A 144179-nucleotide genomic window follows, 5' to 3' on the forward strand; every position below is an offset into this window, starting at 1 on the left:
AAAAAAAGTGGAGGAATCTGTATCAGGTATACATCTGGACATACCCTCAATTCTGTGTCAATTAAGGTCCTATCCTATTATTTGCCATTGATATTACATTAATTGATCACACAAAAATTGCAAGGAACCCTCTAATAAATAGTTTTGAAAATTGTTGCAGTCTCACAAAGCTTACTATTAACACCAACAAGACTAAGGCCATTACCCTCAAACTCAAGGTAATATTCAAAACAATCATTAACATCTATGGTATTGACATTAAGAGAGTCAACCATTAAGACTATTTGGGAGTTCAAATGGACACTAAGTTAGCATGGACCGAGCAAATAGTAAAAAACAATTCTTTTTTAAGCCACTACAACTGCGTGGTACTGCACTTTCCAAACAAATACACAAACATATTAGTTGAGCCAGTCATTACTACCTATAAAATGCAAGTATTTTCAGCCAGCTCCTACATCACCGAGATCTGGGATAATACAAGGTGACAATAAGTGTTATGGAGAACAAGACTGCACTGAGAGCTGATCTAGAAATTCCAAAAATCAAAGACTACATTGCGCTACAAAAGGATTCTGTATTGGGCCCTCCTGCAGACTAATGGCGGCTTGTCAACCGATCTGAAAGCCTGCCAGGATTTCTGTGGGGATCCAAAGTACTTATCATTGTACTGGTTTAGGCACACTGCCAAAATCCTCAAGGAAATGGAATGCTACAATCTATGTATAAAACATGAGCATATGTCAAAATTAGGCAATCAAGAAGCAAAACTGGGGTTATATCCAGAAAAGGGATTTAACACACAAGTATACTACTGTTACAATTCTTGGCTGCAAAACTTGAACATTTGCATGAGCTGTATCTAGGCTAAGTATGGGCGTAAAATTTGTTCCGCTCGCGGAATTTGCGGTTTTTCTGCAATTTCACAAATTCACAAAATCGCACGGAACAAATTTGCAAAACTGAAAGCACTTAGCAGGTGCAAAAGTTCAAGCTAATTTTTAGCCATTCCCTGTAGTGCTTCCTGAGGGGCTCCTCCAGAGTTCAGTTGCCTACTTGCAACTATTCTCTGACCCTGCTCTGACCCTCAAAGCAGGGTCAGAGAATAGTTACAAGTATGGCACAATGCTCCTGTAAAATAAATTAAACTGCAACATGAAGCACTTACAGCTAAGGAAGCAGGTGCCGGACTTGAAGCTCAAATTCAGTGACACATTAACCAGCCCAAAATTAATTCATCTCAGTTGAGGATAGTGCTTTCCCCCCACAATCTTAAGTGGTGAACCAGAGGGTGCTGTAATGAACCAGAGGGTGGCAGTGCTGAACCAGAGGGTGGCAGTGATGAACCAGAGGGTGGCAGGGGTGAACCAGAGGGTGGCAGTGGTGAACCAGAGGGTGCTGTGATGAACCAGAGGGTGGCAGTGCTGAACCAGAGAGTGGCAGTGGTGAACCAGAGGGTGACAGTGCTGAACCAGAGGGTGGCAGGGGTGAACCAGAGGGTGGCAGTGGTGAACCAGAGGGTGACAGTGATGTACCAGAGGGTGACAGTGGTGAACCAGAGGGTGACAGTGATGAACCAGAGGGTGACAGTGATGAACCAGAGGGTGGCAATGGTGAACCAGAGGGTGACAGTGGTGAACCAGAGGGTGGTAGTGGTGTACCAGAGGGTGGCAGTGGTGAACCAGAGGGTGCTGTGATGAACAAGAGGGTGCTGTGATGAACCAGAGGGTGGCAGTGGTGAACCAGAGGGTGCTGTGATGAAGCAGAGGGTGGCAGTGGTGAACCAGAGAGTGGCAGTGATGAACCAGAGGGTGGCAGTGGTGAAACAGAGGGTGACAGTGATGAACCAGAGGGTGACAGTGATGAAACAGATGGTGGCAGTGGTGAACCAGAGGGTGCTGTGATGAACCAGAGGGTGCTATGATGAACCAGAGGGTGGCAGTGATGAACCAGGGGGTGGCAGTGATGAACCAGAGGGTGGCAGTGGTGAACCAGAGGGTGGCGGTGGTGAACCAGAGGGTGGCAGTGGTGAACCAGAGGGTGGCAGTGGCGAAACAGAGGGTGACAGTGATGAACCATAGGGTGACAGTGATGAACCAGAGGATGTCAGTGGTGAACGAGAGGGTGCTGTGATGAACTAGAGGGTGCTGTTTTGAACCAGAGGGTGGAAGTGATGAACCAGGGGATGGCAGTGATGAACCAGGGGGTGGCAGTGGTGAACCAAAGGGTGGCAGTGGTGAACCAGAGTGTGCTGTGATTTATTTATTTATTTATTTTTGACACTTATAAAGCGCTACTTATACCCTTAGGCGTCAAGGCGCTAAAACCATTATTGAAAGGGAGGGAAGAAAGAGTAGGCAGAAAAAACGACTAACACAGGGATAGAGGAGAGATCCCCCGGCTTCCGCCTCAGGGGAGAGCAAGTTTGAAAGTCAGGTTTTGTGATGAACAAGAGAGTGCTGTGATGAACCAGAGGGTGGCAGTGATGAACCAGGGGGTGGCAGTGATGAACCAGAGGGTGGCAGTGGTTAACCAGAGGGTGACAGTGGTCAACCAGAGGGTGGCAGTGGTGAACCAGAGGGTGATATTGATGAACCAGAGGTTGGCAGCGATGAACCAGAGGGTGACAGTGGTGAACCAGAGGGTGACAGTGGTGAACCAGAGGGTGGCAGTGATGAACCAGAGGGTGGCATTGATGAACCGGAGGGTGGCATTGGTGAATCAGAGGGTGGCAGTGATGAACCAGAGGGTGATAGTGGTGTACCAGAGGGTGGCAGTGGTGAACCAGAGGGTGATAGTGATGAACCAGAGGGTGGCAGTGGTGAACCAGAGGGTGGCAGTGATGAACCAGAGGGTGGCAGTGATGAACCGGAGGGTGGCACTGATGAACTGGAGGGTGGCTGCGATGAACCACAGGGTCGCAAACAGGCTGGACACGTGAAAACAACATGGTCGCGACCGTTGCGACCACACAAGTAAGTTTGCGTTTCCAAACTTGTAAAAAACCCTCGCAAACTGGCAAAAACCCTCGCAAACTGGCAAAAAAAATAATCAGCAAATTTGCACGAATTTGCAGATTATGCGAATTGCGAATTCGCTTTCGCACGAATTTGCGGAAACCGAATTCACAAATTTCGACAATGCTTAATCTAGGCTACATCTTTCCAGAAGAGAAAAGGACATTGTTCCTGAAGTTCAGAATTTGAACTTTCCTTGACCTTTTATATACTAAAAACAGGCATGAAGATCCAACCGATATTGATCTTTGCGCTGCTCTGCCAGAGACCTTGTCCTGAAAACCTGGGCCATTGTGCATTTTGGAAGGAAGAGTAAATTCTTCATACACAACCCCTCCATCTTTGCCCAGCCATGATGCCCACTCAAACTCAGCACCCCCACTCCATATAGAAATGGTGGGAGAACCATATCCCTAAAAGCAGCGTTGACTCTGTCTAGTGATGGACCACCATAATCACTTTTAAATTTTTTACAAGCCACTAATGGTTGAACAGGCTTTCGATTTCATGTGCAAACTCCAGGGGAGAAATTTTGTAAAAATAATCCCCAGATACCTATATTTAAAATCATCTTCTTCTTTCCAATAATCCTTCCCCCAACATTAATTTTTGCCAAATGCCATAATTTTTGTCTTGTCAAAATATAATATTAGATAATTTTTTTCACAATTGTACCTAAATTCCTTCAATTTCCTTTTGAGGCTGATTGGAGTACTATCTAAAATTATCAGATCATCCGCATAAAGGGGGCATGGGATGTGACAGCCTCCCGCTTTTCGTTAGAACAACGGTATAGACTGTGAAGTTTTGGGCAGATCTACCAAATGCAATACAAAGAATGTTGAGGCCAGCAAACATCCCTGGCACAAACCATTCTACATATTTATTTTCTTTGCGATTCTCCTCCCTGTGTCCAATATTACTCTTACGCGGTTATTTTTGTGGAATTCTCTTAAGATATCTGTTAAGTATATCTTCTGGAGTTCCCATGGTTATAATTTTCCCCATAAGATTTCATGATTTAACCCCTTGGGTGCGGGGCCGATTCCCCCGCTGTGCTGGGGGAAGGTGGGGCGCGCACTGCGCCCCGGTACTTATGACGAGCTGAGCTCGTCATGAGCCACGTTTCTTGTGTGCTCAGGACGAGCTGAGCTCGTCATGACCACGCCCGTTCCTTAGAACACCCAGCACAGCAGGGGAATTAGCCTAGCGCCTGAGCGTTCTAACGGTCATGGCGAGCTCAGATCATCATGAGCACACGAGAACCATGGCTCATGGTGAGCTAAGCTCGTCATGAGCGTGGGAGGGGTTAATAAGTTAAAATCTGATCTAAAATTAACAAAACAAGCATGAAGTGCTTTCTCCCCTTTAATTGCCTTACAGACAATTGCCCAGAGACTAAAACAATGATCAGTGGTGGAAAGACCTTGTTTGAAGCCCCCCTCTCCTTTTGGAATCACTTTCCCTTCTTCAATCCATGTTTTACGAATACTCGAAAGAATCTACACAAAAATATTGGCCTCCCCACATCCATGAGGCTAATTAGTCTAGAGTTTTAAACCCTTTTTATGTATGTGTCTAATGGTGTCACCACTACGACACCAGCGCTCTGCACGCTCTCAACTCCGGACGGAGCCACACCTGCTTCAAGGCAGCCCCAAAATGCACACACAGCCCCTTCACCTGCCGGAACTGCAGCTACACCAGCCTTAGAGCTGATAAACCACCTGCCAAGAAAGACCCTAACCACCACCGATGCATACTACTGAACACCCGCTCCGCACACAAGCATGCCGTCGAGCTCTGGGACCTGCTCGACACAACAACCCCGACGTCGTCTTCCTGACAGAGACCAGGTTTAACGACTCCTCCGCACCTGACATAGCCATAGCCATCCCAGACGGCTACAAGATCGCCCGCAGAGAACGCACCAATGGAGGAGGAATCGCCATTGTCCACATAACAGAATCAGGGTCTCAACTAGTACAGACGACGCGCTCAGCACCACCGAACACATGCATTCCCAGATCCAGACAGACCCTAATTCCATCCTCAGAGGAGCCATCGTCTACCGACCCCCCGGACCCCGCCCACAAGTCAGCGATTCCATCGCCGACTTGATCAGCACGCACGCCCTGACCTCCACCCACTACATCCTCCTCGGAGATCTGAACTTTCACCTTGAGAACAACAACGACAACAACTCCACAACCCTGACCGATAACCTCGCCAACCTCGGACTGAAGCAACTCATCACAACTCCTACCCACTCCGCCGGCCACACGCTCGACCCAGTCTTGTCCTCAAGCCCGTACATCTTAATCAGCCACACCACCAAACTCCTCTGGATCGACCACCGCTGCATTCACTTCGCCTTCCAGAAACCCACCACACACCATCGCATGCAACAGATCCCCCACGATGCTGGAGCAAAATCACAGAAGACCAACTACATGCAAACCTCGCTCTCAGCCCTCCCACCGAATTCTCCATCACCGACAATGCTGCCCACAGCCTCAGATTCTGGATCGAGGAGTTCGCCAACGCCCGCCACCCGCTGATGAAACCCCCCCACAGAGACACCAGCAAGAGGGCCAGCTGGTTCACCCCAGAACTCCTAGCCTCCAAGCAAGCCTGCCGGAAACTAAAGAAGAAATGTCACAGTGAATAAACTCCGGACAGCCACGCAGCACACAAAGACACCATCCGCAACCCCCACCACCTCATCAGGACCTCCTTCAAAGACCGCCTCGAGAACAACGCACTTAATATAATTGAAGATCATGAAGGAACTCTCCAACCCCAGCTCCAACACCAATGACATCCCGCTGTCGCAAGCCCTGTGTGACTCCCTCGCCACCTTCTTCCACCGCAAGATAGCAGACATCCATGACAGCTTCAACACCTAGACAGCCCGAACAGACAGCAACACAACAGACCCTCCCTACACCATTGACCACGACCCCCTGCTAGCCTGGGCCAGCGTGAGCATCAATGACACCATCAAGATCATGAACACAATCCACTCCGGCTCTCCATCAGACCTATTCCCGCACCACATCTTCAACAGAGCAAGACGCACCATTGGACCCCACCTGCGCAACGTCATCAATTTCTCACTTGAGACCGCGACCTTCTGAGAGATCTGTAAACACGCCGAGATCAACGCCCTACTCAAAAAACCTAAGGCAGACCCAAGAGACCTCAAGAACTGCCGGCCCTCTCTCTCTGCTCCCATTCCTGGCCAAGGTCATCGAGAAAACCGTCAACAGACAGCTAACCTAATACCTGGAAGAAAACAGAATTCTGGACCCTTCCCAGTCAGGGTTCCACAGCAACCACAGCACCGAGACTGCCCACATTGCCGCCAACGACGACATCCGGACCCTGCTGGACAACGGCGAGACCACAGCACTCATCTTCCTGGACCTCTCTGCCGCCTTCGACACCGTCTGTGACCGCACACTACGCGCATGCCTCCACGCCGCAGGGATCCGAGACAAGGCTCTGTATTGGACCACATCCTTCCTCTCCGGCAGAACCCAGAGCGTCTGCCTCAACCCATTCCATTCCAAAGCCTCCGAGATCATCTGCGGCATAGCCCAGAGATCCTCCCTCAGCCCGACGCTGTTCAACATTTACATGGCCCCGCTCGCACACGTAGCCCGCCAGCACGACCTCAACATAACCTCCTACGCCAACGACACTCAGCTGATCCTCTCCCACACCAAGGACCCCATCACAGACAAAGCCAACCCCCACGAAGAAAAGAAGGATGTTGCCGACTGGATGAAGACCAGCTTCTGAAGCTGAACTCGGACAAGACAGAGGTCCTCATCCTCTGCTCCAACCCTTCAGCCTGATATGACTCCTGGTGGGCACTGGGGGCAGCCCACACACCCACCGACCCGGCACGCAACCTGGGAATCATCCTCGACTCAACGCTGAATAAGCAAGTCAATGACATCTCCTCCTCCTGCTTCAACACCCTCTGCATGTTCTGCAAGATCTACAGATGGATCCTGACAGATATAAGAAAGACAGTCACCGAGGCCCTCGTCAGCAGCAGACTCGACTACGGAAACGCCCTCTACGCGGGAGCCCCGATCAAGCTCATCAAACAACTACAGCGCATCCAAACCGCCTCTGCATGACTGATCCTCGATATACCACGCCACAGCCACATTACCCCCCACCGGAGAAACCTGCACTGGCTTCCGTCAACAAGAGCATATCCTTCAAGCTCCTAACCCATGCACACAATGCACTCCACAAGACTGGCCCAGCCTACCTCAACAGACGGCTCTCCTTCTACATCCAAACGCCAGCTACGCTCCACCGACCTCTCACTTGCCACCATCCCGCGCATCCGAAGAACAACCACCGGTTCTCCCACCTCGCCGCCAAGACATGGAACACACTCCCACTGTGCCTGCGACAGACCCAAGACCTGCTGACCTTCAGGAGGATACTGAAGACCTGGTTGTTCGATCAGTAACGGCCCCCCCATCCAGCGCCTTGAGACCCTTGCGGGTATGCAGTGCGCTTTACAAATGATTGATTGATTGATTGATTGCTGCCAGAACATCAGGTTCTGCAGCTCGAGTGAGCCTGACTCTAGATGTTATATTTTGTACTGATGACTCAATGTCTCAATGGCTTTGGGGCTCAAAATCCATGGGGTGAGGTCACCCTTTACCTTATAATGGGTAGTTATGAACTCTAACTATAAATCCTCTGGTACCAGATTGACCTCCCCTTCCCCAGTTACCTAGGTACCATATTTCACCAGTTAATACAGATTTACCTCTCCATTTTCCTTGTAATAAATGTACGTATTAAGCCTTATCATATTTTAAGACTGTTTTAACAGTTCATAATATATCAAACTATGTCTAATTGGCTTCAGAACATGCCTTATTTTCCTTAACCTCTGCTTCATCAACTAGCATTCCATGTCAACCCATTTATTCTTTTTCGAGTCTTTGTACATGCAAGGCGTTAGTGTTTTAGATTTCTTCCTCCAGTCTATAATTAAACATGCGACCAACAATATTATTGGATTTACATATATATTTTAGCATAACTCTCTCATGAGGTAAATGGCAGTTTGGGTTAATAATATTTTGTAGCTCCTCAAGTGCCTGGATATGTTGAGCACTTATCCTCATAGTAAGGCTTTTGGCGAATTCAGTATTTAGTGGCATAAACGCTTTCATGCTTGACATTTTTTAATGCAGTTTGGCTGTCAGTAGGAAATAATCACTCATTTGATGTGGCAAACCCTGATATCCTCAACCAGGAAGAAATACCATGTTTGGATAAAAATACAATCTATTGACCCTTCTATGTTGCCATGCCTGTTTATCTGCTGCGCTGGTTCACCTGAAGTGCAGCAGCCATTAAGCAAGACAATGCTACAGCTCTGTAAGAAACTCTGTAATTTGGCCGATGACTTGGACTTTTGGCACTGTGGTAATGAAATCAAAGGTATCTTAAAGAATTCCAATGAATCCCCAGGACTAGCATGCTCCTGATCTGGTTGTAATCTGAAGTTAAAATACTATTGGGCAACATTTTATCTTAATTAGTTTCACTTAACCTAGAGAAATCCTCCATAGTTGTATTGGCCGAATTGATTGGGTTAAATCTATTATAACTATTCACTTCTATAGTCATTGAGAGATTCCCTCTCTTATATCCAGTTGTTCTATTTGATTGATTTATCTCACAATCTTCTAAAACCAGGTTTACTTGTCCAATACCAAGACCTGCATGATAATTTAGGAAAGACTCTACTTGTCTGATATCTTCTTTTGGGGGGGTGTTACAAGTTTTATACCTTTTACGGCTAATACATCCCTTGAATCCTCTCTGATTTTCTGTATTAGTCTAGAGAAGAATGTGACCACTGTTATTTCCTTTATAGATCACCCATATAGACATCCCACTTGCTTGATGTTAGTTTAGGTTATATGCTTTAGGGCAATACATGTTCAGAAGACCTCAAGTAACTTTGACCGATTTATCTGTCTCACCTTGCTGGCTCTCTTCCCTTGCTTAACAGCAAAAAGTGCATTACTAACGGTACCTGGAGTGGTTGCAGTCATTAAGCAAACTAAAATTGGTTGTTTAAGTGATATTGGGTGGGAACCCACCTGGGATTATTAGTTCTTCGATTAGAAATCTTATCTAATGTCCTCTGCTCTTCCTGGTTTAGTACCCTAGCCCCTATTGTATGGGATGCAGGTTTTATGCAATTTTGCTTACTAGTACCTTTATTAACAAATCTACCAGTGCTCAATTGCTGCCTGACACTACCAGAAAACCCCTTAATTCCAGGCCTTGAGTTTCCCACTTGTTTTGTCTCTCAATTTAGCTTTTCAAATTTCCCTTTTTTATTGGTTTGTTCTCAAGCAAATTACTTCCCACATCCTTTAATTCTATTGCCAAGGAATCTTTTCCTTTTGTGTGCAGATCATAACATTTTGATTTTATCCCCCTTTTACTATTTGTTTGCATTTGCTTTTATTGCTTAGGATTTTTCTTAGGGTACTCACCCTTTTACCAAACTTCTGTGTCCTCCTTCACTTTAGGGCCCTTCCTCTATACAAAACATTATCTCCCCTTTTTTCACAAGCATCAGAACTTTTCACACACAAATATCTGGGGTACCACTAGATCCTGCTCCATTTAGCAAATGCCTTATTGACATATTTGAATCTTTCACAGCCCCATTCACAGACCCCACTGGCAGCACTAGTGAGGGCATGCAGTCATTAATAGATTTTATTTCAACTGCAATACAGTTGAGATACCTAGTTTATTTTTTTAATTTTTGATTATTAGCCACCATTGCTTCCAGAAGCCAATGTAGAGTTTTCTGCATCAATAATAATATTAATACATTGAGAGACCCCTTCCCCACATGTGCTGCAAAAATACCTACAGTTTAGGTAAATAACTGATTTGATCAGTTTGCAGGAATTTTCAGAGCATATATCATCTTTCCTGCTTTTGTCCCTTCCATCCTTTGATTGAGACACTTTTTCGGGCAAGTCAGCCCTCTGTCCACTGAAAGAATTCCTATATATTCATCAGCAATTTGAGAGTCAGGCATATTTGCCTGCCATATTACTGGTGAGGAGAATAATCATGGTTCTGGTACATATAGTGAATTGACACCCTGTTTAGAAACAACAGAACTAACTTCCAGATTACTGGTGGTAATTACAAATTCCTTGCAACCATTTCCATAAGATGCCTTGGATGCTGGCCTTATCCCACTCTTAACTTTCTTGCCAAAATGTTTGCCACAGAATTCTATCTTGTTGATTGACAAAGATTGACAAGGACTCACTTGTATGGTCCAGTTGAAGGCTCTAGTTGGGATAGAACCTTTGCTGGATGTGGGATATTGGGTTGTTGGTTGACTGTGGAGTGAGCTCTGGTAATCCTTTGCGGATTGAATGACAAAAAATATCTTTACATTATCTTGTGGCATTGTAAAGTATTTGTGCAGCACATAAACTTTCATGACTGTCTGGGACTATGTCTGGAATACAGTCATGTATTTGGGAAGGACTGGTTGCTGGGTAGAAAAAGTAAGCAGAAAGAGGAGTACAGCACTGTCCAGGATCACAAAGGCAATCAGAGGAGAAAAGAGATCCAAAGGGTAAGCCTTCACAAGGGATCAAGATGGTTACAACTCAGAAAGGTCATGCACTCAATTGCTAATTTATCATTCAGAATGATTAACACACAGGACATATGTGCAAGACATATATATAAAACAACATTAACAATAAAGGGAATGTGGGGTAAAGCAATCAGGAGCTCCACACAGTAAGACTGAAGTTCAGTAAGTTCCTCACTCACAGTTGCTGTTACAGATACTGGCTGCAACTACTCACATAAAGGATATACATGCACATGCAGGGTCCGTGGAGCTGATACCTATGGTGATGTTATAAATGTAACTCAAAGACAATACTCACAGTGAACAAGAAATACTTCCTAGGTTGTAAAATGTGCCCATAGATCCTTGTGCTCAAACAGGAACACAAAGTGGTAATAGCAAGGGGGTAGAACTAAATACACATCCACAATAGACAAGCAGCTAGCAAGGAGGAGTTCTTAACAGGAAAGAAGGAAAAACAAAGGGCCCCCTTGGCAGAAGGTAAGAAACAAAACCGAGAAGGATACTGGAAGCTAAGACTGCAGGAACAGGAATACTGCATGGAAGAAACTGGAGAAAAGGAAAATGGATTAAAGGTAGGGACTCAAAAAAGGTAAATACAGAAGGAAAGAGACTTCAAGGGTGCACTGAATGATCCTGGTCCAGTAATCAAGGAGATAATGTATAACTAAGGCTTAGGAGTCAAGGTAACACGTAAGGCAGTGCTAGTTTGGTAACAATGAATAGCTAAGGCTCAGGAGTCAGGTCGAACTGAAGGCACTGCCAGTTCAGGAACAATGCACAAAGGAATAACCATAGCTCAGGAACTCATGAAACAAGGAATCAAGGAATAACTATAGCTCAGCAACTCAGGAAACAATGACAGCAAAAGCTCAGCAAACAAGGGTCAGTCTCACATGAGCACAGCTACAATGACCACTGCTGGACTGGAGGGAGCTAGGGCTTAAAAGAACTTACTGTAATTACATGTAGCTGATGTGAGCAGGCTAGCAGCTGCCAGGTGTACTGAATTCCTCCACCCATTCTTGGCCTGCAGGAGTGGAGATGAAGCAGTGAACAGTGGGTTATAGGTAATAGGCAATGGAGTTTCAAGCATGAGCAGACTGGCTTCCACAAAACCTGGCATGGATTGGGAATGGGAATGTAAAACATTTCTCAAATAGCATCCAAATGGCTGGAAATTATTAAATGCATGCAGGAGATGGTCTGAAAAAGCATATTAGGAGACTGGAGAGCCCCACAATTCATCCCCCTGGTGGCAGACACAAGAACACAGGGCGTGAGTCATGACAGTACGCCCCCTCCAATGGCTTGCTCCTGGAATCTGGAACTGGATTCAATGCCTTTGTTTCTAAGAAAAAAGCCCATTTCCATCAGAGTTGTAGTGCAAGATACCAGAGAACTGTGAGAAAATTGTGATGGTTTGGAGGGTAGAGTATTAGGCTATAAATTAACAGCAGTATTGAAGGCAGAATCTAAGAGTCCAAATCCAGTAATGGGGACTTAAAAGCCTGAATCAAAGGTGTTTGAAGTCCAGATGATGACAGGCTAGAGTGGCACTCTGAAAATGAAGACAGGGTGACTGTAGGGTCAAATGCAGAAAACTGACTGACTGGAGGCACAAGGATCAAAGGAAGATAAAGGAGGCAACGGGAATCAGACTTGAAGCTCTGGCCCTGGAGGAAAACATATAGAATATTCACATGCAGGAGACTCTGGAATCGTGTATGCTGCAGACTTAGGCTCCGGGGCTTTCATGCTGAGAGTTGTATCTCTGAGGCCGGAGGTTCAATCTCTAAAAGTATACATGCTGAGATCTCTGAAGGCTTGCAAACTGCAAGCAGGGTTTCCGAAAGCAGAAAAGCTAGCGACTTAGGTGAGCTCCGAATGCTGACAGGCTGAAGGCTCTGCCTCTGAAGGCAGGCAGGCTGGAGACTATTGCTCTAAAGACAGACAAGCTGGAGACTCTGGCTCCGAAGGCTGACTCTTTGGAGGATCTGACTCTGTAGACAGACTTTTTGTAGGCTCTGGCTCAGTAAGCAGATTGGCTGCGGGCTCAGTAGGAAGTCAGGCCAGAGGTTTCTGTTCAGAGGCCAAGCAGGTTCCAGGCTGAAGTTGAGAAGTGAGGCCAGCTGAGGACTCTGGCTCTGAAGACAGCAGGGCAGCTGAGGACTCTGGCTCTTAAGGCAGCAGGTCTGCTGAGAACTCTGGCCCTGAAGCCGGCTGGCCAGCTGAGGACTCTGGAGACTCTGCAAGATGGCAAGCTGAAGGTGGAGAGGCACAAGGTTGATACTCTTTAAGCTTTAGGAATAGTAGTAGCTCATGAACAGTAGATTCCCTATTGTTGGTAGTGAAATCTTCACAGTTCATTGGCACATTAAAACACAAAGAATCTCTTTATTCATGATAGCTAAGAATAGTGCTTATCTTAAAGTCTCTGATGATCAGACTTATTTTACCATTTGGCAGTTCACATCTTAGGTAGAGGAAATGGGTCAAAGATGACTTGGTCATGAGAGATTTTCTCAAATTCCTCTGTATTTCAAGCTGGCACAAATTCATCAGAGCATAGAGTACAGATATTTCCTGACTTTTCAATATGTGGTGTGCTTGAAGGCTAGAGAGAGAAAAAAATGGTCAGGATTTTGTTCCTTCTCAGTGAAGAGGTTAGCTTTAGTCACAGCAGGTAGATAAAGAGTGTGGACTGAGTCACAGGATGTTGTCACATCAGGGATTATATAGGGCTCTGGTTCAGGTTTTCTCTGTACATCAATGGCCCGTGTATATGATACCCCCAGGGAAAAAACTGACCTCACTACCAGGAAGAGAAAGCAAAGAGATATTTAGAGTTTTGCCTGGAATCTGGAGTTCCTTAAAAATGAAGGGAAACATCTCAGATTTAGCACTTAAATGTAGTTTAGCACTAGATGACAAAACAACAGAGGAGTTAGACAATTCAAAATTCAAATCAAAACTTTCAGTAGGTTCACCTTGAGACACAGTACCATGGCTATTCAGAGTTTTTTTTTTTTTTAAATTTTTGAAAACCTTTATTGTGCATTAAAGCAGGACAAATACGGGCCTACAACCCACCGGCCGGCCACGAACACAGTTGAGCACCAATGCAGCGTTACGGCGACATAGCATTACCCACTTTTAGGCGATCATTCAGTTACACTGTAATCATCATAGTACCATGTCTCAGAATCAATGAAGGTTATTTTTAAAAGGTTTTTTAAGCAAGCATTGTAACAAGTCGTACTGCACCAAGTCTTTTGAAAAGAAAGAAAGAAGGATCCATGCGGGAGGAACAAAACCAAAGTTCCAAACATATGCGCAGGATATGATCGCCAACCAGTGAGTTCCCCCCGGGCAGTAAGGCAACCATCCTCAAAGTCAGATAGAAGACCCCTCTCGTGCGCCACCCGAACCCTGCCTCCACCTCACCCCTAGTAAAACTAGACATGGACCCAGACCGAAAGTAAAAATAAAAAACAGGAATAAAAGAAGGCACCATAGAAATAATAACTAAGTTCTAACTACTAACCCCCCACCCTACACGCATGCGGAGGCTACGGCCTGCCCCCCCCCCAGCAGTGTGTCTGTCGCCCAATAAACCCGAAATATAGCAAGAAGAAAGGAAGAGAGAGAAAGGAAGAGAAGAAAAGAAAAGAAGAAACAAAACGTACCATGTGATATAGAGAGGGAGAGAAGGACACCCTAATCTTCAACTCTCAAAGACAAAAAGAGAGGGAGGGAGGAGGTTCAATTCCAGGCAACCCGGTCCCCACCAGTTGTAACATTTCCTCCACCCCAAGGTCAGGATAAACGGCAAGCATTAAGGCAGTATAGGAGCGAAGCATCAATCAATAGCGATCACGTAAACTGGACACAAAATACAGTCCCAAATCCCGGCCCACCAGCCCAGCAGCCAACATCAGGAAAAGCAGCCTAGCCCTGACCCGAGCGCGGGTAGTCACTCAGTCGCGTTGCCCAAGAGAGGCCCGCCCACCACAGAACAAAGGAGCAAAATGGCGAGAGGACAGAGGACAACAGAAAGGGAGCACAAAATGGCCACGATGAGACAGCAGGAAGTCCGTCGAGTGCAGCAGAACGTCCCATAAGTACACCAGGAGCACACAATGGTTTAATCAGGATAGGCAAGAGGTGCAGCGCAGGAAGAGAAGGCAGCCACGATGCTGCAAACAGTTCGCGAGGCATCCACAATAGAGAGTCTGGCCACAATGTTGCACACATCTCCTGGAGGGGAAACAAAGTGTTCCGAGGGGAGTCGTCAGGCTGGCAATCCTGGGCTTCTGCGAGATAGTCAGGGAGCTCAGATGTGCAGCATGCAGGAGAGATCGCCGGCGCCCCACTCGTCGTAGGCAATGGCAGTCGGCAGCTGTGCAATCCTGAGGCATCGGTGCTCCAGCCCAACGTAGTTGTCATGCGGTCCAGCTTTTCCCCCAGTTCTCGGTAGCAGTGTCGCATTTCCGAGCGGAGGTCGCGCAGGGCTGACAGGATAGCGCCGAGAGAAATCACTGGCTGTAGTCCCTGGGTCTTGTGTCCCCGGGCGATCTCCAGAATCTCGGGTTCCCCCATAGCCAGGGCGGCACTGGTCTCTGGCTTGGAAGGGCTCAATTCCCCACAAGACATGGCGGCGCACCGAGCCATCTCGACCAGGGTCCACGATGGGCACCGGTTGCAGGAGAGTGCCAGCGCACCCTCTTGTTACCGCTGACTGAGTATTACGCTCCGTGCCCCAAGACAATGCGTGTCAGTTAGATGCCACTTGGCAGTCCCGGGCAGCGAGCCATGGGGTCAACAAAGAAGTGCGACTCAAAATGGCCGGACCGTCCTCTCCTCGTACCTGGCACCTCAAACAAAGGCTCCGCTATGATGGGGGTCCACGGCTCCGTAAACACTGCCCTCTCTCTGGCCACGTCGCACCATCCCAGGTGACTATGCTCGGGCAGCGCCTCGCAGGGGCAACGCCGGTGCCACCACAGTCTGCGCCGGCGGAGCACTCCGGCCGGCATCAGGCTCAGGAGGCACGGAAGGAGGGGCCCACGGAAGCGGGGTCCAGGGCCGGGAGCTAGGAGGCAGATTTCTTCGGCTGCCGGGCAGGTCCAGGGTCCGGGAGAACACCGCCGTGATCAGCGCCGTTTCGCACACAGTCTGCCGTCGAGTGTGCCAGGATTGTGATCAGGATGTCGGCACGGCAAAAAACGGACCGGCGGAGCCGGGAGCCTACAGGTCCGCTCCGATCGCCATCTTGGCTCCTCCCCGGCTATTCAGAGTTGAATCTGGGTGGTTAGCCACAATATTATGCATATATTCACTAGACCAGCTCTGACGGGACCTCAACAGAGAGCACAAGGTTTAATTCTCAATTTGTAAAGAGGCTATCATAGATACAAAAAAAATAATCTTGTACAGGGGTTTTAGGTTCCCACTTGAAGTCTGGATTATAATTTTTTAACAGGTTCTGAACAAATGCAGTCTCTTGTTGTAAATCCAGAATCTTAGATTTGATTATATCTTGTGAAGTTTGCACATCTTTTTCTTCAAAGACAGGGGTAGAATTGGTAACTTTACAACAAGCAGCAGAACTACAACTTAGACTTTGTTCTAACTGGCTATTAGCTGCCTGTATTCTGGTTCATCTTTTCCCTCTTTTGTTAAACTGATTATTGTTCATTTTGAATGTAGTATTAAAAATGGTCTCTTTAGTATCAGGGACTCTGATCACAAGAATGGGCTATATCATTTGAATGGGAAACAGAGGTTATGAAAATGCATCAGCACTTTTGTTGTCTGTTCTGTGGTTAAACGTGCTATTTTATAACCACATTTCAGCAGACAACATTGACATTGGATGGCCTTGGGTCAAACCTAACTGGTAAAATGGAGGCAAAAAAACTCCAGCATGGTGAGACAGAAGGCTGTAGCCGAAGACAGTTTCAGAAAGTCGTATACCCCTTTGGCGAAGGAACACTGAAATGGATTTCCTTCTGCGGAGAAGTCCGAAGTGGGAGATGCTGCAAAGTCAATATGATTGGCTATGTACCTCGGGTGGAGAAACAATCAAGTTGGGCCAGTCTCCTCCTGGTTCTCTGAAAACTTTTTGGCCAAATTGTTTCCTTAGTTTTGGAAACTGGCCATTTGGGCACATTTAGCACCATAACCAAGTGTCCAGAAATGGTGGGGCACCTCTTGAGGGCTCAAGACTCACTCTTACTGGGTCCAGGTGTGGGTTCATGATGGTGGGAACATGGTATATACCAGTGGCTCTGAACAGGAGCTCAGACAACTAGCCTAGCCCATGGGGTTACTTCTGGTAGTCCTGGGTGCAGGTGCTAATGCAAGGCTCAACAGTTGGGCTGACCTCTGAGGGTTCAAGGCAGGCTCCAAGCAGCAAAGTAATACTTCCAGGTACAGCACCAGTGTGGCAGGGTGCACACCAGGTCACAGCAGCAGGCAGTCTGCTGTGATTCCGTCGAAAGGCCCCATAGTGAACTAAAGACTGAATCAGAAGGTCATATTGTTATACCATGTTACCCTTCTTTTGGAAGGTGGGAGAAGCTATTGGAAAGGTTCTTTAAAGTGCATGGACATTTCTGACTCCTGTGCCTTGTATCCAGGCTGGTGGCAGTAAAAATAATGAGTTGTTTAGCCCCTTGTGTGATGGCAGACTCCAGGCAATGCATGAGTAATTAGTGCTGGCTCAGCTCTGCCAACCTAAGCCTGCCAGCAGATAGCCCATTCAGGCACACTTAAGTCCTCTATTGTGTGACTGGGGTGAATTCAAAAAGTCTAACTGGCAGCTCCACCCTGTCATGTCAGAGACTTTTGCCGGGAAACACTCTTGCCTCCTGCCACACGGGCAAAGTATCCCTAACCTGCTGTGCTGGACTTCAAGCCGAGCTGGGTCCAATACCGGACCGCGGGATTGCGAGGACCAGTGTTCTTTGCGGCGACTGATCGGCCACACCTGGGTCCTCTTCCCGCCCCGCCTCCCTGCAACTTTAAAGCGACTCGCGGCCCCTGGTTCGCGGGTGGCACTCATAGTCAGAGACTTTTGCCGGGAATCACTCTTGCCTCCTGCCACACGGGGAATGTATCTCTCACCTGCTGTGTTGGACTTCAAGCGAGCTGGGTCCAATACCATACCGCGGGACTGCGAGGACCAGTGTTCTTTGCGGCTAGTTGTGGAAAAAGATTATTTTTCGTAGTTTATGTCCCATCATACACCCTCTCAGTCACGTCCCCGAGCCCATCATGTCGGAAAACAAGCAACGAGAACATGAGCAAACCCGATCACGTGCACACAAAGTTACACACGCACTCTCCTTCCTCTTAAATTCAAAAGTACATTCTTATGGTTAGGGCGATTCCGAGAAACAGCTTCCTCACTCAAACTGTACATTCTTATGGTTAAGCCGATTCCGAGAACAAGACCCCCCATTTGTAACCATTTCCCTATAATCGGGCCGATTCCAAGAAATAGGCCCCATTTTGCTAAACCACGACAATCAATTGTGAGAAGAAGAGCCCCCGTTTGCTGAAAGACACGACACAAGACATCCTGTAAATGACTAGTTCTCCTTTCTCTCTCTCTCTCTCTCTCTTATCTAAGGAACCAGCCTAGGATTATTTCTCAATGCTCTGCTCCTGCCGTGACTTCCTCATGATTAAAGACACAGTCACGCTTCTTCCTGTCATGACTTTTGTATGATTTTGACACAGTAACGCTGCTATGATTTCTGTAAAATTACGACATGGCTATCCGAGTTTTACTGACTTCTGTATTGTTACAACACAGCTATCCGAGTTTTGCTCAAGGGAAGCTCCTTCCTCATTTCTCTGTATAATAATACTGTGTTCTGAGAATAAAGTTAGAGATTCTTCCGATCCTCCTCAGGTGACGGAGCTCTCCCTTAACTCGAGTTACTGAATAAAGTCCCTGAATTCGAACCACCACGGACTCTGCTCTTCATACTTGACCTTATTGATATTATAGAAATTCCGATCAAGGTAAATTACTAAAATATTTACCACAGAGTGACCGGCCGCACCTGGTCCTCTTACCGCCGCACCACCCTATTTAGTCACGCCCTTTTCCTCGTTCACGGTAAAGATCGAGCGGGCCGTAGGTAAAAGTCCCTCCTGGTACAATGCTGCTTGCAGAAAGGCTAAGGCAGAGCTGGTCCTATCCTTGAAAAATAATGCCAATAAATCTGAAATCCAAAAGTTGAATGGGATCAGGATAAATGGACAAACTTATCACTGGCCCTGGAAACCAGAAATCCCAGAAAATTTTGGGCCACTGTTAACACAGAGTCGGGTGAGACGGTAGCGGCAGTTGAAGCTAATATAGCTGCCAACGTGTGGGAAGACCACTTCCGTGCGCTTTATGCAACGGATACTGGGGAACCTGCAGTTGACCCAGGGAGGAGCATGCTGCACACTGATATGTATTCGGAGTGGGCAGATTTCACCAATGGAGAGGTTAGTTTTGCAATTTCGAAACTGTAAGCTGGAAAAGCCCCGGGGTTAGATAAACTCCCGGGGGACCTTTTTGAGCATGATTCAAAGATATGGGCACCATATCTAACGGTAATCTTCAATGCAGTCCTTAGAGGCATGGAGATACCCTGCACTTGGCTGGGAGCAGAGATTGTCCCTATCTTTAAGAAGGGCTCTCCCTTGCTCCCAGCCAACTACAGACACATCAGCCTTATCGACGTGCCCCAAAAATTGTTTGCGAGGTTGATCCTAGATCACCTCCAGGATTGGATTGACGAAAACTCAGTCCTGAGTCCCTACTAGGCTGGGTTTAGAAAAAATACTTCAACGCTGGACCACATTTTTCGCCTTACCATGATACATTGGAAAACCATCTGGGTGGAGGGCGGGACCCTCTATACAGTCTTTGTTGACCTCCGTGCAGCGTTCGATCTAGTCCCACACGGGGAAACTTTGGTCTGTACTTCTGGAGATGGGCATACCATCCCTCTCCTAAACATAATAATGAGGCTCCACGAGGAGAACTATGCACGGGTCAGGTGTGGAAAGAATGGATTGTTGTCATCAAGATTCCCCGTTCGCAGAGGGGTAAGACAGGGTTGTGTCCTAGTGCTGACCCTGTTCTGCCTCTTTGTCAACGGGGTAATCACCCTCCTGAATGGGGTTCTGGATAATGACGCACCCAAACTTGCAGGCAGCAGGGTGCCCGTGATCAAGTTCGCGGATGACACCCTTCTGCTGTCCAGATCCCTAATGGGGATTCAACGCGTGCTAGAGGGTTTCAATGCATTTTGCACAGTTCGGGTTCTAGAGATTATGCCCTTAAGACCAAGTACATGATTTTTAACCCTCCAACCACCACACGCCCAAATCCCTTTGTAGGAACCAGCAGATTGGAGAGTGTTCGCACATTCGAATATCTGGGGGTAACTATAAACGAGTCGATGACCTGGGGTCCCCATCAAGTGAAAGCACAACTTAAACTGGCCAAGTTGGCAAGGGGAATCCTTAAGCTTGCAAACAAATCAACCATTAAACCCATCGGCCCACCCCTAGAGCTATACAAACTGCAGGCAAGGGGGGCAGTAACATATGGCGGCAAACTCTGGGGCCATTCATGCAGATCAGAGATTCTCTCTGCAGAAAACAAATTTTTGAGACAGCTGCTGACTCTGCCCTCTAGTACACCTCTGCTACCCCTGAGACTAGATCTGGGTATTAGGGCTATAGATGAGGAGTTGGGTCTAAAGCCAATAACGTTCTGGCGAAGGCTTTGGACCACACCCGAGCTCCTAAACTACAGGCAGGAATTGCTAGAAATCCTAAGCCTACCCAAGGTGGGGAGAATCCCATGGTTAAAGTATATAAAACAAACATGTGGGTCCCTAGGCTTACCGTCAATGTTGTCTGACCCCAAGTCTGCTTGTAAAGCAGTGTCACGAAAGCATCTGGCAAATGTTTACTATGACAACAAACTTTAAATCTCCATGCGCTCTTCACAAACCGGCACCTTAACTGAGTCTTTCCTTAAAGTGAAAGATTTTTACTCTTTTGAATATATTTTAAATGAAATTTTTCCTATTTTAACCAGGAAGTTGTATCTACAAGGGAGGTATGGCACCCTCCCAATTAGAGCTCTAACTATCAAATGGTGCCTGCACTCCCCCAAAAATTGTCCCGGTTGCACATCAGAACTTGAGAATGACTTGCACATACTGTTTTTTTGCCCAGTGTATAAAAAACTCAGAGGGCACTGGCTCATACCGCTCTGTAAAAACCTGGGGCTAAACCAGTGCATGCAAGCCTATAGGATTTTTAAAACGGATGTATCTACTTTGACTGTCTTTGCTGTATCAAAGTACTTGAAAGCAATGTGGCATAAACACAGGTTATTATTGAAAAGTGATTAAATTGTATATATATGTGGTATAATGGATTTTTATGTGTGTACTGCAATTGCTATACTCACTTGGTTTCATATGTTTTAATTGTGTTACACTCTCTTGCTTGAATACTGTAAGAATAACCTACTGCTTTTGTACTTTGTAATTTGTATTTCTATTGTTGTGAATATCTTTTATGGCTTTGACTGGCCGAAATAAAGATCCAATGAATGAATGATTCTGGCCAGACCGCAGGTCCAATGGGCTAAATGAAAGAAAATGTCAAGTTTCTAGAAGTGTCATTTTCAAAATTGCAATAAAAATCTGACTTTACCATTAACAATTTAATAGATACTGAACACAATATATCTACCGCCTCTCAATTAGGAATTACTGATTATTTAATATGATAAAAGCTGAAGGATCCCGGCGGAGCAGGGGAGACTAACGTACCGCCGCCACCGCCGAGAGTCATTCCTGGGCATTTAATTGAACTTACCTGTGCTGACGCTGTTGCCGCCACCGCCGAGAGTCATTCCTGGGCATCTAATTGAACTTACCTGTGCTGACGCTGTAGCCGCCACCGCCGAGAGTCAAGAGGGCATTAGACTCCGCGCCGCCGCTCCGGGGAACTACAACTCCCGGCAGGCCTCGCGGCGGCGCGTGGAGGTGACGTGACACGCCCAAGAGAACGCTCCCAGGCACGATAAAAGCTGAAGGATCCTGGCGGGGCGGGGGAGACTAACGTACCGCCACCACCGCCGAGAGTCATTCCTGGGCATTTAATTGAACTTACCTGTGCTGACGCTGTAGCCGCCACCGCCGAGAGTCATTCCTGGGCATCTAATTGAACTTACCTGTGCTGACGCTGTAGCCGCCACCGCCGAGAATCAAGAGGGCATTAGACTCTGCGCCGCCGCTCCGGGGAACTACAACTCCCGGCAGGCCTCGCGGCGGCGCGTGGAGGTGACGTGACACGCCCAAGAGAACGCTCCCAGGCACGATAAAAGCTGAAGGATCCCGGCAGAGCGGGGGAGACTAACGTACCGCCGCCACCGCCGAGAGTCATTCCTGGGCATTTAATTGAACTTACATGTGCTGACGCTGTAGCCGCCACCGCCGAGAGTCATTCCTGGGCATCTAATTGAACTTACCTGTGCTGACGCGGTAGCCGCCACCGCCGAGAGTCAAGAGGGCATTAGACTCCGCGCCGCCGCTCCGGGGAACTACAACTCCCGGCAGGCCTCGCGTGGAGGTGACGTGACACGCCCAAGAGAACGCTCCCAGGCACGATAAAAGCTGAAGGATCCCGGTGGAGCGGGGGAGACTAACGTACCGCCGCCACCGCCGAGAGTCATTCCTGGGCATTTATTGAACTTACCTGTGCTGACGCTGTAGCCGCCACCGCCGAGAGTCATTCCTGGGCATCTAATTGAACTTACCTGTGCTGACGCTGTAGCCGCCACCGCCGAGAGTCAAGAGGGCATTAGACTCCACGCCGCCGCTCCGGGGAACTACAACTCCCGGCAGGCCTCGCGGCGGCGCGTGGAGGTGACGTGACACGCCCAAGAGAACGCTCCCAGGCACGATAAAAGCTGAAGGATCCCCGCGTCGCGGGACGCCCGGGGCGAAGCCCGGGCAAAGGGCGGGCCCTCCACTGCCCTCATCGGCCAAAAGAGGCTGGGCTGGGCCAGAGGTCTTGGTTCTTGTCTTCCGTAAGTTGTGATCTTTTATCTTACTCAGTCCGCCAATAATTTTCATTGCATGATGGCCACAGCTGCTACCAGCCCTGCTATTGCTGGATTAGATAAAAATGGGGGCACGTTAAATCGAACCTTGGACGATTATTTCCTTAAATCTGTTCCCAAGGGTAACAAGGAGCTGTTGTTAGCAGAGAGGAGGGCAGAACGCCGTCGTTCAATCGAACGTATTAAAAATAGAACCTTTTCCGAACCTATAATGTCAGTCACTTTGGAAGATGACCTGAACTCTACATTAGCAGACAATCTATCACTAACTGCTAGTGTACCCCTACTCCTTAAAGAATGTCTAGCTCCTGCCGTGTCACCCACGCAAACTCAACAAGAGCTACCATCTGTGACTAATGCCTCTGATAGCACAGCCAAAACCTCTAAGACTCTGATTTCACCTACAATCAGACCTGGCAAGGTTGTAAGAGGTAAAAGCTCGAGGCCATTGTCACATAAAATGCATGGGCCTCCACCACCCAAAAGGAGACGGAAAACAACAATCACGAATAAGTCAAAATTAAGTCATACCGAGTTTGGAAAAAAAGCGAACACTGCTACTACAATGACTATGGGAGTTCCTGTTACCAAGCAAGCAATAGCACCTGTCTCTACTACCCCAACATCTGTGACATTGTCAACCCAAGTAGTCATAGAGCCAGATATTATCCATATCCCAATGGAAGAAGACCTACCACCAGCTTCCCCCAAGTCTCTACTGGACAATATAGAATTGATTGTACGTAGTTACATGCTTGCATTAGCAGAAAGATTCAAGGGAATGGAATTAAGGCTGGGCAAAATAGAGAGGGATCTGACAACACTGGGGGATTTTGTCAGGTCACAAGGGCCCCATAAAGTGCTACACCCACAAAAGTTGCAATAACAACGCACACCCTCTCAAAAGATGCCGTGGTTTCTACACCCTCTACATCCTCTACTGGTAACAATCAGGCAGCAGCAACTTCTGCTGCCCCCAACCATTTGCATGTGGGTGTGTTAACATCTGATGGCAAAATTACTGATAAATCTAAGCCAATAGAGCCAACAGTAGCCTTGGGTAAACCAACCACAACATCAAATAGTAACGTTGTCATTCCAGCTAACACCCTGACTAGGGAACCAAGTATGCCCCCAAATAGACTCCCAAGACCTGAAGGGAATGAGACCATCTGGGGGAGAGGGGGAGAGACTAGGAGGCCGCCTGTGGAACTCCCACCGGAAGCACTACCGTATGTGGTAGTACTTACCGGAGTTCCGGAATTGTCAAATGGTAAACGAGAGGGATATTTTCAATTAAAAAATAAGATAATGCACTGGCTCTCTCTGTATAGACCCAAACCCAACCTGGTAAATGGAGAAATAGTCCATGTTCGTCGCCTGTCCTGGTTGGGGGGAAGAGCGAAGGATATAGGGGGTGATATTGTTGTTATAAACTTCAGGGACAGAAAAGCAGTTCAACACATTTTGAATTGGCCTTTTGGTAATGAAAACAATTGCATTGTACCACGCCCCCTGACGTATTTTTATCCAAGATCTACAGTTTTTCCCCCACAACATCTGACTAATAATACTCATTTTACCACCCAGTTTTCCAACAAGGAGTCTGCCTTGAATCCTGCATATTTGCATCAACTAGCCCCAACCCCTGCGATGCAAGGGTGGCGCACTATACCGTTAAGCCGCAAAATAGGAGAAAACTGTAATATGTCCCATTTGATGCCATTTACTCCCCTTGAGCTATCTAATAGGTACGAGGCATTTAGTGGTTTGGAGGAATGCGATTGATGCTCAAGGTGCACAGAGGGTGTTGGGGGGACTGAAAATGTCTTATGCATTACAAGGTTATATGAAGAGAAGGGTTCCTGCTGCCTAAAGACAGGACTACGTACTGCTGCAACATATGTTGACATAAATAGTAGTTTGCCTGTTGTTTTACCCACAGTGTCTCTTGGGAAAAACAAGGGTTTTTCACTGCCCTTACCTGATATGTGGCCAGAAAGTAGTGTTTCTGTAAGAGGTATTGAAGAGGGCGCATGTATTGTAGGATATCATGAAGATCACCCCAGTAAGTTACTGCCAACTTTGGACCCCCCATCCAAAAATGACAATCTCCTTGTTTTGTCTGAGGTTCATAATTCCACCCTGGCTCACTTAGAACCAGACGTAGTAAGCCCCGTGGACCTGGGGGACACATACACAGAGATACCTATCCCAATGTCTGCTCCAACTAACAGAGAAACCCTTACACGTACAGTGTCTGATGATTGTGTGAACTTAATCTCCTGGAACTGGCCTGGCTGATAAGATATGTGATCCAGCCTGGTTAATATTTATCAAAAAATATACTATTATATGTCTTCAGGAGACTTGGATGGAGGATAAAAATGTCCACATTGAGGGTTTCCAAAGCTTCATTATACCAGCGGTTGCATCAACTAGGGGCAGAGCAAAGGGAGGCCTGGCCATTTTTATTAATCTGGGTATGCTTTGTAAAATAAGCGTTTGTCACAATGATAATCGGAACATCCAGATGATTGACTTAAAAAATGGCAAGAATGTTTTGACCCTGGTTAATTTTTATAATGCTAATAGTGGTAATGGTGACTGTAACATTGCGTCCCTAATAGAAATAACGAGAAAAATTGCATGTACCGTGTCACGGAAATTGATGATAGTAGGTGATTTTAATGTTCACCCTTGTGGCAACCCAGGCTCTACTCCAATGGGCTCTCTGGGATGTAACAATGTTGAAGGTTTCCATTTCGCCCATACTAGGGGAGGTAAGAACTTAAATGATTTAGTGAATGAAAATAACTTAACTGCAGCTATGTCTATGGTTCCTGACACAAAAACTTTTGATGTTCCAACCTTTAAAGGACATGGGCAGGGATCCTTTATAGATCACATATTAGTATCCACTGATCTTGTAAATTGGATCTCGAACTTCACTATCCTTCTGAGTGTTTATAGTGATCATAATCCCCTAGCTATCAGTATGGGTGGGTCTCTATTTACAAAACGAACGTCTCGCAATGATCGGGGCACGTTGAGCTGTATAAACGGCAGACGCCGCATTAAGTGGACACTGATAAATCAAGACACTTTATATACTAAAATAAACAGTGCATGTGAGGAGGAGCTGTCGGCATGTTCATGTTTTGACTCACCCCCTGTGAACACTTTGACCGGGTTTGCGGGGTTAGTTTCAAAAATTGGCCTCATGTTAACAGCTCCAACAAAAGGTCAAAACGGAAAAAATTCTAAATGGTTTGACCACAACTGCTCAAAGGCAAGTAGAGATCTGAAGAATGCCCTAAAAATTAAACCTAGAGACTCTGATCTGATAAAAAATCTTCATCTGATCTATAAGAAGGCATTAGCCGAACGGAAAAAGGAAATCAAGGCTAACACCATAGAATCCCTCCTTGATCCTTCAGTGCTGGGGAACAGCAGCAGGTTCTGGCAAATTATCAACAAACCTTTGTTTGATAACCCTAATGATATAGCCCTTGGTACAAACATTTCAGAGGGGGAGTGGGTGACTCACTTCAGTACAATTTTTAAGAGTAATGAGCACCGGGCAGAAAATGCTTTTTTAACCCCATCCGTAAACCCATTATGCTTTTCAGTTAATGAGGTTGTAAGGGGTATCCAGGGTCTAACTAGCAATAAGGCCCCGGACCTTTTTAAGTCTAGTATTCCCTTTTGGGCTCCCGTTCTCACGGCGGTAGTGAATGCAGCAGTGATCACAGGGTGCCCAAATGCGTGGGGGCTATCGACCATAGTCCCTGTTTTTAAAAAGGGCGACCGCAGCAGCCCATTATGTTACAGGCCGATATCTTTAATAAATTCAGTAGCTAAAGTGGTAGGGGGGGTAATTCTAAACAGGCTATCTACATGGGCCAAAGATAACAATATTCTATCATCTATACAGTATGGATTCAGACCCGGCCACTCGACAATTACACAGTGTCTGAATTTATACCTGATCTTAAGTAAATATACCCTGGCTAGACAAGGAACTGTTTACATGGCATTTATGGACTTGTCGTCCGCTTTTGATTGTGTGGACAGAGGCATATTATGGGCTACCTTGTTGAAAAGGGGCGTAGAGAGGAACCTTGTCAACTTTTTAGCCGATCTGCATTCGGATACAAGAGCTAATGTCCGATACACCCAAGATCTTAAAGTAACGGATGAATTCAGAATAAATCAGGGAGTACGACAAGGATGCATTTTGGCCCCATTCCTCTTTAATCTGTATATCAATGAATTGGAGGAATTTCTTTTAAATACTGAAGCAGACTACCCCTTTGTTGAGCGCAAAGGGGTTCCTGTGCTGCTTTACGCAGACGATGCTGTTCTTATATCCAGAACAGCAATTGGTCTTAAGAAATTATTAGATTCCTTTTTTAAATTCATGGAGTCCCGTGGCCTAAGCATTAACAATTCCAAGTCCTATGTCATGAAAATAGGTAAGGGTACACGGAAAATTAATTCCTTCAGTATAAATGGGGAGAAAATCCCTACTACTAATACCTTTTCATACCTTGGGGACCTCTTAGATCATAAACTATCCTGGGGCCCCGCAGTTTCCAAAAAGAAGGGCGAAGCAACACGGGTAAATGCGGCCATACTTGGCTTTGCAAAAAAGATTGGGAACTGCCCAACGGCCGCTTTGCTCAAATTATATCAGGCAAAAAGTGTCGCTGTTGCCTGCTATGGAAGCGAGCTCTGGGGCTACTGCAAGATAAAGGACCTAGAGGTTACAGAAAATAACGTTCTGAAAAAGATACTGAGGCTGCCAAGGGGTATCGGGAATTTTTCTGTACACGAGGAGTTGGGGGTTCCCCACTTAAGTGATAGAATAGCAGTAAACCCGGTTCTGTGCTGGCTGAATTGTTGGCTCAATACCGATATTCCGCTCACTCACGCTATATTGAAAGAAGCCTTAACACAAGATGGGAGGTTTAAAGTCCCGTGGTTGAAGTATATAAAGGACTGTTTGACGGCAATTGGCCGACCTGATTTGTTTTATGCTCCCAACTTGATCACAAAACCCGACGTTATCTTGGTAAAAAATGCTATATTATTACTAAGATCTACAGACAGAGAAGAGGTTGAGATACAGAAGGTCAGTGTCAGGAAACACCTACTACTTAAAACCTGCCCACGAATGGAACCTTATCTGTCATGGCCTATGACTGGCTATGAACGTTTTCTGCTAATAAGGTTCCGTTTTGACCTATTTCATCTCCTACTGGCGGTTCCAAGTGGGGCTCAATGGGGTGAAGTGTTGCCAGCTTGTGGCTGTGACGGGAAGTCTCCTCAAGACCTGGCACACTTTCTTTTTATTTGCCCTTATTACACTATACCACGGAAACTATATCTTAAACCGTGTCTCAAAAAATTGAATTTTGCACAAATCAAACCTGCACTTTACTACCTCCAATTACTGAACTGTGATTGCACTTTATTTGTCTGTAACTTTTTAAAAAAAGCCATCTCCTTCAGGAAAAGTATGGATGGTTAATTATGCTGTGAATGTTTTAGGTATTTTTTTAATCAATATAGTAATTTATGTTTTTAATACACACCTAATATTGCTCATGCTCATAGTGCCCGTTGCTCTCCTTTTTCTACCTTGTACTGTATGTTGTGTCTCTTATATGTTACATGAAATGAATTGCTTGGATTGTTTTTAACTGTTTACTTATGAGTTGTACTTTTATGATTGTAAAATTTACAATCGAATAAAGATTTTGAATTGAATTGAATATTATGATACAGTATCCCCATTGTTATCATATGGAATGGTAGCCTTTACAGTACTGAAAAACGAATTAGGAAGTTTTACATTACCAGGACATGTAAAACTTAAAAGCATATGTCCAGTCCTTAAATTATACAGCCCCGGCCCTTGGGCAACTTATTGCCTATATAGGATTTGACTTATGGGTAATAAAAGAGGAATTTAAGGCTTGGAAAGGGGTTATAAATGCGAAGTCAACCTGGCAGTGGGACACTGCATTCAGGCTGCACTGTCAGGTCAAGGACATATTTTGAAGGGCTACTTAAGTGGGCTGCATAATAAGTGCTGCATGCCCTCTGATAGCATCTAATGTAGAGGCCCTGTAGGTATGGTATACTGCTCTAAAAGGGACTTATTTGGAAATTAAATATGCTAATCGAACCATGTTTAGGTGAGTGAGCACAATCACTTTAAAAGTGGTTAGCAAAAATCCAGCAAAAATGGAAGATGACTAGCCAAACATTAGAGGAAGACCACCCTAAGGCTGACAGGTCGAACAATGGGCAAGAAAGAATGGCAAGTGGCATGTAACATAGGATAGGAGGAGGTGGGTGAACAGGGGTCACATGGAAGCGGGAACAGGTGCCAAACGTCAAAGTGGGTGGGGACCTGAGGGGTGTACGCCAGGTACAAGCCACACCAGTACTAAGCGGAACCAATGGGACTTTCCAGTCAGTGACTAGTGCACTCACCCGTCCCCTATGCTCTCCTCACTCTAACTTGCCATGGGTGACCAGGCGTCCACGATTTGCCCGGACAGTCCTGGTTTTTCACCTGCTTTCCCAGCATATTTCAGGAAATGTAGCTTCTGTCCCGGTTTTTAGAGAGGGGCGACTAAAAACTGTGCGAGATGCTTTTTTATATTTTACCAAGCAGGGACAGTTAGCAGAAGTTTCAATAAAGCTATTTAATTAGCAGTCAAGCTACTGGGTGTAAAAGTTGAATTTTATGTATGTTCCAACTGTCTGTTCTGTAATTCTCTGATGAGGAGCGAAGTCATTCTGTTCGCTCGCTAGAAGTAAAACTGTAGTCCTTCTTCTATCTTAGTGAAATTTCCCGATTTTTAGCTTTAAAATTCTGGTCACCCTAACCTTGCCTCACCGCTTTATCTTTATGCCACATATTTTAAACTTTGAAAACTCCAGGCACTCACCGCCAGGCTTCATAAGCTCACAGCATCCGCACCCTCAACATCCTCATTCTTTTTCTGCGTGGCTTTCTCATTATATATCAATTTCTGGCTCCTTCACTTTGGAGCGCCAGTCTATGCCAGAAAGCTCCGCCTGCTTGGCGGGCTCCAAATGCGGCACTGCACCGCAGCATGGCACTCAAATGCAGCAAACGTTGCTTGCATGCCTGCCCAGTCTGCTTCTTTTTGCTCCACTCTTGCTCTTTGCTCTGCCCCTTTGGAAGACTGAACTGGCACATGCATCCTCACACCCATGTATCCACACACATGCATGCATGCACACTATATGCAGCCATTCACAGCATGCACTCACAAATACACATACATACATACACATACACACACACACACACACAGGACTGAAAGCACCAAACATTAAAAGGTAATATTACCTGCTGCAGCATCTCAGAGGGAAGCCATGGTGGTTTCAGAAGGACTGGGACATCTACCTTTACCCATTGGCATGACATTACATCAAACAGTGAGAGGAGGCAACAGTCCCTCACACGTCAAAGAGTGGATGGGGGAAGTAAAACTGCAAACTTCAACACACTCTATGAAAAGATGTCACTAATAGACACAAAATCCGAAGTGCCCAGGTCTCACGCTATCAATGATGCTCTCCCTTGTTATGAGGGGGAGGTCCGCGAGGTTCTCTGTCTGGCTAGGGAGGTCACGCGCACCAACCAGGCTGTAGCATCTTCAGCCCATCAAAGTTCGGCTCAAGCAGTGAGGTAGATACAGTAGAGCACCTCTTTCTGTTGTGGGATGTCTGGCATTGATGGGCAGCGAAATGTCTCCATACATTGACATCACTATAAATATACAGAATTAGTTTGAATATGTTGCATTGCTCCTCCCAAACATGCAATTTGAGAGGATCCGTTTGGTGACTAGAAGTGCCACAACTAAACAAAATATTTAAAAATATCTAGCAGACGTATCACGGTTTGTTTCATGGAGAAGTTACTTATCAGGAGGTGAACAGATAGAGAGGACGTGAAATTACATATTTTTCACATTCTTTGCAGGAACACGAAGTCCAAATTTTCCCACAAATGAAGTCGACTGAGCTACCTTTCTAAGATAGTTTTTGACATTGCCACCCAAGGACAAACGGCCTTCTTGTTCTCAGATCTCTATTTTTAACGGAACACTTTTTTCACACAAAACGTTTGAAAGACTTGATGTTTGGAGCAAGCAGTCATTTTTGAAATATGTCACATTCTTCTGACATATCTCCACGCTCGTTGCAGGACGAGGTCGGTTCACTAGGGGCGTGGGCCACAGGGAGCGCCCTTCATGCTGTACATCTGGAGCCGAGCCATCAAAAACGACCGCTGCCATTGCTAAGGCGTTCAAACAGATCGTTTTGATATGTTCCTTGTACAGAAGAAGCGAAGACAAGATGGACCCTTATCAGGCACATGTTATGTTTTGACAGCACATACCATGCATGACCTACCGCATCATCAGTCAGGCTTTCCCTTTTTCAGCAGGAGTGAGCTAGTACAGAACTGACACAATCAACATATAATTAATTCAAAGCAGCAAACCGACACCATACACATTTTCATCAGAGTGACAATAAAAAAACCTCTATCTGAGGACTCCGTATATTTTCATGCAATCCTCTTTTTATCCTGACATTTCCAATTGAGTTGAAAGCTGCAGATAGAAGAGTCTAATGAATGCATCTTTATATATTCTTTTTGCAGATTTATGTAGCACGAACTCGACCTGAAGGTTTTAGAGCGCTTTATATCAGCACTAGTTAATTTACACAAGGACACACTTATTGTATTTTTGGTAGACGCGGGTAGATTAAGTGGCTGAGCTGACGGTGAGACTCCAACCTGGTTCCCCAGCTCCAAAGTCGGCATCTTCGCCCCTAAGGCCACATGGGGGCAGATTTATGTTAACTGGCGCATCCCCAGGGATGCGCCAGTTAACGTACGACACAGTGCCCCACAGCTCCACCACCCATGGTGCGCCGCATTTATAATGCGGCGCACCATGGTGCAAAAACGGCACAGATGCGTGACGCATCTGTGCCGGAAATGTGGCGCATTGCTGGAGTTGCGTCGCAAGCGCGACGCAGCTCCAGCAAGGCTCGGGGTTGCCCCATGTACACAATGCTGCATCAAGACCTACGCCTGCTTCAAGCAGGCGCAGGGTTTTGACGCAGCATTGGCCTGAAAGTGACTGAGTGAAATCTCATAGATTTCACTCAGCCACTTTCAGGAGGCGTTCCTGCGCAGGAACGCCCCGCTGCGTAGGAACGCCTCCTTATGACGCAGAGCTTTACAACGTGACGCATCTCCTAGATGCATCACGTTGTAAATAGGGCGCATTGTTTGCGCCGCAGTTGCATCAAATAAAGTGACGCAATTGCGGCGCAAGGGCATCATAAATCTGCCCCTTGATGTCTATGCAGGGCATGAGTCAGTGGTACACGCCGGTGGACGGAGTTCACCTACTATTTTAACAGGGTTATTGCCATCCAGGGCTCGAGTCGGGGTACCACACAGGTGGACGGTGTCCCCCCCACTTATTTTACCGGGTGGGCGCCGTCCCCCCTGCCAAACAGCTGGACTTCACTCTTTGGCCTCTCTGTGATGAGATCGGAGCTCACAGCATGCTGCTCACGGGCTGCCTTATCAGATGCAATAGCACCTAAGGGGTGAGCGAGAGGAGGCAATGAGCCTGATGGTGTTGCGGGGAATGAGATTTTGATATCAATTTATGGTTATGATAAATTTAATAAAGAATCCCATTCATCTGTTTTGGACCGCTCGTATCTGTCATTGAGGAAAGGACCACCCCCGCATTGGTTAGATAAACCCCATTAACTGACGCCACTCTGAAGAACCACTTACAACTGATAAAGTTTTACGAGTTTTATATAAAGTTATTTTGAATGCGATACAATCCACTCAGGATAAAATCTCAAAGTATACAAAATACAAAAATCAGTTACAATATCAGCCGCTTAAGCTTCGGTGTGAAGTGGTTCCTTCTGCGTCATCTGCAGTAAGATAAAAATCATCAAGTTAATCTGTCCCTACTCTATGCTATGTGACAACCCTACTTCGCAAGTTTCTTCCCTAAAAAGGTGTCAGCAGTTTGACTTCCAAAGAAGTTCAAACTCTCTTTAGCCTCTAAAGGAAATCTCAAGTTTCAGAAGCAGTACCCTATCTGCCTACCCATCCGCTCTCTAAGGGTCCTCGGCCTACTGCTCCCTTGCGCTCTGATGTCTCAGCACATCTGCTCAAGGCATCTACCCTTGTCTTCGCTCTCGCCTTAGCCTAATGCTAATTGCTCTGCTAATGGTTCTGCTCTCCTCCCCGGGGTGCTGTCCCTAAAATACACAATCACAGTGTGGGTGGAACGCCCCTTGACGCCCACCACGGACTTTCCCCGATGATGTCAACTTCCTGCTTCTTCCATTGGTCCACTCCTTGCGTCGTTCGTTAAGTTGACCTTTCTCTTAGATGTCATCTTCATCATCTCATCGTCGACTTTTATTGATTCTTTCAGATCGAGTATCATATGAATTTAGACAAGGCTTTAACTCTATGTCTCTTAGCTTGACCCTGCTAGGTCCTGTGAATGGTCTTGTCAAAACATAGTCCACATTCAAAGTGTCTCTCCTCACGTTCAAGCAATAAGCTCCGTCCGGCATTGTCACCTTAAATCTAACAAGTGCTAGACTTCTCGGCTCTCACGTCCACATCAAGCTATTTACGACTTTTACAAGCCCTCTAAATTACATACATTTGACTATGCTCCTGCGAACTCTTGACCAGTTAGGTTACAAACACAAATGACCTAAACTTCTTCCAACATTCCTACAGAAACCCTCTACACAGTATAACCTTTGGCATACATTTATATATTCGTACTTTAGCAAATTGACTTAGTTATACTCGAATACATTTCACATCGGATATATACTACATAGAATACGATTGCGTAGAGTATAACTTATGCACTCTCCTTGGTTACATCGTCATGTAAGTTCCTTATACATTCATCCACGTTTCTCCGTTTAAAGTTACACACGTATATGAATTCTACTGTGCACGTTCTATATTTCCTAAGCATTTCTACATTACCCATCATGTATACGGGCCTTCTAAATCTAATGCATTTTAACATGTAAATACATTTACATTTCCTATACCATGTTATCACATTCGTTGGCTTTTATGCTATAATCGCCAACTTAACATTACAATGTGCGTTTCATTCCTACGTTTATGACATATACGTCTAGATATGGCTATGATATACTTTGCATTCAAATTGCGCTCTCTCAGTTCCCCCCTTTGATGACTTTTAGGAGTCATCACTAAAAGCAATTTGAATACATCTCTTATACCGAACTAGTTACATCAGTTCCTCTTTTTATCGATTCAAGTGTTCTCAGACTTTTATACTGTTGATCTTGTAGAACAGCTAGTCTCCTTTCTTGGTCTCTCATCGATCTTTGTAACTGGTTCGACCTATACCATTTATACAATTTTACTAATCCCAATAATGTAATTATACAAATTAATACTATTAATACAGGCTTTAAAATATACCAAACTATACTTTTGCCAAGATTAGCAAACCAACTTCCAACCTTTCCCACTCCATTTCCTACTTTTTCCCAAACATTTACTTTTGATAAATCTTCAATTTCTTGATGAATCTGTGTAATGTTCCGTATGACTTTCTCAAGTGGTTTTGAATTATCAGGAATATAAGTACAACATTCCTGAACTTTCAAAGCTTTACAAACTCCGCCTTCTTTTGCTAATATCACATCTAAAGCAAGTCTGTTCTGTAAAACCATTGCTCTAATCGACTGCATCTCACCTTCTACTAACATCAAGGATCTTGCAGTACTGGCAGACAACCTATCCACGACTGTTGCTAACCTTCTAATCTTAACATCGTTAAGAATCAAACCTAACAATGGAAACATCGCTCCAAATACATCTCCTACTACTTCTGCATCTCCTACTTCCCTTTTCGTTCTCCTCGAAGCCTTTCCTTCTATGATCGCTAAATCCTTTGCATGATATATTTTGGGGAAGACAATTGCCAAGTAACACGAACCATACCAATTGTCAGGCAGTTTTACATAGGCATTTCTCCCACATACAAAATACACATTCGGAATAGCTTGCATTCCTTTCATAAAATCTTTCGTGTAGTACTCTAGTTTAAAAGAGTGCTCGCAACTAACTTCACCTACAAATTCACTCTCATAATACGTTTTGCTTCGAGCTAAACATAACTTTCCCTTCTGCGTTCTATCCAATGCTATTGGACCATTGCTACCTTTCTTTTTATGTGCCTTCTCTTCTTCGGTCCAATCTGTTTTCCATTGTCCTGACATTTTTAGAATCTTCTGCCGTCTGCATCGATCATCTACTTGTGCTATAAACCTTTTCTCTACCTCTGAAACTTTACAAGTCAGATTATTTCTACGTGCATACGATGTATCTAATGTGTCCCAAGGAAGAAAGAATTTAGCCAGTCTATCTTCCTTTTTGTAGTAGTCCCACTTATTCATTTGCTTATAATTCGGAACTTCGGGCAGTACCGAATCATAATTTGAAAAGTAGTACTCAAATCCTTCTCTACCATAAAATATACTAAGCAGTAAACTACATGTTATCCCATAAGTCAATGGGAGATGGTGATATCTAATGCCTTCGTCTACAGAAGCCGGCAATTGCATACAAACGTAGCAATCTTTGGCCTCCATGGCATCGATATATTCGTACAATAATTTAGCATATGCATTTGACCTAAAGTTTCCCTGTGACTCATCTATGTGTAATCTACGAGCTTCATCTGCAAGTAACGCCTTTTCACGCGTAACAGTGCTCTCCTCCTTCTTTCCCACAAGAGCAGGTTTCAAAGTCGTTACAATTTTTACATTTGCTATTCTTTTATCATTCTCATGTCCTGTCATGTAAGATATCGTTACTACTATGATTATGAGAAATATCACTATTGCTATAAGTGTACCTACTATACATCTAGCTTTTCTGTTTGGGTTGCCGTTCTCCATGTTATCAAAACAGCGTACCTCGTTCTCTAGCGAAAATTCTCTTTCCAGTCTTTGGTTGCTTGTTTGCTTTCACAGTCTTTAAAGTGCTTTTTTTCAACAGGTATCTTTTTCACCACAATGTCTTTTTTCTCTTCTTAGCAGCAGACAACCCTAGCCCTTCTCCGTCCTCTAAATGTAATCCCTAAGTTTATTCTTCTTTCCACTCGGCGCTAGGTTATCTTCTTCTTTATAACATACGTACAAAGTCTTTTATGCATCAACAATTATTTTCGGACCTGCAGCTTTCACAACAATTATTAACAGTTCAAAGCGAATAACTTTTTCTTCTTCCTCTGACATTTGCTGACCAACTGTTGGAAATTGTAATCTTTTTAGCACTAAATCTTGGATTTTACTCAGACGTGGGGGTATAGGAAGTGTGAAAGTCAGTAACCCCTCAGTCTCGAGTCCAGGCGCCAACATCCATATCTCCACTGCCACAAATGGATCGAGATCGATTACTTTCACTCTCTTCACTCTCCCAGATTTCTGTCCCCAATACATCTGCTAGATAAGTCCACTCTGGGGTGGCGTACCTTCTGCAGGGCACACGTACCCTACTCGATCTTCGTGGACTCTCAGTTCCTGAATCTGTCGTCTCTTCCTCCTGATCCGATTCTTCAGCGATCGGGGCAAGAGTTCTTTCCTTTTCCCTTTCCGAACTTGGCCTTTTCCTTCTCTCCGGCCAACTGGCTTCGTTACTTTCCGTCTTTCCGCTCCTTGTTCCAGGACCCGTCTCTTGGTCACTCTCAGCTTGCTCGATATCTGTGTCGGACTCCCAATTACTTTCTTCTCCTGAGGCGACTTCGGTCCCACTAGTGTCCTGACCTTCGTCGTCCTGTTCCAACACAGTTTCAGCTTCTTCGATCACCTCCACAGCTTGGCTTTCCCCCTCTATGGCTTCTCCGCTTCCTGCCGGATTCTCATCCGAGAGAGGAGCTGTGTCTTCTGGAGGTGTTGGCACTCTTCGGGTGTGTGAGGCATGTATCCAGTTTGGCAGACCTCCACACTTCACTGCGGTATTCGTTACAAGTATGACTTGAAACGGTCCTCGCCAACGCACGTCTAAGCAGTTCTTCCTGACATGCTTCTTCACCAGGACCCAGTCTCCTGGACTCAGGTCATGGCACAAGTCTTGTACTGATGGAACCTCTGAAGCCTGGACCTGGAGGGACACAGAATTAACGGCATCAGATAGTCCCTTGCAGTAGTCCAAGATCAAATCGTCTGTGATGTTCACTAGCGCTGCAGTCGGAACCGATGGCAATCTCATAGCTCTCCCCATTAGCACTTCATGTGGAGAGAGGCCTGTTCTTCTATCAGGTGTGCTACGTATGCTCATAAGAACTACTGGAAGTGCGTCTGGCCAACTCAGGGATGTCGATGAACAAACTTTAGCCAGTCTGGACTTGATAGTACTGTTAATTTGCTCTACAATCCCTGAAGCTTCTGGTCGATAGCTGCAGTGTAACTTCTGATCGATATTCAAAGCTGAACATAGCATCTTCACCACTTCGCTATTAAAATGAGTTCCTCTGTCCGATTCCAAAGAGGATGGCACCCCAAACCTCGGTATCAACTCTCTAAGTAACAATTTTGCTACTGTAAGTGTATCGCACCTACGTGTAGGGTAAGCCTCAACCCATCTAGAAAATATGCAAACAATCACTAACACGTATCTGAGTCTGTTGCATGGAGGCATTTCTATGAAGTCAATCTGCATCCTATTGAAAGGCCCCCCAGCCCTTCCTATGTGACTCAAGGTAACTGGTGTTCTCTTTCCCACATTTAGTTGCTGACAGATCGTACATCGCTGACACACTGCTTCTGCCGCTACTCTAAACTTAGGATTGAACCACGTTTGTCTGAATACTCTCACCATAGCATCTCTCCCTATGTGTGCTGATCCATGCAATTTCCTTGCCATTGGACTAACAAGCTCATTTGGTAATACTGCCCTTCCGTCGGCAGAAACCCAGAAATTCATCTCACTTTTTTCACACCCTGCTGTTTCCCAGCTCTTTTTCTCATCATTTGGTGCATTTTCCTGTACAGCTCTCAATTCATCCCATGTATCCACAGTGTCTAACAACATGGTCAATTCAGTTCTTTCCTGGATTCCCCCCACTTTTGCATCAGTGTGAGAATATCCCTGCTCTGCGCAGTAACGCGCTACTTCATCTGCGTATTTGTTTCCTAGTGATACAAAGTCCATATTTTTTGTATGTGCTACACATTTGACCACAGCTATGGCCATAGGTTTTTGCAAAGCCTCTAACAGTAGTTTCACGAATTCTCCATTCCTAATGGGAGAACCCGAGGAGGTCATGTAACCTCTTTGAGACCATAACTGCCCGTAATCATGAACTACGCCGAAACCATACTGGCTATCGGTGTATATAGTGACTCGGAGTCTGTCGCCTGCTAGGCAAGCACGAGTCAAAGCCACAATTTCAGCTACCTGTGCGGAGTGTACTCCTTCCAGGCAAGCGGCTTCTATAACTCTGGTAATCGTGCATACTGCATAAGCTGCTCTCAGCTGACCGACATCGTTTCTTACGCATGAACCATCAACGAAGAAAATTTCGTCTGGGTCTGTCAATGGCTCATCTACGATATCAGGTCTCGGTTTGGTACATAGTTCAGTCACATCGAGGCAGTCATGCTCTGTACAATTTTCATCGTCCACTTCATTCGGAAGTGGCATCAAGGTTGCAGGATTCAAGACAGAGCATCTCTTTAGGGTCACATTCTCGGCAGCCAGTATGACCTGCTCGTAGCGTGTGAGCCTGCTATTCGTCAGATGCTGAGTCTTAGTCCTGGTCATTAACAGTTCTACAGAATGTGGTACATACACTTCTAACTGATGTCCCATAACTACGCTTTCAGATCGTTCAATGCTGACACCCGTTGCAGCTACGGATTTGAGACATCCGGGCAACGCTGCGGCTACTGGATCTAATGTAGCCGAAAAGTACGCCACTGGCCTGCGCGCATCTCCATGGACCTGAGCTAATACCGCTAAAGCGCATCCCTCTCTCTCGCAGCAGTAAAGCAAAAAAGGTTTAGTGTAATCTGGCATTCCTAAAGCCGGGGCACGACATAAGTCCTCCCTCAGCTGCAAAAACGCCATCAAACAATCTTTGTCCCATGGTACCGGATCACTTACTCCCTTGTGCGTCAGTTGTAATAACGGTTTTGCCTTCAGTGAGAAGTTGGCTATCCACTGTCGACAGTAACCGACCATGCCTAGAAACATCCTGACTTCTCTTTGTGTCGTAGGCGCGTTCATTTTCATAATCGCCTCTATTCTGTCTGGAGACACCTTCCGCTTTCCCTTTTCAATCCTGTGGCCCAAGTATTGCACCTCAGTCTTACAATATTGCAATTTACTTGGAGACACCTTGTGTCCGTTCTCGGCCAAGTGATTTAACAAGGTGATGGTGTCTTCTCTGCAAGCTTCCTCAGTTTCTGACGCAACTAGGAGGTCGTCTATGTACTGGACCAAAACTGAATTCTTGGGCAGTACCAGACTCTCAAGATTTCGTTTCAATAACTGGTTAAAGATCGATGGGCTCTCTGTATACCCCTGAGGGATACGACACCATGTTAAGACGCGATCTTCCAGCTTGAAAGCGAAAAGATACTGGCTCTCTTCGTCTAACGGTATCGAAAAGAAAGCCTGGCACAAATCTATCACGGTAAACCATTCAGCTTGGAACGGTATCTGAAACAATATGACTGATGGATTCGGTACCACTGGACAACATGAGACAACAATGTTATTAATCTTTCGAAGATCCTGCACTATTCTGTATTTTCCACTAGGTTTCTGCAAACCCATGATCGGGGAGTTACATGGACTACCCACGATCTCTTTCAGTATTCCCTGCTTAATCATGGATTCGATCACAGGCTTGATCCCTGCAATCGTCTCTGGCGTTAGCTTATACTGTGGTGTTCTTGGATACTCAGCATGGGGTCTTACCAAGATTTTTACCGGTTCCACTCCTTTGATCAATCCTATTTCTTCCCCAGTAAAATCCCATACCTCAGCTGAGACTTTCTCTCTCAAGTCTTGTGGAAGCTCCTCCACTGTTAAGGTAGGATAAAGTTCCACACACTCCTTTGAGTTTACGACTTTAAAATCAGCGTCCTCATCATTGGTCTGCACTTCTACTCCCTCAGGTGTGCAATGTATCGTGCAATTCAGTTTGCACAGCAAATCTCTCCCTAATAAGCACACAGGACTAGAATCGCAGATCACAAACTGATGTTCGTCACTGTAATTCCCTATCCTTACTGACACTGGTTCGGTCAAGGGATTCGTCATCCTTTTGTTCGCGACTCCTACCACCTGAACCGTTTCTCCTGATATTGGCAGACCCGGGACTACCGCAGATCTTAACGTGGATCGAGTGGCCCCTGTATCCACCAAAAAGGTTGTAGGACATCCCGCTATTTCCGCCTCTACGTATGGTCCTCTCTGATCTACTTCCAAAGCGGCTCCCAGAGTACAGTCTTCCTCCCTATTCGCCCGCTGCCCTGTAAGAGGATCAACGTAGTAGCATTCCTCTCCTCCTACAAACAATGGCATCTGTCTGTAGGTTTTCCCTCCGTTTGAGATGCGAGGTGGTTGAGGAAACGGGTCTCGAGGAGTCTGAGTCCCCCCTTTGACAAACTTGCCCTTCGGGACTGTGGCTCCCTTAACCACGTTGTTCTGAACCTCTTCCTCCTCCTGCTCAAGATCCCCTGACTCAACATTGTAAGGACACTCGCGTCGCCAGTGTCCCACCTCATTACACTGATGGCATCTTGTTGTCTTTTTCAGTGTCGCGATGTCCATTCTCGGTCTCGGTCTTTCTTCCTCATCTCTGCTCTGATTATTCTGTTTCTTTGCCTGCGTTCCTGTTCCCTGCTGCCGCGGTTTATCCTTTCCAGCAGCTTGCATTTGCACTAGCATTAACTTTTCTTTAAGCTTCTTTGCCTTAGAGTCTATCTCGTCACTACAGTACCTTGCATACCTCAGAATTTCATCCAAAGGCTTGTTCTGCCAACAGATCAGATGCTGCTGGATCATTAGACATATTTCTGGTCTTAATCCGAGGACAAACTTCGAAACAAACTGTCCTATGTCCTTGGGATCCATCACATCTAACCCGCTGTACTGCTTGAATGCTTTCAGTAATCTCTCATAGAACTCATGAACTGTCTCTTTCGGCTCCTGAGTAGTTCGATCTATCTTTACCCAGTCTATGTCTTGCACCGGCACTTTCTCTTTTAGCCATGTTATTACTCTCTCGTATTTTTCCATGACTCTGACTGATGGACCATTCGTCCGGGTATCTCTCGGAGGCTCGCAAGTAGGCCATTCAACACTGAGCTTGCACGCCGTCCACAAATCTCCGGGTACTACGATATCGAACAGTGTGTTCAAATCGATCCACAGTACCTTCGAGATCTTCACGAATCTTTCTACCTGCTTATACCACTCGACGGGATTATCCCTAAGCTTTGGGAAGGAATTGGTGAATGCCGCCAAATCCCCCCTACTCCAGGGCACATGAACGTAGCTTCCATTCGCGATTTCTCGCAAAGGGAAGGCTTCCATTCGCATCAAGCCTGTGTCCTGGGACTCCTCAAGCACACTCCGTCTGACAGAGCCCTTTCTGGACCATCTTTCCTCCCATCTATCTAGATCTCTCCATATTCTGATACTTACGATCAATTCCCTTATGTGTACTTTCAGCGCGATCGTTCTGCGATCATCCAAATCCTGATCCGTGCAAATTAGCCTATGGTTACTCTGTAAAGCCTTAGTTCGTGACAGGTCTACCATGTACCTGTTTGCTAAATTAGATAAGTTCTCATGAGCTGACCTCGCCCTCCGAGTAATATCCTTGGATAGGAACAGTATCTCATCTGGTGTATACGAGGCTAATCTCTCTAATGGCACTGTACCATCAATCAATTCATCCAGATCTGCCTTCAAACTCATTACGTCAAGCCGTTTTGCTTTTATTTCCGCTTTCAGCATTTCAGTTCTATGTTCTTCTCTCATATCCCTCTCACCTCCACTATGCGCCCTACGCCTGAGCACAGGTGAGTTATGAGGAGTCTTCCTTCCATCTCTTCGTTCCCACCCTTCTAGATCCCAAGCCTTTCCATCTCCACGTGGGGTATGGTGGAATAAGGCTCCGTCCCCCAACCCTACGTTCCGATTTTTAGGCTCGGTTTCTCCAGATGTGAGATAGGATCCACCGTTCTGCTCTAACCCACTATAACTCTCTTGCTGTCTGGTGTCGCTTAATAAACGATAGGGTCCGTCACGACCCTCCATGTTCCCGTGATCTCTTTCGCGATCACCGGATGGATGGCGAGACGTTTCGCGACTTCCTATGTTCTCCTGACTCCGTCCACTATCACCGGATGCATGTCGAGACGCTTCGCGACTCTCCATGTTTCCGTGACTCCAATGTCTCACATTCTCACCTGGGGCATGGTGTGTGCACCTAAAGGTATTCTGGTACTCCTGTGTCCTACGTTCCCCTTCACTGAAGGTGACGCGAGGCACTTCGCCACACCCTGCACTTCTGTCTTCGCACATTAGCCTATTGCTGTTATCGGTAGGATAAGTATCTCTTCTGCTCTCTTGGCTTCCTCTCTCCCACTCGGGGCTGCTTTCGCCAGCTCCACAATGAGAGAGAATCCTGTTATCCTGCTCTCTCCACTCGGATCCCGTTTCTAAACTTTTATTCCGAGCCTCTTCAGCAGCGTCCCATTCTCTCAGGTATTCCCTTAATTCCTTATGGGTTTTCGGTTTAGGACCCCTCAAATCCATTGGTCCTCTTCGACCTCCCTGCTCTACCCTGGGACCCGTTGCGGAATCTAATGGGGTACTCCGACTTATTGGTGCTCGTATTTGCCTGTGGGGATTCATTGTGGCATTCCTATTCTCCTCTTCTGCTCTTTCATTGTCCCATCGTGCCTGTTCCTCCTGCTGGACCCCTTCCGGGTTGTAGATTGACACAATAGGGCCTATGGTGACCGGGACCTGCAAAGCGTCCGGCATTTGGTATGACCTAGCGCATTGCGTCTCCGGCACCTTCTGGACCACAAATCTTCCCACTACTCTCTGTTCAGAACTAGTTTGGGGTATTTCCTCAGTCTTATTAGCGTCCCACTCTGTTACCGGGATCGACTTATACTCCCCCCACCTAGCTCCGTCCGTTTGTGGTAATATGGGACTCGCAAGTTCACCGCTGTATGGAGGTGGTCTATCCGTCAATAGCCTCTCTATCAGATCCCCCTCCGACTCGCTTTCCTCATCTTCTTGTTCTAGAGGTTTCCTTTCTCCCGTAGCCTCTATCATGGTGAACAGTTTGTCCGCTTCTATCTTTTGTACCCTCCATTTCTTAGCTTCATCGTCCCATTTAGCATCCTGCACTGCTTTTACCGATCTTCTCACTCTTTCTTGTCGCCTCTTTACGCCCCTTTCGTGTGCTGTTCTAAACCACACACCAAGAGCTTCAAATTGTGTTGGCCTCGGTAAAGGTCTCATTGAAAGCATCGTCGCCTTCAGTTGGTTCAACACTTCTAATTTAAACGTTCCAAATCTTGGAAACGCCAGTTCTTTTTGCCCTTCAGTTAGCCTGTGCCACTCGGAAATCCATAATATCGAGTGTAAGCCTACATTTACTGCCATATGATATGCTGGTGTGCCTTCTGGTGGAGCTTCTTCTCCGGCATATAAATTTCTCCTTTTCTTTTTAAAGATTTTTCCTAAACCCTTAAAACACTTCATTTTGATCACGTATGATATTTCTTACTTATTTGCGTCTTGATAACAACCACCAATCCCTGTACGACTCTCGCTAATCAGCCTATCCCAGCACAGTTCTATGCTAACTGACCAATCTCAGCGCGGCTCTATGCTGACGTCACTTCTCTTCAGCAGCTTCTCTCGTACCTCAACTCGTCTCACGATTTCACATGCGTTTTCATTCATACATCGAAAAATGACTACTTCCGTCCAAGCGATCACTTCTCTCTGACTGTACGGCCACAGTCTAACTGTAATTGCTACCTCAACTGGCACAGCGTCTTTCCTCTTACGGTCGGACACTTGCCTCAACTGATAGGTTACTTACACACAGTAGACGTACGACCAGCGTCCGCTACTCATTCACTCACACATACGCTCCCCCTATCATCGGTCTGTCGGGAAATCAATGGTACCTCATGACCCCCTTTCAATGGTAGACAAATTACTCTGGGTGTTCGATACACCCGAACCACTTAAGTCCTCTGGACATAAGATTTCATCCGGTTGCGCGCGCTCACAACCTTCCCCCAATCACACTACAGGCATTCAACTCCGCTTGACATTACAGCACAGGAACAACATAAAACACCGCAATCTTACAACGCATGACCCTTATACTCACTCTCGACCGACTCTGCTGCTTTTCTCTCGATGCACCATCAGCACCGTCTTCGGCTGCAATTCTTCTTCTGGTCGACGATGACTAGGGACCTTGGGGTAAACTAACCTGGCCTAGGTCGTCTTCCTCAAGAAGATAACCATCATTACTCTGCTACCAACTGCGGGGAATGAGATTTTGATATCAATTTATGGTTATGATAAATTTAATAAAGAATCCCATTCATCTGTTTTGGACCGCTCGTATCTGTCATTGAGGAAAGGACCACCCCCGCATTGGTTAGATAAACCCCATTAACTGACGCCACTCTGAAGAACCACTTACAACTGATAAAGTTTTACGAGTTTTATATAAAGTTATTTTGAATGCGATACAATCCACTCAGGATAAAATCTCAAAGTATACAAAATACAAAAATCAGTTACAATATCAGCCGCTTAAGCTTCGGTGTGAAGTGGTTCCTTCTGCGTCATCTGCAGTAAGATAAAAATCATCAAGTTAATCTGTCCCTACTCTATGCTATGTGACAACCCTACTTCGCAAGTTTCTTCCCTAAAAAGGTGTCAGCAGTTTGACTTCCAAAGAAGTTCAAACTCTCTTTAGCCTCTAAAGGAAATCTCAAGTTTCAGAAGCAGTACCCTATCTGCCTACCCATCCGCTCTCTAAGGGTCCTCGGCCTACTGCTCCCTTGCGCTCTGATGTCTCAGCACATCTGCTCAAGGCATCTACCCTTGTCTTCGCTCTCGCCTTAGCCTAATGCTAATTGCTCTGCTAATGGTTCTGCTCTCCTCCCCGGGGTGCTGTCCCTAAAATACACAATCACAGTGTGGGTGGAACGCCCCTTGACGCCCACCACGGACTTTCCCCGATGATGTCAACTTCCTGCTTCTTCCATTGGTCCACTCCTTGCGTCGTTCGTTAAGTTGACCTTTCTCTTAGATGTCATCTTCATCATCTCATCGTCGACTTTTATTGATTCTTTCAGATCGAGTATCATATGAATTTAGACAAGGCTTTAACTCTATGTCTCTTAGCTTGACCCTGCTAGGTCCTGTGAATGGTCTTGTCAAAACATAGTCCACATTCAAAGTGTCTCTCCTCACGTTCAAGCAATAAGCTCCGTCCGGCATTGTCACCTTAAATCTAACAAGTGCTAGACTTCTCGGCTCTCACGTCCACATCAAGCTATTTACGACTTTTACAAGCCCTCTAAATTACATACATTTGACTATGCTCCTGCGAACTCTTGACCAGTTAGGTTACAAACACAAATGACCTAAACTTCTTCCAACATTCCTACAGAAACCCTCTACACAGTATAACCTTTGGCATACATTTATATATTCGTACTTTAGCAAATTGACTTAGTTATACTCGAATACATTTCACATCGGATATATACTACATAGAATACGATTGCGTAGAGTATAACTTATGCACTCTCCTTGGTTACATCGTCATGTAAGTTCCTTATACATTCATCCACGTTTCTCCGTTTAAAGTTACACACGTATATGAATTCTACTGTGCACGTTCTATATTTCCTAAGCATTTCTACATTACCCATCATGTATACGGGCCTTCTAAATCTAATGCATTTTAACATGTAAATACATTTACATTTCCTATACCATGTTATCACATTCGTTGGCTTTTATGCTATAATCGCCAACTTAACATTACAATGTGCGTTTCATTCCTACGTTTATGACATATACGTCTAGATATGGCTATGATATACTTTGCATTCAAATTGCGCTCTCTCAGTTTAAAGCCACCTTTTGTGATGTCACTTCCTGTCGTGACGTCACTTCCGGTGACAGCGTTCCCCCACTTCATTTTTTAGGACTTGCGCCCTGAACCATCCACCCTGACAACAATTTGGGCCCCACTGAATAATGTGCTGAACTCGTCCAGGTATATTTTCCAAACACCAGGACACTTTCAGCAGCACCTGCTCTTTGTCTGATTTCTGCAACAACGTGCAGGCAGGGAGAGGGCTTTCTTATTTTAGACTCCTGCTGGGCCGAATTTGAGGGGTCATCAGGCCTCCTTTTGTTCGAGTCTCTTGGCTGGGAGCAGTCAGGAGGCTCACACTTGATGCAAATGAAATGGAGGGGAAACAAAGGCTCACACCTTGTTAGCACTTCACACACACTTAAGAGAGGCAGCTTTTCACTTTGTTCAGTCCCTGTTTAGGAGATATGCATACACTGTAAGAATGTCAGATGTGCTAGTCTTTCCCAGTATTTACACAAAACAAATTACATTTATATATAGTTTACTTTCTCTGAGCAGGCATTGAAATCATTTAAGTACCATTGTTTTCTCTTGTATAGCCCTACTCATCCCAATGCATGGTGTCAGAGTGCTTTACATCAACATGTGTAAATGAATGTAAAAGATGTGTTCAGGCCCGGACTGGCCGTTGCGGGCACCGGGCAATCCCCCGGTGCGCCGCAAGGGTGTGGGCCTGTTTTGGGCCCTGGGGGCTGTTTTTGTTACAGGGCCGTTTTTGGAGCACAGCTGCAAAAGTGGCCCTGTAACAAAATTGGCCAAAAACCGGCCCCGCCAAAGAGCTGGGGCGCACCTGCAGGGGGGCGTCCGAGCACTTTGACAGGGCCGGTTTTGGTTCTCAGTCCTGCCCTGGATGTGTTACATAAAACTGGGGATTGCAAGGTGTAGAAGTCACATATCATGTTCCATAGCTCACTGTGCTATTATCCTCACAACATGCTCAAACCTGCTTAACATATATGTGAGGGCTTTATATCTGATGCCACTTCTTGTGATGCCACTTCCTGTAAAGTGGCCGCTGTGATGCCATGTGTGATGTTGTGCACCGTGATGTCGCGCGCCGTGATGACGCGCACTGTGATGTCACACGCCGTGATGTCAATGCATACTGCCTAACTAGGTTAGTCCCCCCACTTCTTTTTTTAGGACTTTTGCCCTGCGCCTATGTAAAATGAACATAGAATGCCCAAACATATGTAACACACACACACACACACACACACACACTGTCAATAAAGCTCTGCGCAGCCTGAAATTTACATAAGAATGGTTTAGAAAAAGAAAAATTGCGTTGAAAGGCCTAGGAAGGCTTTCATTGAGTCGTTTGTGAAGAACCAGTTCCCCACGATCGCTGTGCTGAGCGAAATGCGCCTTCACGTGCCGAGCTGTATGGATAGGACACGCCCTCTCGCTTCAATGGCGAGAAATATTTCTATCACAAAATGTATTATTGTTACTATGGTGTTCTTCCACAAACTGTAGTGAGCTGCAATGCCATTGCGATGCTTTTACGTCAGAAAACCATAAAACGCTTGTTAGGAAACCTAAAGATAAACAAAGTGTATCGTCTTCGCCCATTTCAAGGCAATTTCAAGTGTTTTTGATGCCCCATGAAATTCCATCTCTCCAGTATTGCAAATAATCTAATAAAAAAGTTCAATTTTCTTAACTGACACTAATCTTGCAATACCAACTCCGTCGATGTGACCAACAAGCTGACCTTCAGCGCCCCACTGCCATTCATGTCTGTCTCTCCAGCAATATTGATTTTTGTGTGCCTGTTTTCACTGGAGGAAGCTTGGAAAAAATCAATATCGCTCATGAAAGAACAGAGCAGCAGTGAGATGGGACGACTCCCACCATTGTCTGGGTCACCAGTCACATGCTAGGCTTTAAAGGTCCAGAAACACGTAAGTAAGGTTGGATAGAACACAAGAAACTAATTGTGTGGGACTGCAGAAGGGTCACTCAAGCAGTATGAGAGACATGTTGGAAAACAGACTGTGGATGGGAATGGGGGAAGGAAGCGAGGGGTGGAAGGAAGTTTAGAAAGGAAGGAAAAACCGAAGGAAAGGAGGGAGGAAAAGAGGGACATGGGCATAGGCATGATAGGAAATATATAAGTGCATGGAGGGATGGAAGGGGTAGCAGCAAAGAAAGTAATACATGTAGTAATGATAAATACAAACCGACAAAGGACGAGAGGTTGGTTGAAAGGAAGGTCCTTTTGAAGGTAGGAAGAATGGAAGGTTGGAAGGAAGGTAGAGTGAAAAGGAAGAAAGGAAGGGAGGGAAGGAAGGATGGAAAAAGGAAGGGGAGAAAGAATAGAAAAAAGAAAGAAGATGAATTAATGGAGGTTGAAGAGAAGGAATCGTATTAAAGATATACGACTGCAGAACGAATTTCACTAACATGTACCATTAATCCCGACTTGCTGCTCTCTAGGGGCCTCATTTATGAGACTGTGTTTCACTTTTACGCCGTTGGTGCGTCCCTTTTTGTGAAGCACCAGTGGCGTAAAAAATGCGCCTTGTTGCACCATATTTACAAAGTGACGCATCTACGTAGATGCGTCACTTTGTAAACCCCTGTGCCACATTATATCTCTGCCAGGTATAATGTATGCAAGGGGGGCGTATTGACGCAAGAAAGGGTCATGGAACTAACGCAGTGAAATCTACGAGATTTCACTGCGCCACTTCTAGGACTTAAATGCATCGAAATCTTACGCCTGCCTCACAGCAGGCGTACGACCCACGCAGGTCCTTTCACATTGGGCTTGCTCCATGTGAAAGGACACATTGCTGGAGTTGCGTCACTTTTGTGACACACTCCAGCAATGTGTCACTTTTGCGCCATACAGATACGTCAGAAATACTGACGTATCTGTAACTCCTTGCGCAATGATGCGTCACACTGTAAATATGATGCATCATTGGTGTCGCAAGGAGGGCGCAATGAAAAGTGGCGCATCGCTGTTTTCACACAGCGATGCGTCACTTTTTATAAATGAGGCCCCTGGCCCCTAATGCCACATTAGGTTTAAAACTGACGTCACTGCAAGACCATTCTCGTTGCTATACAAAATGGACCACCTTTTTATTGTTATTTATGTGCCTTAAATGAATGTGGCATGGACCTTGCTTTATTTTGAAAAGACAACCTTTTTTATTTTTACACCTTGTGTTTTGGTGGCTCTGTACAAAATCACTACATAAGTTAAAGCCACGATGACAAGAAAAGAAAAATAATGTCACTTTCAGAACGTAAATCTGGGGCGTGAAACTGTTCATTTCTCTTAAAACAAATATATCACCAATCTCTAGGCATAAAGAGCGAATTAAATGTGATATGTTTCCCGAGAAACTAAAAGTATTATGTCTGAGAATATATGAATCACAGATTGGAACAGGTGCATTGCCTAATGAAATAGACAAATCACCAGCTGAAACTGATTTGCCATCTCATGGTATGAAAATATATCCTGTTAAACCTGTATGCTCATCCTCCAAATTAATAAAGGAGCAACTCTTGGGGTGGTTACATTTTCTGACAATAAGGAAATAGCTACTGAATTCAACCTGGTGATGAAACACTTATTGAACTGGACAATGCAATCTACTTACAACTAACATATGAACACTCAGCCTGCGTCTCAGCAAAAACAAAAATGATCTTAGAAAAGAGCTTTAATCTATTGCAATAGTTTATGCACATATTTACAGCCTCTCATTTGAAATCTGACTACATTTAGCTCTGCTGGCACCCGTCTAAGTCACTCCTTCCGGACAGCCAAGATGGGGAGACGTATGTCCTCACAACTGGACAAACTGGTTGAATGATGCAGTTAGAAAAGTCTAGCCGTAACAGTGTAATAGTTGAATCCTGCCATATATCATAGCAAGAATATAGTTGCCAAGAAGGGAAACCTACTCGATCAGTGCTCCATTTTAGAAAAAAAGTATGGACACATATATTCAAGGCATCCTCATTACCCTTATTGGTGGTGAAAAGTGTTCAAGGTCCCATTCTGTTTGTGTTAGCTGGGATTGCTTATAGAAAACTTAAGGGCTAATCTGAAAACAATGAGGATTTCTGTAGCATGAAGACTGGCGCTTTGTCCCTTCAGCATATGACCTAAAGAGCAATGGTCAAATTCAGTCCTAGGGCTTGATTTGGAGTTTTGTACGAGGGCAACAGAATATCCTTTCCACCAAACTGAAGTTGCACCTGCCTTATATGGAGTCAGGCTGAACTTAAGTATGTCAGTAACTGAGACTACCCTGTCTCTGCTGCTGACATACTCCTCTGGCAGCCTGATGGAGTGTGGGCCATGAGAGGCTTGGCCTTTTGTCCACCCGCCCTATGTAGAGTGGGCGCACAAATGGGCAGTTTTAACTTTGACACACTGCCATCCAAAAGAAAAGGTGGCAGTAAGAGAATGTAAACTCATTTTAATGACTGCCATGCCATGGTAGAAAACTCCCATGATGATCTAGTCATTTTCTGTCAAAGCAACATTCCATAAATGTTTTTTTTTTAAAATAATTTTTTTTCAAAGTGTGCTGTAGAAAACCGTCATGTTGACGGACCCGCATGGCACACTTTCAATGCATTGACTGACATTGCTGAGTGTTGTGTGCATTGCACCTGTCCCTCACTTGGCACAGCCTTTTGCTATATGTTGTGGAGGTGGGTTGCAGGGCCTTGCCTAGTGTTCAACTTGACATAGTCACCCAAGACCACTGGGCATGACCTGCAATTGTACCCATTCTGTGCTGCTCACAGACTTCGGCCAGCTCTGTGCCTAACCACCTTCTTCTGCGTGCAGAGGAAGGTGGTTGCTGGGTTTGTCTGGCTTTGCCACAGGGTCAATTTGCTAACTGCCAAATTTTCTTCAGATTAATTGAACACTGTCAATTACAAGTGAAAGAAACTCCATTTGCCAGCACATTCATTTCCCTTCAAGAAGAATCTGCTCAAATCTTGACATAACAGTAAGCTAAATCAGGTGGCATGTCTAAACTTAAGTGACTGAATGAGCAGACTGTCAGGTGTTGTGCACATCTCTCTAAACGGTCAAAAATTAAAACCAAATCAGAATTGCCTTTTCAATATTAAGCCTAGCTTAACCATAACTACACAGTGGCGACTAGCAATGCACAGTTAGCAATAATCTATCTATCTACCTCTGTCTGTCTGTTTGTCTGTCTGTCTGTCTGTCTGTCTGTCTGTCTGTCTGTCTGTCTGTCTGTCTGTCTGTCTGTCTACCTATCTACCTATTCAATGAAAAAAAATATATTAAAGGGACATTATAGTTAGGTGAAAATGTCTGTTGAAACATATCATTTTTAACAAACAAAACAACTGCAATTCACCAGTTAAAGTTAATTCAAGTAACTATAACTTGTGTCGTAGAGTAACTATAACTCTCTTACCCCACCAGACAGTAATGATATCATTCTAGGTGGTGCAGCCATGAGCCCCTAGTCCCCTATTCTCCGGGGTGACATTTATTTTTGGTGTAAGGAGGGTTGTTGCTCCCCTTCTTTGAGCCCCTCAAAAGCTCTGGAAACCCCATCCCCTGTGCCAATTACTTAAATATTAATGAGAGGAGATGTAGGACCCCCTCACAAAGCCTCTCAAGGTCCCTAGTGACCCCATCCCATTGGGCAGTTGTTTGTTTTTTGGGACGTGGCCCTTTCCCTGAGCATCCTATTGGCCCTGGAGATCCCATCTTTTGAGTCTGAAGGTTTGATTGAGGAAGGTGAGTGTGAGGAACTCCTCCCCGGGCTGCCCATTGGCCCCAGGAACTCTATCCCTCTGAGCCAATGGCAGCAGTGTCCCAGGGTCACCAACTGCTGGGACAATGCATTTCAATAATTGCAAGACTGCAGGCAGGGAGAACTCAAACTCTGTGTTTGCACTCTAGCAGGCCGGGAATACACATTTGCACCTTCCTGGCGGGAGCACAAAACAATTGCTCCTGTCTAGATGGAGTAAACCACTACAGCTTACTCATGATGCACCTTAAAGGGGGCAGACTGACAAGCTAACAGGGGCCACAGGGTTCTTGGGGATCCCCCTTGTCCTCATGAACCAGAATTGCTGTGGCTGTCCTGGATGGTCATGGGGCACCCACAACAATATATGAATGTGTAGTGGCCTCAAGGGAAGGGGCCCCTAGGAGGCCTTTAAAGGCTTGGGAAGGGGGACCTATGCACTCTCTCATTAGAAATTAATGTAGCAATGGAGGATGGGGCCCCTTGTGCCATTGACACATTAAATGACACAATTGATGACATCGCTGATGACATCTCAAATTACATCATTGATGATATCATAGTGCAATCATTATGACAGTGTCTTGTAGGGTTTGTGACTTGAACAAATTAACAAGCTATGCTTGTGACCAATTTGCTATTTCTAATCAAGTGATAATGGACATTACGTTTGACCACATGGTGGAAACATAGCACATCTGCCAAGCCACCTACATTTGGTGGAGATTACTTTCTGTGTACTGGTTCTTCGGGGTTTTGCAAAGTAAATCAGTTAATTGTGTTTTGTTTAAAGAGATTATTCCCCATGGTTACCAGGTTTGCTTTTTATGTCTGTTTAGAAAACTTTCCAGTGATACCTCTTAACTCAAACCATTCAGCTGTACCAATTTTACTATAGTACTCAGGAGAGCTATAATTCTTCTTTGTCTATATCACTTTTCCATACAGTATACTCCATTCAAGGGCATCAGGATGGCATCTCCTCGCATGTAAAATGCAGTTGTCAGTGGTAGGCCTTCCATATAGCAATGTGAATAGTCATTCGTAACCTCAACATTCAGATGGACAAAATCTAGATGTTTGATTACAACTCATAGTTCACTTTAAGTTGATAATTCTGTCATTCCACAGTGTTACAAATTCCTTCAGTGCTTCACAACATCCATACAAGAGCTTGAATAGGGCAACAGCTTGCCACCCTTTATGTCCCTCCCTGCACAATCGGATCCGCTACTCAAGCAAAATTCCAAGTCCCTAAAATTAAATTGTCTCGTATGGGAAGACTTTCTTTCTCTTATCTCGGCCCCACTCTCTGGACTTCGCTTCCATTTCCCCTTCGGTTACAATCTGATCTTCTATCCTTCCGCAGATCCTTAAAAACTCGGCTTTTCAGCCATTTGTCTTTTCTTTTCTCATCCGGCTTCCTCTGTCAGCGCCGGGAAACCCCTTAGGGTAGCTGTGCGCTGTTATATAAATTTAAATAAATAAATTAAAAAATAAATAAACTATATAGCGTACACATAAGCTGATCTTTGATAAGAACTCCTGATATTTTGGCTCATTGAACACCTGCTCCTCCCACTAGCCTATGACTCAATTTGGTTGCTGGGGATGAAGCAAGCATACATCATCATTCTTTGCATATATAATTTTCAAATTGAAACATATTCTCAGTTAACACATTTTGATTATATCCATCAGCATCCTGGTATGACTTATAATTTGACTGGTCTCCCATGCAAAATGCTTAGAAGCCATTATGCCAAATTTGCGATATTTGCTAGTATAAAGTGCATTGCCAAATAGGGTTGGCATATGCCATCCAGATTCACAATATATGTTATGAATTTTCTTAATAACATGACATACTCTCTTTAAGGTAGCAGATTAATGTTTATATAAGCGGAAAGAGAAAGTGATCTACCTAGGTGCATGTACTTTCATATACACTCCTTACAATTGAAACTATAGGTTTCCTTGGAAAATCCTGTAAGCCTTTTTGGAGCTTAGAAGTCCAAATTCACAAACGTAAACTTACGCGTTTGTGTAAGTTTACAAATGTTTGCTACTCACAAATGTATTTTACTAGTAGTATCTATATGACTTTTTAGTCTCTGCACATATTAGATAGGACTGTCCTATCTTTTGATGTGCGAAAACTCCACAGTTGTAAAAAAACTACTTGTAAAATAGCTTTTTGAATAGTAAACACTTATCTTTCTGAATCAGGACCAGAGTGAGCTAAGAATAAGGTAAGGTGATAATATTCCAACAAACACTGATCCTTCTATTTTGTTAAAGTGCCACGGTATCTCTAAACCAGGGTTTTTCTCCATGTTTAGATTGCATTATTTATCCTTTTACTGTCTCAAGGCTTCTCCAACGTACTTGTCCCTTGGTCAGATAATCACTGCCCACTTTGTCTGTGTGCTTGATAGCATTTTCGCATAATTTTCCCAGCTCTTTCAGTGCATTGTTTTGTGACCAGACCACGTACGATTCCTTTTGGTTCATGCTAGATTGTTGTTGTCTCAGATGCTTGTGTCATCAGTTCATTAAACTAATCTATGGAGTCATATGGGATTGTGAGTACATGTGCAAAAAGGAGGTTGGGGCAACCTTGATGCTTGCATCGCTTTATCCTCATGTTTGTTGAAAGTATCAATTAATTTACATATCTCATTTCTGTGAAATTAAATGAATGCTAAGCGTAATTTTAAAAATATGTTCATGTGGTGCACAAAGACCTGCAGTGCCTCTGTTAATCAAGTGTTTTCAAGTTTCTAAGTGATGGGGGAATCATCTTTGTGTCGAATGAAGTTATGTGTTTTCAGCAGGCTTCGTACAAATATGATTGTCTATTTTTGTTTGTACATTAACATAGGTAAGCCTGGGCCCAAAAAATATAAACCGAAATGTAATACAACCCCCTCTTTTATAGAAAAATGTTGCCCATGTAAATTAATGCTAGTGGTTCTATTGTTCACCCGATACCCTGATTCCCTCACTCCTTGTTCTGTCTTGATTCTGTTTTTGTCCACCTTTTTCTTCCACATTCTTTTCAGCTTTTATTCCTTCTGTGTCATGGCCTCTACTTTTAGCCCTGTGTCTTCTTTTCAGTTATTTATCTTGTCTTAGCATGCTATATTCCTCCACAAAATTACCTGGGCTTGATGTGTCCACCCAGTTTTGCTTTGATCTATGTTTGAGCTCATTTTAGAACTTGCGTGGGGTGTGTGGCTGGTGCAGCAGGGCTGCGAGCGGTGTGACCAGGGACTCCATCTCCCAGGAGTCCCTGATAGTCTGACCTGTAACACCTGGGCCGCTCTCCCTGCTTGCCCCGCCCCCCACCTGTCGCCTCCCCCTATATTTTACAGGCCATACTCTCCGCTGCACGGGAGTGCGCGGGAGCGTCCCGGGAGAAGCCCGGGACAAGGGCGGGACCGTCTGTGGCCGTCCGTGGTCGGGCGAGGTTGGGTTGGGCCACCCCCCCTTGATCTGTTGTATCATACCATTTTGTCATTGGTCCAATTATGCCTCTACGCTCTGGTAAGGTACGATCTGTTCAGTTGCAGACTTCTAAGGAGGTGGTCTCTAGCCCCTTGGACGCCTTTATCTCTAGGGCAACAGGTATTTTGGAAAAAGAGATAGCTATGGCTGAAAAACGACTCTCAATTGATCTAGGTAGTGGGAAACGTTCTTCGTTAGGCTCAACTGCTACAATACCTAGTCCCGAGGCACCGGCACCGAGTCCTAGTCATCTTTTGGTCGTAGCACCGGTGGACGTGCATTGTGAGGCGGAGGGGGAGGGTTTGTCCCTGATCTCCTCAGATACTGATATAAACTCTGGTCATTCACATGGTAGTGGGGCTGAGGGTAGTGTGCTTCTGGCTAGTCAATCTCTGCCGGACTCATCTTTCGATGAGGACTCCATGAGAAACGTATCGCACAAGAGGAAAAGATGTAAGGGCCGCCAGAGGGGAGGCGCCACCAAGATCCTAAAAACAAATGGCTTACTCCAGCCAACCACTACTCCCGAAGTCATTTCTAATCTACTCCCTGCCTTGGTTTTAAATGATCCCCTGCGTCCTCCCCACATCCCTTTTGGGTCTTCAGATCCTTGTCCTACGTGTTATAATAGTGATGATAGTTTGCTGGGTAAAATGAAAGCTTTATTTAAAACCCTCTTACTGCCCGTTTTGGAAAGAACTAGATTGATGACCTCAAAATTGGATGCTCTTGAGAATCTTGTTAATACCAATACTGGGTTTTTAAAAAAAAAAAAATTCTCAAAGTGTCTTGGCGAATCCTATCCTCTCTAGTAATCTTAAATTACAGGGAGCAGTGGCTACGGGTAAGTTGTCATTTACAGTAACTGCTAAGCCAGCACCCATAAGGCCTGCTATAAAATAAACCCGAAGGGACGGGGGTAGGGGGAAGAATTGTGAATAATGATAACATACCCATATTGGCCACGACTTCACAGGTCCCAAAGAAGGCTAGTTCCAAATCTAACCTCTTGTGTCAGCCGAGTATCCCCAAGCCCCCTGTGGCTACGTTGGCTCAAGCTCGTGTGAGGGGGGACTTTAACACATCTACACAACCCAAAATAAGTAATGGAGTATTGGGGAGTAGAACTACCAATCCCTCCATTCTCTCCTCGAAGGTCAAAAAACGGGGACGCCCCGCACAGATTTGACTGTTGAAGCCTCCCCATACACGATTGTCCTAACAGGTGTCGCACCCATCAGGGATCTCAAAAATATCAGGGAGGGCCAAACGGAATACTACAGGGATCTCAAAAATAAAGTTGTATTTTGGTTAAACAAACATCGTCCCCTCCCTCCCTCCTCCTCCACAGATATATTGAATGTGAGAAGAGTTGACTGGGTGGGCCACTGCACTAAGGACTTAGAAGGGGATTGTATCAATATATCTTTCAACGACCCTTGGGTTGTGGATTTTATATGCAGGGAAGCAAGGTTTGGTAGGCTGGGTGATGTGCAGACATTGGGTCTTGGATATTTTTATCCCAATCGATTTTGTGAGTTCCCCCCTAACCATATGATCCCAAGAAGACCTATTAGGAGATTCCAAGCGGATAGAACTCCCTCTACCCCGTACTATCCCATATTGTTTAATCGCTTCGAATCCCTTTCTGGCCTGGAGGGTATTGATTGACTTTATCCCGTAGTTGGGAGTGGGAGAGTTTCCAGCAATCAGGCTGACGAAGTCTGTAACACGGCATTGAGTCTGGGGGGAGGCACCCTGGAGATAGAGAAGGGGACAGCCCCCATATATAATATGGATGCTAATTTGGAGGTGGGTCCTCAATTCAACAAGTGTGAGAATTCGGGAGTGGCTCAATGTGTTCAGAATGTCACTGTATCCCCCAGTCAGGCTGTGCCGCTCAAACTAGTTTCATGGAACATAGCGGGGTTAAAGGGGCGCATGGGTTCAGAGGATTGGGTAGACTTCATCGAAACCTTTGATATTTTATTGTTTCAAGAGAGTTGGGCTCCTGATCCAATCCACAGGGTAGGGTTTTTAAATTTTTTCAAACCAGCAGTGAAGGGTCATAAAGGTAGAGCCTCAGGGGGCCTAGTTATCTGGGTCAAACAGTCTAACCCGGATCTCCTGGGAATTAAATTATGTAAGGAAAATTGTCAGGAGGTTGTAGTTATTAACATCTATGCCCGAGGCCGCCCCGGAGGGTGTTGTCCAGCTATATTAAATGTATTAGATTCTTACCTCGAAGGGATTGGGAGAGATAAGTTACTTCTTTTAGCAGGGGACCTCAACTGCACCTTTGAACCTTTGCTTAGTGCGGGGGAGGACCTGGGGTTGGAGGATGACATCGTGTGGAATATCCCGATGCTGTCCTTGAATAATATTAAAAGGGGCACAGAGGCGGCCTTACATTGGGCGGGGTTGTGTCTGGATTGGGGTCTGCGAGCAGCCAATGGTCGTACGGCCTCTGACAAGGCCGGTAAACCCACATTTGACAATGGGGTTAGTAAAAGCCGAATAGATTATATTCTGTTAAAAATTGAATATTGGTCTTTTCTGGACGAAATGGAAGTCATGGTTTGCCCCGAAAGCGATCACAACCCATTGTCTCTTAGTTTAAGACTCCCTGGTGTCCCCGGTTGGGCTACTTCCGCTGTATATCTAAAGGGTGATGCCATCCTGACTAGTGATAGAAGAAGGCTCAAATGGTCAAGGGTTGTGGAGGATCCCTCCCTCTTAGACGGTATAACGGAGGTAGTCTCGTCGACTCTGAGCGACATTTTGAAATTATCCCCCACCGCGGCTGCCACTGACCAGATCTGTGACCTTCACGAACAGTGTTTTAACAAACTTAAGGCCCTTTTAACCCTCCCATTAACATGAGGAAAGGCGAAGGCACAGGGTTGTCAGGAAAAATGGTACAACAAAAATTGTAGGATTGCGCATAGCGAATTAATTAAAGCAGTTAAATCCAGGATCACAAGTGATATAAAAGAGGCACGTTTAAGGTACAAAAAAGTACAGTGGGAGGCGAAAAAAGAGTGGGATGAACGCCATTGGTCTGATCTTTTAGAGGCTTGTAGCTCCTCCAACCAGGTTAAATTTTGGGAAATAGTGAAGTGGGGTAGGAACCCCGATTCACAAATCCCTGTTAATCATGTGTCTGTGGAAGCATGGGTCGAATTTTATTCTAGTCAGTTTATGGATCCTGATTTGGAATCTCGTACTGGCCAAGTCAAGTGGGAAACTTCCCTCCTCACTCATAACCAAGTGCTAATTTTTACATCTTTAGAAACCGAGTCTGCACTCCGCTTGGTTTAGCATGGGAAAGCGCCAGGGATGGATTCCATCCCGGCTGATTTATTCAAAACCAATCTCCAACTCTGGGTTTCCTACATAATTTCGGTAGCGAATGCCATTGCTAAGGGGGCATGGATTCCAGTGTCCTGGAAGGGGGCAGAAATTCTTCCCATTTTTAAAAAAGGGGACCGTTCGGTCCCGGGCAATTATCGCCCCATAAGCTTATTCGATTCTTTACAAAAAATTACTGCCAGGATGGTCCTTGCCAGAGTCTAGGGTTGGATGGAGATGGAAAGTATTCTTTCATCCTTACAGGCCGGCTTTAGATCAGGCACCAGCACCATCGACCAGGTCTTCAGATTTACTCTGATATACTGGAAGGTGATGCGGTTGGGCGGCGGATCCATCTATGCCGCCTTTGTAGATCTAAAGTCGGCCTTCGATCTCATTCCAAGGGTTAAACTGTGGGCTGTCCTGAAAAACCTGGGACTGCCGCCGGAATTGCTTGACCTGGTAGTAAGACTACACGAGGGCAACTTTGCTAGGGTGAGGTGGGGAGGCCAAGGGCAGGTGACGGATTGCTTCCCTCCGTCAGGGTTGTGTATTGGCACTCACGCTCTTTTTGCTGTTTATTGACCAGGTGGTGAAGTTCTTTGCTGACATCCCCACTGATGCTCCTTAACTGGGTGGGACTAAGTTCCCCATGCTCATCTTTGCCGATGATACCCTGCTCCTCTCATAGACCCGTAGTGGCATGCAAATTGCACTAAATAGATTTGATGAGTTTTGCAAGGTTAACAATATGAAAATTAATGTGAGCAAAATCAAATTTATGGTTTTATCTAAAAGTCGCCCCATTAAAAGTTCAGTGAGCACGAATGGAGTAAGTCTTGAACAAGTAGAGGTCATGACCTATCTAGGAGTAACATTGGATTACCACCTTAGCTGGAAACCACAGCTTGACACACTTCACCTAAGATTTGCACGCCTTACTGGTTGTCTTCTGCAGGAGCAAAAAAGGTCTCTAACCAAACGGGTTAAACCCGCTCTTAGGATTTATGATACTATGGTCAGCTCTGCAATTTTGTACGGGGCAGATTTTTGGGGGTATATGGACCTATCAACTCTGGTAAAAGTTCAAAACAAATTCATGCGAAAACTGGTAGGACTTCCCCAATCCGCTCCGACTAACTCACTCTGTTTGGACTTGGGTTGCAAACCATTCAATGAGATGGCTCGATATCGGCTAGTAGCTCTGTGGAGACGTATTTGGACGTCCCCAGATTTAAGCCTCTATTCCAGGGAATTAGAGGAAGTAAGATCAGTTTGGGGGTCCAGTAGTATAGCCCGATGAGTAGGTAGAAGGTTTTCCAAACGTGGAATCAATATTCCTTGTTAAAAAAACCCCACTCACCACCTAGTGGTGACATGCTTCATCATCGGGGTCCACCCTGGTGGCCTAGCGTCACCAGGGTGTGCTTCGACACCTGGATTGCAGTGGAGCAGGTTGTGAAGTGTAGGTGCAAGAGAAAAAATACAGTGTTAAAAATGGTCCTGGTTATGGCTTTGTGAATGAATTTTAATGAAAAAGCAACTGGACAATATTAAAATAAAGAGTGAGATACTGGAAGGGGAGTTACGACCTACGTATCTCAATTCGGGTGATACTCCTTCATTTGTTTTTTGAATATTCGTGATCAGGGGATCAGGAGTATTTCTCGTCCATCGTTGATGGGCATAATCCCTTACTCCCCATTTTGTTTTTTCGGGTCCAGTAGTATACCCTGGCTGCGCGAAGTTAAACTGATTTTGGAAAAAATGGGTTGTAACCAGCTGTGGGTTTCTCCGGGGTCCACTACCTTTCCCTCCAAGCAAGATTTTAAAGCACTATATTGGGCCTTTGTTCGACAAGAGTCTGTTATTAGTTCAGATGCTACTAGCTTAACAAGTAGATTCCTGTCCCACAAACTGGATCCCTTTTTTGAGAATTATTGGGACGTTAAAACCAAGACATTAGATAAAAAGCTGTACCATCAGTTCTGGGTCTCTGCCTTTAAGGTCTTTTACTAAGAAGTGGTCCGCGCTTTTAACTGATTCTTGCCCTTGGTGTATTGTCCATAAGTAGAGTGCTGGTCATTTTTTATTTGCATGCCTATTATGCACCAAGAAACAAATGGATTAGGCCCATTTGCTGCCACCTTAAAGTTCGAGGGAGTGCTGAGGCTTTGTAGGCGCTACGTACCACCACCTCTGAGGTGGTAGTCGTAGGTGTTGCCAAATACCTGGGGTGGGCATGGGTTATCAGAGCCAGACATTTGCAGGCATCATGATTGCTAATCTTTTTAAATGGGTTTTCATATATGAGGTATTTATTATACTGTTTTAACGATGAAATGTTCTATGTAATTGTGATTGTCTTAACCTATTATTCTATGTATGTTTTATTCTTTTTTGTCATAAGCTGTCTTTTATGATGTAAACATCACAATAAAGACTTAAAAACCTGAACCTGTATAGGACTGTATATATGTTGTAGTCCTTTAAGAGATCTCTCCACATCCAAGCTATAGTGTAGTGCTCGAAATTCCCACCACTTACTAACTTCTCTTTTATGCAATCTTTCCACTCTTTTCAATTTTTGATTTAAAGTGGTGATATGAATGCTTCTAGCCTTGTTAGCTCATGTACCTGTTGATGTGCAGTGAGGTTTTGTTTTAATGAAAAGCAGTGTCACATCCACCTTTTTTAGACTACCTCTGTTTGATACCTTACTGTCAATTCCTAATATAAGAATGATGCCCGAAACAAAGGGCCATGTTTTCTTGGCGACTCTCTTCCTCTGCCCGCAGAAAACCTATTAATTGAACCTCCACTATAAAAGACTCACTCCCAATCATTGCTGCAAGCTATTTATAGTGCAGAAATCAGCAAGCAGACCTAATGCTCTTCATCTGGGTATCGAGTCTTGAACACTGGCTCCAACTTACATCTCAGACACAACAAGATGGTGGACGGAGTGCTGAAACTTTTTAACCCATGGTGAACAGGGTCAAGACTGATTTGCATATGGCTGGGACTAAACTGGCATGGTGTGGAATAGAACAATGGATTTAGGCTCAGATCTCTGTATTGGGGGTGAATGTTCGACATTGTTTCAGCATTCCATCCATCAATTGTCATTTTTGCATTTGTCGCTCTATGTGGGAAAGGTATGCCCAGATGTGGGTCTCATAGTCTCTATGCCATTGAAGTTAGGCTAGCCTGGCTGAGGAGGGGTGATTTCCTGAATGCGGTCCCAGGATGCTTGTTTCCGGTCAAGGGAGGATCTGGCCTGACAGTTAGGGATGGACTTTTCCCATGGGCAGCAGGGTCAATACTAATTTGCATATGGCTGGGTCTAAACTGGACCAGCATGGTGTGCATAAAAAATATGGATTTAGGCCCAGATCTCTGTACTGGTGGTGAATGTTTGACATTGTTCCATCATTTTGTCCATCTATTGTTCTTTTTCCATCTTATATCTCGTCATTTTTGTATACACAGTGCTTTTAGTGAAAGTGACGACAAACTAAATGCAAAAGTCCTTCCATCTCCAGTTCTGCTTCCTTAGCTCATAAATATTTACATTGAGTCCCAGCCTTATACGTTTTATGAACTATGACAGTCTGGAACAGAAGGAGATTACCTATTGAGGTCTTGTGGGACAATATTGATTATGAACCCATTACACCCATTGTAGGACAGCATTATCTGATGATCTCATATGACTGAAACATTTATATATTGATGCTAAATAATGGTGGTAATTCTGACCTCGTCTGTTGTCTGCGTGTAATTATATGGCTACTAGGGCCTTATGTAAATGTGTACTCGAGGGACAAAATTGATCATAAACGCATTATTTTAATTGTGCGATGGCACATGCAATTGGTAATGGCCTTGTGTGCTCGCAATAGACATAAAATAATTGACATGGATTCTGATCCTGCTCTATATATTACCTACTGGCGGTCGCCAGTAGGTAGTTATAGTTAGGATTTTTTTCAATGCAAAATCTCAAAATTCTATTTGGAATAACTTTGGCGCCGGTTGACGAATCTGCCTGAAAATTTCCTCAAAATGGCCTCGTTAAGCTCCGGTCCTTCCCTGAAAGTTTGGGGGGGATGGGTCAAGCGGCGGCCGAGATAAAAGGGGGGTCACAAAACGCATTTCCCCATGTTAATTTCCATAGGGCGGTCGAACTCACTTTTAGCCCGAACGGCTGAATGGATTTCCACAAAACTTGGCAAAATTGTAGGGACTGGTAGCCCGATGTGCCTTTGCTATGTCTCAAGATATGTGCTCCAGTGGATTTTGAGTAATTTAGGTTAAAAAATATATATATATCTATGGCAGAGCTCCGGTACGCGCTCCGGTACGCGCTCCGGGCGCGCCACGCGACTTGCGCACAGAAAGCTGATTGGCTCTCGGGTGTCTGTAAAAATTCTAAACAGTCCGGAGCGGCCGCCATCTTGTGTCTCGGTAAAATCGAGACATAAGAGGTGGAAAAATCGAAGGGGGAAATGACCATAAGGGGGCAGGGATAGACCCCCCCCTGACCCCCTAGGTTTGATGTGGGGGCCATAAAAGGGCCCAGCGGGGCAAAAACATTTTTTTTTTTTTGATTTCCGCGGGGGAGCGCCCGGTACGCGCACCGGGGAGCGTCCCATGGGGAAAAATGAATAATAGAGTTTTTAAAAAATGTAGCCTTTTTTATAAATTGGAGGTAGTTCTAAAAAGAACAGTTTTTTTCTTCTTTTTGTTGTTTTATATTTTTTTTATTGTTTTTTTGAACATTTTGTACTTTTTTTGGGTTTTCTGAACAGTTTTATATTTTTTTTGTATTTTTCATGGGGAGAAACGAAAAAACAGGGAATTGAAAATGGCTCAACTGGAGCAAAAAAAAAAAAGAAAAGAAATAATTAGGGTTTATTGGGGCATATGGTTGTCCCCAGCAAGGACGATGAGCTTTACGCTTTGTTCTCCGTCTTCCCACAATATTTACAGATAATTCAGAAATCTGCAAATCGTGGCTAAATGCACGGCATCGTCTCACTTTTCCTCTGGTGCAGACGGAGTGGGTTGCTTCCATTTTGAGTTGGTGCTTGTGGATTGGGGAGGGTTACTGGCCAGTTCCCTCATCTCTGCAGCAGAATAATTTATCGGATGCTTGCGCTGCATGTGGCATATCATCGTGTTGTTTCCAAATGAATATTTCTTGTTCGGGTTTCCCCTGGAAAGTTCCACGCCACAGATTTTGCAAGTCACCTTGGCTGCATTTACTTTTTTCTTCCCCTGTGGGATGGAAAAAAACTCCCATATAATGTGTGGTCTTGGCTGGTATGGGGTATTTTGTTCATCAAGCCATCTTCTCCCTTCTTCCTCCTCCTCCTCCTCTTCCTCCTCTTGTAGACCACCAATGATATTTTGTGGTGCTCCTCTTGGTGGTTGTGGTGGTGGTGGTGGTGCAGATGCACCAGCTGCTGCTGCTACTGAAGCCATTATAAAGATCAAAAAGGTACAGAGAGGTACAAACAGGTCTTCCTAAGTCAAAGGACAAAGTCAGAATAAGGAAAAAAGGTGGGGCTTTCATCCTTTTGAAAAAAGAAATGTATTGAACCAATGAAAATTGTTATTTTCAGGTCACATGACCAGGGGCTTCATCATTATGAAACCAAAACTGTTAAGAACCAATAAAAAGCTACGCGCCCCGGGGCGCGCCCAGGGGCAAGTTGCGTAAGCGCGTCGGATGCCTATGTTGCGCGATCGTATTCGCTCGAGTCCTTCCGGGTGCGTTTACGCCGTGCGTATCACGCGGTCGCGGCTACGCGATACGTCACGATCATGTTTTCGTTCGCGATATTGGCGCTTACGGGACGCTCCCCGGTGCGCGCCCCGGGGCGCTTCATAAAATTACGCTTTCCAGGGCGCTCACCGGGGCGCGCACCGGGAGCGCTCCAAGGCAAAAAAATTTTTTTTTAAATAAATATATACAAAAACAAATTTGGCAACATTGTAGGGACTGGTTGCCCGATGTGCCTTTGCTATGTCTCAAGATATATGCTCAAGTGGTTTTTACGAAAATTAACTTCGGAAAAAATATATATTGTGCTACATTGGGCTATATATATGTTTGAGACCAAATGTAGCCCAAATATAGCCCAATGTAGCCCAATGTAGCCCAAAGATGGCCACCAGAGACAAAAAAAACCCAAATGTAGCCCAAATATCAGCCAGATGTAGCCCAAATATAGCCCAATGACAGAATGTCACAGAGTGTTCTAAAGAACAACTAGAGCGCTAACAGTCTTACTTATAAACTGAGACTTATAGTTAGGGATTAACATTTAAAAAACCTTTGAAATTCACTGAAAAAAACGTAGGTTTCACACCAGTTATAGTTAGGAATTAGCAGTTAAAAAACCTATGAAATTCACTGAAAAAACCATAGGTTTCACACCAGTTATAGTTAGGAAATAGCATTTAAAAAACCTATTAAATTCACTGAAAAAACCATAGGTTTCACACCAGTTATAGTTAGCTGGAAATTTTACTGACATAAAACCATTGAAATTCCACGTTATAGTGAGTTGGACTCACTATAACAGCACGTGTATTTCACTGCTGATGACGTCACATATTACATCACTCATGACATGGTCAGTGACATCACTCATGACATCACTGATGACACCATCCTTGTGACAGAGTGACAGACCTCCTTTCACTGTAACCCGTGAAACACATATTCAAAAATAGAAACTAAAATTTTCAAAAAAAGGAGATACCCATACCAGTTACAACAACCAATTCAGTAATTCCACCATCTATATACACATCCACTAATTCACCAACAGTTCTATATAGTCACTCATACATATACTCACTCATCATATGTAGTGATACACCTATACATCCTGTAACACATCGACAGTCTTCCAAAAGTTGCTCACACACATACTCACACATGCAAATAAACTATTGATCATCCATTTATTTGCATATACAGCTATACACACACTACCACCTTACTTCTAAGGAAACTTACACATACTTACTCTCTTAAACAATCACTTATAGAAACACATACTTATTTAAACAGGAACTCTTACAATCTCTCACTCTCACATATGCTCACTTATATACATCAATACTCACATATACTAGATTAAAACATATGTAGTTACTGATAAAGACACTAGTGAGACAGTCATTCACTCACTAACACACACATATACACACTCATCCATCCATACAGTCCTGCGCATATGCCGTCTTCCAAACACATACAAACAGTGAGTCAGTCATTGATGCATCTATGTGCTAAGTAATACCCCCACCAAACCATACAGACACTCATACTGATACTTAAAAAAACATCTAATAACCCATATACACACACATGTAGCTACTCATTAACCCATGCAGCCACTTATACACAAAGTGAAACACTGATACAAACATTTAAATATTTAAACAATATTCGCTAATATATGTATTCACTAAAATACACTTAATAAGCCAGCTAACCAATCAATTTTTTTTTAAAAAAACATCCATTAAGACACTTATTTTAACATTTATTCTTCCATTGACCTTTACATATACATATATAAAACATATTTATTTTTCAGAAAGGCACACATTCACTGGATGGTGTCAAGTTTGGGTAAATGTTCACCACATGTCTGTGTATATACGGCAAGAGAGTGTAGAAAATATTAACTAGCTGTGAAATTATTTGTAGACCTGGGTACAAAGCATCACTGTGAATATATTGTTTTAATCAAGGCTACATTGTGAATAATGACTATCATATATCACAGTTCGAAATGTTCTGGAGACAACTCTCGTGACTGCCTATTAACCTACATAACACCCTTGATCCTGTGTTGGAAACTAAAGTGCCTCTCTTTTGGTGGTTCAAGACAAACTACGAGGAAGAGAAAATAAGCAGTTTCTCTGAAAGAAAAGTTTGAAAGGTGAAACCACTGTTTGGCAATGTATTAGCTATGTGGCCTTTGCAGCAAAGTAGACAGCTCTTGTCCACTTAGTCCTTGATTTTGTTAATGATGCTAACAAACATCATGCAACAATATACCAGTAGTTGTTTGCCCTGAGGTCAGATATTATGCTTAAGCCTCATTTCCATTCAGCCATGCATGAGTTGACCTCTTCTGGGAGAAATCAACCATATTAAACTATCATACAAAAGGCCATAATGGCTGCTGACCTTTCCATTGTGAAATAGTTGTGCAAATGGTGTAGGGTGTTGCAGAGGCATTATTCACCTGGAGGGTGACTTTTGTAGAGTTAGTAGAGTGTTCATTTGCTAAATCAGCAAAGCAGCAGAGACCAGCATATTTTACACATAAGGAATGGAAGGAAATGTTATATGTGACACGTGTGTACTATACATCTGCCATGCTGAAAAATCAATATCGGGTAGTATAATCGCAGACATAAGTATAGTTGTACACTAAAAGAGCTTAAATGCAGTTGCATACTGTTAGAAATGGGGGTCTCTTGTTGGCAGAGGTAGGTACCTTTGTCCAAATGGGGACCCTTGCTTCTAGTCAGGGTAAAGGGGATACACACTTTAGATAACCCCTGTTCACCCCCTTGATAGATTGGCACAAGCAGACAGGCTTATCCCAAAGGCAATGTGTAAAGCATTTGTACCAACATTCACAGTAACATAGTGAAAACACTACAAATGGACACCATTTCAGTTTAGAAAAATAAAATATCAAAACGACAAGAATCCAACATATACAGTTAAATATATGACTTTTAAAAAGTTTCAAGAACTTGTACCATTGAACACTATGGATGCGTTACTTTTACACAAAGTACCTGTAGTTGCGTGAAATCTCACAAAGCAAAACAGCCACAGAGTGAAGAAGCGTCGAAAACAAAGAGATGCGTAGGTTCCTGAGACCTTGGAGATGTGGTGCGAAAGTTCTGCTGCACGCAGGAGAAGTGATGCATCGAAACCGGTCTGTAGGGGGAAGTGATGCGTCGATTCTGTTTGACGATCCCAGTCTGCAGGTGATGCATCAGGAAAACCTTTCGCCCAGGTATGATGTGGCGAAATCCGGGATGTGTCAGTAATCGATGCAGCGAGTGTCACTGCACCATTTATCTTCAGCTGCGACCCCTCAATGCATTGATTCTTGCAGTAGTGACAGGCGCTGCATCGGTTTTCATAGCGGCACTGCGATGTGTGGAAATTCTTCTCACACCATGGAGATGCATCAGAAAAACAGCTGCGAGAAGAGCTATGCATAGTTTATGTAGTTCTTAACGTTCCTTCTCTTACAGCTCCCAAACCGCTGTAACAACTTCCAGAGGTCCAATACTGGCAGAGGCACCTCCTGGCAGGTCAGAATTCACAGCAGTAGAGTTTAGGGGAGCTGGGGGTGAAGTATTTGTGTCCCAGAGAATTCAGAACAGGACACCAGCACACACAGGCTCTTGGGGATGTCCATCAAGTAGGGGACACAGCACACAGCAAAGTCCTTCTCCTTTCCTTGGCAGAAACAGCAACTGCAGGCCAACCCCACATAGCAAAGGGGCAGTACTTCTCCTCAGTCTCTCCAGCTCTTCTCCTTTCAAGGGTCCTCTTGAATTCCAGGGAGGATCTAAAATTCTGGGCCTCTCTTTTTCTACAGTAATTCTCTTTTTTCTCTCCTGGCCCAGGGCTCTGAGCCCAGTCCAATTCAGTTCTGAGGGTCACTTTGAAAGTGAAAAACACAGAACAACCTCCATTGCAAGTGTGAGCCCTGGCTCTAGACACACCACAGGGGGTGGAGCCATCATTGTGGAAGGCAGGCTCAGCCCTATTCAGGGGCAGGTGCAACTCCTCCCATGACTCCAAATGCAGACCAGGCCTATTCAGCCTAGCTCTGACAAATCCACACTCACTGGAGCCACTGCACATCCACAACCACTGTCACTCCAAAGCAGACATTCAATACACATCCTAGCAGAGGCACACTGGATGGCTAAGCAAGAAAATGCCTACTTTCTAAAAGTGATATTTAAAAATCATCCTCACTAAAAAATGCATTTTAACATTCTGAGCTCAGGCATAATAAACTTTATTTTCCTATCTGGTTCCCAAGGGCAGTTATGCTTATAAGATTTTATAAGCAAACTCCCCATTCTATCCTGGGGGAACAGATAGCCATAAAATAGTGAAAAACGGAATTGGCAGTATTTCAGTATCAGGACAACCAACACACATCGGGCCATGTCTGACCTTTCATATACACTGCACTCTGCCCACAGGGGTACCTTGGGCCTGCCTTAGGGGTGACTAACATGTAAGAACAGGGAAGGTTAGGGCCCGGCAAGTAGGTACACTTGCCTGGTCGGCATGGTGGTTAACAAACTGTGCACAGGCACTGCAGTGGAAGGCCTGAGACAACTTTTCAGGGCTACTCATGTGGGCACAAATAGTGCTGCAAGCCCACTATGAGCATTTGATTTATAGGGCCTGGCACACTCAGCGCACTTTACTGAGGGCTTTTCAGTGAATCAAATATGCCAATCATGGATAACCAATCATAATACCAATTTACACAGGGAGAACCTGCACTTTGACAGTGATCAGCAGAGGCAAAGTGCCCAAGGCATCTAAGCCAGCAAAAATGAAAACCAGCACAGCATCAAAAATACAGGGGGTAGAGGCAAAAAGTCTGAGGAAAAAAACGCCAAGAATTTCAGGTCTAAAACATACTAAAAAAGGGACTTGTGTGGCCTAAAATCATAATGGCGTAACATGTACAATTGAATTTGGGGAACACTAGAGATGGGCATGTCAACAAATTAACAGGTCAAGCTGTGCCAGAGCCCAACCAAGAGTTTGGCTTGGGTCGTTGAGCCTGTGCAAGTGAGGTACCCTGAAAATGCTTGCCATGTAAATTAAACAACAAACACTATGTAAAATGTTATATTGTGTCTTCAAAAAAATTGCATTTCTTTAACACGTGCAAGCTTTGACATTCATATATCACATAATGGAAGTGAACTGAGAAGTACTAACTAAAAGTGATACTTTTTAAACATGAGCTTATAACTAACCATTTCTCCTCCAATCCTGATGACAGTGCCATTAGTAAACCAAGTTATACAATTTGTCATATGAACCCTGTATGTAGCCCCGATTATTAATATAGAGAAACAATATTGTATATTACATCAAACCCAACAAGTTTTTGTACAGCTGGTAGTATGAACTCACAAATTTGAAGGGGTTTAAGATTACACAATCTGGCTGAGTGGGGAAGCTGGAAATAATCCACGTTTTCTGGTTCCACTTTGTACAATTCAGTCACTAAATGGGTATCTATACGTCTCTCCTTTTTACCTCAGATGTTAATGTTTACACATTTTTGCGTGTGACAAAACCACATGAATGCTTGCCTCCTTATGGGCTTGATGTTCCAATGGGACCTCGAGCTGAGCCACAGCCAAGCTTCAGGCTCGAACTTGGCTTGAGTTTTCAGTGGCTCGCCCACCTCCAGGGAAAGGTGCTTAAAGTTAGAGAACACAAACACAGTACCGATATTTCTCACCATTGGCTGATGTACATTTTATAAGTGTTATGCAAATCATGCACAAAGGAAGCACAGAACACGTTCAATGACTTCCCCCCTGTGACATATAGGAGGATAGTTAGACTTTAGAGTTGTCATTATTTTAACCTGAATGCTGAATTATTGATGCAGCTACATTTGCACATGAGCACTTAATATAATAGTCTTCTTTTTGCTTTCTGATTCCTATGCATTTAGCAAGCACTAAGGTGAAGCTAATCAGAAGCCAAAAGATCAACCTGTGTAAAGGAAACAAAGCAATGGAAAGTAAATCAATCACTGTGACGAGAAAAGTATGTGGTCCTGAGTGGGAGATTTGCGATCAATATGATCATTTTACCTGTAGAAATTCCGCAAGACAGTCGTGCTCTCATAATTTTACAACATAGAAACAACTTACAGTAATAAGCAAAGGCCCAATGGAGGACACACCTATCTTGCTATGTGTAGAATAAACGCCACATGTGTAGAGACTCCGCAGATGTAAAGATACTACTGGTAACATTTGTAAATAGCATAAAATGGTAAACTTATCTTTGTCAATCAGGCACTTACAGTCCTCGGTTCATGCTGAGTAGCATTACATTAATTCAATGAATCTGTGGACCAAAAAATAAACATTTACTACATGTCTCAGTTGTCTATCGCTCTCTGCTGGCTTTTGGCTGTATCAGTTCCATTCCATATTCCATTCCATGAGCTTTAGAGCAAATGTTCGTCTTTCAGCAAATACTTGGTTATGATATTTTGTAAAGAATGTCTCTACCTGCTCTTCTTCACCTCCCTTCTGAAAAGAAAGTTAATAGGTGTTATTTTCCAGCACAGATGTACCTCTTGACACACCTCGAGACTCATCCTCCGATCCTGAAAATTCTGCGACCTGTTCATTGAAGTGGGTTTACAAGAGCAGAATCATCAGAAGGTGTGAGTTTAGCTTGGTTCCAGAAAGAATTGTTTATACTAACGGGATGTATTACAGCTGTATCAATTTTAATATGCGCCTTTTAGTGAAATCCAACTTCACAAATGCTCTTTTCAGTTCATGTTATTTATATCCAGCACACTTAGGTTTAATACCATTTAAGAAGCAAATTTGACCAATTAAATATAACATTATACTGTACATAATAGGTAAGATGCCCAACAGAATACCATTAAATCTAGAGTTATCGGTTATATTTTAAAATATATTAAAATCATGTGGTGCAAACAAGTAAGTAAGTAATTTAGGGGCATATTACCAAGCAATAGCGATAATTATCGCTATTGCTTGGTTAGAGACAAAAATTTACTGCAGCGCTGCGGCGATTTTTACCGCAAATAAACCTTGGTATTACCAAGGTTTAACGCAAATGCGGTAAAAATCGCCGCAAAGCATGAATATCGCTGAAAAGTCCGCGATATTCATGCATTAGCGAGCTAATGCTCTTAGCCATGTTATCCACCTCCCATTAGATAACATGGCTAAGAACTGCTCAGGGCAGGTGTTAGCTTTGGGAGATATTCCCGCTTAGCGCGAATATCTCCAAAAGTTGGTAATAGGAGATAGCGATGTTAGCACTGACATGCAAAGTGGGGCCCAAGATGGTCGCTATCTCCTACTAGCTGTCGCTAACTGGTGTTAGCGGCAGCTAGGTAATAGGGAGATAATTTTATCTCCGCTTTCTTGGCTTTTAAAGCCAAAAAAGCGGAGATTAACCCCCTTGATAATATGCCCCTTATTGTCTAGTTAATTAACCCCTTCGAAGCTAATGACGAGCTGGGCTCGTCATGGCGCTTACCTGCCGTGCGCTGATGACAAGGCCAGCTCGTCATGAAATAATGTAAAACAATAATTTGCAGCACAGGACGGGAAAACGCCTAGCAGCCATGTGGTTAAAACCTGAGCATATCCATAAAAGAAGAGTTATAGCAGCAGGGTTGACAATTTCAACAGATTAAAAATAACATTTCTTAAACTCCCATTCCTAGTATTGGCTGTAATGGGACATATATCAGAAATTATTATTCATTCCTTTGATAAAATATATTAAAAACTACATCTCATAAAAACATCTGTACGTTATTCTGGCTATTGTCCGTAGTTGTCGTAGGATGCAGTACAATGGTAAAGGGTTACAGCCTTTCAGTGCAAAAATGAGTTACCAAATAGTTTCCTTGTGAGGATCTGCCCTTAAAAGAGGACTTTTGTTGCAGTGGTAAGGGATGCTGGTCAAGGACAACAGAGTTTCTTCCCTGCCGCTTCCATAGATTGCACAAAGCTGCATGCTAACTGAACGTCTCCTCCTCGCTGGCAGGCCTTCACTGCATGTCTGCAGGTTCTTATCCCCTTACTTAAACAAGCATTTGCAATGCAATAGGTCTCGCATTAGGAAAGTTTGAGTTATTTGTCTTGTACATGACAAACTTGGTATTTATGTGTTATTTTTGAAAATTGTGAAATTAATAGCTTTGTCATTTACAATGCTAATACTTTTATTTTTTGACAATGTGACACCTATAGCATTTTTAATGCAACATGTTTTGTATTTACGTGACTTAGAAGTATTGATTTTACAAATAACTGTTTTAAAAAAAAAATTATACTTAAATAAAAGTTATTGTAATTTATAATGACAATAGCTTAAACTGTTGTAATTAACTTTTGTGAAGATTATGTTCAGTGTATTTTATTGTGACTAAAATATAAGAACAGAAGGGAAATATCAACATTTTTTGTGACATTTGTAATAAAGCTTGAAACATTGAGAGAACATATGTGAACCAGTTGTTGTTGAATGTTTGCACAGATTGATACTGTGGTGGTGCTGAGTGATGTTGTGGTGGCGACAAGTGATGCTGTGGCGTTCAGTGATGCTGTGGCAGCGCATAGTGATGTTGTGGTGCCCCTCAGTGAAGCTGTGGTGCCCTTGAGTGATGCTGTTGTTGTACGATAGATAGATAGAGTGAGGGCGATAGATAGCTAGAGGGAGGGGGAAAGATAGATAGAGTGAGGGCAATAGATAGAGTGAGGGCGATAGATAGAGTGAGGGTGATAGATAGAGTGAGGGCGATAGATAGAGTGAGGGTGATAGATAGAGTGAGGGCGATGGATAGAGTGAGGGCGATAGATAGAGTGAGAGCGATAGATAGATAGAGTGAGGGTGATAGATAGATAGATAGATAGAGTGAGGGTGATAGATAGATAGAGTGAGGGCGATAGAGTGTGGGCGATAGATAGAGTGAGGCCGATAGAGTGAGGGCGATAGATAGAGTGAGGGCGATAGATAGAGTGAGCGGGATAGATAGATAGATGGATAGAGTGAGGGTGCTAGATAGATAGAGTGAGGGCGATAGATGTGTGTGGTTGTGTGTGTGGTTGTATGTGCGTTGTTGTATGTGTGTGTGTGCATGGTTGTATGTATGTGAGTGTGCGGTTACAAAAGGATGTATGTTGAAGAGAGCAGCAGATAAGCATATTATAAGAGAACAGGGAGTTAAAGAAAAATGCGTGTTGAAGAGATCAGCAGTTCAGCACAGGAGAAGAGAACAGGGAGTTAGAGAAGTAGGGGATAGAATGAACAGCAGATCAGCACGGGAGAAGAGAACAGGGTTTTGGAGAAGGGGGCGGGTGGAAGAGAGCAGCAGATCAAGATGGGGGAACAGAACGGGGAGATAAAGAAGGAGGCAGGTGGAAGAGAGCAGCAGATCAGCACAGGAGAAGAGAAGAGAACAGGGAGTTCAAGAAGGAGGCGGTTGGAAGAGAACAGCAAATTAGCACCGGAGAAAATAACAGAGTTAAAGAAGGAGGCGGGGTGTTTGAGAGGAGCAGATCAGCTCAGGTGAAGAGAACATGGAGTTAAATAAGGAAGCGGGTGGGAGAGAGCAGCAGATCAGCACGGGAGAAGAGAACATGGAGTTAAATAAGGAAGCTGGTGGGAGAGAGCTGCAGATCAGCACAGGAGAAGAGAAAATGGAGTTAAAGAAGGAGGTGGGTGGAAGAGAACAGCATATGAGCACAGGAGAAATGAACAGGGAGTTAAAGAAGGAGGCGGGTTTTAGAGAGCAGCAGATCAGCACAGGAGAAGAGAACAGGGAGTTAAAAAAGGGAGGTGGGTGGAAGAGAGCAGCAGATCAGCACAGGAGAAGAGAACAGGGAGTTAAAGAAGGAGGTGGGTTGAAGAGAGGAGCAGATCAGCACATGAGAAGAGAACAGGGAGTTAAGTAAGGAAGCGGGTGGAAGAGAACAACATATTAGCATAGGAGAAGAGAACAGGGAGTTAAAGAAGGAGGTGGGTGGAAGAGAACAGCAGATCAGCACATGAGAAGAAAACAGGAGTTAAAGAAGGAGGTGGGGTGTAATAGAGCAGCAGATCAGCACAGGAGAAGAGAACATGGAGTTAAAGAAAGAGGCGGGTGGAAGAGAACAGTAGATCGGCACAGGAGAAGAGAAGAGAACAGGGAGTTAGAGAATGAGGCGGTGTAATAGAGCAGTAGATTAGTACGGGAGAATAGTAGAAAACAGGGAAGGAGGTGGGTAGAAGAGAGCATCAGATCAGCACAGCAAACGAGAACAGGGATTAGAGAAGGAGGTGAGGTGGAAGAGAGCAACAGATTAGCACAGCAAAAGAGAACAGTGAGTTAAAGAAGGAGGTGGGGTGGAATAGAATAGCAGATCAGCACAGGAGAAGAGAGCAGGGAGTTACAGAAGAAGGTGGTGTAGAAAAACAGCAGATCAGTAGAGGAGAAGAGAACAGGGAGTTAGAGAAGGATGCGGATGGAAGAGAGCAAAAAGATTATCACAGGAGAAGGAAACAAGGAGTTAGAGAATGAGGCGGTTGGAAGAGAGCAGCAGATCAGCACGTGAGAACAGAACATGGAGTTAAAGAAGGAGGCGGGTGGAAGACAGTAGCAGATCTGCACAGGAGAAGAGAAGAGAACAGGGAGTTAAAGAAGAAGTTGGGGTGGAAGAGAGCAGCAGATCAGCACAGGAGAAGAGAAGAGATCAGGGAGTTAAAGAAGGAGGCGGTTGGAAGAGAACAGCAGATTAGCACAGGAGAAAAGAACAGTTAAAGAAGGAGGCGGGGTATTTGAGAGCAGTAGCTCAGCACAGGTGAAGAGAACATGGAGTTGAAGAAGGATGTGGAGTGGAAGAGAACAGCATATCAGCACAGGAGAAGAGGACAGGGATTTAAAGAAGGAGGTGGGGTTGAAGAGAACAGCAGATCAGCACGGGAGAAGAGAAGAGAAGAGAACAGGGAGTTAGAGAAGGAGGTGGGTGGAAGAGAGCAGCAGATTAGCACATGAGAAGTGAACAGTGAGTTAGAGAAGGATGAGATGTGGAAGAGAGAAGCAAATCAGCATAAGAGAACAGGGAGTTAAAGAAGGAGGCAGGGTCTAAGAGAGCAGCAGGTCAGCAGAGGGCTAAAAGAAGAGAACAGGGAGTTAGAGAAGGAGGTGGGCGGAAGAGAGCAGCAGATCAGCACAGCAGAAGAGAACAGGTAGTTTGAGAAGGAGGTGGGTGGAAGAGAGCAGCAGATTAGCACAGGCGAAGAGAACATGGAGTTAAAGAAGGAGGTGTTGTTGAAGAGAGCAGCAGAACAGGACGGGAGAAGAGAACAGGGAGGTAGAGAAGGAGGCGGGTTGAAGAGAGCTGCAGATCAGCTCTGGAGAAGAGAAGTGAACGGGGAGTTAGAGAAGTAGGTGGGTGGAAGAGAGCAGCAGATCAGTACAAGAGAATAGAACAGGGAGTTCGAGAAAGAGGCGAGTGGAAAAGAACAGCAGATTAGCTTAGGATAAGAAAACAGGGAGTTAAATAAGCATGGGCGAATTTTGCGAATCTGGCGTTCGTGAATTTGCGTATTTGCGAACTCGCAATCCGCAAAATCCGCGAATTCTCGCGAATTTGCGGATTTTTTTTGTGTTCGCAAGGGTTTCTGCCAGTTCGCGAGGGTTTTGCACCAGTTCGCAATTGCGAAGTTACTTGTCGGCTCGCAACGGTCGCTACTATGTTGTTTCTACGTCTGGTTCATCATCACAGGTTCCCAGCACCCTCTGTTTCACCACTGCCACCCTCTGTTTCACCCATGCCACCCTCTGGTACATCAATGCCACCCTCTGGTTCATCATCACTGTAGATTATGGGGGGAAAAGCAAGCACACCTGCCCTGCTTCAACTGACATGAATTAATTTGGGGTTGATTTATTAATGTGTCACTGTTTTAAAATTCCAGTCTGGCACCTGCTTCCTTATCTGTAATTTGCTTTCTGTTGCAGTGCAATTTTTTTTCCAGGACCTTTGTGGCCTACTTGTGGCTATTCTATGTGCCTGCTGTGAGGGTCAGAGCAGGGTCATACAATTGTTGCAACTAGCAACTGAACTCCGGAGGGGCCCCAGTCAGGAAGCACTACAGGGAATGGTTACTATTACTAATGATGAGTTTGAACTTTTGCACCTGCTTTGTGCTTTCAGTTTTGCAAAATTCATTTTTCTGCAGAACAGCAACTGTAATGCCCCAAACAAACATAGGCAACTGAACTCTGGAGGGGCCCCTCAGGAAGTACTACAGAGAATGGTTACTAATGATGAGTGAACTTTTGCACCTGCTGAGTGCTTTCAGTTTTGCAAAACTCGTTTTTCTGCAGAACAGCAACTGTAATGCCCCAAACAAACTTACTTGTGAAAGTTGATTTCTAATCCAAAAGTGATTCAAAGAAAGTCAAAAGGCCTCAAATCCAAAAAAGTGCAGGCAAATGTCAACCTGAGGAGGTATTCTGATAAAAATCATCATTTTCAGAAGGTCTATGCTGCTTGCTAGTGGATTTCTTGTGCAGAATTGCAAATTTTGTAATTTCGCGAGTGCGAGATTGCTGCTGCCCGCCGCACCTACATGTTCGCAATTGCGAACTCTCGCGATGCGTCGCCAAACTCCCGCAGGATCCCGCAGCAAGATCCAAAATGGCGCAGCACTCGCAAAATATCGAGAAAAACAACTCGGCAAACGCTGAATGACGGTAAGTGAACACCGCACGCCGCAAAATTGTATCACCAAGAAAAAAAAATCCGCTGCGTGCGAATTTGCGGATTTTCGGTAAATTCGCGAGCGTTCGCAGATTGCGAATTTACAGAAAATCCGCAAAATCGGCGAGCGGAACGGATTTTCCGCCCATGCTTAGAGTTAAAGAAGGAGGCGGGTTGGAAGAGAGCAGCAGATTAGCACATGAGAAGAGAAGAGAACATGGATTTAGAGAAGGAGGCAGGGTGGAAGAGATCAGCAGTACTGCACAGGGGAAGAGAAGAGAACAGGGAGTTAGAGAAGGAGTTTGTTGGAAGAGAGGAACAGATTAGCACAGCAGAAGAGAACAGGGAGTTGAAGAAGGAGGTGGGGTGGCAGAGAGCAGCAGATCAGCACAGGAGAAGAGAATAGAATAGGGAGTTAGAGAAGGAGGTGTGGTGAAACAGAGCATCAGATCAGCAGAAGTTAACAGAGTTAAAATGCAATGCAATATGTTTCTAATTTGAAAGTTTGAGAAATTGCTATTGTAAATGACCAATTTTATTTTAATGTTTTGGTGTGAAAAATAGTAAAATTAATTGCTTTGTCATTTACAATGCTAATAGTTATAACTTTTGCAAATGTGACACCTATAGCATTTGTAATGCAATATGGGTTGTATTTATGTGACTTACATGTATTGATATTACAAACAACAATGGTTTGGAGTTGGAGGGTGGAGTTGGCTTTGAGTTGAAGGGTGGAGTTGGCTTTTGAGTTGGAGGGTGAAGTTGGCTTTTGATTTGGAGGGTGGAGTTGGAGGGTGGAGTTGGCTTTTGATTTGGAGGGTGGCGTTGGAGGGTGCATTTTGAGGATGGATTTGTAGAGTGGATTTGGAGGGTGGATGTGGAGAGTGGATTTGGAGGGTGGATTTGGAGGGTGTAGTTGGAGGGTGGCGTTGGAGGGTGGAGTTGGAGGGTGGAGTTGGAGGGTGGAGTTGGAGGGTGGATTTGGAGGGGGGGTTGGAGGGTGGATTTGGATGGTGGAGTTGTAGGGTGGAGTTGGAGTCTGTAGTTGTAGTTTGCGGGTGGATTTGGAGGGTGGATTTGGAGGTTGGAGTTGTAGTTGGAAGGTGGATTTGAAGGGTGTATTTGGATTTTGGAGTTGGAGGGTGGAGTTGGATGGTATTTTTGGAGGGTGGTGTTGGAGGGTGGATTTGTAGTTGGAGGGTGGATTTGGAAGGTGTAGTAGTACTTGGATGGTGGATTTGGAAGGTGGATTTGGATGGTGGATTGTGATGGTGGAGTTGGAGGGTAGAGTGGTGGGCGGGTAGAGTGGTGGGCGGGTAGAGTGGTGGCGCTAGAGTGGTGGTGCTAGAGTGTGGGCGCTAGAGTGTGGGCGCTAGAGTGTGGGCACTAGAGTGTGGGCGCTAGAGTGGTGGTGCATTGAGTGGTGGATAGGGTGGTGGCGGATAGAGAGGTAGAGTGTTGGTGGAGAGAGTGGTAGAGTGGTGGTGGTAGAAGGTTGTACTGTGTGTGAGAGAGAGTGTGTGTGTGAGAGAGAGAGAGTGTGTGTGAGAGAGAGGGAGAGTGTGTGTGTGAGAGAGAGAGTGTGTGTGAGAGAGAGAGTGCGATAGATAGATAGAGTAAGGGCGATAGATAGAGAGAGTGAGGGCGATAGATAGAGAGAGTGAGGGCGATAGAGTGAGGGCGATAGAAAGATAGAGTGAGGGCGATAGATAGATAGAGTGAGGGCGATAGATAGATAGATAATTAGAGTGAGGGCGATAGATAGAGTGAGGGGGATGGATAGATAGAGTGAGGGCGATAGATAGATAGATAGAGTGAGGGCGATAGATAGATAGATAGATAGATAGATAGATAGATAGATAGATAGATAGATAGATAGATAGATAGATAGATAGATAGATAGATAGATAGATAGATAGATAGATAGATAGATAGATAGATAGATAGATAGATAGATAGATAGTGCCTATAAATAAACCCATCAAAAACATAAACACCTAATAAACAAAAATGCCTGATTATTGAAAAGGAATAGACCAAGATATTAGAATTGTGCAAATACAATAAACAGAAGCAAGGCAGTGAAGGGGCAGGAGAGAGTGAGACGGAAATAGAGGAAGAGTGGAGAGGCCAAGACAGTGAAGGGCAGGAGAGAGTGAGACAGAGAAAGAGTGGAGAGGCCAAGACAGTGGAAGGGTAGGAGAGAGTGAGACGGAAACTGAGGAAGAGTGGAGAGGCCAAGACAGTGAAGGGGCAGGAGAGAGTGAGACGGAAACTGAGGAAGAGTGGAGAGGCCAAGACAGTGAAGGGGCAGGAGAGAGTGAGACAGAAATAGAGGAAGGGTGGAGAGGCCAAGACAGTGAAGGGGCAGGAGAGAGTGAGACACAAATAGAGGAAGAGTGGAGAGGTCAAGACAGTGAAGGGGCATTAGAGAGTGAGACGGAAACTGAGGAAGAGTGGAGACGCCAAGACAGTGAAGGGGCAGGAGAGAGTGAGACGGAAACAGAGGAAGAGTGGAGAGGCCAAGACAGGAAGGGGCAGGAGAGAGTGAGACAGAAATAGAGGAAGAGTGGAGAGGTCAAGACAGTGAAGGGGCAGGAGAGAGTGAGACGGAAACTGAGGAAGAGTGGAGAGGCCAAGACAGTCAAGGGGCAGGAGAGAGTGAGGCGGAAACTGAGGAAGAGAGGAGAGGCCAAGACAGTGAAGGGGCAGGAGAGAGTGAGACGGAAACTGAGGAACAGAGGAGAGGCCAAGACAGTGAAGGGGCAGGAGAGAGTTAGACAGAAATAGAGGAAGAGTGTAGAGGCCAAGACAGTGAAGGGGCAGGAGAGAGTGAGACAGAAATCGAGGTCCGGCTTGTTCAAGAGAGTTTGTTCACATGTAATAGGTTTCGAGTAATAAATTACTCGACCTAAAAAACTGGGCTGAGTGATCAACTCACTCATGGACCCAGGAGGCTTAAGATCTGTGCTTGTTTATTACATATGGTTTAACAATCAATTTTTTCCATTTTTGTGATGGTGGAAAACATCTGTCTGGTATCTGGTGTGGGGTAAATTTTGTTTAGCCAATCCTTTGTGCACAAGCATCAAACTCAATGCAAAAGGAATTCGTGTGTTTGCTCAAAGGTCCAAAATCTCTGTAGAGCCCTCAAATTTCCAATTTGCATATGAGCAGCTCATGAGCCGAGGGGGCTTTAACTTTGCACTCTGGCATTTTTAGTTCTTTTGACCCCATTCTAAAATTATAATTACAAATCCCACACTGAACTGGATGAGGTACTCAGGAGTGGACCTGGGAAAGCTGAGAACGCTGTCTCCTTACCAAATATAAGAATTTTAAGACGTTAGTCTCCAAATTATTTGTATCAGAAGTATTAGGCCAGTTGGGTGTATATAAAGATTTTAAAAAAAGACAGCAATCTCTAGAATGCTTTATATTGCTGTTTGTTTGGAGCACAGAAACAAATCTTTACACCAAATAATCCTGATGATAAAGCTGTCTTGGAGCGTATTCCACGCAATCACTTCCCTCTGAGTTTACACCTTTGCCTGGCTTGCGCTGCACAACCAATTAGTGCGCTTGGCCAGCTCACTTTTTCCAAAAATTGGATTCCGGCTGGAGTGTGTACTAGGGGATTTCTAACGCAGGGAAACTCGGACAAGCTCTTTGTTATTCCTCTGGCCTGGCTCCAGGGCTTCTTAATCGAGTTTGACTCTCTTCGCGCCAACAGGGAACATAAATCAGCTCTTTAAGTGGCTTCAGCATGGGCCTTTGTTTCCTGCACCACCCCCCATCCACCATCCAAATGGGCGTGCCCAGCAACGTCCACAGCTAAATCCGATCAAAGCCGGCATGGGGCCGGTTAGTGGCTAAATGAATCTGGTCAGGGAGAGTCTGCGTTTTTCATTACAAACAAAAAGAGTAAAGTAACAAGACCTGACAAAAGGCCCGCGCGTAATCGATACCCTGCTGGGGCGTCATGCTATGGGCCTCATAACAACTGTATTTTGAATTTGGGGAGGCATTTACACACTGTAGAAAATATATATATATTTTTTCACAGCACTAACTTTTAATGTTAAAGTAGGTGTTGGCAAGAAGTGAGTTGACGCACTCCACTAACCCTTGCCAATTTTACTCGATCCATGGTCATCTCAACCTGATCCAGCCATTCATTCTTCTGGGGTCGCTAAATTGCGTGCCAATAATATGATTAACACTTGTTATTTTACAGTACAGTGATGATAAGCCTTTGATGTGGTGTGCGAGGCCGAGCGCGTGCTGGAGAAGCGTCACATCACGGTTGAAAAATTAACATGCATTGTCGAAAATCCGGCTTGGTTCAAGAGACTTTGGGTCCAACTCAATAGTTTCGAGTGATTAAAATTAATCGACCTAAAAAGAAGGCTTCAATAGCTGACGTCTTTCGACTTCTACTTCTCTGCATATACACAGGAGGTGCAATACGCTTTCTTTGGCTTCGTCGCACAATCGACAGGATGTCAGGCCCCGCAGACGTTTCCAGGGGGGAAGATGCAGCAGGACTGGTAGAATGCCCATTCGAAAATGGAGGTATTTTTCTTTCTTCCTCCTATTGAAACCTACCCCTAGGTAAGGTTGCGGAAAGGGCTTGGCGTAGCTTTGCACAATAAACCATCCATGAGATCTTTCTGTGATCATAAACAACAGGAATGTGGTACAAATAAACACTTCACTTCTATTTCACATCTATGCAGGCAACATTGAAAAAAGTAGATGTCTTACAAGAGCGATTGCTAGGGCAGTTTGGAAAAATAATCACACACATGTTGATGTGCCTGTTGAGTCAGTTGCAGACACAGCAGGGGTCAGAAAATCATACTAAATAAAAATAATGAACATGTCAAAAAGATGTACTGTTTACACATATTTAGTCACTTCATAAAAGTAAAACAATTGGGGGAATTTTCTTACATGTAGGTTTATGCTCATACCTGGACAAACATCTTCACCTAACTGTAATGTACAACCTTTGGGATGAGATAAACACTTAATAGAAATAGTACATGTCCTCTTTCCCTTATATGAGGGAGTGAGGTATGTAAAAACCCACCAAGAGACCTCTCTACCTAGGCTATGTAGAATTACAAACTGAAATAATAGGGAAAAACAGAATTACCAAAGGAAATTAATTCAGATCTGACAAATATTACTACTGGTATCACATAAATAAACATCAGAGCCTGGGCTCTGACCTCGTCCTCTTGTGCTAGAAAAGACAGTGGAGCCAGAAAGCAACTGTGTGTCATTGTGTTTGTTATTTAAGACTTGCACCGTGCTATGATGTACCTACACTAACCGATTACATATTCGTATTTTGTAAGCATTCACTTCTGCTATGTTATGCATTTTGTAAAGGTGCTTCCAAAGTTTTTATTGTTTTTTTATTTAAAGAATTTTTATTGAGTTTTCCAACCAACATACCAGCAAGCCAATATTACATGCAAGAGCATCTTGTAAGAGATCCAACCGTCATCGTACAAATCAGGAGAAACCAGTTCTCAACATTTTCTCCCTAACTCCCCCCACCTCCCCCTTTACCCCCACCCCTCCCCCTGTCAGTGTGCCCAGATCTGCCCCCCTTTAGCTAGGCATATAGAACCCCGTGCTTTGAAAAGTCAACCACAAATCCATGGGAAAGACATTATCACTCGTCCCAAAGGACAGGAGGTTCCGTGTGGTCACCCATATGTGCCCCAGACTCCTATCTTGACTACTCAACAATTCTTAATATGTTGTGCAGAAGCTGATTCCTCCTCGAATGTACTTAAGTGTCCCCATCCATAACATTCTCCTCAGTATTCCTGGATAACCTCACCCTGGCCTCCACACCCTGGTCCATGTCTGCATGTCCCCCGTCCCCCTTGTCATTAGAAGAACGCCTGGCCAGTTGTAGACGAAGCGTCCCTTCACTCCCCGCCCAGGTCAAAAAACTCACCTTCCACCTCCGAAAGCTAGGTCCAGCCCTTGCCTTCTAGTGCATGGTAAGCTCCCTCTACACCATTATCAGACCCAAATAATAAAATTTGCTCGTAATTTTAGTACTGGGGGTGTGCGGAAACCAAAGCAAAAGGCAAGTCCCCATCTCTACTCCCAGCTTGCGCTCCGTCACTTGATTCAAACACGCCACCACATCTACCCAATAAGAGCCTAATCCCACTCAGGACCAAAGCATATGACCAAAATCAGCACTTTCTGCATTGCACCGGGGGCACAACGATAGGGTCCCTCCAAAATACTGTAGAATTTTGACCGGCGTTAAATAGGCCCTGTGGAGAGTATAAAATTGGAGCAATTGAAACCTAGCGTTGCGCGTGCCCTTCCAAGCCCGCCTCAACAGCTTTGGCTATGTTGTCTCAGGAATGGGCCTACCAAGATCTCCCTCCCATTTACCCCGTAGGTTATCCAGGGGTGGAAGCCTCTCTGTGGATAGCCACCTATACAGGCAAGTAATGGCCTTGAATGTACCCGCCGCCATAGTGACATATTGACACCCAAAGGAAGTTGGGGGTTCCGACAGTCCCATCTTCCACTGTTTCTGAATTCCCGTCACAAGGGCAGCGTGTAAGAGGTAATCCCCCTTGGCAAATCGAAAGCTCTCTGCAAATCTTGGAAAGGCAGCAAGACACCATCCCTGTATAAGTCCCCAATCATGTGCATCCCACACTCTTCCCAGCCAGCCAGCGCGGACCAATCTCCTCCATGAGGGAGGGCCGTGCACATGCCCAAGGGAATTTCCGGAGCATATGGGAACACGAAGCCTGCCCGCTTCTGACTGCGAGTCCAGCATAGACGGAGTGTGCGCTCTTCGAGGGTGAGCTGGTCCAGACTAAATTTCTGCCAAAGCACAATGAATGACAACACGTGTCGAGGGATGACCCTGCCCTGCGGACCATCGGGGCCTCTAAACTCACGCGCCACGGCCTGTGTAAGCCATTGCAGCTGCGTCGCCAAGTAGTACCACTCGAAGTCTGGGGCCGCCATCCCCCTTCCTCCCTCGACCTCATCAGGGTGGTCAATGCCACCCGCTGTCTGCCAGATCTCCAAAGAAACCCTGTCAGCAGTGCCCGAAGCGTCTTAGTAATGGAGACAGGGATCCATACCGGCAAAGTAAGGAAGAAGTAGAGCAACCGTGGCAGCACCACCATCTTCAGTAGCGCTATACGCCCAGCCACCGAAAGGGGGAGGGTTCGCCAGAACGCCATACTACCTCTGTGGCCCCTCAACGTGCCGCCCACATTCCCCTCAAAAAGGTTGGTGGGAGCGTGAAATATGCGGACGCCCAGATACGGTAAGCAGTCGGGTTCCCACCTCAGGTCTGCAAACGCCAGGGGTGCCTGAACTTCAGGGGACAAGGGAAACGGGCAGGTCTTATTCCAATTCACCCGCAGGCCTGACAAGCAACCAAACTCCCGGAGCAAGGCTCTGGCGCCCTGTAAGGAGTCCCCCGCATCAGCCAGATACAAAAGGAGGTCATCCGCATACTGGAATATGTGATGGAGCTCCCCGCGCAGCAGAACACCCTCGTACAATCGCCCTTGTTGGGCATGCGCCGCAAGAGGTTCAATTGCCAGTGCAAACAATAGCGGGGACAGAGAACAACCCTGACGAGTGCCTCTCTCCACTTGGCAAGCCGCTGAGATAGTGCGTCCCGTACGAACCCTGGCTGTGGCGGAGCTATATAACAAGCAGGTCCAGCGCACAAAATGATCACCTAGGCCAAATCCCTTCAACATGCGGAACAGATATGGCTATTCCGCACTGTCGAATGCCTTTTCGATATCTACCGACAGCACTACGGCCCCAACAATCCTTCCCCTCTTTCCCCCATGATCCATACCAACCGCCGTATGCACGTTGTGGTTTTCCTAGCGGAGATGAAGCCCGATTGGTCGGGTGTACCAGGGTGCTCATGTGACCCAAGAGTCGCATGGCCAAGATCTTGCTGAGGATCTTATAGTCTACCGAGAGCATTGAAAGCGGCCGGTACGCAGTCCTGGAGGTGGGGACCCCACCCTTCTTCAGCAGCGGCACTATGATCGCTTCTCTCATGGCGGCAGTCTACCCAGTTCCCACGCCTCTCTGTACACCGACTGCAAATGCGGTGCCAGGATGTCCAAATACGCTGCATAGAACTCCACCGGGAGTCCATCAGCTCCTGCGTATTTCTCCGGACCATGTGTTTAACCGCTGCCCTGATTTCTCCCAGTGAGATAGCTGCCCCCAGTGTGATGCCCTGTTCCGGATCCAAGTTCGGCAACCCTGCAGCCTCTAAATAATCGTCCAGACCATCGGGCAGGTCCCTCATCTTACTCTAATACAGCAGCGTGTAATAATCCAGGAATTGGTCGTTGACCTCCTTTTTTGTGAGTAGACCAGGCCCCCTGCAGATGTAGTCAGCGACACTATTGGGGATCCCCGGACAGCCGGATTAGCCAGCCAGGCCAGTAGTGACCCTACCTTGTCCCGTTCAGCGTGTGCCCGTACCATATACTCTTTATAATCATAACAACCTGATTGGCCACCTCCTCTCGCACGGAGAACACCTCCTCCCGGCCGTCCCCATTCGTGTGGTTATCAATTTCCGCCTGGCACAGCCGAGCCTCAACCCAGTCTATGTCCTGCAACAGCACCTTACGCGTCCCAGCGATGGATGAGATCCATATCCCTCTCACCACCGCTTTAAACGTGTCCCATTCATAGGCTCTACTCATCGCCGTCCCTGAGTTTTCTAAAAAGTTGCGTTCTACGCCCTCCCCGAGCTCTGCATTAAACACAGGATCTTCCAACGTCACCGGATTCAAACGCCACGTCGGGATCACTGGCCGCTGCTGTGACCAGAGTACCGTTTTCAGACAGGGGTTGTGGTCCAAGAGTGTCCTTGGCAGATACTCACTATGGCGTGTGAGTTCCAGGGCTCCCGGGGTACATAAAATGCCATCAAGTCGGACATGTAAGTCATGTGGTACTGAGTAAAACGAATAGTCCCTGTCTAATGGATGTTGTACCCGCCAGGCATTTACAAAGCCCAACGCTTCCTGCCAGTCCCTTCTCACCCTGGCCACTCTGCCTACCACAGACTGAACCAGTGCAGGGTGAGAGCGATCCAACTCCACATCAGTGACAGAATTAAAGACCCCCCCATAAACACCGTACCAACTAAAAACGACGCTAGCCTCCCAGAAAGCCACGCAAAAAATGCAATGTGTTTGGAGTTTGGGGCATAGACACTGCAAAACGTCACATCTCTGCCATCTAGACGGCCGAACACCAACAAAAACCTCCCCTCCGGATCTACTATCGAATTCATAGGTTGGAAGGGAACCCCTGATCGCACCCCAATTAAGTTCCCTCTAGCAAATGCAGAATAAGTGGTATAAAATGACTGTCCCCTCCATCTCCTCTGCAACGACCGCCCCTCAGCCTGGTCAATGTGTGTTTCTTGCAAAAAGGCAACCTGGATCCCCCTGCGGACTAAATATGCATGCACTTTATAACGTTTTCTCATGGAGTTCAGCCCTTGCACATTCCAAGTGACACATTTTAATTCAAGTCGGTTCGCCATATGAAAGGATACAACAGAACACAACCCAACACAGCCTAGCGGGCACACTGACAAACCCCCTCTCTGCAAAACATCCCCAACAAACCCCCATCCCTCCCTTCCCCAGAACAGGCTCTAAACCATAGTTACCCATCCAAACACAGACCCTACCAAGGGAAACACCCTGGTAGCTACCAGAGTCTCACAGTAAGTGTGAGGTAGAGGGGGTGACCCAACACCAAAACGAGCCGGACAATGATCTCACCAGCCCAGCCTGTGGGTCGAGCCTCAAATGTTGAATTCCCCTCATCCCGGAAGCGTCTAAAAGCCCCCCCAGAGCCCCTCCAGTCGGGATACTCCCCTAAAAACGCCCCCCGCCCGAGCCAGGAACCAGGCCCCCCACAATCTTCAGCAGAACCATACCCACCCCCCACATTGCCATAAAGCAGCTACAGGTGCGCCTCCCCTTACTGCACACAGCTTGGGGTCAGGCATCGTCACTCGTCCAACAGGCCATCGGCAGTCCTTGGAGTAACCTGAGGCAGATGTCCGTTGTCCTCCTCAGAACCCTCCGAATCCTCCGACCCCACCTCTTCTGATCCCTGCTGAGATCCTTAATCCGCCACTGAGGCCGCAGCCGCCGCTCCAGATATGATGGAGACCGCCTGTAGTGCCGCTTGCCTCTCCAGCTCTGTCTGGGAGGTCGACGGTGACTGTCCATTCGCCACGTGTTTCCTGTTGCGGCGGCCCCTACGGGGTTTTGGCTGGGTCCCGGCCTCCGGTTACCATTGTCCAGTGCAGTCCTTACCCGCGCGGTACTGTCTTAGCCAATTCCATGCGTCGTCTGGCGCGTCAAAGAAAGTAGCAGTCCCATCCACCATCACCTTCAAACGTGCCGGAAAGAACAAAGCATACTGTATACCTTCTGCGCGAAGGGCCCTCTTAATTGTCATAAAGGAAAAGCGGCTCCGTTGGACCTCCTGGGAGTAATCAGGGTAAAGGGAGACTGAGGCATTGTCCACTCTATATGCGCCAGACGTCCGGGCATCCCGCAGTATAAGGTCACGGTCCCTTAAATGCAGCAGGAGTGTGACCACCGGCCTAGGGGGACGGCCAGCGGGCCAGCGGGCCGGCCGGCACTCGATGGGCCCTCTCGAGGGTATAGAACTGTGATAAGTCTTCCGGTGGCACCACCTCTTGCAGCCACTTTTCTAGCTAGTCGACCATGTTGTCCCCTTCAATTCTTTCGGGCGGGCCCACCACCCGTATGTTGTTGCGTCTGTTGCACCTTTCTGCCTCTTCGGCCCTCCTCTCCAACAGCTGCACTCTGCGCTACAGGTCACCCAACGACGCTTCCGTCGCCTTCTGGGCAGGTTCCAGTGTTTCAAGTGCGATTTTTGTGCTCCTGACAGGGTCAGCCAGTTTGCCATAGTCAGCACGCAATAATCCGAGGCTTGTGGACACCTGCGCTATATCGTGGCGTAATGCCTCCTTCGTGTCTGATATAGCCTTGAGGATTTGTTCCAACAGCTGTTGCTGCAGCCCTGCCGCCAGGTTTCCAGCTAGGTCTTTATCCTGAGACTCGAGTGAGTCCTCCACATGATCAGTCTGTGTCGCTCCCGGGACGCGCCGCGGCTTCCCCATGGCCCAACCACAAAGTCAGAGGTCCAACTCAAAGGGCGACGTACCTCCAGCCGTGGTCTCCAGAAATTAAGTGATGTACGCCAGTTGCCCCACTCAGCATCCGTAGGTCCGGTTGTCCAGCATCACCACAGGAGTATCCCCCTGCCCATCAGACACAGTTCGGGGGCAAGAGCACCAGCCACTGCCAGCTAGGGGGTACAACTCCACCAGGCCCCCCTTTTAGGCCCACCAGAAAAGGGCCGCACTCTGCCTCGTAGGCAACCTGTCCACCGCAACTGCCCTCGTCTCATCCAGGGCAAGGCACTCCTGGGTGTCTCCACAGTGTCCCCAGCCACTATGTCAAATGCGCCGTGGTCATCTCATCAGGGTCCTCATCCGCCTTCAAACGAACCCATCCACTCCAAGGCATCAAAGTCAGTGTGCTCTGTGGGATAGTGTCTCCGCAGGGATGGGGGGGACAGCCAGAACCATGCCGCTGTCAAGACTGTAATGATTCAGAAAAGGGGGTGGTGATGAACAGAGTGTCTGAATTAAGCAGACCACTCTTACCCAGTCCAAAGATCAGGGCTTTATCCATCACCGTTTTTTAGCTCACTGCACCATCCCAGCTCAGAACTTGGCTATATGCAAATTAGTCTGACCCTGGCCCAGTGCATCATGGGAACAGGGCAGACCAAACTACCAAGCCAATTCTTATACTGGGAAGGAAACAAGCTACCGGGGACCGGTTTCTGGCATTTCAGCCGTCTTCGGCCCGGCTTGCTTGAATCCTGATGGTGCAATGAGCTAGGGACTCACATCTGAGTATACCCTTCCACGCTTATGGTGGACAAAAATGATTCAGAAAAGGGGGTGGTGATGAACAGAGTGTCTGAATTAAGCAGACCACTCTTACCCAGTCCAAAGATCAGGGCTTTATCCATCACCGTTTTTTAGCTCACTGCACCATCCCAGCTCAGAACTTGGCTATATGCAAATTAGTCTGACCCTGGCCCAGTGCATCATGGGAACAGGGCAGACCAAACTACCAAGCCAATTCTTATACTGGGAAGGAAACAAGCTACCGGGGACCGGTTTCTGGCATTTCAGCCGTCTTCGGCCCGGCTTGCTTGAATCCTGATGGTGCAATGAGCTAGGGACTCACATCTGAGTATACCCTTCCACGCTTATGGTGGACAAAAATGATTCAGAAAAGGGGGTGGTGATGAACAGAGTGTCTGAATTAAGCAGACCACTCTTACCCAGTCCAAAGATCAGGGCTTTATCCATCACCGTTTTTTAGCTCACTGCACCATCCCAGCTCAGAACTTGGCTATATGCAAATTAGTCTGACCCTGGCCCAGTGCATCATGGGAACAGGGCAGACCAAACTACCAAGCCAATTCTTATACTGGGAAGGAAACAAGCTACCGGGGACCGGTTTCTGGCATTTCAGCCGTCTTCGGCCCGGCTTGCTTGAATCCTGATGGTGCAATGAGCTAGGGACTCACATCTGAGTATACCCTTCCACGCTTATGGTGGACAAAAATGATTCAGAAAAGGGGGGTGGTGATGAACAGAGTGTCTGAATTAAGCAGACCACTCTTACCCAGTCCAAAGATCAGGGCTTTATCCATCACCGTTTTTTAGCTCACTGCACCATCCCAGCTCAGAACTTGGCTATATGCAAATTAGTCTGACCCTGGCCCAGTGCATCATGGGAACAGGGCAGACCAAACTACCAAGCCAATTCTTATACTGGGAAGGAAACAAGCTACCGGGGACCGGTTTCTGGCATTTCAGCCGTCTTCGGCCCGGCTTGCTTGAATCCTGATGGTGCAATGAGCTAGGGACTCACATCTGAGTATACCCTTCCACGCTTATGGTGGACAAAAATGATTCAGAAAAGGGGGTGGTGATGAACAGAGTGTCTGAATTAAGCAGACCACTCTTACCCAGTCCAAAGATCAGGGCTTTATCCATCACCGTTTTTTAGCTCACTGCACCATCCCAGCTCAGAACTTGGCTATATGCAAATTAGTCTGACCCTGGCCCAGTGCATCATGGGAACAGGGCAGACCAAACTACCAAGTCAATTCTTATACTGGGAAGGAAACAAGCTACCGGGGACCGGTTTCTGGCATTTCAGCCGTCTTCGGCCCGGCTTGCTTGAATCCTGATGGTGCAATGAGCTAGGGACTCACATCTGAGTATACCCTTCCACGCTTATGGTGGACAAAAATGATTCAGAAAAGGGGGTGATGATGAACAGAGTGTCTGAATTAAGCAGACCACTCTTACCCAGTCCAAAGATCAGGGCTTTATCCATCACCGTTTTTTAGCTCACTGCACCATCCCAGCTCAGAACTTGGCTATATGCAAATTAGTCTGACCCTGGCCCAGTGCATCATGGGAACAGGGCAGACCAAACTACCAAGCCAATTCTTATACTGGGAAGGAAACAAGCTACCGGGGACCGGTTTCTGGCATTTCAGCCGTCTTCGGCCCGGCTTGCTTGAATCCTGATGGTGCAATGAGCTAGGGACTCACATCTGAGTATACCCTTCCACGCTTATGGTGGACAAAAATGATTCAGAAAAGGGGGTGGTGATGAACAGAGTGTCTGAATTAAGCAGACCACTCTTACCCAGTCCAAAGATCAGGGCCTTATCCATCACCGTTTTTTAGCTCACTGCACCATCCCAGCTCAGAACTTGGCTATATGCAAATTAGTCTGACCCTGGCCCAGTGCATCATGGGAACAGGGCAGACCAAACTACCAAGCCAATTCTTATACTGGGAAGGAAACAAGCTACCGGGGACCGGTTTCTGGCATTTCAGCCGTCTTCGGCCCGGCTTGCTTGAATCCTGATGGTGCAATGAGCTAGGGACTCACATCTGAGTATACCCTTCCACGCTTATGGTGGACAAAAATGATTCAGAAAAGGGGGTGGTGATGAACAGAGTGTCTGAATTAAGCAGACCACTCTTACCCAGTCCAAAGATCAGGGCTTTATCCATCACCGTTTTTTAGCTCACTGCACCATCCCAGCTCAGAACTTGGCTATATGCAAATTAGTCTGACCCTGGCCCAGTGCATCATGGGAACAGACTGTGGAGCAGCCAGCTCAGTCACGCCGGGTTGCTCTACATTTTCCAGCCCCTCTAGAAAACTCGGGCCACAGGACCTCAGGGCGGAGTGCGAATGGGAGCGTGTTCGCCCGCTCCAATCCTCAAGTGGGTCAGGCTCTCCCCCACCCCGAAGCACGGGGGGCAAAAGCGCGAAGTGGGCGGCGCCCCACACTGCAAAGTCCCCGCTGTGCCCACACAGTACCTCCTCAGCCGCTCTTCCGGAGCGCCTTAGTCTGCCGTCCAGGCCGATCCTCAGGGCGCCGATGTTAGGCCCAGCCCAATGCCAGTCGCCACCGTCACAACAGCGTCTCCTGCCCTCCCCGGACATCGCGGGCTCCTCAAGCGCTGCCAGCCATGCGCGGTCTCCCAATAACCGCCCTGGCCGACACAGCTCCCCCTGTCCCTCGCCGATCAAGCCATCCACAGCGCGGTCGACACCCGCACCTCGCCACAGTGCCGAGCCCCACCACAGCCGGGTCACCGCTCACTTCCGGTGGGCCCCAATTCACGCGAGGCCAGGGATGTCAGGCGCTCTGCAGGCCGCAAGCAAGATGGCCGGGCCTCTCCAAGGGGATCAGCAGCAATCGCCGATCGGGCGGCCCCCGGGTCCCGGTGCGAGGCTCAATCAGCGTGCAGGCACCTCTCAGTCTTCGGGGGGGCCCTCCTCGAAGCCTTCAACACCGCCAGGGAAGTTTCTAGACAGGATAACTCTCGAGTCCGACACGGAGCTCTCAGCTCACGCGTCCATGCTCGGTGATGCCCAAGCCACGCCCCTTCCAAAGTTTTTATTGTTTGTGTTCTTTTTTATATTTCCATGATGTGATTTATATAGGTGTATGTAATGTATAGAGTTATATTACTAAGTTCACCATTTTGAATTGTATTTGTTTTTTACATTTGACTATGTGAAGTAATGTGTTGGTATTGTTACTCTCTTCATTGATTTATGTGTGAGTCCTTTGCAGTACCTTGCTTGACCATGTGCAATGTGTGACCTATTTTAAGTCTTGACTCAGGAAGATTTGAGCCTGTTTGTGCTGTAGTTTTATAGGAATTTATGACATATTTTTGTTGTTCCATTTTAGAATGTGTATGTCCTTTCCTGTAGGAATAGATATTCCCCATTGTCCAGTCACTCCTTACTTTGCCACATTTACACCTAAAATGCAGGCCAATGTGTGCAGTTCTCCAGACTCATGGCTGAGAATACTGCCCATGAGATATCATACAGGCGTAATCCTACATCTGCTACCATAACTTTGAGAATTGCATTTATGAGCATGTGAAGTAGTATTACTATAGTAGTGCTACTTCTCTTACAAATAAGTGCCTTTTTTACGAATTCAGCCAATTATGTGCTTTTTTCATGCTGCAGAGACTAAAACAAACCAGTTATCCAGCAATGTATCTTTCTACTGGTGGTTTCTTCATTTGAATTATAAAGTTAATTTATGTTTCAGTCTTAGGATTGTACAAGTGACATCTGTATTGATATATTTAACATTCTAAGTTCAGTGTTTTTATAAAAACAATTTATGCTGCATTACTTCATTATAATTCTTGGTAAAGATACAAACTTAAACAAAGCACAACCAAAGCACCTGTAAGTACCACGAAAAAAACATAGTTTCTTAGACCAATGGGTACACTGTTGAGCCCAACTAATAAAAATGTAAAAAAAGATAAATGTTAAATGGAATTCGCAGGCGTCAATTCTGGAACACCATGTTGGCCATTATTGACTTGGACCCTTATTTTTGTTGCTATGCCCGTAAGGCACAACCTAGAACAACACTGCGAGATATATTTTACAGGAGAAGAGACAAAAGCACCAACATTCATATGAAGTCATTCCTATTGACTTTTCTGAAGTCTCAAAGAGTGTGCAATTGTGCTTAGGACCTCATTATGAGCAGTCAAACCAATTCCAATATGTATAGTAAGTTCTGTTACCTCACACATCATAATTATGAGTTATGCAACATTTATCACAACTGGCAAATGTCAGGTGTAACAAAATCTACATCCTTGGGAAAATTGACATGTCAAACCTGTTGACAAATGCCAGCAGAAAAATGCTTGAAAGACAATGAGACAACTAGATTTTCATGTGTAAAGCACCAACATTTGAGTGTTATGTCCCATTAAACATACAAAAATGGTTATACATGATAATTATTGCAACCAATAAATTCCAAACACTTCACTGTAACATTTTACATGTATGAAAATCATTGACATGAAAGTGGGCTACTCATTATGAGCGCCTTTGTGTTTCACATGTGCACCAATGCAATTTGCTTCTGCAGCAGTCTGTGGATGAAGGGCTGTGGTGTAAGGGGCAGCTTAATGAATTTGCTCTGCCTCGTACAGGATGCACAACTACAAGATTGATGACAATCACAAAAGCACAAAAAAGACAATTTCAAAAGCACCTCACAACATGGTACATGCATGCTGCACATCTCTCAGTCAGTTTTTTGAAGCCATGAAAATTCACTTTAAGAGTAATGCACCACAGCGCAAATCGCTTTACTTTGTCCTGGGAAGGTGTTCCACGGGTATCAATTGATTGTTCCCATGCAACTCCCATGATTTTTGACTCACTCCCAGATTTACAAGAACATATTGTATTTTATTGTAATTGCATTTATATAGCGCTTACTACCCCTGACGAGGCGTCAAAGCGCTTTTTCGGCAGGTAGCACACTACTCCGGGACCCATAGGGGATTAGTGATGAATTAGTATAGTGAAACATGCAAGTACATTTTAAGTGGTGGATAGGTTAATCAGTTATTTGGATTTGGAATGATAGCAGAAGGATAGAGGAGGAAAAAAAGGTTTGTATATATATAGCAATTGTTGCCCCCGATAGGGTGTTGAAACATGCTATTCAGGAAGCCCGTAAAGGATTAGTGGTGCATTAATATGGTGAAATATGAAAGTAATTTCAGTGGTGGATATTAGTCAGTGTTTTGGAGTGAGAAGGGTAGCGGAGGGATAAAAGGGGAAGAAAGATTTGCATTCATTTAGCACTTGTTACCGCTGATGGATGTTGAAGCTCTTTTCCGGTGAGTAGCACGCCACTCCGGAACTCATAAAGGATTAGTGTTGAAAATTAGTATAGTAAAATACGATTTAATTTGAGTAGTGGAAATGTTTTTCAGTTATTTGGGTAGAGAAGGGTAGGTGGAGGTATAGTGAAGGGAAAGAGGTTTGTATTTATATAGCGCTTGCTACCCCTGATGGGGTTTTGAAGCGCAAGTAGCACACTACTCTGGAACCCATCAGAATTAATGTTGAATTAGTATGGCTGAGACGCCCTAAACCTGGCCTTTTATAGCCCTAGTACTCAGGTGACCCTGTCAGCCAATAGGAACCCTAGCCCTAACACTATCCAATCACAACACTAGCCCTAAAAATCTAGAACCAATAGGAGACCAGGAATTTGCAGTCAATCTTAGCCCTAGTCCAAGCACCCAATCAGTTTAAAAACCCTAACTCTACGCACAATAGAAGCCCTAGCCCTACCAGTAGTCCCACTCCAAGTCCAAGCAACCAATGGCACAGGAAGATCTTGTCCCTACTTCCAATAGAAAGCCTAACCCTACTCTTAGTCCCACAACCAGTCCAGCAACCAATCACACCAGAAGCCCTAATCTCTACTTCTAATTAAAAGTCTAACCCAAGCCCTAGTCCCACCCTAGTCCCAACAACCAATAACACAGGAAACCCTTATCCCTACTTCCAATAGAAATCCTAATCCCAGCCCCAGTCCCAACCCTACATTGATTGAATCATAGACCCAGAACCCAATCAAAACACTCAAATACCCAACCAATGAGGACACTAACCTTAATCCAATAGAAACATCAGATACAACCACCAATCAGTGTACATACGTACCAAACAATATCAGACAATATAAGGTCCCAGCGACCTCAGACAAGGTTTGCTGACCTGGGAGTTGGAAGCTGCTTTACCTGTTCAGAATCTCCTAGGAGACAGACAGGCTCAATCTACACTTTGGACTTCTGCAGGTAAAAGCCTCACTAACTTGAAATCTAACAATACTGTTTGAATAAAACTTTCCTCCCTCTACTGGCCAAAAAACGAAGTGCACAGTCCCTAGTAAACACAGTTTGAACATCTTACAGCAGAACCCTCTGATGTAGAATATCCCAGTTGCAGGGGTGAAGGCGGGGGGGGGGGGGCTGGCTTCACTGGCTTGTGAACACAAAATGGTGGCTGGGGTGCACTGTTTTAACATACAGGTCCTAGCACAGAGCAAAGGAGAAATTGGGAAGAAAAACTGAAAGTCATCAGCAATGAGAGAGAAAAACTACAGAGTTTGGACTGCAAATCCCACACTTCAACACGTTAAATGGAATCAATCATGGCCTGGAAAAAACACAAGTTTAAAACACAAAACAGGTGACAAAATATCCAATCACAGGCAGGTTATAACTATAATTTTTAAACTGAAACAACCACAGGCAAAGACAGAAATCAGACAAAGGGAAAATCTTTTTTTAAAAAACATTTGTTTTGGGTAAGAGACAGCACTAGTCTGCTTCCTTACCACTTCCTGGATCCTGCTCACTGCAATCTGGGGCACAGGGAGACTGCAACTCACAAGAGAGAGGAGAAGGATTTAGGGTGCACCCAGCAGGGCCTTAAGGGGCCTGGGCTAGTGTGAGGGGATGGCTCAGAGTTGCCTGGTGGTTGAATAGCCAATCCTCAGTCCTGGGTCTGCTGGCCTGGGAAGGGGAGTTCTGGGGGGCTGGGGAGCTGAGGAGCTGCTTTTCCTGTTCAGAATCTCCAAGGAGACAGTCAGGCTCAATCCACAATTTGGACTTCTGCAGGTAAATGCCTCACTAACTTGAAATCTAACAGTACTGTTTAAATAAAACGTTACTCTCTCTACTGGCCAAAAAACGAAGTGCACAGTTCCTAGTAAACACAGTTTAAACAGCTCACAGAAACACCCTCTGATGTAGAATATCCCTGTTGCTAGTGGGGAGACAGGGAGGCTGGTTTCAGTGGCCTGTGTACACAAAATGGTGGCTGGGGGCGCACTGTTTTAACATACAGGTCTTAGCACAGAGCAAAGGAATAATTTGGTGGGAAAACTGAAAGTCATCAGCAATGAGAGGGAAAAACTACAGAGTTTGGACTGCAAATCCCACAATTCAACCCGTTAAATGGAAGCAATCATGGGAAGGAAAAAACACGTTTAAAACACAAAACAGGTGATAAAATATCCAATCACAGGCAGGTTAAAACTACAATTTGTAACCTGTAACAACCACAGTCAAAGACAGAAACACCCCTGGGAATGCACCAAAAAGATAGGCCACCCCAGCAGAGATGTAATGAGGAGGAATATCTTTATTTCTCCTCATTACTTCCTAAACCTATGTGTGCTGAATTCTGCAGCACATGTAGAAAGCAGAATATGCCTCTCAGAATTGTTTTTGTGCAAAAAGGTGTCCCTTCCTAGACATCAAAAAACACTGCCTGCAACACAGGCACCCTTGCACCATAGTGCAAGGGTGACTGCATTGGCGCTAGGCAGCCCATTGTGGCTAGGACAGAATGAAAAGTCAGGAATGCACAATATATCCTAAATATAGCACATACCTGCCTTTCCCATTTATGCCGTGCAGCACAGGAAAGTGACTTGATGCGCTGCACTGCACCATTTTCTCATAAATTTGCCCCAAGTGCATAATTGATGCAGATACATCCTGGAGACAAATACTTTATTAGAAACCCACCTAGTCACATTTACTGTTAATTGCACACTAGCACAACGCAGAGATACAATTTTTACTACAAATGTTCTCTAACTTGTTTAGAGAATTAGTTGACAATATTTCTTGCAGATAAACTAATTTTCTGCCAATAACACCGACAGTAAAAGCTAATTGATAAGAAAGTCCCTCTGACGCAATGACTTTGTTTAAATATGGAAACGGCTCCTATTGACAAATGATTCACATCTGTACAATAAAATGTGATGAATAACATTTGTGAAAAATCACTGTGTGACAAAATCGTTCAAGAGCCACAATTGTGTCACTGACAAATTCGTAACCTGAGTGCGATCTGTACAATTGAGGGCAAAAGAAAAAATACATTCATAATTAAAAATGTCTATTTTGTCAAGACATGGCTTAAAAAAAATAGACTCTTCTCTCAATGCTGCCTTTTATTGTTATATCTTCTGAAAAAAAAACAATGCGGTTCTGACACATACACAATTACCAGGATCATGGGACACGGTAATGATGTGCATTATTGCCAAATTATTGCAGGTATTCACCTATTGACTGCCTACACACCACTTCTTGCAAGGTTTTTTTTTCAGATTCTGCTAGTTTCTACGAGGTTCTTAGTGGCAAACTATGCCCATGGATAACCCACAGGTGCAGTTTTGCCTTGTATCTTGTAATTCTGAAACCGACAGTACCTTGCAGGACTATCATGAAACCCTATAAAGCAGGAGCGGCCAGTGCATATAAGCGTGGTAGGGCTGTGGGACGCAAGGTAAGTGGTTTTCTTTTCTTTAATGCTACTTTCCCTTGTTGGCGTTTGTAAACTACAACCCCCACCCAGCCACCCTGCCTCCCCACACTTACTTGCACTGGCATCTGTAAGGTGTCACCTGTGAATGTAGAAAACTTGTGATATATATCTTCAAAGTATGTAGATGTGGAGAAATACATTCTTACTTCCTTCTGTTCACTTACCTGTTTGATATTTTGCCCTTTCATATCGTGACCCTTCGATATTTCGTTTTCGATATTATCTACTAAAATCAACAGTAAAACAGAATCTACCTTGCCCGATAATCTAGTCATTCTTTTCAATCAACTCATGATCCCAAATCAGAAACCTGAGTGTGCTCAGATTGGAAAATTTGCATTTTATACAGCTAAATCCACATGAAGATATTGTGCTAGGCTAAATGTATTTGTATGTGTGCATATGTGTGTTCATATTCAAGATCAGAATGTAAAGACTGTGTATGTAGCGGTAGGCTGAGATATGTGACAGGACCAGAGATAGGATCATCTCTGATTTATAAAGGAAGGAAGAACACTCTCACTGAGCTCTGTTCATTTGCACTAGATTAGACCTTGTAAGAAACTGGGGGGTATATTATCAACAACGAGCGATATTTATCGCTAAATAAGCTTAGCAAAATTTTTACTATCGCCAGGCATCGCCGGATTTTATCAAAGAGTTAACATGCTATTTAGCAACATTTATCTCAAATGCGATAACATTTCCAGCGATAGCGATTTAATGTGTAATTATCGCTGGAAATCCAGTGATATTCAGGCATTAACGCCAATAGGTGCTTAACCTGAATATCCACCTCCCATTGTATATACAGGTTAAGAACTGGTCTGAGCAGGTGTTCGTTTTCCACGATATTCGCGCTTAGCACAAATTTTTTTATCGCTACGCTTGCGTTGTTAATAGGCGATAGCGATGTTAGCGACTGCTTTCAGTCGCTAACAGGTTGGGTACGCCCACTTTGCATGTCATTAGCAATAAATATCGGTGACATGCAAAGCGTGCCCCAAACCGCCCGCTATCGCCTCAAAGCTGTCGCTACCTGAATTTGCTTGCTAAAAGGGCGATTAAATTATCGTCGCTATGCGGCCGAAAACAGCCGCAAAGGCGGCAATAATTTCATATTGCCCGCCTTGCCAACATGCCCCTGGGTTATTTGTTGAGAGTGGTGGAAGCCCCACTCAATTAACAGACACAATCCTTGTTAGTGTGAACCCTGAACGAACTATGCCTAAACATACCACTGAAAATTGAGATCTAATCAATTCCCTCTCCCCGATGTAGGCTTTCTAACAGAAACATGGCTGAAACCCTTCTCTATTCCGGCTATTACTTTAGCGTGCCCAGAAAAGTATTGTGTTCTTAATCTAAATAGGTATAGCAAAGTAGGGGGAGGTATTGCTATTGTTTTTAAATCATTTCTGAAAATTGCTATTACAGATACTTTCTTGGAAGATACAATAGAGATCTGTTTTTTCAAGATTGAAATTGCACCCCAGGATTCCTGGAAAGGTGCCTTAGTACATCGCCCTCCAGGGCCGCTCAGAATTTTCAGTAACATTAATGGAAAGTATTGCTCACGGCGTCATCTCTTCCAAACAATTCTTTTATTAGAGGACTACAACATTCATAGTGAAAGCAGTGAGAACGTGGATGCTGTCCATTTCCTGGCAGACATGGCCTGGAAAGGATTAATACAGGACCCACCCACTCTGCAGGTCACACTCTAGATCTTATGTTTACTAACACATCTCAGATACTCTCTGATCTCCCTGTTCCAGTGATTTGGTCTGACCACTTTTTAATTAACATTTAGATTAACAGTACCACCCAACTGCCTGGAACCACTATCCCTCACACTGGGTACTATAAGAGACAATGGCACAAGATTCCAGAAGACGATTTGTCAAAGAAGTTTATTCCTCCTACTTTTGAAAAACCCAGAGATATTAATAGAAGTCGTAATGAATTAATTCAAACTATAATAGCAACAATCGATATTTTGGCCCCACATCAGAAACAACAGTCTAACTCCCAAAGAAAACATGCAGCCTAGTTTACCCCAGAACTTATTAGGGAGAAATCTAATTGTAAAAAATTGGAAAAGAATTGGCAAAAAACTCAATTGTGGACAGAGAAAGAAACATATACAATGGCTGCAACCTCCTACCATAAAAACATTAAGAGAGCTTGGAAAAGATATATCTCTTTACAACTAAGCCAAGCGGGCAAATCTACCAACGAAAGTTATAACATTCTTAAATCTTTTATATCCCCAATTGTCTGCAATGATTCAATCACCATCTCTCAAGTCTTATGTGACAATATTTTTAATTTTATTGAAGAGAAAATTAGTAAAATATACAACAAATTTTCTAGTGACTCCGGCATGCCAGACACCTCTACGCCACGCTGTTAAGCTCCCAGAATGTATGACGCTGTCTCAGCGAGTTTTCCATCCTTGCAGATTTTCATGGTGGAGGAGTTGCTAAAAACAGCCTTGTCAGGTTCCTCCATCGACATTATGCCAGTTAGAGTGTTTGCCCTATTAGCTAAACATCTTGCTCCTTCAGTCTGTGCTTTAATAAACCTATCCATGAGAGTGGGGAAATTGCACCATGCATGAAAAGTAGCTCTAGTGCTTCCAATTTGTAAAAAGACCAATACACCCTCAACAGAGCTATCAAACTATTGTCCCATTTTACTTCTTACGGTCTTGAGCAAACTTCTGGAAGGATATATTGACTCACAGCTTATGGAACATATAGAATCCCGAGCATGTGTTTCCCCTCACAGTCTGGCTTTAGACCAAAACACTCTACTAAATCCACCCTCATAGGTGTCACAGACGTTAATATACTCTCCTTAGACATAACAAGGCAGTATCGTTAGTGCTCCTGGGCTTGTCGGCAGCCTTCTATACTGTATCCCACTATAAGCTACTTCAAAGACTCATTGAAATTTGTATCCAGGGCCCTCCCCCTTCAATGGCTTTCAAGCTTTCTAGCACTGTGCAAACAGACTGTTAATCTGAGCCTTTTCGTTCTTGTGCTAAACCCCTTACGAAGGGTGTGCCACAGGGCTCATGTCTCAGTCCCACACTGTTTAATGTGTACATGGCCCCATTTACAAAAAGTATCCCATTCCATATGCAGATGGTCCCAACTCCTTTCGTTTGATAACAGATCGGTTGTGACAAAACATCTTTTTGCTGAAGGTATGCAAGCTATTTCATTTAGGATGACTAATAAGTTTCACCAGCCTAATGCTGAAAAAACAGAAGCACTACTGTTCGGCAAAGCACAAATGCTGTGGTCTCCTGACTGGTGGCCAACAGAGTTGGGCACGGCCTCCATCCCTACTGCAAAGGCAAAACCCTTGGGTGTCTATCTGCACCACTCCCTATCTAGGACAGGTCAGATAGTAATTACTTCAGGCATCAGCTTCTATATGTTGAAGCTCTTATGGAGAGTGTTCCACCTCTTCTGTTTATCAGTACATAATGCCTTGATTCAAGTTCTGGTATTCAGTCACCTCGACTACTGTAATGCCCTTTTGGCAGCAGCAAATGACACTATGCTGAACAGGTTCCAAGTGGTTCAGAACTCAGCAGCGCATCTGGCGCTTAATATGCCTCCTAGAACTGCATCTCTCCCATTGCTGATACACCTTCACTGGCTCCCCATTCGTAAAAAATTTAAGTTCAAATTCTGCTGCTTGATCCAGAAAACAATCAATGACCGGGGTCCTCTACATTTTGCGAAAAAACGAATTCACTACCAACCTAGCAGATCTCTGCAATCTGTAGAGAAGGCTCTGCTTGTTGTATATTGGTATAACAAACTCTGGTCTGGGGGCAAATGCTTTTCCTATCTTGTCACTCGATACTGGAACGCGCTCTACGTTCACTTATGCAAGTGCCTGATTCTTCCTAAGTTCAGGAAACTCCTCAAAACTGAACTTTTTAACAAATGATTGCATTTTCCAGCCTCCTAACCTCAGCTTATAATGCAGAGATCCCCCTTCGGGAGTAAGTCCAGCGCTATATAAATTCTTCATTCATTCATTCAATAAATAAACCTGTGCTAAGCACTCTGGAAACTTGGCACATAAGGCTTAACTTAAAGGCAATGTGTAATTTAGCCATGCATCACTAAAATAGTAATAAGCAAAAACATTACACTAGAACAATACCAAACTAATTTAGAAAAACAGAGTAACTTTTATTGAATAAAGTGACACCAAAATCGCACAAATCCAATAATTGAGGGGGCGGAGCTTGCCGGCGTCCATGAAAGACGCGTGAGCGTTGAGCTCCTCGCCTGAGCCCCGGTAAAATCCGCCAAACTTATCCTTACGGCGCTTAACTGGACCTGAAAGTTGGTGTGAACTCCCCGACTACACCCTGGTGCAGTAGGAGACCTTTTTCCGCTGAAAAAACGGTGCTGGTGAAGCGTTACTGGTGCGAGGAGTTCGCGGAGATGGACCAGGCCGACATCCACGGACTATCCTGCAACGGCGCCTGGGCTGCGTCACGCTACGTGCGGCGAGGGGCGCTAGTGAAAGACCGGCGGTGAGAACTTGCCGCTAGTGACGAATAGCTTCGCAACGCTGGTGCGACCTATCCTTCGGAGGAAGTGGAGCAACTTGGCGTCTGAGTTGACGGCGGACGAGGTGACCTTTATGGTATCGCTTGCAGCGGCGCTGAACATGAGGAACAGTGATCGGACGCTGGGCTTCTTTGGGGGAGACAACTTGTTACCCCGCTGCCTGCAAACCAGCGCCGAGTAGCGAGTGTGGCACGGTGCAAGTAGGCGACAGCCCTCAGAACGACCCTTGGTCGGTGTGGTGGAGAGTGAGTGCCTTTACAGTGAAACTGCTGAGCGGCCTCTAATCGGGCTCGCACTTGTACGATTGTCCCGCGCACCGCCGCCATTTTGGCCCCTTTTCTTGCTGCGCAACGAACTGCTTCTTGGAACTTCTCGACCGCATAGGTCTGTTCGCCACCACTGATCTGCCCTCGCTGTACACTGTAGTTGGCAGTGCTGTGGACATTGATGACTAGCAGAACCAACATGGGGAAAGGTGACAGGACACAAGCCAAACTGTTGTTTGATCAGCGTAAGGCGAAGGGGCCTGAGGCGTCGGCCCCTGAGGCATCATTGTGCGCAGATATCCGTGAAATGCTTGTTTAGATGGAAAAGGGTCTCCAGGAAAGCATGGCATTGATTGGTACTAAGTTGGATGCCCTGACTTATCGCATGGATCGTATGTCGGAACGTGTCGACAAGCATGCAGAACGACTCAACATGGCGGAGAGGCGTCTGACGGAGGCGGAGGAGGCACAATCGGACTGGGATAAAGATCGCAAGCAGTTTGGCAGACTCCTGCAGGTCATTCAGGACAAGACTGAGGATTTGGAGGCACGTTCACGGCGCTCCAACGTCCGAATCACTGGGGTGGCGGAGACCACCCAGACTGGCAAAATAGAGCTGTTCGTGGAGAAATTTCTGCGGGCACTACTAGGAGATGACGTCTTTTCCCCTATGTTCATAGTGGAAAGAGCCCATCGCACATTGGGGCCGAAGCCACAGCCGGGAGCACCAGCACGGCCAATTATAGCGAAGCTGCTGAACTACCGCGACAGGGATCTAGCGCTACGTTTGGCCAGAGAAAAAGGGGACCTACGATACGAGGGCATAAACATTTCGCTGTACCCTGACTTCACGGCCAAAGTGCAAGAGGAAAGGAAGCGTTTTGCTCCGTACAAAAAACAGCTGCGGGATCTTGGGCTAGATTATGCGATGATGTACCCTGCGAAACTCCGAATCAACAGACAGGGGCACTCGCATTTCTTCACTGACCCCAAGGAGCTGCAAAAATCGCTGAAGGAGTGGGCTAAAGAGCGACGGAATAGTCCGAGAAGTCAACGGGAGGACGCCGCTACCTCTTCGCACATGGAGGATCAGGAAGGAGACTAACGTCCATGCTGGATCGCGCCAGTTGGTTCGCATGGGAGGGATGTCCCTCTCCGAGGGAATTGGACTCTATGTAGGGTTCCCTCGCTGGAACAATGTGGTACAACGCATATTGGAGCGCGAGGGGTGCAGGCGTGCCCACTGAGGAACAATCGCTGGGTGAGGCCTTTCTGGTTTATATAAGTCCTGCTCTGCATATATGACTTTGTGACTCTTCCTATGCAATTGGTGCCGGGTTATGAGGTGGGGGGCACAAACTACTGGTATTTATCTCTCTCGCCCTCATGAGCAAGCGGAGGGCCAAGTTGTCGTTGTAGCGACGGTGCAACCCCCTTCCCTCTTTGGGTCTGCTGGCGCTCCCTCGTTGCACCTTCCATTTATCTGCTCGTGGTTGTCTGATGCAGCATATTGCTCGGCGCAACGTGATGGAGTAGACTCCCCTACGGTGGGGGATTGCATAGCGTCGGGACTACTACTCACAGGAATATGCTGGTTGCAGCCGGCGTGAGAGGGAGATAACCTATTTGACAGCATATCAAGGTCTAAAGGGGATGCCGAACGCTAGTAGGGGGCAGGGTGGAGGAATGACTCAGCATTGCAGTAACGGACTTGTGTTTAACTGTTGTTTGGCTGGGAACCTCTGCCCCTGCGCTTTCGGCCTCAGGCTCTGGTTAGAGTCACTTAAGGGATTGTTGGGTTGTTTTGTTAGGAGTAGGGATGAGGGGTGGTAGTGGAGACTGTCTGACCTGGTTGGGGGTGGTCGGCTGTGGGTGGGGGGATGGATGTCACTATCTGGTCAGGTTGGGAATGATCAGCTGGGGCAGTTGGGATGTTTTGTTGCCTGCTACAAGTGTGTCTCTAGGAACCAATGTGCACGAGATTATCAAACAGATTGTGATGGGATGGCAGATACTGAGGTCTTAGGGTTGGATGATGGCCCCAACCTTCTGAGGGTGTGGCCTGGAGTGTACGGGGGTTGAAAGACTATCGCAAACTCCGGAGAGTGCTGAGCTATTTACACAGACACCGAATTGATCTTGCTCTCCTGCAAGAAATGCACCTTCCCCTCACTAGTAAACTGTTGACCGCTAGAGGTCTGGGGGGTAATTGCGCTGCAGCGGGCTTTACTACTCACTCCAGGGGGTGGTTACGTGGGCTAACCCCAAATCACAGCTGGTGTTGTCACAGTTGATTGCTGACCCGGAGGGTCGTTATCTCCTTGCAAGCTGCATGGGGAAGGGACACGACTTAGTGGTTGTGAATGTTTATGGTCCCAACTATGACACCCCTGAATTTTACTCCTCTCTATCAGACATGTGCAGACACTATGTTGGTTCAAGATTGTTATGGGGGGGTGATTTCAATTTTGTGTTGAATCCGGAGCTGGATAGGTCGGCCGGCACGGCCCGCTCCCCGGCGGCATCTGCTGTGCTTGTGCAGACTGTTTGATAAAGCTAGACATGGTAAATATATGGCGTCATAGACACCCAGGGCGGGGGTACACACATTACTCAGCCTACTATGATATCCACACGAGGATTGATTATTGGTTTGCATCTAACTCCCTCCTCAACTCGGTGAAGGGATGTACGATACTGCCCCGCACTTTGTCGGACCACTCGCCATTACTGCTGCTTCTAGACGCCCCAGCTAGGAGAATTCCCCCATTCACCTGGAGGTTTCCCCCATACTCATTGTTAGACGAGGTCTTCAGAGTGGAGTTAGCAGAGGACATAGACACATTTTTTTAGACCAATGTGGGGTCGGTGGATAGTTTTCAAACGGTGTGGGACACATTTAAAGTGTACATCCGAGGCATGACGATGGCTAAACATTCTGGGGTGCTTAGGGCTATTCGGCAACGGCTGAAACACCTAGAAACGCAACTATCTGAGCTGGAACGACAGGCCAGATGTGCATCGTCTACTGACACTGAAGAACAGATCAAAAAACTGATTATAGAATTTAACGAGGAAGCTGATAGAGAGGTTCAGCACATGGGGAAATATGCCACGGCACGCACCTACGGGGAGAGGGATCGACCTGGTTCACTGCTGGTTAGACTAAGGCGCAACAGTAGGCGGCCATTAGTAATTGAGGAGTTGGTTACATCCAAGGGAGAGGTGGTCACTGAGGAGGGCGACATTCTTGCAGAATTCCAGGATTACTATACTAGGATCTATCAGTCACGGTCTGGACAGCTCGAGGAGGAAATTGGCGACTATCTTAGTTACATTGATATGCCCTTTTTGGCCAATTTCCAGAGGGAATTTCTAATGATTCCCATACAGAAAGAAGAGATCCTAGAGACGCTGGAGGGGATGAGATCAGGCAGTGCTCCAGGTGCTGACGGGCTTACGGTGGCCTTTTACAAGGCTTTCCAAGATAAACTTATTCCACACTTGATGTCTCTCTTTGATGATATTTGCCAACAGGGTAGTATGCCGAAGTCCATGAGGGAGGCTCTCCTTATCACGATACCGAAACCGGGGAAACCCCCCAATGAATGTGGTTCATATAGACCGCTCTCCCTGATAAATGTCGATGCCAAACTGTATGCGAAGGTCTTGGCCGCACGACTCGCCATACTGGTCCCCGAGCTAGTTGCCCCGGAACAGGCTGTGTTTGTCCCTGCGCGGAACTTGACATATAATGTTTGCACGGTGCTAGGCACCATACAACACGTGAAGCCCGAAAACAAGGCGGTAGCTATATTTTTAGACATGGAAAAAGCCTTTGATTCTGTTGAATGGCCATTCATGCTAAGAGTCCTGAGGAAATACGGATTGGGTGAATCTTTCTTACAGATGCTGGGGGCCTTATATTATAAACCGTCGGCTAGGCTGAAACTAGGGAACACAGTCACTGCCCTGATAGCGATAAGTAGAGGTACCAGAAAGGGTTGCCCCCTTTCCTCTCTCTTGTATGCACTTGTAGCAGAACCACTGGCATGCGCGATCAGAGAATACCATGGGTTCAAAGGGATCAATTTCCCCACCTACAAGATCGGCATATCCACGTATGCGGATGATACCCTACTGTATGTTAGCGAGCCGGAGGCGAACCTGGCGTCTGTGTTGAGGGAGGTGGTGAGATTCGGTGCTCTATCTGGCCTGCGAGTCAATTGGGACAAATCAGTGGCACTTCCCCTGACGCCGGTGACTCACCCGTTCGACTCGGAGTACCCCCTTCAGTGGACCACGGACTCCATAAGATATCTGGGGATTCGTTTGCACACTGACCCCGAGATACTGGTGCGGGAGAATTATGGGGTGGCATATGCTAAACTTGTGGACGACGTGGAGGTGTGTTGCAAGCTACCGTTGTCCCTAATGGGAAGGATAGCGATAATGAAGATGGTGGTACTCCCCAGGTTCCTCTTCCTCTTTACTAACATTCCTGTGGTGCTGTCCAGAGCCTTCTTTCGGCAACTCACGCAGACACGTATCAGACTCGCTTGGGGAGGTAAACAACCCAGGGTGCAATGGCAGACTTTAATGCTCCCCTATGAACTGAGAGGTCTGAGGGCTCTGGACTTGGAGCGGTATAACAGAATAGCGCAGGCGGCACGCCTACACACCTGGATCCACGGGAACCCCGATATCCCACATATGAAGTTGGAGCGTCTGTTTGCAGACCCTATCCCTCTGCCTGCCACAATATGGCACCCTGTGGATCGCAGAACTGGGATCTTGGACTCTATAGCGTCTATGCATGGCATGAACTGATCTGTGCGCGGGACAGTGAAATACTGTACTCGCCCCTCATGCACGTGGGACGGGCGGTATGGCTTGCCCCGCTGACTGAGAAAGGGGTGCTTAAGGCACTACATGAACTAGGCATAAACAAGATGGGGGATCTCTTCCTGAATGGGACAGTGAAGACTCTCCACCAAGTGCTGCAGGCTCAGACGGGGAAAACATTACTGCACAGCTTTCAATACCACAGGGTCCGTAGTGCACTACAAGAGCTGCTTGGTCCGGACCTAGCTGAACCCCCAGAGGTGCTGGAACTCACTTATGTGATTAAAAACCCATTGTCCAGCAAACTAGTCACGAATCTTAAGAAGCTGGGGGACCAACAAAAGAAACATCTGATCTCCAGGGCCAGACTGGCTTGGCAGAGGGATTTACAGTTGACGATTACTGATGAGATGTGGCATTATTGCTGCACCAACACCAGGAAGGTGTCGCTCAATAGCCGACACAGACTGATACACTTCAAATATTTACAGCGTGTCTATTACACACCGGAGAGACTGCACAGGTACGGACTGAGGAGCTCAGCGGAATGCGAGCGCTGCCACCTCCCGTCGGCAGACTTCCTCCACATGGCTTGGTCTTGCCCTGGAATCCATAAATTTTGGCAGGGGGTTTTCTCTGAACTGGGACTGATATTGGGTGTGGACATCCCACCATGTCCGGCCCTGGCTCTGCTGGGTTATTCCAAGATGCTGCCAGTAGCCCTGAGGCGCCTGGCGGATATAGCCTTGCTGACCGCTAAACGCCTGGTCGCTATATGTTGGATGAGAGGGCCGATACCGACCAAGAAAAGGTGGGCAGCGGACTTGCTCTACTGCTGCACGCAGTCGGAGACGTACAGCGAACTGCAACCTCTGAAAAATCGACCCAAGAATTTCTGGGGTCTTTACAGGGTCTATCTAAGCGCCGCAGACAATGGGGATGCTGAACCTGACCCGGAGAGGGAGGAGATGGGTGTGATACCGGAGGAGGATGTCGAGGCTCTAGGGAGAGACGAAATGCACACTTAGCCGCAACATGAGAAGGGAGTAGTGTTCTGGTCACCGGGGACTGCCTCACGCACTGGGCGGGTTAACGGTAGTATGGGTGTGAGGCACACACAGCGGGTACATAGTGAATTTGAAGTCTGGGAGCACTTTTCCACACATTGGTATATATTATCTGTAGAATGGAGGACACAGTATCATTCACGAGACGTTCATAGGTAGCACGCTTGGGGAAAGTGGGCACACGTTTGGGCAGGTTGGTTACAGTTGGGGTGGGAGGGGCAGGCTTGGGGGAGGGAGTTAAGGTACAGTTACTTGTAGGACACTGATTTTGGCGTATGGACCTGTCGGGTTCAGACGCAGTATGCTATCTAACGCAGTCCAGTGATATGCGGTTCTGTGTTGTACTGAGCGGCACAGTGTCTACGGATTTGCTCGCTGGCCGCAATATGCATGCATGGTGTAGTTTCTCTTCTGCCGCCAGGCCCCTGGGATGCTGGCATTAAGGCTGTGTACAACATTTTAGGAACTTGAGTAGATGCTGCTTTGCGCTGCTGCCGGCCCCCGGGTTGTAGGCAATATGTGCTGTGTGAATATTGACTCTGCAATAAAGTACAAATTTAATTAAAAAAAACAAATCCAATAATTGAAACCTTGGATATGAGTTTTTGAAGTTTAACTTCAAAATAGTGCCAAAAAACACAAATTGCCACTAGCAGTTATTTGGTCCCAGGTGAAAGTCACACATTCAGGTCAACTGTGATGGAGCATGGGTTTGATACAGGGACCAAGTTAGTTCAGCTGAAGAGTTGCCTTCTCAAGTCCTACGGGAAGAGTACTGTTTACACTGGCGGGGCAGAAGTTGCTATCGAAGCAAGGACCAGGCTGGACATCGCAGACTATCACTATTGCACCATGAAGAGATGTTGATGCTGAACTTTGCATTGGCGGTCATCATGGACTATCGCTGTTACCGCAAAGAGCAGTTCTCACTGGAGCTTTACTTTGGCAGTTGACATGGACTGTCACTGTTGGCGTGAAAAGCAGGTCTGGGTGGAGCTTCCTGTTGGAAGTCATTTCGGACAGTTGCTGTCAGTGCAAACTGTGGTCCCTCTGGAGCTTGCATTGCAGGTCAGTGAGGGTAGATGATTTTGGTGCAAATAGGTCACTTGACAGAGACTGCAAAACATCTGTATCATCACCTTTTCTTCAGCAGTAGTTCACACTGTTGCCAGCCAAGTTTCCAGGACCTGAATAGCACCTCTTGGGAATCAGTACTCCCAACTTCAGAGGTCATCAGTATGGCTCAGTCAGGGCAAGGCTGTTTCAGTTGGAGCTGGGCAGCTGGGCAGTTGCAGGGAGGCCTCTGGGAGCTTGTTGTGTACCTGTAGCTCACAAAAGAGGTCAACCACCGACCCTTGGAATCACTCTAGGCAGCCTGGGTTTAAGGCAAGTAGGTTCAAACCTCTTTTGTCAGTCATTAGGGCAGTTCCTCTTCCTCAGACAGCAGGGCAGTCCTTCTTCTGAGTCTACCATTGGTCCAAAAGTGTTCTAATGAGAAGCTATGAAGGTCCCACTTTTAAACCTTGTGCTAGCCTTTGTCTGAGGGAATTTCCTGACCCACTGCCAAAACGGATTCTGGTCAGTTATTCCCCATCCCCGAGTCCTGGCTCCAAACTGTCTAGGGAGAAAAGGGCAAGGGCAATCATGCAAGTGCAGGTCCAGTGTCAGGTTCCTTTGTGTATTCTGTAGACAGGGCCCTTTGAATTGTTATCAGGATGGGACCGCAACTCTTCCCCAGCCATCCTGTCAGGAAGATCCTGTCCCTCCAAACCTAAACCTCTTTTGTCCTGTCAATGTTTGGAAGGAATACACAACCCACAACAGGAGTGCCATTCACAATAGTGTGACATGGGGCATTAAAAGAAAGATACAGTTGGTTTGGGCAGGAAAATGTCAACTTTCTAAAAGTGCTGTGGAAAAAATATGTATGGAATGCTGAATACATCAAACATTCAACCTTAGTCAACAGCTCTCGTATAAATCCATAGTTTTTTTGCTACCTACGCCACCCAGGTTTGGACCCAACCATATGCAAATCAGTCTTGACTCTGCTCCTCATGGGAACAGTCCAGCCCAAACTTCCAAGCCGGGTTCTCCCTGGACCAGGAAACAAGCATCTTGAGACCTGTTTTGGGGTATCACCCCTCATCAATTAGGCTAGTTTGTGTCCTGAGGAACAGCAAACAAGGGACTTCCACCTGGGCCTACCATCTCAATTAGGGCAAAAACTTCTGCAGCAACAAATGATGGACACCTTAAGTTGGAAGGGTATGCTCAGACATGGTTCCTGTGCTCACCGTAACACAGGAGTCAAGCTACAATGGCTGATGAGGGGTGATACCTTTCAACTGGTACCATGATGCTTGTTTCCGGTCCAGGGAGGACCTGGCTTGGCAGTTTGGGCTGGACTGTTCCCATGAGGAGCAGGGTGAAGACTGATTTGCATATGGCTGGGTCTTAACTGGAATGGCATGGTGTGCCAACACACATTTGATTTAGGCCCAGATCTCAGCACTGTGGGGAATGTTTGACATTGTTTCAGCATTCCGTCCATCAATTGTTCTTTTTACAACTTTCTAAAAGTGGCATTTTCAAAATTGTAACTTAAATTCTGACTTCATCATTAAAAAGGATTCTAAATTACAATTCTTTGAGTGAAAACAGCAGTTTTCTATCTGGTCCTAAACTGACGTTAGCACTTATGGATTGAAAGAAGGTGACCTAGTGGTAGTCTATGGGAGAAATAGCCTTATAACAGTGAGATACAACTTGGGGAATTTTTACCGACGATGACTTGTAAAACTTAAACCCACCTTTATAAATACCATGCAAACTGCTGCATGTTCTGTTGGGCCTAACTTAGGGGTAACCTAAAAATATTCAAAAGGAATATTTAGGCCTGGAAAATGGTTTACTTGGCCAGGTGGACATAGCATTTTTAAACAGCACTAAAGGATACAGCGGCAGGCCTGAGACACGTCTAATACGACTACTTCAATGAATGGCACAATGGCACAATGAGTGCTTCTCTCACTAGTAGCATTTAATTTTCAGGCCTTGGTCTATGTAATACCCTTTACTAGGGACAATGCGGTCAAGCAGAGGCAAATATGTGACTTAACTATCTGTTGCAAATAGTATAATTCTTACCATAAATATTGGCCAGAAATGTAATTATTCAAATGTACATTACACATCCAAGGAAATTATGTCACTGAATCACATGGCTCAAGAGCTAGAGTATTATTGATGCTGTCAGTCTTACTGCCCCTCCCAATATGGCTTGTGGATTATAGAGCTCTCCTGTCACAACCGTTAGCGTTTCTTATTTTCATGTCACTCCCTTCTCTAAAATCCTACCCTCTCCATGGCAGTGTCCTCTGTTTTATATCTATGTTATCCTTTCTGTTTCTCCCCTTGTTGGCACTACTATCCACAACATCTCCATATTCATATTTCTTAAACTGTAACTGTCCCCTTCTCCTCACATCTCCCTTTCAAATAAGAGTTATATACTAATCTTCCTTATCACGTCCTCTCCTTGTTCCCTTTACTCCATTCCTCTTTTGCCCGAACACCCATATATTTATTTTTATTTAGTTATTTAAAGTTTTGTATAGCGCGAACATGACCCAAGCGGGTATCAGAGCACTTTACATAAGGGTTGCGGTAGACATAGATCGAGCGCTGAGGTACCAAATTAGGTCAGTATGCATCAGTTACAGCAGTGACATAATGGACTGGACCGTGACATTGGCCAGTTAGCATTTACAACAAGATAGATCGGGAATGACAGTGGAATGGTGGCAGGTGACTGTGGGCCGTAGCAGAAGCCAGGTGGTAACAAATTCAGGCAAAATAGGTAGTGCGACAAGGGAGCAAAGCTTTTAGTTCAGGGTATTGTTCATCCATAGAGCTTTCAATTCCCTTTTGAAGGCAAGAGTTGATGGAATTAGTCTTATTTCCACAGGTAGGGAGTTCCATAATCTCGGAGCAGTCCCAGAGAATGTACGTTTGTAGGTTTTCAGTTTTTTGAATTTCTTTGGCTTGAGGAGCAGCGTGCTGGAGCTCCCTGAGGGCCTGGCGCTACCCGATAGCTTGAGCTTATTTGTCAGGTAGATAGAGGTTTTGAAGTGTAGTGCTCTATGGGTCATAAACCCAATTTTCAACCGGATCCTTCCCTTAAAAGGAAGCCAGTTGGGCGCTTTAAGGTCAGGAGATATGTGATTGTATTTCTTGGAGCCCGTGATAAGTCTAGTCGCAGTGTTGAGAGATGCTCTGAGTGGGGCTAGACTGAGTTTCAGGAGACCGCATAGAGTAGCACTGCCATATGCAAGTCATGATATGAAATCTTCTTGTGGTAGGTAAGGTTTAAGTTTTCTAAGTATGCTTAATTGGAAGTTCGCTCCTTTGGTAGATGCTCTGATGTGAACTTTCATGTTTAGGTTCTTGTCCAGTACCACACCCAGTGATTTAGTGGAGTCAATGCTGTGTGGTGTGCAATGGAGAGCGGTGAGGTTTGTTAGGAATTGCCCCACCTTTGAGGATTATCTAGTCGGAGAAATGTCGATGAATTGCGTTTTAAGGGCATTTAGTTTGAGACGGTTGGTGGTTAGCCAATTTAAGGTTTTGTGCAGGATTCCGTTGAGTGCCTTGATATCATCGGGTGAAGATATTTTCATGTACAGTTGAGTATCATCCACATACATGTGGTATTGGATGTTGGAGTCTTTGAGGATTACAGTCAGTTGTTCAATGAAAAGGTTAAAGGGCGTGGGGGAGAGAGAGCATCATTGAGGGACACCCAGAGTGCAGGAATTGGAGTCGAAATATGCTCTCATGAGCCCTTTATTCCCTTTTCTGTCCTCTCTTCCTGTCGATATTTCCCCTGCATTCGTTCAAACTTCCTTGTGTTCTAATTTTCAGATCACACTCCCCCTCACGTCCCTTCTTTTCCTATTTTTGCTTGATCTTCCTCATTTGCACAATATGCATTTTTTCTTTTTCTCTTTTTCTTTCTATCATATCATTCTTTCCCATCTCAACACCACTTTCCTTCATCTCTACCAGGTATACAAACTGTAACGTGCCACACCATATGTAGTGGTACAAAAGGGGTGGTGATGGACGGAGCATCTGAACCAATCAAACACTCACACCCAGTCAACAGATCTGGGTTTAATCCATCACCGTTCTTTAGCCCACTCTGCCACCCCAGTTCAGACATGGCAATATGCAAATCAGTCTGACCCTGTGCCTCATGGGAACAGTCCAGCCCGAACTGCCAAGCCATGCCTTCCCTGGACCGGAAACAAGTTTCCGAGGACCGGTTTCTGGCATTTCAGCCGTCTTCAGCCCGGCTTGCTTGAATCCAGTGGCAAAGTGAACAAGGGACTCACGTCTGAGCATACACTGCCAACTTATGGCGAACAAAACGGTACAAAAGGGGGTGGTGATGGATGGAGCATCTGAACCAATCAAACACTCACACCCAGTCAACAGATCTGGGTTTAATCCATCACCGTTCTTTAGCCCACTCTGCCACCCCAGTTCAGACATGGCCATATGCAAATCAGTCTGACCCTGTGCCTCATGGGAACAGTACAGCCCGAACTGCCAAGCCATGCCTTCCCTGGACCGGAAACAAGCTTCCGAGGACTGGTTTCTGGCATTTCAGCCGTCTTCAGCCCGGCTTGCTTGAATCCAGTGGCAAAGTGAGGAAGGGACTCACGTCTGAGCATACCCTGCCAACTTATGGCGAACAAAGCGGTACAAAAGGGGCTGGTGATGGACGGAGCATCTGAACCAATCAAACACTCACACCCAGTCAACAGATCTGGGTTTAATCCATCACCATATGTAGAGTCTTGTAATAAAAGAATGCTGGAACTCTTTTCGTTCCCACTGCACACAGTAGGCCTGTGATGTAAGAGTTGGAGGTATGAGTTGAAGGCAGGCTTAGAATGATGAGTTCTGACTTACTCGCAGCGGAATAAAGAGGTGTAAAATGACTTTCTGTGTGTGTCGTACTTCTCGGTGGGTGCCTAGGCTAGCACCAAGCCCCAAGACGCCACCGCATAAGTGCGCCTAATAAATACTTCAGTCAGTCAGTCAGTCAACACCATCCACCACTGTGTCTCACAACATCTGGTTTCATTTTTTTTTTCATGCTTGACCGCACTCTTCACATTTCAACACCTCCCCTGGCATCAAACTTATGCATCTAGCACAGCATCAACACAGTTCAGTAACACAACTAAGGACATCCCAATACAACCCTGTTGACAATTACAAAAGAGATTACATATGCCCACCACAATGGCCAAATAATCAAACAAGTCACACACCACCATAATGCATCTTTTCACATGGAACATTTAGAACCATTATACTCTTATTGCAGGTGCCTCCTCTTCTGCATCACCTGAAATGGCACAAACCTTCTCTGTATCATAAAATGGTGCGGCAAACACTGTCATTGTTCATGAAGTGATCATGGCAGTAGGAAAATCGCAGTCTATTTTTATGACATTAGGGCAGACTATTCTCTGCCCATAAATGTAGGGTATACATCAGTATTATAAATTTCCCATCATCTTCAAGACCTACAAAAAATAGTCACCATTGGTTATTTACAACAACCTTTCTAACAATATACATTTCTGTGCTGCATCTGTATATAAATTAATAGTTCTTCAGCTACTCCTGGGACAAACTAATGGGCATTTATGTCACTTTTTGTAACCAGTGCATGTATGTCATTTGCTTCTCCTCTGTTGCTCTGGGGTGGATTAAGAGGGAATTCATCTGGCTCCACATAACCAGTGCATACCATGTGTTGATTCAGCGTCATATGAGGAGATTGCATTTGGCATATATTCTGGCTGGCTTTAACTAGGACATGCGATGGGTGACTCATATGTCACATCTTAGTTGCTCCTGGGTGGATTTAATTTAGTGATATATTTACTGATGGCTTTACGGTTCTTCCAGATGTTGGGCTCCTATCGCTCAAGGAGAACTCCCTAACACGACTTTCTGGGGCATACCATTGTCTTGGATGTTGGACTTCGAACATAGGCCTTGGTGAAGCACCCTCCCTTGTGTTGCCATTCAAATATTGACTTCATTAAATAATTTGTGATTGTCAACCTACTGTTATCAGGCCATCAAAGATGTATTGGACTCTCCTAAAATGTGACACTGGATTGTATACTTTGTCTATTAAACTAGCCCCCACACTTTCACTTCATGGAGCATGCTCTCTGAACAACAAAGCAACATGAAAAATCTACACTCTACATGACTCTGCAACCAACACAATTCCATGTCCATGCACTGTAAATACATGTCCTGTCCAGTTGGCCTCTTTGAGGCCTTGACAAAAGGTACCAAAAATGTTAATGAAAGACTACAACGCAATACAGTACAGAACATTTCAGAAAAATACAGTAGTCTTCTAAAGAAAGGATAAGGGAATCCTTCACATACCCAATAAACACACACAACATATTAACCACATAATAGCTTACAACATTATATAGACATAATCCACAGCACACAGAGAGCATCACTACAGCACACTCAACACTACAAGACACATTCCACAATAGGACGTCCTACCACTCAAACATCACCTCTTACAATCTTCTTTGGGTAATGACTGAATAACTGTCCTCACTAACCAGATGTCTGACAATACCAAAAGAACACCTGGCCTATACCAAAGATGCACACAAACACACACTGACACACATGCACTCAAATACACACAATCACAGGAGGCATTACGTTACCCTAATGACCCAACCATCCTCTGCTTTTAAGATGTCTTTTGGATTAAAGTACCCCTTCAACATATTCTAAGAAAGCTCACACTCATGGCAAAGCTCGCCATAAAACCATTACCATCCACAACCATTACCAACTTTACAGACACCCCGATTTTTAAGAAGATCAAAGGCTCATCTACACACCCTCCATTGGAATACCAGTAACACAGCCACAGAACAACATACATGTTGAATCCGTAACATTCAACATGTGACATATCAAAACGTTTTGATTTATCTCCACACCAATTACAGCTTGTGCTGTTGGCATTTTCAACCAACATCACTGCATTCACAAGCGGCCAAGTAATTGGTGAACAAAAATCTCAGTGCCTCATTTACAAGCCCATTGCTCGGCCGGAACATCACGTTTTTTTAACGCAGCTACGCCCCAATGGGCTTGCCAATATATAGAAGGTCACAGAAGTCAACCTGCGGGACATTTCATGGCTTTGTAAATATGGACCCCTTTCACACATTAAGCTCTGTGAAAGTGGCATTCCATGGCAGTTGCTGTGGGTGTTCCTATGCAACTTATACATAACCTGACCCGTTCCCAGACCTACAATACCTTGTAAAGCTGGGAATCAGTCCAAATCCGAGGTGAATTACTTTTATTTCTCCTTGTTTTTCCTTTTTCAATGCATGCTGAAGAATGCAGCACGCATAGAAAGAGGAAAGTGCCATCAATAATGTTTTTTGTGCAGGAAGATGTCCCTTTCTGCACAAAAAAAATCGTCCCCGCAACGCAGACATCCTTACAACATATCTCAAAGGTGCCTGTGCTGGCGCATGGCAGCCAATTGTGCACCAGAGCAAGGGAAAGCACACGCATGCGTTGTGTTGTTGTTAATAGGACACATCCCTGTGCACTTTTAAAATGAAGCAGTTCAGCGCAGGCAAAATATCTTCTGGCACCACGCGCAGTGTAATTTTGTAGTAAATGAGGCCCTCATACCTTAACATAAACTAATATTGCTTAACGTAAGCAAGCACAAACGTAGAATAATGACAAAATGTTCCCCTTCTGAAATTTCAAAAACTGTACAAAATAAAAGAAGCATTTACGATAGGGTTGCTTATTTCCTTTTTTGGAGTGTTATTTTTCCACATATCCTCTGAAGGCACATATGCAGTCAAACATCTGAACGTTTCAGCAGAAAGGTATTTTATCTATTCAGCTTGATTACCATCTTTATTCTATTTATGGGTCTATGGATTATTTTACTGCTCCCGCAAATTGCCTATAACAACTTCATTGTGGCTGGTACTTTGATTGGACGCATTTTACGAACCCGCGGTGAATTGATAAAGAAACATTTCATCGTAGTGTGCCACATCTTTCGAAACACTGTGCAAATAAATATGGGACGCCTGATCATGATGACAGAAACTATATTAAAACTATAGCACACCTTTGAAATTCATACTATCTGCTTCTGCTTGGTCATCAATATCGTTTGAAAAATGTATAGGAATGCACAAAAAAGAAATTAATTTATTACTTATATCAGAAAATTTGGTGATAGGTATCCATGTTAATATTTGTTTTCATACATAGAATGGCTTGTCAAATAAATCCCGTCTGTTCACGTGAGAGAAACTAAAATAGGTCTCCGCAATTGGCATTGGAGGACTTGAGAAGTGTTTTAAGTATCCGCCGTACAGCACAGGTGTCTTGTTTCTGGACAAAGCACATGGGGATGGGATTGAGACGGTAGCAAAACATAATCAGTGAATAAGATGCTCTGTGGTTGCACATGAAATGTCAAAAGAGGTGATATATGAACCTGTAATAAACTAGTCTCCGGGCAAAGGGTCCCTACAGTACTAATTTGGTGTGCCTTCCTTTTTGGTGTAATCCAGAATTCTATGGTGTGAGACACTACATATGTCTCCCTCTTTTGAGAATTGTACAGATGCATTTCAAAAATGTATTCGGGATCGCAGCATCAGAATGCGGATTGTCCTGCTTTTGTTTCTACGCTCAAGCCTGAAAAACAATCGTTTGCAGAGCAGGCAGTGCTTCAGGAGTTTGCTCGTTAGGTAGCCACCTTTTTTACCCCGGCCCAATTAACACAAGTTGTTCATGTTGGAAGATGTACCGCACAGAGCATGTTTATTGATGATGTGACTGAACAACTTCAACCTTGTGTCAAAATGCACAGCCCAAGAGAAGCACTTGTGACATCCATTAGATGATAAGGCAAGGACCAGGAACATGACTTGAAGTATGAAAACCGTTCAATATAAATGATTTAGAAGTAAAAAAATAGAAAAAGGAAACAGGAGAAATGAGAGAAATGAACATTGCCAAAGATGTGATCCATAAAGGTCTGATTTTTAAAGGGAAAGCTAAATTATGTGGCAGTATTCAAAACTGACAGTAAAAAATAGTGCCCACTGGATATAGATGCTCAAATGTATTATTTTCATATGCAGAACACAAGTTCCCCACAATTTATATTGGAAGCAACACCCTGAAGCCAAGCTCCCCGTGATATGACATCAGCAGTGTTCAACCAACAGTGAGAAGTAGAAGCAAAAAGAATCACAAGTTTCATTTTAAGCCCAGAAATGACAAAATCCCAGGCAGCCCCCTACAGGATTGTGGATCTGGATCTAGGCTTCATGGCATGCTGCAGCACTGCCAGCTTCAAAGTACCAGGCTACTATGACTGCTGGTTGACACTCTGGTAAAACCTAATTTCAGCATTCCCCATCCAAAAAAGGATTTTCAAAACCATTGACCCAAGACTCATGTGGTCATGTGGAATCAGCACCTCTTACACTGTGGAGGAGGAGCTGTGTTGTGCTGCGCTCTGTGTCCTGCATTCCAACTCCACTGCTGTTGTGAGCCTCGCTGCTGGGGACTGCCCGCGTTACCGCTCCACTGCCGCTGTGGGACACCCCCGCGCCGCACGGCCACCAGCTGCTGCGTGTGCCCCTCAGCCTTGTCCCTGCCGCGCTGCCTGCCTCGCCGCCGGCTGACTCCGTTGTCGTTTGTTTTGCCTTTGTTTTGTTCGCCATTTGTGCTTGTCAACTGTATTCCCTGCCCGTGTTAGCGTTTTTTGCCTTTGTTTTGTTCGCCATTTGTGCTTGTCAACTGTATTCCCTGCCCGTGTTAGCGTTTTTTGCTTTTGTTTTGTTCGCCATTTGTGCTTGATAAAGTATATTTTGACTGTTTATTTTTCCAGCTTGTGTCCTTCCTGTTTGCCCGCCTACCTCGCCGCCCTCCGCCTTCCCTCCCCGCTCCCCGCTTCCCGCCACCACCGCAGACCCGCCCCTTTTTTCCTTCTGTTCCCTCCCCGCTCCCGCCTCCCAGCTGCTCCGCCCACCCGCGCACTTCGCCTTTATATGGCGACCGTGCCGAAGGCGCGCCAAAGGTAAGCCCGTCTGCGCCCGTCCGCGACCGGATCGCGACCAGCGCCAGGACCCCTGGCCCCCGAAGACCTCGACCGACCCGCCTGTCGTACTCCGCCGCCACCCTCACCGCACTCAACACCGGCCGACTCCCAGAATGCCATCAAGCCACACCATGACGCACCCACGGACCTTTCAGCTGCCACGCCTGCAAATTCACCTGCATCCGGACCTGCCGCACACCAGCACCCGCCAAGTCGAACAGCAGCAGCACCCACCTCAAGTGCATCCTGCTCAACACCCGCTCCGTCCACAGACACGCCATCGAACTCTGGAACCTCATCGACACCACTGCTCCTGACGTTGCCTTCCTCACAGAGACCTGGATGAGCGCCTCATCAGCTCCCGACATCGCCATCGCTATCCCAGAGGGCTACAAGATCGTCCGGAGGGACCGCAACGCCAACCAGATGGGAGGAGGCATCGCCATCATCCACAAGAACACCATCCGTCTCACGACCAGCACCGAAAACACCCTGACCACCGCCGAACACCTGCATTTCCAGATCCACACCAACCCGAACACCACCCTCAGAGGCACCCTGATCTACCGACCCCCTGGACCACGCGCACAATTCAGCGAGGACATCGCCGACTTCGTCAGCCCGCATGCCCTCCCCTCCGCTGACTACATCCTCCTGGGGGACCTCAACTTCCACCTGGAGAACAACAACGACCGCAACACCACCACCCTGCTGGACAACCTCGCCAACCTGGGACTCAAGCAACTGGTGTCCACCCCCACCCACCTCGCCGGACACACACTCAACGCAGTCTTCTCTTCCAGCACAGACATCGACTTCAGCCACGCCACAGAGCTTCAATGGACGGACCACAGCTGCGTCCACTTCACCTTCAAGAGAACGACGACCCACCACCACCAACAACAGGCCGCCCGCAGAAGCTGGAACAAGATCACAGCAGACCAGCTCGCCACCTCCCTGAGCCAGCACCCTCCTGCCAGCTCAGCGAACCCCAGCCAGGCCGCCGACAACCTCACGAAGTGGATCAGCATCTGCGCGGACGAACTCTCCCCGCTGAGGACCCCGCCCAGCAGACCCGGAAGCAAGAAAGCCCCATCGTTCACCGACGAACTCAAGAGCTCCAAGAAGAACTGCCGAGCCCTCGAGAAAGTCTGGAGAAGGGAACCCACACCGGACAACAGGACCTCCTTCAAGCTTGCCACCCGGAAGCACCACCAGCTGATCCGCGCCGCCAAGAAAACAGCATTCAAGGAACGGTTGGACAACAACGCACACAACTGCAAGGAACTCTTCAACATCGTGAAAGAGCTTTCCAACCCCAGCGCAGGAAACAACGACATCACTCCATCGCAAGACCTCTGCAACTCCCTCGCTTCATACTTCCACAACAAGATCGCGGACATACACAACAGCTTCAACAACCAACCAACGCACACCATGACCGAACAATCACCCCCCACCACCACCCTCCACACCTGGACCCCGATCAGCACCGAAGACACCATCCGCACGGTGAACTCCATCCACTCCGGATCACCGACCGACCCCTGCCCTCACCACGTCTTCAACAAGGCCGACGCTGTCATCGCACCCCACCTGCGAGACATCATCAACACATCATTCGACACTGCCACCTTCCCTGAGAGCTGGAAACACGCCGAACTCAGCGCCTTACTCAAGAAACCAACAGCGGACCCCACCGAACTCAAGAACTACCGCCCCATCTCGCTCCTCCCGTTTCCAGCCAAAGTCATCGAGAAGACCGTCAACAAGCAGATGGCCGCCTTCCTCGAGACAAACGGATCCCTCGACCCCTCACAGTCCGGCTTCCGAGCCAATCACAGCACCGAGACCACCCTCATCGCCGCCACCGATGACATCTGAGCCCTGATGGACAATGGAGAAACAGCGGCCCTCATCCTCCTAGACCTCTCCGCGGCATTCGACACGGTCTGCCACCGCACCCTAGTACAGCGCCTCAGCAACATCGGAATCCAGGACAAGGCGCTGGAATGGATCATCTCCTTCCTCGACGGAAGAACACAGAGAGTCCGCCTACCACCGTACAAATCAGAAGCCTCCAAAGTCATCTGCGGCGTCCCTCAAGGATCATCTCTGAGCCCCACCCTCTTCAACGTCTACATGAGCCCCCTCGCGGCCATCGTACGCAAACACAACCTCAGCATAATCTCCTACACCGACGACACCCAGCTGATCCTCTCCCTGACCAACGACCCCGCCTCCGCCAGAGCCAACCTGCACGAAGGGATGAAAGAGGTAGCCGAGTGGATGACGACCAGCCGCCTGAAACTGAACTCTGACAAGACGGAGGTCCTCATCCTGGGCTCCTCCCCCTCCGCCTGGGACGACTCCTGGTGGACTCCCGCCCTGGGCACCGCACCCAAACCAACAGACCATGCATGCAACCTGGGCTTCATCCTGGACTCCTCCCTCTCCATGACCAGGCAAGTCAACAACGTCTCCTCTGCGTGCTTCAACATCCTACGCATGCTACGGAAGATCTTCCGGTGGATCCCCACCGAGACCAGGAAGACCGTCACCCAGGCCCTCGTCACCAGCCGACTGGACTACGGCAACGCCCTCTACGCCGGTACCACAGCCAAGCTCCAGAAGAGACTCCAGCGGATCCAGAACGCCTCAGCCAGACTCATCCTCGACATCCCACGAACCAGCCACATCACCGGACACCTGAGAGACCTTCACTGGCTCCCCGTCAACAAAAGAATCACCTTCCGCCTCCTCACCCACGCACACAAAGCCCTACACGACCAAGGCCCGAGCTACCTCAACAGCCGGATCAACTTCTACGCTCCCAAACGCCACCTCCGATCAGCCAACCACGCCCTCGCCGCCGTCCCCCGCATCCGAAGAGCGACTACAGGAGGAAGGTCCTTCTCCTACCTGGCCGCCAAGACCTGGAACTCCCTCCCGACCGGCCTGACCCAAGACCACCTCTCCTTCAGGAAGAAGCTGAAGACCTGGCTGTTCGAGCAGTAGCGGCACCCCCCCCCCCCCCAGCGCCTTGAGACCCTACGGGTATGTAGCGCGCTCTATAAGTGTCACTGATTGATTGATTGATTGATTGATCTCATGTTCGCGACCGCGAGCAAGCAAAATGACATCCCAGCGAGATTCTCAACGCGGGGAGGTCAGATTTCTCATTGCGAGTGGTTGCGCAATGAGAAACTACCAGTTCACGTTGAGAAAGCTGCAGCTCGAGTAAAAATCTACTCGAGCAGTAGAAAACTACATCTCGCACTGCGCAAGATGCCGTTTTCAATGATTGCACAGTGCCAGATGCTTGTCCGCACTGTGCAATCATTGAAAACAGTTCTTGCACAGTGCGAACATGCTACTACGCAGCCCGCGTAGTGCTATGTTAAGTTCGAGTAGTGCGAAGTGCACTTCGCGTAGCGCTACTTCGCGAACTACGGCCACCCTTAGCAAAAATGGCAAGGACCCGGTGCAGGAGTAGGCGCAAGGGATTTCTGATGCGCAGTTGTGATCACTGGCCGCTCAGGTAGTAGCAGCAGCACTGCAGATTGGAAAGCTGACTGATACAGACTGTATTAGGCTTGTAGAGGAGCAGTCCCGAGCAGTGAGGGTCAAGGCGTTGTGGGACAGGAATTGAAAGGTTTTGTGGGTTTGAGGGTATAAAAATACTACAAGAAACAACAAAAGGCTCATTGCTCTGCCCCCGCCTCCCTGTGGCTTAGCCGGCGGCTGGCAAATCAGTCTTCGGCTCAGGTCTGTCTGAGCTAGAAATTGTATGTTTGAGAGAAGAAAACTCAGCTCTGCCTCCGGAGCTCGGTGTAGCATTTGCGGCGCATCGGTGCTTGGGGGCATTAGCACACTGGAATTTTCAAAGCCACTTTTCTCGGAATATATTGGCTACATGGCAAAAGGAGAGAGGAAAACTCAGCTCTGCATTCGGAGCTCAGTGTAGCATAAGCAGCGCATCGGTGCTTGGGCGCATTAGCGCATTGGGGTCTTTGAAGCCATTCTTCTCGGATTACATTGGCTGCATGGCAAACAGTCCTGTAATATAATTCAGGGGCAAAGTTATGACTGCAAAACAACTTTGCTATGGCAGATTAGTATACACAAGAGCCTGTAAAAAAACTAGAGCTAATCCTTTAAGGAATCATTCTCTACAAATTAATTCCTTGAAGAGTTTCAACACCATTCCTTCTTTCTTTCCGTAAAAAGAAATAAGCCCAAAAGTTGTAGAGATGCCGCAGTCACCTGAAACAGAACTTGAAGTGGCTAAAGCAATTCTTGAAAAAATTAGTATCATTAGTATCTCCCTCTCCTTTGTCCAGAATTAGAGATCCATGTTCTATAGAAGACCACTACATGGGATCTAGGAAAGCAGTTGACTCCCTGCTTGCAAATTTAACTACTCATTCCATGGAAATTGAAGCCTCCAAACCTGCAGGAGTCCCTCAATCATTTCAAAAAGTCGAAGTGAATGATTGTATAGTGGAAGATTTTGCGTTGCCCGATATCAATCTAGTACTGCCTCATAAGAAATCTTATGCAGGTAATTTTAAATCATCCAGGATTCTTTCTCTTCCCTCCCCTCCATCCACTAAGGATCCTCCTGTGAAATTACAACTGTTAAGCAGTACACCAACCGAAGCAAGTCTGCAAGATTTACGGGGTTCATTAACCCCCAAATTATCCCTAAATTTTCCTCCAAAATCTGGAGTAAAAAATGTTGCTGTCGGACTCGATTCTTTGCCTAGAAAGAGTGCTGGCCTCTATTCTAACATTATTAGAGAAGTCAGTAAGTAACTGACTCTATTTTAGATTATGTTCTGTCACTGACAAAAATAATCTCAAATGATAAAAACCTATTCTTAGGTAAGGCCTGCGCACCTTCCCTCTGTACACTTAAGGAGGGGAAAAGAATACATTTTCCCCTTCCAAAGAATGACTCTGACAATCTAAATAGTATTCAAATAAATTCCTTTTCACAGGCAAAAGGGCGAGACTTTGGTGCTCAATTTGGTAAGCCTTTCCTCTTCACTAGAAATAATAAATGCCAAAAGAAAGGAAATTATATTGTTGCAAAGTAGAGACACACACAGTAATTATAGAAGCCTTCCTTATTGCGTCTATACACCATCACAGGTTCCAGTCAGCTGGAGTCAGCTGTGGAATGTTCATGCATTCTTGCCTGGCATTTACCATGAGTGGATTACAACACATCTCCTTACATAGGGAAAGGAAAGGTGGAAAGGTTAGGAAGGGGTGCCAGGTGAAACAAGGCTACTTTCAGGATGCAACAGTAATACATGCAGAAGTCAAGGGGAACTCCGACCTAGTTACATTTCATTACCAACAATTGGAAAACTATGTGAAACAATAATCTCTTATCCACCTAGGCGCAGTCATAGGTGTTCATGATTTCCTATGAGCTACATTGACATTTCCCCCAATGGGAGTGTTGACCTGTGGGATAGGTGCCTCACTGTGAGGGACAATTCTGTCCATGCTCCAAGTTTACCCATTGGTAAGCATAACAACATTTCTTTTCACCTTGATTACTTTCATATGTTCAGAGAATCTTGTGGTCTCCCTCCTCTGTTGTTTAGGAAGATCTACACAGAACCAATCCCCTTCTTTGACCGTGCAAGACTTTACGTGTTTAGTTGCGTCATATCTGACCTTGTACTTGGCTTGATGACTGGCAACACGTTCCCTAGACTCGTCACAATTCACATCATAGGTGTTCTGTCTTCTTGGGGAGGGGAGAGTCTGGTTTTGCGAACCCTACCCTTCAGTGAGCTGAATGGGGACACCCCTGTGACCAGGTTGGGGGTTGTGCGATAGGCCCAAAGTGTGTCTTGCAAAGTGTTCTCTGTTGAGATGCCTAAGATCTCAGCACGCTGTAGGCATTCTTTTACCATGCGATTCATGCGTTCTACCAACTCGTTGGCCCGGGGACAATATAGGGCCGCCTTGTGGTGGATGATCCCCATTTCAGATAGGGACTCAGACATGTTCTCTGAGGTAAACTGCACCCCATTATCTTTTACCAAAATATCCAGGATCCCCTCCTCAAAGAGTACATCCTTCAGGAATGTTATCATTACTTTTGTGTCAATCTAGTGCACGCAATTGTAGACGACCCACCTAGTGTGTTAGTCTACCATGACCAACAAAAATCGTTCCTTCAAGGACTTAAGGGTCAGAGGACAGATTATGTCCAGTGCTAGTTTGGACCATGGTGTATCTGGCACAATGACAGGGGATAGGGGTGGTTTCCTTGTTTGTTGTGGTTTGTCTGAGCGGCTACATCCGAGACAGTCCCTCACCATCTGCTCCGCCATGGTATCTATCCCCGCCCACCAATAGTCCAGTCTAATTTTCTTTTTAGTGAGGTTGCGCCCAGGGTGACCAATATAGGCTAGATCCACAATTTTCAGTCTAAGTGCTACAGGCAGAACATTTTTCTCTCCCCTGCAAACCGTCCCTTCTTGGATGTTTAATTCCAGTTTTACATCCCAGAATGCGCTCAATGGAGTGCCAACTTACATTTCTCATTGGGCCACCCTTTGACAATAAAGCCTTTGAGGATCTTCATATCCTCATCATTGCATACACACTCTTCCCATTCTTCTTTTTTTAAGCATGTTACTTTAAGAATTACATCATCGGTTTCCAACATGAGATAAACTGTCATCAACAACCATGGGTGAGTGAGAGAGGAAATCCGCCACCACATTTTCCGAACATGGCATATACTTCACATTGAAATTGTACCCTTCCAGCCCGAAAATCCATCTTGCTATTTTGGGTGTGGTCTTCTCAGACCCCTTTGTTGTGAATGCATACATGAGGGGTTTGTGGTCGGTTTTCACAGTGAAGGGAATGCCCCACAGAAAGAAGAGGAAGTGTTTGATAGCCCATGCACATGCAATCACTTCTTTTTTGACAACAGAGTAATTAGCTTCTGCTCCTTTAAGGGCGCGAGAAGCAAATGCCACCACTTGTTCCTGTCCATTGAGAGTCTGGGTGAGACTGGCACCCAACCCTTTATTACTCGCATCCGTGTACAGGACAGTGGTCTTGGTGGGGTCAAATCTGCCCAACGATTGGGCGGGGGCAATGCTCTCCTTCACCATGAAGAACGCCGCTTGGCAATCTTCGCTACATACAAAAGGGGTCCTTGCTTTAAGTAAAGCTCTCAATGGTTATACAATACTTGCGTAATTTCTGACGAATGTAGCGTTGTATTCAGATAACCCCAAGAAAGTTTTTAAGTCTTTAAGACACCCCAGAGCAGCTGTCCCCTGAATGGCTTCTACTAGGTCGATCTTTGGTTTAATTCCATCTTGGGAAATGGTATGGACTAGGTACTCCACACATCCTACCCCAATGCAACACTTGTCCCTTTTTAAGGTCAAACCCGCCGGCTCCAGTTTGGTCAGTACTTCTCTCAAAATTGTATTATGTTCTTCCAGGTCTTTCCCGTAAATGAGGATGTCGTCCTGGAACCCATGGTACACTGAATGTCCTTTAGTACATGTTGCATGATCCTGCTGAGGCCAACCCAAAGCGGTACAAAAGGGGGTGGTGGTGATAGACGGAGGGCATGCACTTGTACTGGAATGCTCTCAGTAGGGTTATGAAGGAGGTTAAGTGGAGTGAATCAGGGTGTAGTTCTACCTGGTGGTAGGTGGACGAGAGGTCTAGCACACTGAAGCAGCTTGGGTCTTTGATTAAGGTGGAGAAGTGTGGCTCACTGGTTAGAGCAGGCAGACCCTGAAGCAGAGGTCAGACCCGGGACCAGGGTTCAATTCCCGACGCAGCAGGGTCTTAAGCTCAAATCTCCACGGACTCGATAATTCTTGCGTCGGTGCCTGACCTAATCATGGGTTCACACTCTGCAACTCTGGGCATTAAGCTTGCTTAATCTCCACAATGGCCCCCCGCGGCGGGATGCCTGGATTTCACCTTGGGGATGCCCTGTAGGGGCTATCTCACAGGGAAAAGCCAGGACGGATTCCCAAGGCAAGCGCTTAGAGACCCCTGGGTGATAAGCGCTATATAAATCCAATATACAATACAATACAATACAAGGTGAGGACCTCGTGATTTCGTGGTAAGGGATGCCTATCCACCCATATGTTACTGTTAAGGTCCCTCAGGTCCACACATAACCTAATTTCTTTGCTGGACGCCTTCATCTTAAGAACAATGGGGGACAACCACTGTGAACTTTTTATGGGCTTTATTAGCTTTAAGCTTAATAGAGTGTTGGTAGTTTCTTAGTAGACCCAGTTTGTCCGTAAAAACATCAGGAAAGTCATTGCAAACCTATGTCTCCCCCACAGACGGGCCTGCTAGAAGGACTTGGTTAGGGCTATTGGGGTCTAATTTGATGCTGTGTTTCCTCCCCAACAAGTTGGATCCCTTCTGTGTAATGTAGATTTTGCCCACTGTACTCCTCCCTTTGAACCCTATGGTTATGGTTGTTATGCCTATCAAGGGTATGGGGTCCCCGTTCTAACCCCCTGGATGTATGTCTGGGGGTTGAATGCTCTGTTGCCATGAGGGGAACAACTTAGTAAATGCCTCAGCTTCCATCTGTGTATAGGGTGAGCATGAATCAGCGAAGACCGTCACCTCTATTTTGTCCAAGGTGATGGTGCAAGCCGGAAAGTCATTCATCTTTTACTCTTTTTTTATTTGGAAAACTAGTTTATTATCTCGGGGAGGTTCTTGATCTATGGCTAAAACAGATTTGAGTTGGTGATCCTTACACATCCTGGCTAAGTGACCTATTCTTACACTTTAACGACATGTCACCGATCTGGCTTGACACCCTGTAAAATTAGCTAGATGTGTGGGGCTACCGCACCTATAACATTTGAGTTTGGTGCCGGTGGGAAAAACACTGGGACCTTTGTTCCTGCTTTCCTGAGTGACCTCCTGTTTGCTTATGGCATTCACTTCTGCATTTTTATCTTCGTCCCCTTTCAATGCTACCATACAATCAGCAGTGTGTTCAATCCTACCGCTATGTCTATAGCTTGTTTAAGGTCAGGATTAGCCACTAATAGCCTTTCTTGTATTTTGGTGTTGTTGGTGCACCTTACCAATTGATCTCTAATGAGTGAGTCTTGCAGGGGTCTCGAATTTGCATGTGTTAGCCAAACCTTTAAGGGTAGCAATGTACGTTTTGACTTTCTCATTCTTTGCCTGTACCCACAAAAAGAGTTTGTGCCTTTCCAACACTACATTTATAGTTTTACCAAAATGTTTTTCTAGTCTATTAACTGCCGCCAGGTATACTTTCTCATCATCATCACTATCCTCCTCTGCTGATATATTATCATATGTTTTGCGCCCTTCAATTCCTAGGTTATGAAGCAAAGTGTGTAGCTTCCCCAGTGCTGAAAACTTCTCTCCTCCTGTTGCTATGAGATAGGACTCCAGTAGCCCAAACCATTGCTTCCACGGTAGCTGTGGCTCTCCCACTTCATTGAGGAACAGGGGTGGTCGCGACATGTTTGTGCTTGCTATGTTATTTGGGTAATGCTCGGTGATATCTTCAGCACTGAGACGGCTAACTTTGTTAAGCGCCACTCCGTTGAAGTGCACCCCCCTCAGGGAGAGAACCACTTAGGGAATAGTAATAGAAAGTATATTAATTGAAGAAGTACAGCTGTGCCTGTCAGCGTATTAGACGGTGACAGGCGTAGTGAGGTTGGTTGATTTCAGCTGTGCCTGTCAGCATTGGAAGGAAGGCAGACTGATAGAATGGACCCCCTGGACTACAAAGCGTGTGGTCATGTGGAAACACAGGCTACCGTTTTTGCAGGAGAAAGCCCATGAAACTGCACAACAGGTCAACTTCTGACAGGAAAGTGCGGGAGGGAGGAAAGGGTTAACCCCAACTCCTCTCCAGCTATCACTGTGATGCCTCTAACAAAGCCTGCACGCTGCTCTGCCTAATGAGGGCATGGCGCAAATGCGGAAGCTGGAAGCTGAGGCTGACTAAAGAGAAAACACTCCCTGCGGCTGATCACAAAAACGTTTGCCTTTCAGGCATCAGCTCCAACCAGCTCCGCCGAAACCTTGTGGGATGTAGGGAACTGTGACAACTCCTCACTGTTACTATATGTTGGAGTCCCCACTTAGATCCGCAACACGCAGACAAAAGAATGCCGGCGCCGCCTTCGCCTGCATCACTCTCTCCTCATGCCCAGTCAGGCAGCGTCTAGCCGAAGGATGAACGCCACTTTCTCTTCCCTCTGCGGTGCCTAGACGTCGGCTTCGTCCCCGCACCTAGGTCTTTGCTCCTTTGCTTTTCCCCACTCGGACCTCACACAGCGGCGTCCTTGTCCCTGCCACAACAATTGTTGGTAAAAGGCAGCGCTGCATACTTGCGAAGAGGCACAACATAGGCGCAACAAGTTCCTCAACTCTTGAGTTTGTTATGACCACCACGCTGTGGTACTCGATCCAGCAGTCGCTCGACCCCATCAGTCACACTCTGTGGATTCCACACTTTGGGCACTGCGCACGATTCAAGGTAAGGCGAGTAATCACTACTTTGTACTTTTCACTGTACCAGCTGTCCTGGAGTACGTACTGACGTACCACACCATCCCCACACGGTTGTTCGTCGCCAGTGTTGCAAAGTAGAGACGCACACAGTAATTATAGAAGTCTATTTTCTAGCTGTGGAATGTTCATGCATTCTTGCCTGGCACTTAGCATGGGGAAGGAGGGCGAGGGGGGAACCGGGCATACCAAGAGTGGATTACAAAAAGATATACTTGATAAGTTACATTCTTCTATCTTACAACTACTTTTTGACACTGGGGGGCAGATTTATGAGGCCCTTGCGCCACGTTAACGCCGCTGTTGCATCACGCAAGGCAGCGTAAACGTGGGGCATCCCTACGAACGATTTACAACGTGACGCATCTAATGTTAATGTTAATGTTATAGTGATTTGCATAGCGCGCGGCTGCCCCAGACAAGGGGCGTCCCGGCGCTGCAAGCAGACAGAATGCAGAGAGTTGGAGGTGCAGAGAGAAGAAAGAATTATTGGAAGAGATGAGTTTTGACAGCCTTTCTGAAGGCTAAAAGGTCCTGTATACCGCGGATAGCTTCGGGAAGGCTATTCCATAGCTTGGCAGCTAGGAAGCTAAAGGATCGGCCGCCTACTCTGGCCAGTCTGGTGCGGGGGATAATCGCGAGGTGTTGACCCTCTGAGCGGAGCGACCTCCTCGGAATGTACTCTGACAGGAGGGGGCACAGCATTGGGGGGGAAGCGGTTTTAAGGATTTTAAAGGCTAGACACAGTGCCTTAAACTGGATCCTTTTACCCACCGGGAGCCAATGCAATTTTTTCAAGGCTCCGGATACTGAGGAATGGCGGGGGAGACCTACCAGGGCCCTGGCTGCCGCATTCTGGACTCTCTGCAGTCTGGTGGTTTCGGCAAGAGTTGCCCCCAGTAAGAGAGAGCTGGCATAATCCAGTCTAGAAAGAATGGTCGCCTGAACAATTAGCTGGCGAGTGCGGCAGTCAAAGAACTTCAGAATAGGTCTGATGTTACATAAAATGCCGAAGCAAGTGGCAGCCACTTTTTTAGTATGATGAGTGAACTTCAGTGCAGAGTCCACCCAGACTCCCAGATTTTTGACGCATTCTTTTGGCTCGGGAGGTTGGCCTAGTACTTCAGGCCACCAGTTGTCTCCCCAGGACGAGGTGTTTTTTCCCAGGAGCAGTATCTCTGTTTTCCCGGTGTTCAGTTGAAGGAAATTCGCCGTCATCCAGTTGGTGATGTCCGTAAGTGTCTGTTTAAAGTGATGGGCCTCCAGACCACTGTTGTCCTTAAGAGCCACCACCAACTGGGTATCATCGGCATAGGATACCAGTGCTAGTCCGTTCTTTCTAGCCACCTCTGCCAGAGGGCGGACATAGACATTGAACAGGGTAGGGCTCAGGGAAGAACCCTGCGGCACTCCCTGCCCAATGTTATGCTCCTTAGAGATGTAAGGGGGGGTGGAGACTCTGAAAGACCTGTTGGAGAGAAAGTCTCTAAACCATCCCAAGGCTGTCCCTGTAATTCTAATTTCCTCCAGTCTCCTCAGAAGGACCTCATGTGACACCGTATCGAAGGCAGCACTGAGGTCCAACAGGACCAGTGCTGCCGTTCCGCCGGTGTCAAGAATGGTACGAAGGTCCTCTGTAACACTGAGCAAGGCTGTCTCGGTGCTGTGACCAGCTCTAAACCCGTGTTGGGAGTCATCCAGAATGTTGTTGGTGAGAATGAAATTGGTCAGAATGTTGTTGACATGTGCCTCGATGATTTTGGCAGGCCAGGGAAGCAGGGAGATGGGCCTGAAATTCTCAGGAAGCGTAGGGTCTAAGGTGGTTTTTTTTAAGATGGGGGAAACCCAAGCCTGCTTCCATTTAGAAGGAATTCTGGCGGTAGAAAGAGACAAGTTGATAATGTCTCGAATATGTTCTGTGATAAGTTCGTGAGCTTCCCAGAATGTATCCAGTTTTAGGGGATCCGCCGGGGAGCCAGATTTAATTTTTCTGCTGATTTTTTGGAAACTCTCTCGCTCAAGTGTAGGAAGGGAGGAGAGAGAAGGCCTGGTGGGATCCAAAGTGGCCGGTGACTGCAGGAGTTTTGGAAAAGTGTCATAGATTTTCTTAATCTTATTAGTGAAAAAATTAGCCATATTATTGCAGAGGTCAGGGGAAGTAGTGGTAGTGATGACAGTTTTTTTCGCAGTAAGGTCTGTCAGGATTTTAAAGACAGATTTCGAGGTGTTAGAGCCATTGCTGATTTCATTTGCATAGTATGCCGCTCTCATTCTGCAGACCTTACGGTGGTAAGTTTTTTTGGAGTAGGACATAATCCTGTTTGAGGTTGGCATCGTAATTTTTTCTCCAACCCTCTCCGCTTTTTTGCATTCCTTTTTCAGAGTTGCTAATTCAGAATTGTACCAGGGACTAGCCGTATGGGTACGGACCTTGGTCCATCTGGCAGGGATCAGGGTGTCAAGTGCCTGGGTGATCCAGAGGCAAAACTGGTCATACCCTACCTCTAGGTCTTCACTTGGGGGAGGGGGATTTAACACCAGGAGGTTGTGTAAGTCTTCAAGGCGAAGTTTTCTCCATGGCCGTTTTTGAACTGACGGAGTAGGCACCGCTGCGGGGCTCGAGTTACAGGAGATAGACAGTATTACTAGATGGTGATCTGTCCAGGTCATAGGAATAGGCGAGCCTGCGGATCCACTCGTAATGTTAGAGAAGATGGGATCAAGAAGGTGTCCCGCTCTATGGGTGGGACCACTTACGAGGTGATTGAGTTGGAAGGCGGCGAGATCCCCAAGAAAAGTGGCAACTTTGGGCTCGGTGTCTCTATCAAGATGTAAATTGAGATCACCTAGGATCGTAAAGTTAGCCGTTTTGGTAATGTTAGTGCCCAGATACTGTAAAAGTGAGTTGATAAAAGGGGCGTCTGCGCCAGGGGGTCTGTAAATCAGAAGGCCGGTTGCGCAGAACTGTGGGTTGGCTTTGATGGAAAAGCGAGCGCTTTCGCTGCCCTTAATGTCCACTTTAATTAATTGGCAGTCAAGATGAGATTTAATTATGAGCGCTAACCCGCCCCCTCTCGTGCTCCTGTTCACAGTGTGTATGGTATAACCCGTAGGAGTAGCTAGGTTGCAGACCGAGTCCATATCGTCAAGGAGCCACGTCTCGGTCATGAACAGGGCATCAAGAGAGTGATCTTTTAGGAGGTCATGGATTTCTAAGTGATGTTTCTGCAAAGATCTAACATTTAGGTGACCTAGCCTGAGAGCCTGGGCCTGGGGCAGTTTGGGTTTAGTTTTGGTAGAGGAGCAGAGTTGGGAGGGGTGTAGTAGGGGATGTAAAATATGGGCAGGGTTGCGTCTTGCACAAGAACAGGTGAGGTGCTGAAGACCCAGCAACTCTGCTTTAGAGTAGCACATCTTACCGCCTTAATTACAGGTATTAGGTACAGTATGCCTGGCGCCAGGCGCTGCCTTAGCGCGGACGGGCGCAGACGGGCTGACTCAGGCGAGACTCCGGCGCTAGGGACGGCGCTCACGCAGACGCGACCGCTAGCGCGGTAGAGCGTCCATTTCATTTTATGTGGTCCACTAGAGCGCTCTCACCGCTCTGGGCCACACTCAAGATGGCCGCCGTGTAAAGATTTTACTATCCCCAAAGAAAGCCCAATAAAGCCCAAAAACGGCCGCTAGAGCCATGAAATGCTGGCGCAAATGCGTGCAGGAGGCCTAGGGGTGTGCTGTCTGCATCACAGGATGAAAATAACAATTTTTTTAAATGACGATTTTTCGATTAAAAAAGCTTCAAACAGCTGACAAGAACAACAGTTTTTGATATCCCTTAGCAGGTAGCGCTTCTAGATCGTTTTTGGCACAGAATCTCACGAGCGCTGACACAGGGCTCCTTTTATGGGGTCCACTAGAGCGCTCTCACCGCTCTGGGCCACACTCAAGATGGCCGCCGTGTAAAGATTTTACTATCCCCAAAGAAAGCCCAATAAAGTCCAAAAACGGCCGCTAGAGCCGTGAAATGCTGGCGAAAATGCGTGCAGGAGGCCTAGGGGTGTGCTGTCTGCATCACAGGATGAAAATAACAATTTTTTAAAAATGACGATTTTTGGATCAAAAAAGCTTCAAACAGTTGACAAGAACTACAGTTTTTGATATCCCTTAGCAGGTAGCGCTTCTAGATCGTTTTTGGCACAGAATCTAGGCAGATGCGTCACGTTGTAAAGCCCTGCGCCGCTTGTGGGCGTTCCGGCGCAGGGGGGGCGTTCCGGGGCAGGTGCGCCTCGCAAAAGTGGCTGAGTGAAATCTATGAGATTTCACTCAGTCACTTTTAAGCCAATGCTGCGTCAAAAGCCTGCGCCTGCTTGAAGCAGGCGTAGGTCTTGACGCAGCATTGTTAAAATGGGGCACCCCCGAGCCTTGCTGGAGCTGCGTCGCGCTTGCGACGCAACTCCAGCAATGCGCCACATTTCCGGCACAGATGCGTCGCGGGTCTGTGCCGTTTTTGCACCATGTTGCGCCGCAACGACAGACAGAGCCCCATTGATAGGCCACGCAGTTCTACGGAGGAGACACAGCGTGTATATTGCGTCACAGAAAATCCAACTCATCATCTTTTCGCCGACTGAGCGAGGTACTCGAGAGCACGCTTGATCGGCTCTCTTTTAATGAATTGACCAGTTGGCATATAGGCACACCACTAACAGGGTGTCCTACTTTACTACTGGGGTTACATGAATCCAATGTAACTATGCTCTTTCCCCTTCATCGTCCCGTCCTGATGAAGACCCGTCTATGAGGATACAAATTGCCCTGTTTATCCTTGGGTCGAAACGTCGACATCCTTTCCCTACAATGAGCCGGCATCTCTTATGCCCCTGCCCATCCACCCTTCTTTGAAGACCAAAAAACCATCTGAGCGAAGTGACCTTTGTAAAGACAGTTACAACTCCTTTACGAACTAACTTTTGAGGGCTGGCTCTGTCTAAATCTAAGCCAACAGATTTCTCTATGATCATACCTGACCGCTTGGTCCTTTCTATCCTTTGCACGAGCACAAGAACTTCACTCTACGCACTTTTTTCTCCGTAACCCCTTCTGTCCTAATTGTAGATATTGTATATTTGTATACTGCCATATGAGGAGATTTTTATTATGAATAAATAGTAGAGTTCTCTCCTCTACTTTTAATAACGATAACAAGAAATTGTTTGTGTGTATTTGTATCGGACACCTGTGTGTTTTTGGGCTATTATGTTTTTGGTTTTTTCACTTTAGGAATCAATTTCTGGTGTGAATAACAACTGAGCTGAGTAACTTTTTGAATAATTGTGTGTGGAAATCTATGTCTAGGACCACCTTATCTGTAATGCATTATAAATGCGGCGCACCATGGCTGGCGGAGCTGTGGCGCACTGTGGCACATGTTAACTGGCGCATCCCTGGGGATGCGTCAGTTAACATAAATCTGCCCCGGGGTCTTTAGCAAAAGAGGTTGATCCTACATCCCTTCCACATCCTAAGACTGAAAACACAAATTTAAACCTTAGACAAAAGGTTTTTCCAATCTTCTTAAAAACAGGCATAAATCCGTTAAAACAGCACGCAAAAGAAAGACATAATGTCGGAAGTTCTCCTATCAAGGTAACAGAACTCAAGACCAAAAATATTCATGCCTGCAAGAAAAAGTTGAAGGGAAAAAGGGAAAAACGCAGAAGGATAAACAAAAAAAATGTTTAAACAATTACGCTTTGATCCTAATGCTATCCACACCATGTCTCCAAAGCTAGATTTATTTGGTACAAACACAGAAAATGGACAAACTGAACTTAACCATTTGGGTTCCAGCTCCTTCATTTAGAACTCAGATTGACCTTGTGATCTTCCCAAAGCAGAAGAGTCATCAGATAAATGTGCTTCTTCTACGGCTCAAAGTGCACTGAATCCTAACACAAAATTAGTTGCTTCCTGTCTAGGTAACAACACTATTTACAATTTTGAAAATGTTATCTTCGAGGTACCTAGCATAGGTAATAACTCCCAGCATGTCCTTTATAGTCCGGACTTTTCGTTTATTTTTTACCACAAACCTTTCATGAATAGGTCCTTCTTGTTGGGGTGCTTTGCTGAGATCTCATGCAATCAAAAAACAATGTCCCAATAGGTAAGAATGAACAGTCAATTAAGTATGCATGCACATCGCATTGCTAACAAGGAAAAAGGAGAACACTCTTTGAGTTAAGACAAGGTAGTCAATCATCTTATTTTATGATATAATTCCTGGTCGGTAATATACAGTTATAAGCAGCACTGCATAAACTCAATTAGGTGACAACCATATAAAACTTGGTGCTCTACAAAAGTGACTGACGTGAAGGTGGCGAAGCAAGTGAGGGAGTGAACAGCAAGAACGGCGCACTGTGAACAAGGTGCAAGTAATCTACAGTGGGTGGCTCAGATCATGTGACAAAGTGATATCACAGATAAAAGATTTCTTTCCATTATTTGAACCACATTGGAAAAGTACGCCTATTAATAAGCTGTAAAGTCGACGGCGTTTCGATCCACGTTAGTAAGGATCGTCATCAGGACTTGGGTGTCTGACTTGGGGCGTGCCGCAAGGGAAAGAGAATGTATCAGGGGCAATGTACTGGAGATCAAGGGAGGTGGGGGCCGCGAAATTGGGGAGTAGTGTTTACCTGGAAAGGAGCTTGGTTTGGGGCGATCAGAGGCGATCGTCAGGAAATGAATTGCAACCTGCACCGGGGCACTGTAATTAGAAACGAGGGCAATGATTAAGTATTACTGGTCCACTACTTAAAGTGGTAATAATTAAGAGTGTAAGAAGTCAGAGATACATACAGGCAAGGGAGGGCTGGGCGGTCGTCTATAATCCGCCGAAATCCTGCATGGGTCCTGTAGAAAGGGAGACAGGAGTGGGGCGATTAAAATGCGTGAGAGGACGCTAACCTGTGATAGAGGTAGCGGTAAAGGTCGCGGGGCCGGTGGCATTTACCTAAGATCTTCTTGCCGGGACCGGACTGAATCCTGAGGTCTGGTGAACACTGGCGTTCGTGCAGAATGGTGATTTACTTCCGCGTGTGGGAGGAGAATGGGCGGGGTCTGAGTGGTTGACGGAGGGGGCGGGGGCGTGGTGTGGACAATGACGTGGGCTGTCAGGGAAAAACACTGTCGCTTTAAAGTTCAATATCGTGGGAATGGTTAAGATGTCTTGGCGCACATATATTATACAAAAATTCATACTTTAACATGGCGCATTGAAATTAACCAAAACACAATCATGGCAATGCGAAAGTTCACTGAAGCATATAGAAACAACTCATGATTATGTGATATAAAGAGCAAAGTATGATTCCGCGGTAAACAAATCTAGAGGAAGAAATGGCATGATTCAATTATACGGTGCTAGGTATTGCATTTGTATAGATTGATATCAGACAGTCCATATACAGTTGTGATTATTAATTTTGTGGGTCAAGACATATACCATAGCGCTATATTCGCAGATTATGACAATATACAGCAACATCGTCCAATTGAAACCTGAAAAAAGGGGGGCAGGGGCATGGGTGGGAGGGAAAAAATGGGGGGTGGGGGGGAAAAGGAGAGAAATGGGGGAAATTATGGCTGGGTTACCGTTTACAGGGTCGGAAAGGGGGGTTCATAGCTTCAAGTGGTAACAGTGCTATTCCACTCATCGATAGTATTGAGGCCATTGTTTACTGAATCACAGATGGTCATCCATTTGCATTCGGTTTTATTGAGTAGGGATTTAATGTCTCCTCCACTAATCGGCAGAGTCGGTTTCTCCACCACTTGCCACAAAATGTCTGTATCTAGCTGTCCCAGTTCTAGATAGTGTGCCACTAGAGGTGCCGTCAGTGTTTTACAGTTTATCCTACTTTTGCGCTGGATGATACGTTGCTTAATCATCTGCGTTGTTTGGCCGATGTAGAGAAGTTCGCATGGGCATTTTATCGCATAGATGACATTTTGTGTTCTGCAGTTCGTGTGATTTTTCAGCTTATGTGAGCGGCCACTAAATTTGAATTCTTTTGTGTTGAAAGTCAGGCTACAAACGCTGCAATTTTGGCATTTGTAATGTCCCACGATCGGATCCAGGCCCCAGGCTGATGTTATAGTATTTCTTTTTTTGGTGGTTTGTGGCCACCTGATGGCATGCACTAGGTGACTTGCCAGATTGTCACCACGTCGGTATGAGAATAGCGGGACTTCCTGACAATAACATATATATATATATATATATATATATATATATATATATATATATATATATATATATATATATATATATATATATATATATATATATATATATATATTACCTACTGGCTATCGCCAGTAGGTATATATAGTTAGGATTAATTCCCTATGGGACTTTTGAAAATTCTATGTCTAATAACTTTGGCGTTTGTGGATGGAATCGGCTGAAATTTTCAGGAAAATGGCACATTTTGTTTCTGAGCAGCTCCTGAAAATTTGGTGGGGTTTCGTCAAGGGGGGGCTGAGAAAAAAGGGGGGTCCCAAAACGCGTTTTTTGCATTGAGTTTTCCATAGGGCGGTTGGACTCACTTTTAGCTCGAACGGCTGAATGGATTTGCACGAAACTTGGCAAAATTGTAGGGACTGTTAGCCCGATGTGCCTTTGCTAGGTCTCAATATATGTGCTCCAGTAGTTTTTGAGAAATTAACGTTTAAATCAAGATATATATCTGTAACAGCGCTCTGGGCAGCGATCCGGTCCGCTTACTTTTCGCTTATCGGAACTTTGCGCGCAGAAAGCTGATTGGCTCTCCGGTGTCTGTCAACATTCTAAACAGTCCGGAGCGGCCGCCATCTTGTCTCTCGGTAGGATCGAGAGAGAAGAAGAGGTGAAAAACGAAGGGTGAATTTAATGAAAGGGGGCAAGGTATCCCCCTTTTGACCCCCTAGGAATGCTGTTGGGGTTATTAAAGGGACCCGTGGGGAAAAGAAAAAAAAAATGATTTTTCACGGTAGAAGCGCTTCACGGGCCGCGAACTGGGCCGCAAACTGGTAGCGAAACGGGAATTCGCCATTTTGTGCTTCGTAAATTAAATTACTAGTTATAAGTGGGTACGGGAGACGTATCCTAATCCCCTATGTTTCCTGAGGGTGGGTGAGGAGGCTGATATATGTTGATACATCTCTTCCAGCGGCTGTGCGTGAGCTTTTTTTTTTTTTTTGCTGCGTGACAGTCCGGAGCGGCCGCCATCTTGTCTCTCGGTAGGATCGAGAGAGAAGAAGAGGTGAAAAACGAAGGGTGAATTTAATGAAAGGGGGCAAGGTATCCCCCTCTTGACCCCCTAGGAATGTTGTTGGGGTTATTAAAGGGACCCGTGGGGAAAAGAAAAAAAAAATGATTTTTCACGGTAGAAGCGCTTCACGGGCCGCGAACTGGGCCGCAAACTGGTAGCGAAACGGGAATTCGCCATTTTGTGCTTCGTAAATTAAATTACTAGTTATAAGTGGGTACGGGAGACGTATCCTAATCCCCTATGTTTCCTGAGGGTGGGTGAGGAGGCTGATATATGTTGATACATCTCTTCCAGCGGCTGTGCGTGAGCTTTTTTTTTTTTTTTGCTGCGTGACAGTCCGGAGCGGCCGCCATCTTGTCTCTCGGTAGGATCGAGAGAGAAGAAAAGGTGAAAAACTAAGGGGGAATTTAATGAAAGGGGGCAAGGTATCCCCCTCTTGACCCCCTAGGAATGTTGTTGGGGTTATTAAAGGGTCCCGTGGGGAAAATAAAAAAAAAATGATTTTTCACGGTAGAAGCGCTTCACGGGCCGCGAACTAGGCCGCAAACTGGTAGCGAAACGGGAATTCGCCATTTTGTGCTTCGTAAATTAAATTACTAGGTATAAGGGGGTGCGGGAGACGTATCCTAATCCCCTATGTTTCCTGAGGGTGGCTGAGGAGGCTGATATATGTTGATACATCTCTTCCAGCGGCTGCGCCATCTTGCCTTTTTTCGAATGCCACAATTTTGTCGTGCACGGCAGCCATTTTAGATGCCAGGCTGGTCCCAGGCTATCACCTACCCCTGCGGATGTAGTTTATGGCCCCAGCTGTAGAGAATTCAGACATGCCAATCCTCCTGATTCAGGCGTGTGAGTACTGATTTCAGTGCTAGTCTCCCGCCTCCCGATTTCTGCAAGCAAAAACCCGGGGGCATATTACTAACAACTAGCGATAATTTTTGTCTATAACTTGTTTAGAGACAAAAATTATCGCCGCACATCGGCGATTTTTATCGCAGATAAACCTTGCTATTATCGCAGAAAAGTCAGCGATATTCATGTATTATCGACCTAATGCTCTTAGCCATGTTATCCACCTCCCATTGGATAACATGGCTAAAACCTGCTCAGGGCAGGTGTTAGCTTTTGGAGATATTCGCGCTTAGTGCGAATATCTCCAAAAGTTGGTAATAGAAGGTAGCGATGTTAGGGACTGTTTCCAGTCGCTAACATCTTGGCACGCCACTTTGCATGTCATTAGTGATAAGTATCACTGACATGCAAAGCCGGGCCCAAGATGGTCGCTATCTCCTTTTAGGTGTCACTAACTGGTGTTAGCGACAGCTTGATAATAGGGAAATAATTTTATCTCCGCTTTCATGGTTTTTAAAGCCAAAAAAGGGGAGATAAACCCCCTTGCTAATATGCCCCACGATTCCTTGGGGGTTTCAGCTGATAGGGCTTGGTATTGTGTTACATGGTAATTTTTCCATGAAACGTCAGAGGGTCGATGTAGGGGTTCTAGAAGAGGTGATAAACCATTTAAGCCTCATGAACAAGCGCATGGTCTTTTAAAGATTTCTGAAGTACTCGGGGCGGCGGTGTGTGTGTGCCCTCTTTCAGGAGCGGGCGGGGGGGCACTGCCAGCAACTTGCCAGGTCAGGTAGTGTTCAACACGTGCATCACCCTTTCTCTGCTTGCTATTGCGCTCCATGCTTCGGAAAGGTAAGAAAAAGAACGTGCATTTGAGTTTGAAATGTCCGATCCTGCAGCAGCACACTTCCAAAGCCCACACATGACAATAACCCGATTCAAGGCCCCATTCACCCGTTTTTCAAAAAATAGATAACACTCCAACAAATTAAGGTTATAAAACTTTATTAACTTTTAACGATAATGAACAGAACAAAAACTAAAAACATTTAAACATTTATTAACACAAAAAGCAACAATGGTTAGAAGCTGTCTTTTGTGCGAATAGTCCCAAGGCAGCACAACGTGCAGAGTTCTGGACGGCACCCAGGTGATGTCGCCTGGGTGCCGCACTGGTTTAGGGATCCTACAATGCTGCTCCGAAAATTGGCGTGGGGCGTCCCGGGTGGGGCGGGGGGAGGCCTCGTCAGTAGCGGTCTGTTGTGCGAATAGTCCCAAGGCAGCACAACGTGCAGAGTTCTGGACGGCACCCAGGTGATGTCGCCTGGGTGCCGCACTGGTTTAGGGATCCTACAATGCAGCACAGAAAAACAGCGTGGGGCGTCCCGGGTGGTGCGGGGGGAGGCCTCGTCAGTAGCGGTCTGTGTCCAGTGTCACATGGCTGACACAACATGTACGACAGGCACCCAGGTGATGTCCAGTAAACTGCCGCACTGGTTTTGGTATCCTACAATGCTGCTCCGAAAATTGGCGTGCGGCGGCCCGGGGGGGGGGGGGGGGGAGGCGGCGTGAACGGGTCTCCCCAGGTGGCGGCCATCTAGCTGAGTTGCGCTCGCTCTTGCGGCCACAGCGTCTCGCTCACCATGTTGTGGAGTTGCTCCCACTCTTGCAGTGCAGCGATAGGCGGCTGCCACATGGCTGTCAAAATGGCGGACGGCTCTTCGGTTTTGGGCCTGGTCCACTGAAATGGCCCTGGGACACCTTGGAAGTCGGACGCTTGCCTGCTAGGGCTTGGGCTCCATTCTCGAAAAGCGTCCCCTCAGCCGTGAAGATTGTATAAAAGTCTTGGGGGCCCCCGACTCCCGCAGGCTTCCGGTGGGGAGCGGCTGCCATGATTGCTCGCGGAATGACCACGACGGAGCCACGAGATGGTGGTGCTCTCATGCTGACGCCAGCTTCAGTCTGAATGATCCAGAAACAAGGTGGGGCTTTCATCGTTTGGGAAAAAAAAATGTTCTAAACCAATGAAAAGTGTTATTTTTAGGTCATATGACCAAGCCTTCCATCTTTAGGAAACCAAAAGTAAAATGAACCAATGAAAAGTTTTATAAACAAGTCACATGACCTGTTATGCGACATAGGGCTACAAAAAGCGTAGAAAATCCGTTGGCACGTGAGGCGGCGTCAGTAGCGGACCGATGTGCGAATAGGCCGAAGGCAGCACAACGCGCCGAGATCCGGATGGCACCGAGGTGGTGTCCAGCAAATTGCCGCACTGGTGTGGCCATCCTACAATGCTGCGCCGAAAGACGGCGTGTCCAGCTGAATTGCGGTCACTGTTGCGGTACAGTGACTCGAACGCGCCGAGATCCGGATGGCGCCGAGGTGGTGTCCAGCAAGTGGCTGCACTGGTGTGGCCATCCTACAATGCTGCGCCGGAAGTCGGCGTGGGGTGCCTCGTTGGCTTATGAGGTGATGTCAGTAGCGGACCGATGTGTGAATAGGTCGGAACCAGCACAAGGCGCCAAGATCCGAATGGCAAGTCCTGGATGTTGAGTGCCTCAGTTGAGATTTCTGAGAAGTGCTTGTAGAACTGTCTGAAGCTTATTTGCACCTGCTGCAGCTTCACTAGGTCCGGCGGAACTTGTTGCCTTTTCCTTTGTGCTTCTTTTCCTACAATGCGTTTCTTCTGAAGACACGACCAGGTCCCTGAATGTGTGCAGGGGGACGCTATTGAATGAATGAACGCGCCGAGATCTGGATGGCACCGAGGTGGTGTCCAGCAAATTGCCGCACTGGTGTGGCCATCCTACAATGCTGCGCCGAAAGACGGCGTGTCCAGCTGAGTTGCGGTCACTGTCAGTAGCGGACCGATGTGCGAATAGGCCGAAGGCAGCACAACGCGTCGAGATGCGGATGGCACCGATGTGGTGTCCAGCAAATTGCCGCACTGGTGTGGCCATCCTACAATGCT

This window comes from Lissotriton vulgaris, chromosome 4_1 (assembly GCF_964263255.1).
Source record: "Lissotriton vulgaris chromosome 4_1, aLisVul1.2, whole genome shotgun sequence".
Taxonomy (NCBI): Eukaryota; Metazoa; Chordata; class Amphibia; order Caudata; family Salamandridae; genus Lissotriton; species Lissotriton vulgaris.